Source organism: Lepisosteus oculatus, chromosome 14 (assembly GCF_040954835.1).
Source record: "Lepisosteus oculatus isolate fLepOcu1 chromosome 14, fLepOcu1.hap2, whole genome shotgun sequence".
NCBI classification, from domain to species: domain Eukaryota; kingdom Metazoa; phylum Chordata; class Actinopteri; order Semionotiformes; family Lepisosteidae; genus Lepisosteus; species Lepisosteus oculatus.
The window spans coordinates 37,665,076-37,800,838 of NC_090709.1; the positions used below are offsets into that span (position 1 = coordinate 37,665,076).

General features: G+C 53.1%; 4 protein-coding genes across 5 annotated transcripts; 3 read left to right on the top strand and 1 right to left on the bottom strand.

Moving 5' to 3' along the window:
• The first annotated feature begins 35,361 nt into the window (after positions 1 to 35,361).
• Positions 35,362 to 43,407, top strand: LOC102693533 (CD276 antigen-like). 2 transcript variants are annotated; one of them, XM_069198293.1, is made up of 7 exons: positions 35,362 to 35,468; positions 37,060 to 37,131; positions 37,453 to 37,497; positions 40,110 to 40,442; positions 40,552 to 40,596; positions 40,940 to 40,990; positions 41,403 to 43,407. In XM_069198293.1, exons 2-7 carry the CDS (start codon positions 37,119 to 37,121, stop codon positions 41,678 to 41,680), a joined length of 765 nt encoding a protein of 254 aa, XP_069054394.1. In that variant the 5' UTR covers positions 35,362 to 35,468; positions 37,060 to 37,118; the 3' UTR covers positions 41,681 to 43,407. The 2 variants fall into 2 exon arrangements, with proteins under 2 accessions (XP_069054394.1, XP_015195213.2); XM_015339727.2 differs by lacking the exon at positions 35,362 to 35,468 and adding an exon at positions 35,475 to 35,619.
• A 10,879-nt stretch (positions 43,408 to 54,286) lies between these two features.
• On the top strand, positions 54,287 to 103,569 carry LOC138243166 (RING finger protein 112-like). The gene is made up of 15 exons (XM_069198685.1): positions 54,287 to 54,333; positions 55,951 to 56,047; positions 56,540 to 56,591; positions 56,746 to 57,010; positions 57,929 to 58,123; positions 59,643 to 59,774; positions 60,172 to 60,276; positions 69,425 to 69,475; positions 72,099 to 72,155; positions 72,277 to 72,363; positions 84,380 to 84,503; positions 84,865 to 84,977; positions 85,071 to 85,124; positions 100,773 to 100,835; positions 102,234 to 103,569. Exons 3-15 carry the CDS (start codon positions 56,560 to 56,562, stop codon positions 102,636 to 102,638), a joined length of 1,683 nt encoding a protein of 560 aa, XP_069054786.1. The 5' UTR covers positions 54,287 to 54,333; positions 55,951 to 56,047; positions 56,540 to 56,559; the 3' UTR covers positions 102,639 to 103,569.
• Positions 103,570 to 104,758: 1,189 nt separating this feature from the next.
• Positions 104,759 to 110,066, top strand: LOC102693334 (fibrinogen-like protein 1-like protein). Its single transcript, XM_015339725.2, has 3 exons — positions 104,759 to 105,126; positions 108,058 to 108,210; positions 109,278 to 110,066. The coding sequence occupies exons 1-3, from the start codon at positions 105,120 to 105,122 to the stop codon at positions 109,892 to 109,894; spliced, it is 777 nt and encodes a 258-aa protein (XP_015195211.2). The 5' UTR covers positions 104,759 to 105,119; the 3' UTR covers positions 109,895 to 110,066.
• A 19,058-nt stretch (positions 110,067 to 129,124) lies between these two features.
• Positions 129,125 to 135,738, bottom strand: LOC138242610 (mediator of RNA polymerase II transcription subunit 15-like). The gene is made up of 4 exons (XM_069198152.1): positions 135,720 to 135,738; positions 130,565 to 130,782; positions 130,194 to 130,494; positions 129,125 to 129,614 (listed from the first exon to the last, which is right to left on the bottom strand). Exons 1-4 carry the CDS (start codon positions 135,736 to 135,738, stop codon positions 129,466 to 129,468), a joined length of 687 nt encoding a protein of 228 aa, XP_069054253.1. The 3' UTR covers positions 129,125 to 129,465.
• Positions 135,739 to 135,763: the final 25 nt, after the last annotated feature.

Here is a 135,763-nt window from a genome sequence, read left to right on the forward strand (position 1 = left end):
GGAACGCCATGGAATGCGGGCTGGATCAAACAGAACTGTGTAATAGAGCCTGTTTGATATCATCACAAGCCAATCAACAAAACTTCCTGGAGGGATGAATTTGGCTAATGGATTGTTGAATTTGCTAATTCTCTATTGTAGTATTGTAGGTTGTTAATTGAAGTGGTGCATGGGGCTGGTGAACAGGTGCTGGACACTTGGTGACCTCCAGTAGAGGGAAGACACGACCTGATACCTGGCGAGTGGGTATGGTGAGGAAGATATACCCTGCCAGATGTTGCAACCCTGCTGGGAAGGACCATATCAAGTGCAACTGACTACCGACTCTGCCATCTGAGTGACAGGACGAGATCGCTGGATCTACGCATTGCGCCGACACCGAACCACTGCACCAGAGACTGAGTGAACATTAATTATTATATTGTAACTGTTTCTGTGTTTGTTGAGCTTCCTGAGGGGGGGCGACAGTGTACCTGTTAAGTGTAATGAGTTTTACTTTGATAAAATGGGGATATGGAATCAATACTTTATCAGTCAGCCACAAATAATAATCAGAGCTCATGTTGGGATTGTATTGCTATAAAAGATGCTCATGGGAGTAATCCCCTTTGATAGAGGTGATTATTTAGGTTTATTGGCATGGGTAAATAGCCCTGCTTTTAGTCTGAGTGTAACTCAGATATATTAAAATGGAAATAACTGTATGCTCCTCGCTATAATCACAGTTTTAGGCCATTCTCTATTAGGGTGATAGACAGCTGTTTAGGTGAGCAAAGACTAAACAGTACTTGTATTCTAGACAATTATTAGCAAATGAATGACTTAGCAAAGCACATCTATGATGAAGAAAAATATATATCAAAATTATAATCCAGATAATTGGGGCATTGGTGCATGGCTACAGTCTGTGCTAGGAACCTGGAGAGGGTCTCTGGTTCAATACATATTTGTGTGTCTGGTATTATTCGTTATGATCATACTGTTAATATCCTGCTTGAAAAACATGTGGACTAAAGCTGCTGCTTCTGTGCTAATTGTACGCCCTGAAGGGATCATGAAGGTAAAAAAAATGTAGAGAAAGGTTCTCTTATCTTGTGGCAGAACCTGATGGGTAGAACAATATAGTTTTAAGGGGGGTTACCCTTGGGAGTGATTCCCCTAGATGCACATTATTATTATGGTTTGTTTGTTTATAATAAGATGTTTTGCAGGAACAGACCAAAGATAAATTTTACAACTTCAGCTAGAATTGTTCTGCAAAACGGCACAGCTGAGGCAGTGGAACAATGTGTAGATTTTTCTAAGAGTTATTACCCAGCTGTTGACCAATCTTGTAAAAAACCCCTAAGAAAAATGCTGGGCTCCAGCCCACAGGGATTTACCTGTGCTGTAAGAACTAATGCGTGAATAAGGAGACTGGATTCTGGTGAAAGACAGGAAAAAGAGGTGGTGTTCGCTCAGGTGGAGGGGGCCGTGCCAGGTGCCCTGAATTCATGCTTCCCACTGTAAAAAGGTCACAAACGAACTGAGCAAAGAGCAGGAGTGATGTCTCCACAGGGATAGATGGGGATCACATGCTTGGGACTGATGTGCACAGCCTTTTTCCTTTTTATGTGGAAGCCTGTCACCACCCAGAAAGAGGAAGAATCTAAACGCGAAGCCTCTTTGTATACAAACTGGTGAATGAAACTGATAATGAGGGGGATATGAGTAATTTGTGGTACAAATGTATAAATCATACTGTAAAGTTAAAGAAATTTAATGCATCTTGTTATGTATGTGCTTTAATGCCTCATTCTACAGCCTCACCCATTTCTCTCCTGGTTAGAATCACTGTTCGGGCCAGGGGGAATGTTTTTTTTAAGTTACTAACACCGATTATAGTAGCTGTGATACTTGTCTTTCTGTTTTTGTGTTGCTGTACAAAATATATTATTCCAATGCTTTGAAATAAGGTAATGAATATGTTTGCGCATCAGTATGTTCTGGTAAGAACGGAAGAATCTGAAGTATGGGAGCCTCCTGGGAGTCCATATGAAGAATCTAACTTTTAATCATTTTCAAGAATAAAAAGGAGGGAATTGTAGTGGAAATCTAATGAGTTAATTGATTCTTAAAAATGTAGAGAGCTTTACAAAAAAATATATTGGTGCTTTTAGATAATATTTCAAGGATATAACTGCTATGCTACAGTAGGTGCAGAATTTTAGAAAACAGTTCGTCAACAAAGTACACTGTTTAGGTTAGTTTAGAAGACAATGTACCAAAATAATATATGCTGTCTGGGTCATTAGAATTAGCTGAAAGTAACTGATAAGCTTTGAATAACAAATCTAGTTTTTCTTCTCTCGCTCTATGATGTAATCTGTTTTCTCTTAGAGAAAGGGGAAGTTTTAGAAGGGACCAAGTGCTGAACTTTTTTACAGCGCAATGTCTTATAAAAACCCTGTACTGCTTGTAACAAATTGAGTCTCTGATGCACTTTGCGAAGTGGCAGCAGGGCTCCCAATATTGCAATATTGAAATAAAGACCTTACTCAGGTGAGAACTCTCTCTTGTGGCTTCCTTGATAGTTGAATTTCCATGACAGTGTATATATACATACAGTGTCTGGACTCCAGGTATGTGTGTGTATATATATATAGTGTCTGGACTCCAGGTGTGTGTGTGTGTGTGTATATATATATACAGTGTCTGGACTCCAGGTGTGTGTGTGTGTATATATATACACAGTGTTTGGACTCCAGGTGTGTGTATATAGTTGTGTGTTTTTTAAGTTGTTTTTTGAGTGATAGTATTTTTCTCAGATACATAGGGGTCGAAATAATTGGCATCCCTAAAGCATATTTAAAATAAAAACAAACAATGAGGCGTCTGTTACGACACGCTGTGCTTTTCAGCTGGCCTCAGTCTCTAGGAACTGTATTGCTGTCTTTTGCCAGGTCCTGTTTCCCTGGGGGGTCAATAGGAGGTTGCACGCAGGTCAGATCCCTTTGTCGCCCATCACCTTGGCTGAAACCAAAGAGCTCTCAGATGAAAAAGAGACAGGTGCTTGTCGACCTACACAGAGCAGGTAACGGATATGAAAACCCACAACTTATGGACTTTGGCGGCCTCTAGTGCTCACTATCTGTTACTACAGTCAGACACCTGAAGACTTCATACACTCGCACACAGACTTACACAGACACACACAGACTGGAGAGGAGTCAGGGTATCGGCTTCAACAACAGGGCTGGGCAGCTCACCCAGCTGTGTCTGGAGACAAGCCAGGGTATCAGCTTGTTCCCCCCTCCCGCCCCTCTCTGTGTACAGTAGAGCCTCCTGTCCTGACTGGAGGAGCTCACCCAGCTGTGTCTGGAGAGAAGCCAGGGTATCGGCTTGTTCCCCCCTCCCACCCCTCTCTGTGTACAGTAGAGCCCCCTGTCCTGACTGGAGGAGCTCACCCAGCTGTGTCTGGAGAGAAGCCAGGGTATCAGCTTGTTCCCCCCTCCCACCCCTCTCTGTGTACAGTAGAGCCCCCTGTCCTGACTGGAGGAGCTCATCCAGCTGTGTCTGGAGAGAAGCCAGGGTATCGGCTTGTTCCCTCCTCCCACCCCTCTCTGTGTACAGTAGAGCCTCCTGTCCTGACTGGAGGAGCTCACCCAGCTGTGTCTGGAGAGAAGCCAGGGTATCGGCTTGTTCCCCCCTCCCGCCCCTCTCTGTGTACAGATGTCACGGCCGTGCCTGTCCCCCAGGGTCTGACAGCAGGAAGTGCAGGCAGCCCAGGCCGAAGAGCAGTTTCCCAGCATCGTGGGGCCCCAGGCTGGAGAATGCCGGTCGTTCCTCGCTGTCAGGCGTGGCTGTCTGTGTGGAGTCTGCGTGTTCACAGGGGCTTGTGCGCGGTGCTCCAGTTTCCACATTGTTAAGAATGTGATTGTCTTCTGGGAAAACTGGTGTGTGTGTGTGTCCTGTGATGGACTGGTGTCCTGTCCAGGGTGTGTGTGTGAGTGATCAGAGTGAGTTAACAACGATCAGAGCGATTGAACAGCGATCAGGGCGATTGAACAAGTCCCCACTGGACTGCATCCCAGAAATCCCTGCGCGCTCCCTGTATCCCAGATTCCCACAGGCTCCGAGCCGCGCTCCTCGCTCAGACGAGCTCTCAGACGCCCGGACAGTAACAGGAGGCCCGTCAGACACTCCTGCCTGCAGCCAGACCCAGAAGCCCTCCCCCCCGCTGACGGCCGCGCCCACCACGAACCACGAGCCGAGCTAAAAATAGGTTCTGGGGAAGTGGAAACACACAGCTCCTGCCCAAAACAAACACACAGAAACCTGCTGGACCGGCCCGCTAGCGCATATACTGTGTGTGTGTGTATGTGGATATATACACAGTATCGGGACTCCAGGTGTGTGTGTGTATATATACACAGTGTCTGGACTCCAGGTGTGTGTGTGTGTATATATATACAGTGTCTGGACTCCAGGTGTGTGTGTGTGTATATATATATACAGTGTTTGGACTCCAGGTGTGTGTGTGTATATATATATACAGTGTCTGGACTCCAGGTGTGTGTGTGTGTATATATATACAGTGTTTGGACTCCAGGTGTGTGTGTGTATATATATATACAGTGTCTGGACTCCAGGTGTGTGTGTGTATATATATATACAGTGTTTGGACTCCAGGGGTGTGTGTGTGTATATATATACAGTGTCTGGACTCCAGGTGTGTGTGTGTGTATATATATACAGTGTCTGGACTCCAGGTGTGTGTGTATATATACACAGTGTCTGGACTCCAGGTGTGTGTGTGTGTATATATATACAGTGTCTGGACTCCAGGTGTGTGTGTGTGTATATATATATACAGTGTTTGGACTCCAGGTGTGTGTGTATATATATACAGTGTCTGGACTCCAGGTGTGTGTGTGTGTATATATATACAGTGTCTGGACTCCAGGTATGTGTGTGTGTATATATACACACAGTGTCTGGACTCCAGGTGTGTGTGTGTGTGTATATATATACAGTGTCTGGACTCCAGGTGTGTGTGTGTGTATATATATACAGTGTCTGGACTCCAGGTGTGTGTGTGTGTATATATATATACAGTGTTTGGACTCCAGGTGTGTGTGTATATATATACAGTGTTTGGACTCCAGGTGTGTGTGTGTGTATATATACAGTGTCTGGACTCCAGGGGTGTGTGTGTGTATATATACAGTGTCTGGACTCCAGGTGTGTGTGTATATATATACACAGTGTCTGGACTCCAGGTGTGTGTGTGTGTGTATATATATACAGTGTCTGGACTCCAGGTGTGTGTGTATATATATATACAGTGTCTGGACTCCAGGTGTGTGTGTATATATATATACAGTGTCTGGACTCCAGGTGTGTGTGTGTATATATATATACAGTGTCTGGACTCCAGGTGTGTGTGTATGTATATATACAGTGTCTGGACTCCAGGTGTGTGTGAATATATATACACAGAGTGTCTGGACTCCAGGTGTGTGTGTGTGTGTATATATATACAGTGTCTGGACTCCAAGTGTGTGTGTGTGTATATATATACAGTGTCTGGACTCCAGGTGTGTGTGTATATATATACACAGTGTCTGGACTCCAGGTGTGTGTGTATATATATACAGTGTCTGGACTCCAGGGGTGTGTGTGTATATATATACAGTGTCTGGACTCCAGGTGTGTGTGTGTGTATATATATACAGTGTCTGGACTCCAGGTGTGTGTGTATATATATACAGTGTCTGGACTCCAGGGGTGTGTGTATGTATATATACAGTGTCTGGACTCCAGGTGTGTGTGAATATATATACACAGAGTGTCTGGACTCCAGGTGTGTGTGTGTGTGTATATATATACAGTGTCTGGACTCCAAGTGTGTGTGTGTGTATATATATACAGTGTCTGGACTCCAGGTGTGTGTGTATATATATACACAGTGTCTGGACTCCAGGTGTGTGTGTATATATATACAGTGTCTGGACTCCAGGGGTGTGTGTGTATATATATACAGTGTCTGGACTCCAGGTGTGTGTGTGTGTATATATATACAGTGTCTGGACTCCAGGTGTGTGTGTATATATATACAGTGTCTGGACTCCAGGGGTGTGTGTGTGTATATATATACAGTGTCTGGACTCCAGGTGTGTGTGTGTGTATATATATACAGTGTCTGGACTCCAGGTGTGTGTGTGTATATATATACAGTGTCTGGACTCCAGGTGTGTGTGTGTATATATACAGTGTCTGGACTCCAGGTGTGTGTGTGTGTATATATATACAGTGTCTGGGCTCCAGGTGTGTGTGTGTATATATATATACAGTGTCTGGACTCCAGGTGTGTGTGTGTAGATATACACAGTATCTGGACTCCAGGGGTGTGTGTGTGCATATATACAGTGTCTGGACTCCAGGTGTGTGTGTATATATATATACAGTGTCTGGACTCCAGGTGTGTGTGTATATATATATACAGTGTCTGGACTCCAGGTGTGTGTGTGTGTATATATACAGTGTCTGGACTCCAGGTGTGTGTGTGTGTATATATATACAGTGTCTGGGCTCCAGGTGTGTGTGTATATACATACAGTGTCTGGACTCCAGGTGTGTGTGTGTAGATATATATACAGTGTCTGGACTCCAGGGGTGTGTGTGTGTATATATATACAGTGTCTGGACTCCAGGTGTGTGTGTATATATATACACAGTGTCTGGACTCCAGGTGTGTGTGTGTGTATATATATACAGTGTCTGGACTCCAGGTGTGTGTATGTATATATATACACAGTGTTTGGACTCCAGGTGTGTGTGTGTATATATATACACACACACACAGTGTCCGGACTCCAGGTGTGTGTGTGTGTGTATATATACAGTGTCTGGACTCCAGGTGTGTGTGTGTATATATACAGTGTCTGGACTCCAGGTGTGTGTGTATGTATATATACTTTGTCTGGACTCCAGGTGTGTGTGTGTATATATACAGTGTCTGGACTCCAGGGGTGTGTGTATGTATATATACAGTGTCTGGACTCCAGGTGTGTGTGTGTATATATACACAGTGTCTGGACTCTAGGTGTGTGTCTGTGTATATATATACAGTGTCTAGACTCCAGGGTGTGTGTGTGTGTGTGTGTGTGTGTGTGTGTGTGTGTGTATATATGTATACACAGTGTCTGGACTCCAGGTGTGTGTGTGTATATATATATACAGTGTCTGGACTCCAGGGGTGTGTGTGTGTGTATATATATACAGTGTCTGGACTCCAGGTGTGTGTGTGTATATATATATACAGTGTCTGGACTCCAGGGGTGTGTGTGTATATACAGTGTCTGGACTCCAGGTGTGTGAGTGTGTGTGTGTGTGTGTGTGTGTGTGTGTATATATATACAGTGTCTGGACTCCAGGTGTGTGTGTATATACACACAGTGTCTGGACTCCAGGTGTGTGTGTGTATATATATATACAGTGTCTGGACTCCAGGTGTGTGTGTGTGTATATATACAGTGTCTGGACTCCAGGTGTGTGTGTATATATATACAGTGTCTGGACTCCAGGGGTGTGTGTGTATATACAGTGTCTGGACTCCAGGTGTGTGTGTGTGTGTATGTATATATACACAGTGTCTGGACTCCAGGTGTGTGTGTGTATATATATATACAGTGTCTGGACTCCAGGGGTGTGTGTGTATATACAGTGTCTGGACTCCAGGTGTGTCTGTGTATATATATACACAGTGTCTGGACTCCAGGTGTGTGTGTGTATATATACAGTGTTTGGACTCCAGGTGTGTGTGTGTGTGTGTATATATACAGTGTCTGGACTCCAGGTGTGTGTGTGTGTATATATATATACAGTGTCTGGACTCCAGGTGTGTGTGTATATACACAGAGTGTCTGGACTCCAGGTTTGTGTGTATGTATATATACAGTGTCTGGACTCCAGGTGTGTGTGTGTATATATACAGTGTCTGGACTCCAGGTGTGTTTGTGTATATATATATACAGTGTCTGGACTCCAGGGGTGTGTGTGTATATACAGTGTCTGGACTCCACATGTGTGTGGTTGTATATATATACAGTGTCTGGACTCCAGGTGTGTGTGTGTGTATATATATACAGTGTCTGGACTCCAGGTGTGTGTGTGTATATATATACAGTGTCTGGACTCCAGGTGTGTGTGTGTGTATATATATATACAGTGTCTGGACTCCAGGTGTGTGTGTGTGTATATATATACATTGTCTGCACTCCAGGTGTGTGTGTGTATATACAGTGTCTGGACTCCAGGTGTGTGTGTGTGTGTGTGTATATATACAGTGTCTGGACTCCAGGTGTGTGTGTATATACACACAGTGTCTGGACTCCAAGTGTGTGTGTATGTATATATACAGTGTCTGGACTCCAGGTGTGTGTGTGTATATATACACAGTGTCTGGACTCCAGGTGTGTGTGTGTATGTATATATATACAGTGTTTGGACTCCAGGTGTGTGTGTGTGTATATATATACACAGTGTCTGGACTCCAGGTGTGTGTATATATATATACAGTGTCTGCACTCCAGGTGTGTGTGTGTATATACAGTGTCTGGACTCCAGGTGTGTGAGTGTGTGTGTGTGTGTGTGTATATATATACAGTGTCTGTACTCCAGGTGTGTGTGTATATACACACAGTGTCTGGACTCCAGGTGTGTGTGTATGTATATATACAGTGTCTGGACTCCAGGTGTGTGTGTGTATATATACACAGTGTCTGGACTCCAGGTGTGTGTGTGTATATATATACACAGTGTCTGGACTCCAGGTGTGTGTGTGTATATATACAGTGTCTGGACTCCAGGTGTGTGTGTATATATATATACAGTGTCTGGACTCCAGGGGTGTGTGTGTATATACAGTGTCTGGACTCCAGGTGTGTGTGTGTGTATATATATACAATGTCTCGACTCCAGGTGTGTGTGTGTATGTATATATATATACACAGTGTCTGGACTCCAGGTGTGTGTGTGTATATATATATACAGTGTTGTGGACTCCAGGTGTGTGTGTATATATATATACACAGTGTCTGGACTCCAGGTGTGTGTGTGTGTATATATATACAGTGTCTGCCCTCCAGGTGTGTGTGTGTGTGTGTGTGTATATATATATACAGTGTCTGGACTCCAGGTGTGTGTGTGTGTATATATATATACAGTGTTTGGACTCCAGGTGTGTGTGTGTATATATATACACAGTGTCTGGACTCCAGGTGTGTGTGTGTGTATATATATACACAGTGTCTGGACTCCAGGTGTGTGTGTGTATATATATATACAGTGTCTGCACTCCAGGTGTGTGTGTGTGTATATATACACAGTGTCTGGACTCCAGGTGTGTGTGTGTGTATATATATACAGTGTCTGGACTCCAGGTGTGTGTGTGTATATACAGTGTCTGGACTCCAGGTGTGTGTGTGTGTGAATGTGTGTGTGTGTGTGTGTATATATACAGTGTCTGGACTCCAGGTGTGTGTGTATATACACACAGTGTCTGGACTCCAAGTGTGTGTGTATGTATATATACAGTGTCTGGACTCCAGGTGTGTGTGTGTATATATACACAGTGTCTGGACTCCAGGTGTGTGTGTGTATGTATATATATACAGTGTTTGGACTCCAGGTGTGTGTGTGTATATATACAGTGTCTGCACTCCAGGTGTGTGTGTGTATATACAGTGTCTGGACTCCAGGTGTGTGAGTGTGTGTGTGTGTGTGTGTGTATATATATACAGTGTCTGGACTCCAGGTGTGTGTGTATATACACACAGTGTCTGGACTCCAGGGGTGTGTGTGTATATATATACAGTGTCTGGACTCCAGGTGTGTGTGTGTATATACAGTGTCAGGACTCCAGGTGTGTGTGTGTATATATATATACATACAGTGTCTGGACTCCAGGGGTGTGTGTGTGTGTGTATATATATACAGTGTCTGGACTCCAGGTGTGTGTGTGTATATATATATACAGTGTCTGGACTCCAGGTGTGTGTGTGTATATATATATACACAGTGTCGGGACTCCAGGTGTGTGTATATAGTTGTGTGTTTTTTAAGTTGTTTTTTGAGTGATAGTATTTTTCTCAGATACATAGGGGTCGAAATAATTGGCATCCCTAAAGCATATTTAAAATAAAACCAAACAATGAGGCGTCTGTTACGACACGCTGTGCTTTTCAGCTGGCCTCAGTCTCCAGGAACTGTATTGCTGTCTTTTGCCAGGTCCTGTTTCCCTGGGGGGTCAATAGGAGGTTGCACGCAGGTCAGATCCCTTTGTCGCCCATCACCTTGGCTGAAACCAAAGAGCTCTCAGCTGAAAAAGAGACAGGTGCTTGTCGACCTACACAGAGCAGGTAACGGAGATGAAAACCCACAACTTATGGACTTTGGCGGCCTCTAGTGCTCACTATCTGTTACTACAGTCAGACACCTGAAGACTTCACACACTCGCACACAGACTTACACAGACACACACAGACTGGAGAGGAGTCAGGGTATCGGCTTCAACAACAGGGCTGGGCAGCTTGTTCCCCCCTCCCACCCCTCTCTGTGAACAGTAGAGCCCCCTGTCCTGACTGGAGGAGCTCACAAAGCTGTCTGGAGAGAAGCCAGGGTATCAGCTTGTTCCCCCCTCCCGCCCCTCTCTGTGTACAGTAGAGCCTCCTGTCCTGACTGGAGGAGCTCACCCAGCTGTGTCTGGAGAGAAGCCAGGGTATCAGCTTGTTCCCCCCTCCCACCCCTCTCTGTGTACAGTAGAGCCTCCTGTCCTGACTGGAGGAGCTCACCCAGCTGTGTCTGGAGAGAAGCCAGGGTATCAGCTTGTTCCCCCCTCCCGCCCCTCTCTGTGTACAGTAGAGCCTTCTGTCCTGACTGGAGGAGCTCACCCAGCTGTGTCTGGAGAGAAGCCAGGGTATCGGCTTTTCCCCCCCTCCCACCCCTCTCTGTGTACAGTAGAGCCTCCTGTCCTGACTAGAGGAGCTCACCCAGCTGTGTCTGGAGAGAGGCCAGGGTCTCGGCTTCAACAGCAGGGCTGGGCGGCCTGTTCCTCGCCCTGCCCCCCTCTGTGTCAGGCCGGCAGCGTGTGGTCAGAGGCCGGGGGCTCAGCAGCTGAAACCACAGAGTGTTCCTCTTCCTGCCCTGTGACGCCTCTCTCCCGCTGGAGTGAGCTCGCTGCCCCTGAGCGCCGGTCCACTCCTGTCCTGAGGCGCAGCAGAGATGGCAGCTCGTCTGCGCGGCGCCCTGGCGGTCCTCGTGATCTGTGCTTCGTCCCTCTGTCCGAGCTGTTCGGGAAATAGCACGTTTCCTTCGGCAGGTATGTGGGCTCAGCACTGCTCTGGGTTCGATTCCTGCGGGGCTGTCTGGGTGGAGTTTGCGTGTTCTTCTCCCACAGTCCTCAGACATGCTGGTGGATTAATTGGCTTCTGGGAAAATTGACACTGTTGTGTGCATGTGTGTGTCTGTATCGGTCTGTCTCGTGATGTACTAGCATCCTGTCCAGGGTGTGTGTGTGTGTCCTGTCTTATGCCCATTGCTTGCTGGGATAGTGAATTTGTGTGTGTCAGTGTGTGTATGTCTGTGTTATTGAGTGTTTCTGTCTCAGTGTGAGTGTATCTATCTGTCCTGCGATGGACTGGTGTGCTGTCCAGGGTGTGTGTGTGTGTCCTGTCCAGGGTGTGTGTGTGTGTCCTGTGATGGGCTGGTGTCCTGTCCAAGGTCTGTGAGTGTGTGTGTGTGTGTCCTGTGATGGGCTGGTGTCCTGTCCAGGGTGTGTGTGTGTGTGTGTGTGTGTCCTGTCCAGGGTGTGTGTGTGTGTCCTGTGATGGACTGGTGTCCTGTCCAAAGTGTGTGAGTGTGTGTGTGTCCTGTGATGGGCTGGTGTCCTGTCCAGGGTGTGTGTGTGTGTGTGTGTGTGTGTGTCCTGTCCAGGGTGTGTGTCCTGTGATGGACTGGTGTCCTGTCCAAAGTGAGTGTGTGTGTGTGTGTCCTGTGATGGGCTGGTGTCCTGTCCAGGGTGTGTGTGTGTGTGTGTGTGTGTGTGTGTGTCCTGTCCAGGGTGTGTGTGTGTGTCCTGTGATGGACTGGTGTCCTGTCCAGGGTGTGTGAGTGTGTGTGTCCTGTGATGGGCTGGTGTCCTGTCCAAGGTCTGTGAGTGTGTGTGTGCGTGTGTGTTTGTGTCCTGTGATGGACTGGTGTTCTGTCCAGGGTGTGTGTGTGTGTGTGTGTGTGTGTGTGTCCTGTGATGGACTGGTGTCCTGTCCAGGTGTGTGTGTGTGTGTGTGTGTGTGTGTGCCCTGTGATGGGCTGGTGTCCTGTCCAGGTGTGTGTGTGTGTGTGTGTGTGTGTGTGTCCTGTGATGGACTGGTGTCCTGTCCAGGGTGTGTGTGTGTGTGTGTGTGTGCCCTGTGATGGACTGGTGTCCTGTCCAGGGTGTGTGTGTGTGTGTGTGTGTGTGTGTGCCCTGTGATGGCCTGGTGTCCTGTCCAGGGTGTGAGTGTGTGTGTGTGTGTGTGTGTGTGTGTGTGTGTGTGTGTGTGTCCTGTGATGGGCTGGTGTCCTGTCCAGGTGTGTGTGTGTGTGTGTGTGTGTGTGTCCTGTGATGGGCTGGTGTCCTGTCCAGGTGTGTGTGTGTGTGTGTGTGTGTGTGTCCTGTGATGGGCTGGTGTCCTGTCCAGGGTGTGTGAGTGTGTGTGTCCTGTGATGGGCTGGTGTCCTGTCCAGGGTGTGTGTGTGTGTGCCCTGTGATGGACTGGTGTCCTGTCCAGGGTGTGTGTGTGTGTGTCCTGTGATGGGCTGGAGTCCTGTCCCAGGTGTGTGTGTGTGTGTCCTGTGATGGGCTGGTGTCCTGTCCAGGGTGTGTGTGTGTGTGTGTGTGTGTGCCCTGTGATGGGCTGGTGTCCTGTCACATGGTGTGCGTGTGTGTGTGTGTGTGTGTGTGTGTGTGTGTGAGTGTGTGTGTGTCCTGTGATGGGCTGGTGTCCTGTCCAGGGTGTGTGAGTGTGACACCTGACCCGCCTCTCTCTCCAGTCCCAGCCTCGGGACCCGCGGCGCCGGAGGAGACGATCGCGCCCCCGGGCGCCGCCGTGACGCTGCGGTGCGCCGTCCCCTCCCACCGCGTCACCTGGTACCGGCTGCCGGCGGACCGGGCGCCCGTGCCCCTGCTGGTCAGCAGCCTCTCGGACCCGGCCGTGGACTACTACCGCGCCGGCCCGCGCGTGTCGGCGCTGCGCACCCCCGCGGCGCGCTCCGTCCACCTGCGGCTCCACAACCTCACCCGGCGCGACGCGGGCCTGTACGTCTGCTCGGCCGAGCAGGGGGGGAGACCGCGGTTCGGCAACGTCACCCGGCTGCGGGTCCGAGGTGGGTGAGAGCTCCGTTCCCTCGGCCTTTCTTGAGGATGCCGTTCCTTTGCCTTCAGTCCAGTGGCGATTTCTGATTTAGGCACGTTTCAGTCGCGCGCATTTCTGTCACTTGGTTGGCTAGACCCCCGCTAGAATCGTGCTTTTGGTCGACTAAATGGATTTCGCTGTAGTCGCATTCCACTTGTGCGGTTCAATTTGGTTATAGTCCAGACCAGCTCTAGTGCAGGAGACCACATCACTCCTGTCCTGGAGTCCCTGCACTGGCTGCCAGTCAAATTCTGTGTGGACTTTAAAATCCTCACGCTCACCTGTAAGTTTCTGCATGGCTTGGCACCTCAGTACCTGTCTGGACTATTATCGCCCTACTCTTCACCTCACAACCTTCGCTCTGCTCTCTCTTATAATCAAAGAAGCAAAAACACAGGGAAGCAAAACCATTTACAATATTTGTATTTTGATCAGTTAGGTAATATTGAAATTCACCTTTCTACCAGTGAAAGACCACATTTCCATCGTGTGGAAAAACATTTCTGTATATACAATTTCGGTAAATAAGATGGTTTATTTTTTTTTGTTTTAATTGTTCAACTTTAACTGAGTAACATACACTCTTGGGGTGACAGGGGCTTCTCCTGTTCTGCACCCAAGCTCTGGAACTCTCTCCCCAAGGATATCAGAGAGTCACCTTCTCTAAACTCCTTCAGATCCAGACTCCAAACCCTCTTCTTCAGAAAAGCCTTTACTGAACTGGTTCCATTCTTCACCCCTCTGCTCTTAATACCACCATCCAAAGTCTCCTCTGTGTGTTGTAATTGTGTTTTATCTTGTGTATTCCTCTTATTTATTGTTGTCGTCGTTCTGTTCTGGCTTTGAGAAGCCACCTTTATAGGTGCTATATAAAATAGTTTATTATTATATTACTATATAAAATGCATAAACGTTCTTCATTCCATCTTAGTCTTCCCATAATCGTGGAAGTTAGTCCCTTTTTACTTTAGGATGAAGACTGTTCTCTAATTTTACAGCCTTTAAATCCCTCATTGGCAACTTTTTTAACTGACCCTGTCCAGCGAGAGCAAACCTTTAACTGTAAATCAAAGATAATGAAAGATTTGTGACCCCGCGACCATTTTAATTCACCTTTTTGGTTGTTCTCTGACAGCGGTTCCATCTGAATACGATTGAAACAGATTCCGAAAATGTACATTTTCTCCACAGACATACAGCAGATATTTCACAAATGCATAAAGATGAGAGCACAATATCGGAGCTCTTTCCATCCAGGAAGGGTTTCTGTTGTTTTATTGATGACAATTATTATTTATTATTGATAATAAAGTAAGTGACAATATAATAATCCATTTCACTTTAAGTCTTCAGTGGCTATTGTCCTGAACAAAATGATCACGGGGGGCTGGGTTTTTAAGCACTGAGAACACTTGACTTGATTTTGAACTGCTCGCACAATTCGTGATTTCCGTGTTTGGCCAAACCTAGTGAGAAATCGAGACTAATGTTTTAATCATACAAAATTCAAGAAAGGTTTCACAGGCCAACGCAAGGCTGGGAAAGGTCAGAGGAGCTGTTTAGTGTGTGAAACACTCACTTGCAGCACTGGGTGCTGTGGTTTAAATGCTACTGCGCCAGTGCATTGTGGGAAAAAGATTGACAACGCAGAGCTGTGTCAGTCCTCTCTGTGTGTAAACAAGCAGTTTGCACATCATGGGAGCTGTTTTTAATGAGAACACTTGAATCTCCCTGCTGTCAGCAGTGTTGTGAGTATAGCTGAGCCTCACCTGGATGAAAACAGGACATAATGCATAATCAGCAATCAGGTGATGGAGACTGTGCTGCTCTGCTCTTCCTCTGGTGTTTCTCTCACTGTGACCCTGTGGGTCCAGGCAGAGTGTCATCACACAGGTTTAAACAGAGAGAAAGAGCTCACTGACAGCTTGATGTGGAGGCCGGGGACAGAATAAGAGCGAGTCCCCCTCCCCCACTCACATGTCCTCTTAGAAAAAGAGATTCACAACACGCAGCTGTGTCAGTCTTCTGTGTGTAAGAACAATCAGTCTGAACACCATGGCTGCTGGTTTTAATGAGCTGCCGAGTCAAGAACACTTGAATCTCCCTGCTGTCAGCAGTGTTGTGAGTATAGCTGAGCCTCACCTGAGTGAAAACAGGACATAATGCACAATCTGCAATTTCCCTCTCTGGATCAATCAAGTATCTATCTATTTATAAAGAAAGGATTTCAAAGGTCACACACAGCTGTATTATTCCTGCTCACAGTCTGGGTGATGGAGACTGCGCTGCTCTGTTCTTCCTATGGTCATATACGGGTTTTTCGCGTGAAACTCTATTGAGTGGTATTTCCTGCATTGTGAAAGTACTGTATGTACACAGCGGTCCCCCAGTGTCCCAGATCATGAGTAATTGCGCATCAATCAGAACCCCGAGTGTCCGGAAAGAATAATTAGCTCACTGATACGTTTCTGGAGGGGCTGTGAAACTTTTCACAAGTCGAGGTCTTTAAAACGCATCTGGCTTTCTGTGTTTCCTTTAAGAAGATCTGGACACAAGAATATTCCTGCGTGGGCAAACAGAATGGCACAAAAACCACACAGCGGGGGCTGGGAAAACAGCCACCGTGTCCTCTATACACGCAGCAGGTGTTCTCGTAGCCCGAGGAGGTTTCGGGAAAGTGCTACAGGCGGGCCAACGTCGTTTTCGAACTTCAAGCTAGCTTTACCCCGGTCTTGGCATTATTATTATTATTATTATTATTATTATTATTATTATTATTATTATTATTATTATTATTATTATTATTAATAATAATAATAATAATAAACTGTTTCATATAGCGCTTTTCGAAAGCAGCACTCGCGTGTGTTTTAAGGCTACTCGTCCATATCGCGGGTCCAGGCAGGTGCCTCTAGAGAACTGCTGTTGCTTTACCAGTCGATGATGTTGTTGTTCCACAGGAAGCGGGATCCGCGGTCGATTTTTTTTAAGAAGGCGACCGCGGTGCAGAAACCCGCTTTGAACAGGACACAAACAAAAAAAACATGCGCGCAAATGGAAAATATACTCGCTGCTATCTGGTACAATCGGTTCTGGACACGGGGGGGTGACGAACCGCGTCGTCTTCTGCCAGAGCGGAGCGTCGACTGGCCGGTGTGAAAACCGCAGCCGTCCTGAAGCTATCTGGCGCTTTCTTTTAAAGAGCCTGGCTCACAAGACGCAAACGCTGTGGTCCCAGTCTGGCTGCGCTGGGGGGGGGGAGGGGGAGATGGGTCACCCCCACAGTGCCCCCCCCCCGGTACCTCGCGGGACGTTGTCTGCTCCCGCCTGTGAAAGTGGAGAAGACCGATGAATAGCTGTATACCCCAGCTTGGCGTTCTGTACTTCTGAAGACAACAGTATCGAATAGTACAGAGCCTTTTAGGATAGGGAATAAATACGCGAATAATAAAAAGGTATTTTTAATAATAATAATAAATAACAATAATAACAATAATAATAATAATAACAATAATAATAATAATAATAATAATAATAATAATAAAACAGACACCGTTTTCAAATTTGTGCTATTAATGTTCAGACGACCTCGGGTTCCCGCTGGGAGTGTTGGAGGTGCGGGGTTTTTAAACAGAGCTCTTGCGCTGATGAGTAACTCCCCGCGGGGTGTGTGTTGTACACGGCAGATCGACTCCCACGCGTGTCGTTTTAACAGCGCGGGTGAGCTGGGCTGCTGTACTCTGCGCCCGTCTCTTTCAGGTGAAACGGGCCGTCAGTTCTGTCCCGGGACAGACGAGAGATGTGTGTGGTTTTGGGGGACGTGTGTTTGGTCGCACAGAAGCTTGAATTCCCTTCGTTGGCTGCGCTCGCCCTGAACACTTTGACCCCGAGCCGTGCAACCAGGTGTCCCCGGTACCCCCGTTTATAACGGAGCCCCTCGGATTCCCGCGCGCTAGGACTCCCCACTTGCGCGACGTCACAGGGTGGGTTTCTGGGCCGAACCAAAGCCCTTTCAGACCTCGCTCTCTCCTGCCTCGGCCACTGCCGCTGTAGTCAGTCTGTAGTCAAGAAACCGTGCTCTCGACAGTGGCCGGGATATTCAACACCTGTGGCTGTAAGAAGACGCCATCTCGTACAGTACGTCTGCGTCGGGCGGAAGAAAAAAAATCCAGATGAAAAGAAATGTAGTATTGTAGCGCAGGTGACGTCACCGCCCTTCCCTGTGAAGAGCCCTGTTGAGTGACGCCGGAAGCCCGGGTTCGAGTCCTCCTGAAATTTACGGGCTTGTACAGCATCAGGACACGTCGTCGCCCGGGACTGCAGTATGTCACGCACCGGGATTCAATTCTAAATTAGAGACCCGGTTCTTGTTTTTTTTTTTTTTTTACACCGGTCGGAGACGTCTTAAATGAAATTAAAGCATGCGGAAAAAGGTGTTTTTTTTTGTTTTGTTTTAGTTTCTGTCGTCTGTCTCGTTTAACCTGCGCTTACTCTTGGCGCGTTCAATCGTGTTTCTCAAATCGCAGAAAACGCGTGTGGAAATATTAAAATCGCAGGCCGGATGTTCGCGTATTCATTTCTCCCGGAATCCCGGATTATTCCCGAGACTGAAGCTCTCACCTCTTCGTGTAGAGAGGACTACGGCTTCCTTTTATAACTTCCTGTCTGCCTCGGCCGGTCGTTTCTCACCAGGAACAATCTTGAGGGTTTTGTCGTTTTGTTTTTTTCCAGAGGAGAATTGTACTGGTGACACCACCACGCTGGTGCCCGACAGAGAGATCAGGAGAGGTGAGTGAAGCTTTTATTGTCCGGAGCCCTGCGATTAAATACACGCAGGATAAACGCAGAAAACCCAGCCCCACTGGAGCCCAGCAGGGAGCGCTCTCACCCTGCGGTCTGTGTGGGTCCTGATGCCCCAGTATAGTGACGGGGACACTGGACTGTAAACAGGCGCCGTCCTGCGGATGAGACGTCAAACCGAGGTCCTGACTCTCTGTGGTCATGAACAATCCCAGGGTGTCTCTCGAGAAGAGTAGGGGTGTTACCCCGGTGTCCTGGCCAAATTCCCCCCCTGGTCTTTACCCATCATGGCCTCCTAATAACCCCCCTCTCTGAACTGGCTTCATCCCTCTGCTCTCCTCCCCACTGAGAGCTAGTGTGTGGGGAGTGGACTGGAGCATCATCAAGGTGGGGCTGCACACTGGTGGTGGTAGTGGGATCCCCAGGACCTGTAAAGAGCTGCACACTGGTGGTGATAGTGGGATCCCCACGACCTGTCAAGAGCTGCACACTGGTGGCGGTAGTTGGATCCCCAGGACCTGTAGAGCGCTTTGAGAGGAGTGTCCAGGAAAGAGCTATAGAAGTGTAAGGAGTTTTATTATTATTATAATAATTATTATTATGTGTACATGATGAAAGGAATTTAAAACCATCACCGAAAATTACGTTTTCCTTCAGGTAAATAAGATCAGTGCTCAGTTTAAATCCCTTTGTTCTAGACACAGCATCAGAAATTGACTTGTCTTGCCCCTTACTCAAGCTTTACTCAAGCTTTACACAAGCTCTCTAGTGGTGTCAGGGAGTTGTGAGACACAGTCATTCACCTGTATGGTGTGTGAGACTGCTTGTGTGTCTCTGTGTGTCTGTCTCTCTATGTCTCTATGTGTCTCTTTGTGTGTGTGAGACTGTGTGTCTCTGTGCTCTACTAGCTTTCCTTGCTATTTGTATTTTTGTTTTAGTTTCTGTCGTCTGTCTCGTTTAACCTGCGCCTACTCTCGACGCATTCAATCGTGTTTTTGGGTGATTTCACTGTGTTTTACATTATTACTATTGCTCTACTGGCTTTCCTTGCTATTTGTATAAAGTTGCTGCTTGGTTGATTTCGCCCGCAGGCCTGCCCGCGCTGCCAGTCCTGCTGCAGTGGATTGTGCTTGTTCTGCTCGTGATCGTCTCTTCGGCGCTTGTGGGGTGTGCTCTGAGACACAGAGGTAGGTTCAGGGTGTGCAGTGCTTCCTAAGGCAGCCTGTCCGCCTGACTGCTTCCTAGTTCTTAAGAAGACGAGAAAGGTTTATCCTCCTCAGGGGAAAGAAACGCCTTCTGTTCTGCCCAGTTAGATTGCTCACTCTGACGTTATTGTATCACTGTCTGTGAGCTTTCTGTCGCAAATCCCTGCACATGTCTACCTTAAACACCGCCTCCCAGTCAGGAATCTTGTTTCTGAATGCCCTTTGCTGCTTCTGCAGTGTTTTTGCTTATTCTCCTGATCTCACTATTTACATCACTGATATAATTAAGAAGAGCAGTGGTCCCAGTACAGACCCCTGTGGTACGCCACTAACTACTTCACTGATATAATGAAGAAGAGCAGTGGTCCCAGTACAGACCCCTGTTGGTACGCCACTAACTACATCACTGATATAATTAAGAAGAGCAGTGGTCCCAGTACAGACCCCTGTGGTACACCACAAATGACATCACTGATATAATTAAGAAGAGCAGCGGTCCCAGTACAGACCCCTGAGGTACTCCACTAGTTACAGTTCTGCTATTTGAACATTCAACCTTTATCTATAAGAACTAAATCTCAATCTCTTCATATTGAATTTCAAAAATCAATCCAGACGCTCATGTTTTCTTGCATGACTATCGCCATCCATCTGAGAATCAAAGGTTTGAGTAACTGTATCAAAGGTTTTTGGACACTTCAAGTACACAATATCTTATGCACTGTGTGTTTCCATTAATGATGTTGCTGGTTTACTCTTTTCTAAATCCATGCTGTTTCTTCAGACATTATTTCCATCTAGTGTACCTCTAATTGTTTCCAAAACCTGACATGTAATAGAAATTGGTTTCTCACTTTTCTAAGGAGGGGAGCTACAGTCCCCTCTCCCTGGAAGACTAATTGCGAACTAGTTTTCTCTACCAGTATGAGGAAAAGTGAGCTCTTCTATGTGATGATCTAGTTTCCTCTGGGGCCAAAGACACAGACTGGGAGGTTAACTGGCGTCTGGGAAAATTGGCTTTGATGTGACTGTGAGTGTGTGTGTGTGTCCTGTGATGGACTGGTGTCCTGTCCAGGGTGTGTGTGTGTGTGTGTGTGTGTGTGTGTCCTGTGATGGACTGGTGTCCTGTCCAGGGTGTGTGTGTGTGTGTGTGTGTGTGTGTGTGTCCTGTGATGGACTGGTGTCCTGTCCAGGGTGTGTGAGTGTGAGTGTGTGTGTCCTGTGATGGACTGGTGTCCTGTCCAGGGTGTGTGAGTGTGTGTGTCCTGTGATGGGCTGGTGTCCTGTCCAGGGTGTGTGTGTCCTGTGATGGGCTGGTGTCCTGTCCAGGGTGTGTGTGTCTGTGTGTGTCCTGTGATGGACTGGTGTCCTATCCAGGGTGTGTCCTGTTTTGTGCCTGTTGCTTGCTGGGATAGTGAATTTCTGTGTATCAGTGTGTGAGTGTGACTGTGTGTAAGTGTGAGTGCGATTGTGTGTGATTGTTTGTGTCAGTGTGTCAGTGTGTGAGAGTACATGTTGTTTTTTACACTCGAGTCAAAGTCTGATTCCTTCTCGGCTCTGTATTCAAGCCACAAACTCCTCTATCTGTCCCGTCTGTCCACTAGCGATGTGTGGGGCGCGTTTCCGGAATTTCATGTGGGGGCCTCGGTTTCTCTGCCCTCCTGGTTGGGTGTGGGGTTTCTCTGTAGGCCCTTGCCAGATCACTGCTGAGGGATCAAGCGCTTCCAGTGGCTGGGGCGCTGACGCACGCTTCCCTCAGTGTCCCGGTGTTAAAATAAGACGGACTTTAGATATCGGTCATTTCCTTTGGTCCCGGTGGAGGGCTTTTGTTTCTGTGCTCAAAGCGCTTCAAGCGGGGCCTGTGCTCCGCCACACCTCCCACTGAGCAGCTAGACCAGAATCGAGATCAACATCGCCATGCAGATGCTTGTTTCCTGTCCGTTTCCTGTGAGCGGCCAGCTCTGAAGCGATCAGGTTTTCCGTCATCCACCTTGGTGTTGGGCGTCGTCCCGACAGGTGGGGCACGTGATTCGGCACGCTTGTCTGGACTGGATGTGCCCCGGGAGGGGAGTTCACGTCCTTGTCACTTGTGGGGAAGCGATAAGGGCTGAAGAGGGGCGACTCGTTGCACAGTGAAAGTAAAGGGCGATCGGAAATCAAGCTGGCACAATCGCAGGGCAGGAGCTGGGCCACATGAAACTGTGGCCTGTTGCCACGAAAACCTGCTCCAAGTCAGGACAGGAGGCTCTACTGTACACAGAGAGGGGTGGGAGGGGGGAACAAGCCGATACCCTGGCCTCTCTCCAGACACAGCTGGATGAGCTCCTCCAGTCAGGACAGGAGGCTCTACTGTACACAGAGAGGGGTGGGAGGGGGGAACAAGCCGATACCCTGGCTTCTCTCCAGACACAGCTGGGTGAGCTTTCTTTATTTCTTTCTTCATTGTGTTTACATTCACTCAGCTGGGGGGGCAAAGGCTTTGGACAGACCTGAGTCAAACCCCTTTACACACCCTTGAGCACAACATGAAGCTTTTTTCTTCTGTAGTTCTAAACGTGAGCAGCCGGCATTGCTGGGCCCTGGGTCTGCTGCCCGAGTTTCTGGCCGCACTACCGCTGGTCTCCACTAGGGGGCACACCATCAGTTCCACCCGAGTCACTGCGGTGTTAACAGCTCCTGCAGCTGACTTAGCTGAGCATTGCAAAACCTCTTGATCGAGCTGAAACACTCGTGCCACGCGCTCGCTCGCTCCTAAAACCTTTAAGGCCAACTGCTCCACTCTCTCTCCTTCGGAGATGTCTGACGAGGAATTTTATGGAACTCCCAAAAACCCACATAATGTTCCAGTGCACGTGTCTGTGTGTGTGTGTGTTTGACTGCGTGTGTGCGTGTGTGAGACTGTTTGTGTGTCTGAGTGTGTGAGTCTCTGTGTGTGCGTGAGTCTCTGTCTGTGTGTGTGTGGCTGTGTCTGTGTGTCTGAGTGTGTGACTGCATGTGCCTGTTGTGTGTGTGTGTGTGTGAGTCTCTGTGTGTGTGTGTGAGAGAGAGTCTCTGTGTCTGTGTCTGTGTCTGTGTCTGTGTCTGTGTCTGTGTCTGTGTCTGTGTCTGTGTCTGTGTCTGTGTGAGTGTGAGTGTGAGTGTGAGTGTGAGTGTGAGTGTGAGTGTGAGTGTGAGTGTGAGTGTGAGTGTGAGTGTGAGTGTGAGTGTGTGACTTTGTCTCCCAGGAGTTTAGAAAAGGCTCACAGGCCTGGGAAAATGATTGTTTTGGTCGGTACCTAACCCTGACCAGCCTGTCTTAACCTGCCAGACGAATTACTGCTTCTTGAGTCAAAGTAAACAATCTTGTTCCAGCAGGTCTGAGGAGGAGGAGGAACAAGGAACCTGCTGTAGAAGAGGCCGCAGAAACGCCCAGAGACGTAAGACATTTCACCATCCGGACCTGTTCAAACCTCCAGGCCTTGTGACCACCAGGATTCCTGCAGCTGGTTTACTTATCCTTCATCATAATACTTACTTATAATATTACAGGATTGTATAGCACTACATTATAATACACTACTTCACGCAGTCTGGACACTGGGGTCCACACCCCTACTCTCTCACACAGTGTCCTGATCTGTACTGACCAGCAGTCGGGACACTGGGGTCCACACCCCTACTCTCACACACAGTGTCCTGATCTGTACTGACCAGCAGTCGGGACACTGGGGTCCACACCCCTACTCTCTCACACAGTGTCCTGATCTGTACTGACCAGCAGTCGGGACACTGGGGTCCACACCCCTACTCTCACACACAGTGTCCAGGATCTGTACTGACCAGCAGTCGGGACACTGGGGTCCACACCCCTACTCTCACACACAGTGTCCTGATCTGTACTGACCAGCAGTAGGGACACTGGGGTCCACACCCCTACTCTCACACACAGTGTCCAGGATCTGTACTGACCAGCAGTCGGGACACTGGGGTCCACACCCCTACTCTCACACACAGTGTCCTGATCTGTACTGACCAGCAGTAGGGACACTGGGTTCCACACCCCTACTCTCACACACAGTGTCCTGATCTGTACTGACCAGCAGTAGGGACACTGGGGTCCACACCCCTACTCTCACACACAGTGTCCAGGATCTGTAATGACCAGCAGTCTGGACACTGGGGTCCACACCCCTACTCTCACACACAGTGTCCTGGATGTGTACTGACCAGCAGTCGGGACACTGGGGTCACACCCCTTCTCTCACACAGTGTCCTGATCTGTACTGACCAGCAGTCGGGACACTGGGGTCACACCCCTACTCTCACACACAGTGTCCTGATCTGTACTGACCAGCAGTCGGGACACTGGGGTCACACCCCTTCTCTCACACAGTGTCCTGATCTGTACTGACCAGCAGTCGGGACACTGGGGTCCACACCCCTACTCTCACACACAGTGTCCTGATCTGTACTGACCAGCAGTCGGGACACTGGGGTCACACCCCTACTCTCACACACAGCGTCCTGGATCTGTACTGACCAGCAGTCGGGACACTGGGGTCACACCCCTACTCTCACACACAGTGTCCTGATCTGTACTGACCAGCAGTCGGGACACTGGGGTCACACCCCTACTCTCACACACAGTGTCCTGATCTGTACTGACCAGCAGTCGGGACACTGGGGTCCACACCCCTACTCTCACACACAGTGTCCTGGATGTGTACTGACCAGCAGTCGGGACACTGGGGTCACACCCCTTCTCTCACACAGTGTCCTGATCTGTACTGACCAGCAGTCGGGACACTGGGGTCCACACCCCTTCTCTCACACAGTGTCCTGATCTGTACTGACCAGCAGTCGGGACACTGGGGTCCACACCCCTACTCTCACACACAGCGTCCTGATCTGTACTGACCAGCAGTCGGGACACTGGGGTCACACCCCTACTCTCACACACAGCGTCCTGGATCTGTACTGACCAGCAGTCGGGACACTGGGGTCCACACCCCTACTCTCACACACAGCGTCCTGATCTGTACTGACCAGCAGTCGGGACACTGGGGTCACACCCCTACTCTCACACACAGCGTCCTGATCTGTACTGACCAGCAGTCGGGACACTGGGGTCACACCCCTACTCTCACACACAGCGTCCTGATCTGTACTGACCAGCAGTCGGGACACTGGGGTCACACCCCTACTCTCACACACAGCGTCCTGATCTGTACTGACCAGCAGTCGGGACACTGGGGTCCACACCCCTACTCTCACACACAGCGTCCTGATCTGTACTGACCAGCAGTCGGGACACTGGGGTCACACCCCTACTCTCACACACAGCGTCCTGATCTGTACTGACCAGCAGTCGGGACACTGGGGTCACACCCCTACTCTCACACACAGCGTCCTGATCTGTACTGACCAGCAGTCGGGACACTGGGGTCCACACCCCTACTCTCACACACAGCGTCCTGATCTGTACTGACCAGCAGTCGGGACACTGGGGTCACACCCCTACTCTCACACACAGCGTCCTGATCTGTACTGACCAGCAGTCGGGACACTGGGGTCCACACCCCTACTCTCACACACAGCGTCCTGATCTGTACTGACCAGCAGTCGGGACACTGGGGTCCACACCCCTACTCTCACACACAGCGTCCTGATCTGTACTGACCAGCAGTCGGGACACTGGGGTCACACCCCTACTCTCACACACAGCGTCCTGATCTGTACTGACCAGCAGTCGGGACACTGGGGTCACACCCCTACTCTCACACACAGTGTCCTGATCTGTACTGACCAGCAGTCGGGACACTGGGGTCCACACCCCTTCTCTCACACAGTGTCCTGATCTGTACTGACCAGCAGTCGGGACACTGGGGTCACACCCCTACTCTCACACACAGTGTCCTGATCTGTACTGACCAGCAGTCGGGACACTGGGGTCACACCCCTACTCTCACACAGTGTCCTGATCTGTACTGACCAGCAGTCGGGACACTGGGGTCCACACCCCTACTCTCACACACAGCGTCCTGATCTGTACTGACCAGCAGTCGGGACACTGGGGTCACACCCCTACTCTCACACACAGCGTCCTGGATCTGTACTGACCAGCAGTCGGGACACTGGGGTCCACACTCCTACTCTCACACACAGTGTCCTGATCTGTACTGACCAGCAGTCGGGACACTGGGGTCACACCCCTACTCTCACACACAGTGTCCTGATCTGTACTGACCAGCAGTCGGGACACTGGGGTCCACACCCCTACTCTCACACACAGTGTCCTGATCTGTACTGACCAGCAGTCGGGACACTGGGGTCACACCCCTACTCTCACACACAGTGTCCTGATCTGTACTGACCAGCAGTCGGGACACTGGGGTCCACACCCCTTCTCTCACACAGTGTCCTGATCTGTACTGACCAGCAGTCGGGACACTGGGGTCCACACCCCTACTCTCACACACAGTGTCCTGATCTGTACTGACCAGCAGTCGGGACACTGGGGTCCACACCCCTACTCTCACACACAGTGTCCTGATCTGTACTGACCAGCAGTCGGGACACTGGGGTCACACCCCTACTCTCACACACAGTGTCCTGATCTGTACTGACCAGCAGTCGGGACACTGGGGTCCACACCCCTACTCTCACACACAGTGTCCTGATCTGTACTGACCAGCAGTCGGGACACTGGGGTCACACCCCTACTCTCACACACAGTGTCCTGATCTGTACTGACCAGCAGTCGGGACACTGGGGTCACACCCCTACTCTCACACACAGTGTCCTGATCTGTACTGACCAGCAGTCGGGACACTGGGGTCCACACCCCTTCTCTCACACAGTGTCCTGATCTGTACTGACCAGCAGTCGGGACACTGGGGTCCACACCCCTACTCTCACACACAGTGTCCTGATCTGTACTGACCAGCAGTCGGGACACTGGGGTCCACACCCCTACTCTCACACACAGTGTCCTGATCTGTACTGACCAGCAGTCGGGACACTGGGGTCACACCCCTACTCTCACACACAGTGTCCTGATCTGTACTGACCAGCAGTCGGGACACTGGGGTCCACACCCCTACTCTCACACACAGTGTCCTGATCTGTACTGACCAGCAGTCGGGACACTGGGGTCACACCCCTACTCTCACACACAGTGTCCTGATCTGTACTGACCAGCAGTCGGGACATCCTGATCTGTACTGACCAGCAGTCGGGACACTGGGGTCCACACCCCTACTCTCACACACAGTGTCCTGATCTGTACTGACCAGCAGTCGGGACACTGGGGTCACACCCCTACTCTCACTCACAGTGTCCTGATCTGTACTGACCAGCAGTCGGGACACTGGGGTCCACACCCCTACTCTCAAACACAGTGTCCTGATCTGTACTGACCAGCAGTCGGGACACTGGGGTCCACACCCCTACTCTCACACACAGTGTCCTGATCTGTACTGACCAGCAGTCGGGACACTGGGGTCACACCCCTACTCTCACTCACAGTGTCCTGATCTGTACTGACCAGCAGTCGGGACACTGGGGTCCACACCCCTACTCTCAAACACAGTGTCCTGATCTGTACTGACCAGCAGTCGGGACACTGGGGTCACACCCCTACTCTCACACACAGTGTCCTGATCTGTACTGACCAGCAGTCGGGACACTGGGGTCCACACCCCTACTCTCACACACAGTGTCCTGATCTGTACTGACCAGCAGTCGGGACACTGGGGTCCACACCCCTACTCTCACACACAGTGTCCTGATCTGTACTGACCAGCAGTCGGGACACTGGGGTCCACACCCCTACTCTCAAACACAGTGTCCTGATCTGTACTGACCAGCAGTCGGGACACTGGGGTCACACCCCTACTCTCACACACAGTGTCCTGATCTGTACTGACCAGCAGTCGGGACACTGGGGTCCACACCCCTTCTCTCACACAGTGTCCTGATCTGTACTGACCAGCAGTCGGGACACTGGGGTCACACCCCTACTCTCACACACAGTGTCCTGATCTGTACTGATCAGCAGTCGGGACACTGGGGTCCACACCTCTACTCTCACACACACTGTCCTGATCTGTACTGATCAGCAGTCGGGACACTGGGGTCCACACCTCTACTCTCACACACAGTGTCCTGATCTGTACTGACCAGCAGTCGGGACACTGGGGTCCACACCCCTACTCTCACACACAGTGTCCTGATCTGTACTGACCAGCAGTCGGGACACTGGGGTCCACACCCCTACTCTCACACACAGTGTCCTGATCTGTACTGACCAGCAGTCGGGACACTGGGGTCCACACCCCTACTCTCTCACACAGTGTCCTGGATCTGTACTGACCAGCAGTCGGGACACTGGGGTCCACACCCCTACTCTCACACACAGTGTCCCTATCTCTGCACTGACTAGACCCAGTCTCGCTGAGTTGATGAGTTCTGACTATCAGATCAGGTTACATTTGCTGCCCACGGTACAGAGTCTAATCTCCTGGCAACTAGGCAATTAATCAGCTTGTGTTGGTAAGCTGTGTTGTGCTTTGTTCCCAGAAGACTTATCTATGCAACCGTTGCTGAGAGATTAATGAAAGTCAGCAAGTTTCATCTTTTAAATGCAACACTGAGCTCAATGGGGTTTTTTTATGAAGCAATCCATGCTAATTGCTTATGTGAGGCCTGGGTTCAATTCTGTGTGGAGTTTGCGTGTTTGCATGGGTTTCCTCCTGCAGTCCTGTGACATGCTGGTGACTTAGCTAGCTTCTGGGAAAACTGGCACTGGTGTGTGTGTGTGAGTCTGTGTGTGTGAGAGTCTGTGAGTTTATCTATATGTGTGTGTGAGAGAGTCTGTCTGTCTGTCTGTCTGTCTGTCTGTCTGTCTGTCTGTCTGTCTCACTGTGTGAGAGAGAGAGAGAGTCAGTGTTTTCCCAGGAGTCTCCCCTCCAGGTACGGACTAGGGCTGCCAGCTGGGAGATGCAGGGTGCTGCCTCTACCTTGTTACTCCCTGTGTCAGTTGTGCCCAGACCAGTCCAGATCCAGCCTAGATCAGTACCCTGCGCAAGGGCATAACATACTGTGTGTGGCATAACAGAAATGAAAGTGAACACTGACTCGCTCAAACCTACTCAAATACCGCAAATGTCATCGTGGTATCCTCTTGTGGCCTCTGGTTTTCATTCTGAAGAAGTGTCGGGGGTTGACTTATAAGCGTTCCGTATCATCGATGCTCAGGTCGAAACTCTTTTGTCCCACGGAGGCTGGTATCATGATCTCAGCAGGAATGGTCTGGTCTCTGTTGAGTACTGACGTTTTAAGGCGGCTGAAGTCATGAACAGTCCATCGCTTTAAGTTGAGTTAACTGTCAGGAACGCTCCGCGGTGACCTGCGGCTTACAACTGTGTAAATGCAAAAACGACGTTCTTTGACATTTTCAAATTAAGGCAATCAAGCTGATATGAGCCAATCACATATATAATTTAGAAGAGCAGTGGTCCCAGTACAGACCCCTGTGGTACTCCACTAACTACATCACTGATATAATTAAGAGCAGTGGTCCAAGTACAGACCCCTGTGGTACTCCACTAACTACATCACTGATATAATTAAGAGCAGTGGTCCCAGTACAGACCCCTGTGGTACTCCACTAACTACATCACTGATATCATTAAGAGCAGTGGTCCCAGTACAGACCCCTGTGGTACTCCACTAACTACATCACTGATATCATTAAGAGCAGTGGTCCCAGTACAGACCCCTGTGGTACTCCACTAACTACATCACTGACATAATTAAGAGCAGTGGTCCCAGTACAGACCCCTGTGGTACTCCACTAACTACATCACTGATATCATTAAGAGCAGTGGTCCAGTACAGACCCCTGTGATACTCCACTAACTACATCACTGATATAATTAAGAGCAGTGGTCCAGTACAGACCCCTGTGGTACTCCACTAACTACATCACTGATATCATTAAGAGCAGTGGTCCCAGTACAGACCCCTGTGGTACTCCACTAACTACATCACTGATATCATTAAGAGCAGTGGTCCCAGTACAGACCCCTGTGGTACTCCACTAACTATATCACTGATATAATTAAGAGCAGTAGTCCCAGTACAGACCCCTGTGATACTCCACTAACTACATCACTGATATCATTAAGAGCAGTGGTCCCAGTACAGACCCCTGTGGTACTCTAGAAAATTACATAGCCCCACAACAGAACCCGTAATGTTTAAATTTGCTATTTGCCGTCGTAAGTTGTGATTTGCACTGAGCTGAGAAAAGATGATGCCAAGGGCGTTTTTTTTTTCCTTCAGGGCGAGGAGGAGGAGTTGCAGTACGCCACTGTGAAGGCGTCCAGGAAGTCCAACGTCAGCAGACAGGACAAATTCAATGTGATCTACGCGCAGGTAGCAAATGGAAACGGAAGGCGAAATGGGGGATTGGTCCAGGCGGAAGGCTAAAACAACAGCAGCTGACCTCACTTCCTCTTCCTGTACGGCTAGGATTCGCTCACCTTCCCAGCATGCCTTGCTTCGCCCCCCCCCGTGACTGCAGCGTGATCTGTCCCTACAGACACACACGGGACCCAGTCGCAGTCCCCAACCGGCCCAGAGTGGACAGCTGCGAGCTCTGCTGCACCACAAGACCCGACAGAAGATTCCGCCCTCCCGAAAAAACGCTTGATCCCTGACAGTTGTCCAGGAGGAGCAAAAATAAGGAGGCACAGTGAAACAGAGGCAGAGCTGGGCTCTAAAACTAGGAACTTCCTAATAAGAGAACCGGACCTGAGCCACCGGACCGGCTGTCCTCCTGGTGTAACAATCATCCCTGGATAATAACTTTTTTCTTCTTAAACAAAAGATCAGTTAATATATGTTCATTTTGCCTTTTGATTGGGACTGATGTAAATTGAATCAGCACAGGACAAAAAAATAAAAAATGAAAAAAACGGACAGAGAGATCAATACATTCCCCAGCCTTTGTGATTTTTAGTTTTGTTTCATATGCCAGCTACCTGGCACCTAATTGACGAGGATGCCAAATGAGCACACTGATGCCAAGCTCACAGAAGATGCAAAGTCTGCTGCTGGTGGCAGTAATATTCCCCTGACAAAAGTCCTTCAGAAAGTACAGGTTGACTCGCACTCCAAAATAGGCACAGTATGAGTTTACAGATAACACTAAAGGTCTGGTGCGTAAACAGCATCCAGTGTGCCGGTGTGAAAGTGCCCCAGTCAGGACAGGTGGCTCTGCTGTACACAGAGAGGGGTTGGAGGGGGGAACAAGCCGATACCCTGGCTTCTCTCCAGACACAGCTGGGTGAGCTCCTCCAGTCAGGACAGGAGGCTCTACTGTACACAGAGAGGGGCGGGAGAGGGGAACAAGCCGATACCCTGGCTTCTCTCCAGACACAGCTGGGTGAGCTCCTCCAGTCAGGACAGGAGGCTCTACTGTACACAGAGAGGGGTGGGAGGGGGGAACAAGCCGATACCCTGGCTTCTCTCCAGACACAGCTGGGTGAGCTCCTCCAGTCAGGACAGGAGGCTCTACTGTACACAGAGAGGGGCGGGAGAGGGGAACAAGCTGATACCCTGGCTTCTCTCCAGACACAGCTGGGTGAGCTCCTCCAGTCAGGACAGGAGGCTCTACTGTACACAGAGAGGGGCGGGAGGGGGGAACAAGCTGATACCCTGGCTTCTCTCCAGACACAGCTGGGTGAGCTCCTCCAGTCAGGACAGGGAGCTCTACTGTACACAGAGAGGGGTGGGAGGGGGGAACAAGCCGATACCCTGGCTTCTCTCCAGACACAGCTGGGTGAGCTCCTCCAGTCAGGACAGGAGGCTCTACTGTACACAGAGAGGGGTGGGAGGGGGGAACAAGCCGATTCCCTGGCTTCTCTCCAGACACAGCTGGGTGAGCTCCCCCAGTCAGGACAGGAGGCTCTACTGTACACAGAGAGGGGTGGGAGGGGGGAACAAGCTGATACCCTGGCTTCTCTCCAGACACAGCTGGGTGAGCTCCTCCAGTCAGGACAGGAGGCTCTACTGTACACAGAGAGGGGTGGGAGGGGGGAACAAGCTGATACCCTGGCTTCTCTCCAGACACAGCTGGGTGAGCTCCTCCAGTGAGGACAGGAGGCTCTACTGTACACAGAGAGGGGCGGGAGGGGGGAACAAGCTGATACCCTGGCTTCTCTCCAGACACGGCTGGGTGAGCTCCTCCAGTCAGGACAGGAGGCTCTACTGTACACAGAGAGGGGTGGGAGGGGGGAACGAGCTGCCCAGCCCTGTTGTTGACCTTTTGATGAGAACCTCCTTCCCCCCCCCGATCAACCTCGTCTGTCGGCTTTCTTATGTAACTTTATGTAACCTCGCAGGTCACTGCAGGTACTGCATGCAAGCGTCTGGGCGCGTTTCTGTGGCAGGCGGTTTCTCTGAAAGGCATCCGGAAAATCGCGTGATTATTATTCTTTGAAATTTTAAACTGAAAACAGGAACTATAAGAACAGTCCCGCCTTTGTGTTGGTGTGCCAGACAGATCCGCACACAAAACAGTTAAGTTTCGTTTCTCGCGGCGGGGGAGCAGAAACGAAAGCTGGCACGGAAAAACAGAAACTTAACGACAGCGAAGAAGCGTTTCCATTTTACAAAAAGGACCGACCGCACGCTCGGGAGAAAAAAAAAACCCTTTTCGGTCGGCAATCTTTCATAGGAGTCGAAAAATGCGTTTTAAACACAATGGAGGCAAAGGCGATTCCTAAACAAACGCACATACTTGTAGAATCTCGTAATATTGTAGGTCGGGGAACAGGAACAGGATAAAAATAAGCATTTTTCCTCTTCTTCTTCTTCTTCTTCTTCTTCTTCTTCTTCTAATCATCATCAGACAGTGAGCCCGTCTCTCATTAACGTGGCGTATGTTGTGTGTAAATGCCCCATGATGTTTGTATATACATGTCTGTCGATGTTGTGTTGACTGTATACACTTGGGCAACGTACTGGTCATGTGAATAAGCTGTTTGAATGTGAAAGTGTACCCTCCAGGGTGACACTGGAGCCCAGCAGTGTGAGCCTGGCCAGTACCTGGAGGGGAGACTCCTGGGAAAACACTGAGGCTGCTGCAGGGGGCAGGGGGCGCTCTCACCCTGCGCTCTGTGTGGGTCCTGATGCCCCAGTATAGTGACGGGACAGGAGATCACACACTGTATTATTATTATTGAGAGACAGGCTCACTGCCTGTTCCTCAGGCTGGGACAGGAGATCACACACTGTATTATTATTATTGAGAGACAGGCTCACTGCCTGTTCCTCAGGCTGGGACAGGAGATCACACACTGTATTATTATTATTGGGAGACAGACTCACTGTTCCTCAGGCTGGGACAGGAGATCACACACTGGATTATTATTATTGAGAGACAGGCTCACTGTTCCTCAGGCTGGGACAGGAGATCACACACTGTATTATTATTATTGAGAGACAGGCTCACTGCCTGTTCCTCAGGCTGGGACAGGAGATCACACACTGTATTATTATTATTGAGAGACAGGCTCACTGTCTGTTCCTCAGGCTGGGACAGGAGATCACACACTGGATTATTATTATTGAGAGACAGGCTCACTGTCTGTTCCTCAGGCTGGGACAGGAGATCACACGCTGTATTATTATTATTGAGAGACGGGCTCACTGTCTGTTCCTCAGGCTGGGACAGGAGATCACACACTGTATTATTATTATTGAGAGACAGGCTCACTGTCTGTTCCTCAGGCTGGGACAGGAGATCACACACTGTATTATTATTATTGAGAGACGGGCTCACTGCCTGTTCCTCAGGCTGGGACAGGAGATCACACACTGGATTATTATTATTGAGAGACAGGCTCACTGTTCCTCAGGCTGGGACAGGAGATCACACACTGTATTATTATTATTGAGAGACGGGCTCACTGTCTGTTCCTCAGGCTTGGACAGGAGATCACACACTGTATTATTATTATTGAGAGACGGGCTCACTGTCTGTTCCTCAGGCTGGGACAGGAGATCACACACTGTATTATTATTATTGAGAGACAGGCTCACTGTCTGTTCCTCAGGCTGGGACAGGAGATCACACACTGTATTATTATTATTGAGAGACGGGCTCACTGCCTGTTCCTCAGGCTGGGACAGGAGATCACACACTGTATTATTATTATTGGGAGACAGACTCACTGTTCCTCAGGCTGGGACAGGAGATCACACACTGGATTATTATTATTGAGAGACAGGCTCACTGTTCCTCAGGCTGGGACAGGAGATCACACACTGTATTATTATTATTGAGAGACAGGCTCACTGCCTGTTCCTCAGGCTGGGACAGGAGATCACACACTGTATTATTATTATTGAGAGACAGGCTCACTGTCTGTTCCTCAGGCTGGGACAGGAGATCACACACTGGATTATTATTATTGAGAGACAGGCTCACTGTCTGTTCCTCAGGCTGGGACAGGAGATCACACGCTGTATTATTATTATTGAGAGACAGGCTCACTGCCTGTTCCTCAGGCTGGGACAGGAGATCACACACTGTATTATTATTATTGAGAGACAGGCTCACTGTTCCTCAGGCTGGGACAGGAGATCACACACTGTATTATTTTTATTGAGAGACAGACTCACTGTCTGTTCCTCAGGCTGGGACAGGAGATCACACACTGTATTATTATTATTGAGAGACAGGCTCACTGTTCCTCAGGCTGGGACAGGAGATCACACACTGTATTATTATTATTGAGAGACAGGCTCACTGTCTGTTCCTCAGGCTGGGACAGGAGATCACACACTGTATTATTATTATTGAGAGACAGGCTCACTGCCTGTTCCTCAGGCTGGGACAGGACATCACACACTGTATTATTATTATTGAGAGACGGGCTCACTGTCTGTTCCTCAGGCTGGGACAGGAGATCACACACTGTATTATTATTATTGAGAGACAGGCTCACTGTCTGTTCCTCAGGCTGGGACAGGAGATCACACACTGTATTATTATTATTGAGAGACAGGCTCACTGTCTGTTCCTCAGGCTGGGACAGGAGATCACACACTGGATTATTATTATTGAGAGACAGGCTCACTGTCTGTTCCTCAGGCTGGGACAGGAGATCACACGCTGTATTATTATTATTGAGAGACAGGCTCACTGCCTGTTCCTCAGGCTGGGACAGGAGATCACACACTGTATTATTATTATTGAGAGACAGGCTCACTGTTCCTCAGGCTGGGACAGGAGATCACACACTGTATTATTTTTATTGAGAGACAGACTCACTGTCTGTTCCTCAGGCTGGGACAGGAGATCACACACTGTATTATTATTATTGAGAGACAGGCTCACTGTCTGTTCCTCAGGCTGGGACAGGAGATCACACACTGTATTATTATTATTGAGAGACAGGCTCACTGCCTGTTCCTCAGGCTGGGACAGGACATCACACACTGTATTATTATTATTGAGAGACGGGCTCACTGTCTGTTCCTCAGGCTGGGACAGGAGATCACACACTGTATTATTATTATTGAGAGACAGGCTCACTGTTCCTCAGGCTGGGACAGGAGATCACACGCTGTATTATTATTATTGAGAGACAGGCTCACTGTCTGTTCCTCAGGCTGGGACAGGAGATCACACACTGTATTATTATTATTGAGAGACAGACTCACTGTTCCTCAGGCTGGGACAGGAGATCACATACTGGGCTGCCAGTTCAGCTGAGTTCCCTCCTCCCTCTCCCAGTAGGATTGGGACCCGTTGTGACTCTGGAAGGTGTGGGAACAATACCTCTCTCTCTTTCAATTAAATTCAATTCAAGGTGCTTTATTAGCATGACCGATGGGTACAATCAGTGTTGACAAAGCGTCTTTCTCTCTCTGAGCTTCTCCCTCCCACCGAAACGCGATGTCCACACCCACAGACTACAAGTGCTGTTTTCCCCAGCCCCAGCCCAGTCTCGCAGCGCTTGATGATTTACAGGTAAGCCCTGTGAAGCCGTCGCCTGGCGCTTTCTCTCCTGCGAGCGCCGAGAAACGAGCTCGGAAGCCGTTCGTCCTGAACCGCCGCAGCGCGCAGGCTTGCGGTCCGAAAATGCGCGATTTGAGACGGCGAGCGCAGAGATTCGGGTCGGGTGTGTTTGGGGTTTTTTTATTTAGAAATTTCCTTTGTATTTGAACAATAACCTCAACAAATACACGACAAGAGGGCATACAACATCTAAAATAACGCATCGTCGGGGGGCACATATTAGAAATACACTGGATGTGATTTTACAATGTTCAAACGACGACTTTCCTGTGTTGACATCTCGAAATCATCCGTAGACAGACTTTTACGTCTATTTCACGATGTTCAAACGACGACTAAGTCAATTTACAAACGATAATTCGGAGTTGTTTCCAATGGCATTGAAATGCGACGTACTATCAGTTTCTTTCACGCTAAGCTTTTTTTTTTAATGCACGTTTGCCAGTCCCGAAGGTTTTCAGCCTGGGACATATGAATTAAAATAAACAGACATTTGCACGGTTTGGTTCTCCTGTGTCTTGTTTGAAACCAACCCCGCTCCAACTACAAACTCTTTCCATAATGTTCACGTCCGTGTGGGGGTGGCAAGGATCACAGCTCGTGTAAATGAGTTAAAAGCGCAAAAATGAGTTAAAATGAGTTAAAAATCGTTGCCAGCCACAGTCGACAAGCAGACCCGTTTCCAGCTGCTCTCTGTGTTTGCTTTATTCATCCCAGTGTAATTGGAGCTCAGAAGGGCGACTTGATACGAGAGACCGAGATAAAGGCTCTTTGTTCGCGTTTCGTGTTGACTACGCTGCTCCAGCGCGGAACAACGCCAAGGGCATATCGCCGGTATTGACATAACACCCCGATTTTCTGCGGGTGACAAAGAGCCCTTTGGTTCGGAACCACCCGGCTTCTAGTCTTTGTTCGGTACCATCTGCCTCCGCCGAAGGGGATTTCAATGGCACTACAATTGTTGCCAGGTTTGACTTTGAATGTTTTGCATGTTAGGTGAGCCGGAAGAGAAATTCAAATGCGTGCTTTGCTCTTCGGGGGGGGGAGTTAGACGTTCAGTTGAAGGAATAAGGAAACTCGATAAACAGCAGTTAAACCAGCCCCGCAGGTTCTCCCAGCCAAAACCTGCTTCTTGTTTTGAAACCCAGAGTAACGTTTTTGGACTTGAGACGAGAAGCTGGGCAAAAAAACAAAACAAAACAACGCCGGTATGATCGATTTAAAAGCCCTTCAAGAACAGACCTCTGAAAAGCAGCAATACCCTCCTTTCGGAGTCTTGTAAATAAAATAATAATAACTTAAGTGTATGTGGCGTTCGTCAAATACACCCACACCCACGAGATACGAGCCACGTTCTCCCCCGTGACTCTCACAAAGACGCGTCACTACACACACACACACTCCAGACCGCACACGTCCTTGGCTAGTCGTCTTTTTCAAGTTACAAGACCGAAGAGAAAAAACCGGCTGTATTGTCGCTTTGCCAGAAGCCGGAGAGTTCTTTCCCTGCTTTCTTCTCAAACGGTTGATTTTTCGCCGCCAGGAATCCCCCCGGTAAAACTGCTGCCGGTGGACAGACGCTGGTCGGCCGCTCTCTTCGCCATGTCGCCTGGAGGTGAGTTTCCACAACGCCTGCCCGCCCGCCGGCCTTTAAAGTTTCTCAGGTTTGCTGGAAAATCCTCCTCCGTTGGGCCCCTGAGCAAGGTCCTGAACCCCAGCTGCTCCAGGGGTGCCGTATAAACGGCTGACCCTGCGCTCTGACCCCCAGCTTCTCTCGCCCCCGTCTGTGTGTCTCATGGAGAGCAAGCTGGGCTCTGCGAAAGCTAGATTCTTTATTGATCCCGTGAGGGGAACTGCAGAAAGCACCTGGTATTCCCAGGCTTGTCTCCCATCCAAGTACTAGCCAGGCCTCTCTCTCTCTCTCTCTCCCTGACAGGTCGCCTGTATGCGCTGCTGCTCTGTCTGTGTCCCACCTTGCAAGGTAAGGACAGTCTCGCCCGAACGCCTCTGAGCCCCTCGCCCCCCCGGCAACCCACTCGGTTCAGAATGCACCCAGATGTAGCGCCTCGCAGCCCATTTCTGCACCCTAAAAAACCAAACCGACAAAATCTGTTGGTTTGAGAATGGAAAGTGAAGGGCAGGCTTTGAAGTCGGCAGCGGAGGGCGTAGATTTGATCGGGGACGTGCTGGCGCCCGCGAGGTCAGCAGGAGAATTTTCCAAGCCCATCCCGGTAGAGACTGGGGGAGCAGGCGTTTCGTAGGAAGAATTTTTTTCGGAACCACACAGGAGTCTCTAAAGTCGATCCAGCTGGCAGAGCGCTGCAGGAGTTTAGTCCAGGAGGAGAAACGGGACGTGTTTGACGATTCGGAGTGAAACTCGATTACATTTGATATGGTCCGCTGAACGGACCGTGCTTATGCTTAGAAACATTGAGAAAGTCATGAAAGTCCCTCGGATCAGATTGAGAAAATGGTCTTCTGCTGTGGTTCATCTTTCACTCCTCATTCTCAAGTTGCTGGGATTTTGCACACTTGTCAGGTCCTCAGGTAGTCTTTTCTGTTCAAGACTGAAGAGACTCAGTTCCCTCAGCCTGTCCATGTGGGACACTCCCTTCAGACTAAAGAGACTCAGTCCCCTCAGCCTGTCCGTGTGGGACACTCCCTTCAGACTGAAGAGACCCAGTTCCCTCAGCCTGTCCGTGTGGGACACTCCCTTCAGACTGAAGAGACCCAGTTCCCTCAGCCTGTCCGTGTGGGACACTCCCTTCAGACTGAAGAGACCCAGTTCCCTCAGCCTGTCAGTGTGGGACACTCCCTTCAGACTGAAGAGACCCAGTTCCCTCAGCCTGTCCGTGTGGGACACTCCCTTCAGACTGAAGAGACCCAGTTCCCTCAGCCTGTCAGTGTGGGACACTCCCTTCAGACTGAAGAGACCCAGTTCCCTCAGCCTGTCAGTGTGGGACACTCCCTCCAGACTGAAGAGACCCAGTTCCCTCAGCCTGTCCGTGTGGGTCAGTCCCAGATTTCCTGGAAACCACAGTTGGCCACTGCTTGCGGCATCTTCATCCTCATTGGCTGGTCATTCTTTTGGGCTGGTCGATCATCACCTTGGCCCAATTTATAGCGTCCAGGTCCGCCTTGCAGCCTGCTTTTTTTGCGTGTGATCGAGCTCGAAGGAGAACGAAGACAACCGTGGAGGAGAGGAAGGACCCCACTGAAGTCTTGTCGTTTTCTCCTCATCGTTTTCTGTTACAGAAGGGGCTCTGTTCCCTTCTGCACGACGACATGCTTCTGCGATCATCGGCAAACCTGAATAAACCGTTCCTCTGCTGTGACGTGTCTCTGTGTCTGTTTTGTCTGCAAGCTGCCCTTGAAGATCGTTAGTCGTCGTATTTCTAGTGAGACTGATCCTCACTGACACGTGCGTTAGGAGAGGAGGAGTGTATTGCCATATATACGTGTGCATTGAGCTTCTGACTCACACTCCTCTCTCAGGACACACTCAGTACAGCAGAGCTCCGTATTACTGTGCCATACTGTGTTTTTACCCTGATCTCACTGGGCTGTACTGTGTTTTTACCCTGATCTCACTGCGCTGCCCTGTGTTTTTACCTTGATCTCACTGGGCTGTACTGTGTTTTTACCCTGATCTCACTGCGCTGCCCTGTGTTTTTACCTTGATCTCACTGGGCTCTACTGCACTGTCCTGTGTTTTTACCCTGATCTCACTGCTCTGCCCTGTGTTTTTACCTTGATCTCACTGGGCTCTACTGCACTGTCCTGTGTTTTTACCCTGATCTCACTGGACTCTACTGCGCTGCCCTGTGTTTTTACCCTGATCTCACTGCGCTGCCCTGTGTTGTTACCCTGATCTCACTGGGATTCCAATTCCCTCTGATCTCTCAGGACACACAGTACACCACACAACCCCACACAATGTAGACAGCACATTCTAGACCTAATAAGTAACAGCAACAGGAACATGAAACGTCACCTGTCCTGGCCAGAGAGTTATGTGTGAAGCAGCTGACAGTTTCTAAACAACCACGATTAGTCTGGCTTTTCTTCCCAGTCTAAAAAGCCAGACTTCCCTCTGACGCACAGTGTATTCAAATAGATACAAATATTCATTAGTGCCTTTCGAAATGTGCACTTTATTTTCCTAAAGCAATTAATACATAGGTGTGGGCCAGTCATGCTCAAACAAACTGTGTGCTCTTGCACATGTGGCGACATGAGCTTTTCTGTAGAGATGTGATGTGTAATGTTGCGCATTGTGTGTCCCTAAAAAAACATTCCCTGAGGCGAGGAAAGGTTTTGCATCCCCTGGTGGCAATTCAGCTCACTACAGTCCTGCTCTGCACAGGGGGTGTGAGCAGAGAGATCCAAAACACAACCACACAAGCTCCCCCCTGCTGGTCGGCTCTCCAGATGGGCACCGGTGCCCCTTTGGTGTCTTCGAGCTCTTCCACGACAGAAACACAGTGACACACACAGACAGGTCACTTTGAGTTTGCACTCATGGGTCATGAGACGATCTCACAGTTGTTGTTGCTGTGAGTAAGACAATGCTCTCTCGTGTCTCTTCCACAGCCCAGTCGGAGACTCCCGTCTTCGTCAGGGTAACAGAGGGGCAGGGGGCCACTCTGCCCTGTGAGATAAAGCAGCGCGTCTCCAGGGAGGAGCTCAGCGTGATCTGGGAGACCCCCGAGGAGAGGGTCTTCACCCTGATCAAGGGGACGCCTCGATATGGCGCAGGGTTCGAGAACCGAGTGAACTTTGAAAGCGCGAACAGAGTCGCCGATGGGGACCTCTCCCTCAACATCAGTGGGATACGAGTGGCGGACAGAGGAGTCTACAGCTGCTACTGGACTCGGGACAGCCACACTCTGCGGTTCGCGTGCAGCGTCGTGGTGGCTGTCGCAGGTAAGGGGCTTTCTTCTTCGTCCAGGCCCGTCTCAGCGAAGCAGTCTGCCCTTCCTGCGCCAGGAGAGACGGTTCATTCCGGTTTTCAGCTTGTGTCTTTGTGTTTCAGAGAGAGGCCATTTGGATCGCGACCCCACTTCAAATCTTGGATCAGGTAAATCTGTGCTTTTTTTCCATTTATACTCAGTGTTTTGAAGCATCACCCGTCTCATGGCCCTCCTGAGGCAAGTCAGGTGACCAAGGGCAGCAGCCTTCTGGGAACTGTAGTTCAGGCCAGAGCTGCCATCTTGCCCGAACCTGCTGTCCTCATGTTGTGTGAAATCACTGTGTGGAGGAAGGGGCTCAGCTGAGCTCCTGCTCTCTACTTCCAGTCCATGAACATCTGGCGGATCTGGGATTGAGGAAAATGACACAAACCGATTCATTTGAAACAGTTTAAAAAAAGGTTCTCACGTGTGTATTACAGCACAGTAATGTTTTGTGTCGTTCGGTTTCAGGGGCAGAGAGCTCAACTCCAAGCAATCCAACCACCCCCCCTGCGGAAACAGGTACTGTCGATAGAAGAGTATCCCACAACTCACCGGCCCTCAATCCGGACCCCTGATCACCCACCTCCGGGTCTTTGTCCCAGCCCTGAGCTGGGTCTGATCCGCGTTCAGCTCCTGGACGTGACGGAGCTCGTCCGTCCACTGGGACTGCTCCACTCGCACAGAATCGCCAGTGTCAGAGCAGAAAAAAAACATTAAATATTCAAACCAAGCAGGTGGTTCGTTCGCTCTCCAGGGTTGGAGTGAAAACCAGGAGAGGCGGCAGGACCAGTGTGTCAGTTGATAACATCTTGAGCACCTCCGTGGTCTTTCTCTGAGGACATCACTACAGCAGAACAAGACCTGTAAACAGCAGAGGGCTTCTTATTTATCTTCCAGAAAGCAAACCCTAATTCTGTCCTTTTCTCCCTAGGTGTGGCAAACAGGGAAAACCGCCTGATCATTCTTGCAGCTGCTGCTACAGCAGTAGTTACGCTGATGCTCGCTATTGTGTTCGTGGTGAGGAAGAAGATGATCACAAAGCTGAAGGAACTGAAACAGCAGAGAGGACTTACAGCCGTGACAGTTGTATCAGATGAAGATTTCTCTGCCATTAAAAAGAATCTGCTCTCCAACGGACACGGCCCTTCGTCTGGGCCTGCAGAGCTCTCCAGTGGACACCTCACTGCTACCAAAGACCCCCTCCTGTGACTGTGTGCTGAGACTCTGTCCCCTGTCCAGCTCCAGACTCTCAGCTGTCCAGCTCCTCTAGACTGGTCACTCTGTGTGACGGTCAGCTCCCTGCTGTCCCCTGTCCAGCTCCAGACTCTCAGCTGTCCAGCTCCTCTAGACTGGTCACTCTGTGTGACGGTCAGCTCTCTGCTGTCCTCTGTCCAGCTCCAGACTCTCAGCTGTCCAGCTCCTCTAGACTGGTCACTCTGTGTGGTGGACAGCTCCGTGCTGTCCTCTGTCCAGCTCCAGACTCTCAGCTGTCCAGCTCCTCTAGACTGGTCACTCTGTGTGACGGTCAGCTCCCTGCTGTCCCCTGTCCAGCTCCAGACTCTCAGCTGTCCAGCTCCTCTAGACTGGTCACTCTGTGTGACGGTCAGCTCCCTGCTGTCCCCTGTCCTCTGCTCCGGAGTGGACACTCATAACTCGCCATCGGAGCCCTGCTGCCTGCCCCAGGGCATGCTGGGACGGCGGCCCCCTGACCGAGGAGGAGGAGGAGGAGGAGGGGTCAGAGTGCGGGCCGCAGCCTGGCTGCCCGGGTGCTGTTTAACTCCGCCGGGCCGCGTCCCGCCGGTCCCAAGCCCGGATGGAGGAGGAGGGAGGGCGGCAAAGGCGATGTAGCGGGAGAACGAGTGGAAGACGGGGGAGCGTTTGGGGGGCAGTGCGCACCGCGATACACTCGCGCTGAGCGCCACTTCAGCCTTTTTATTGTCGATATTGGCCACTTGACTCCGGGGCTGTCGGACCCAGCGCTGTCCTGCAAGCACAGGATATTAAGGAACAAGTAATAGGTTTATTCCTGCTCTCCACAGGGAAGGGCGGTGACGTCACCGCGCCGGTGAGCCGGCTCGCATGACCTCTAATGTCACAAGAGATGGGTTTACTCCAGGCTGAAAAAAAGAAGAAAGAGAACACAACGTTTCGGCTGTCGAACCTTCTTCACACCTCACACCTGAAGAAGGCTCCACGGCCGGAACGTCGTTTTCTTTTTTCAGCGTGGAATAAACCTATTACTTGTTCCTTTACAGCCTACGCATGCTGACGCAGCTCCCCACCTGAACTAGCACAGGATATTGCCGAGGAGAAAGGAAAGCCGTTGGGGATTTCCCAGTGAACCGGTCGCTCGCCCGCTGGCCCACGCCGAGGGGTGCCTGCTGTTGCGCACTCTGCTGCTGCTGTTCTCGGGTGGTATGTTTTGGGTGCTTGCGGGAATCTCTTTGTATAGCAGCGCTCCACAAAAAAGCATTTCACGGCACTTGTGCCCACTGCGCCAAAACACGAGTTCGTGCACCAGGGGCTGCTCCTGTTTCTGTCACAAACCCCTTTCTACTGCAATCAAAACAGTGAGGTTTGTCCTTCGATATCTGCTGGGGTGGAATAGGATTCGGGTATAAAAGTGCTTTGTTTTCTAAGGCGTCTGATTTTATGTTGAATAATCCCATTATTACACTTGTGTATGTATATACGGTATGTAACCAAATAAGCATTTCACTGCACTTGTGCAAATGACAAGAAACTGAACTCTGAACTCTGAACTCTGAACTCTGAACTCTGAACCCCGAACCCCGAACCCCGTGTACTTTAGTTTTATATTGTTCTGGGAGGTTTTTCCCCTCAGGGAATTGCTGGGATGGACGTTATCCTGTGTGCCGACTTAAACCGCCTTTCCTCTCCCAGGCAGTGTGCAATTAAAGGATCTTCCTTGCGAAGTGGCCCTCTGTGTGCGTTATTTCAGCCCGAGCCCTCGAGCCCCCAAGCGTGCGAGCTCCGCGGGTCGGAGGTCAAGCTGCAGGCTCTCGGTGATCGATCGATTCGGTCTGGGCATGTCTGGGCAAGCAGGAGTGTTGATGGGATTGATCTTCCTGCTGATCATTAGCATGCAGGGTTGGACTCTTTCCTCCCGAATCGTCGCAGTGGTGCTTTTCTGTAGTAATTAATAAGAATGATAATTAATGATAATTGGTGATAATGATAGGCCCCGCTGGTTTTTGAATTTGGAACCCTGATAGACGAGTAGGAGTAACCTTTCGGAAAGAGAGGCACACTCAAACACCTGCACAGACGCTATACAGAACATGCAGACTCCACCCAGATGTTGCCCTTGTCGTTGTCTTTATTCCGCGCGGTGATCGTCACTCTGCTGATCCGCCTGAACTGAACTGGGCTTGAAGTCTCTGTTTCTCTGAGAACTGCCCCACCCCATCAAGAGCAACACTTTCAGAGACCTTGACTGGAGAGGAGTCATGCCAACACCTTTTACACTGTGTTTTTACCCCGATCTCACTGGGCTGTACTGCGCTGTCCTGTGTTTTTACCCTGAGATCTCACTGGGCTGTACTGCGCTGTCCTGTGTTTTTACCCTGAGATCTCACTGGGCTGTACTGCGCTGTCCCGTGTTTTTACCCTGAGATCTCACTGGGCTGTACTGCACTGTCCTGTGTTTTTACCCCAGTCTCACTGGGCTGTACTGCGCTGTCCTGTGTTTTTACCCTGATCTCACTGGGCTGTACTGCGCTGTCCTGTGTTTTTACCCTGAGATCTCACTGGGCTGTACTGCACTGTCCTGTGTTTTTACCCCAGTCTCACTGGGCTGTACTGCGCTGTCCTGTGTTTTTACCCCGATCTCACTGGGCTGTACTGCGCTGTCCTGTGTTTTTACCCTGAGATATCACTGGGCTGTACTGCACTGTCCTGTGTTTTTACCCTGATCTCACTGGGCTGTCCTGTGTTTTTACCCCGATCTCACTGGGCTGTACTGCGCTGTCCTGTGTTTTTACCCTGAGATCTCACTGGGCTGTACTGCACTGTCCAGTGTTTTTACCCTGAGATCTCACTGGGCTGTACTGCACTGTCCTGTGTTTTTACCCTGAGATCTCACTGGGCTGTACTGCGCTGTCCTGTGTTTTTACCCTGAGATCTCACTGGGCTGTACTGCGCTGTCCTGTGTTTTTACCCTGAGATCTCACTGGGCTGTACTGCGCTGTCCTGTGTTTTTACCCTGATCTCACTGGGCTGTACTGCGCTGTCCTGTGTTTTTACCCTGAGATCTCACTGGGCTGTACTGCGCTGTCCTGTGTTTTTACCCTGAGATCTCACTGGGCTGTACTGCACTGTCCTGTGTTTTTACCCCAGTCTCACTGGGCTGTACTGCGCTGTCCTGTGTTTTTACCCCGATCTCACTGGGCTGTACTGCGCTGTCCTGTGTTTTTACCCTGATCTCACTGGGCTGTACTGCGCTGTCCTGTGTTTTTACCCTGATCTCACTGGGCTCTACTGTGTTTTTACCCTGATCTCACTGGGCTGTACTGCACTGTCCTGTGTTTTTACCCTGATCTCACTGGGCTGTCCTGTGTTTTTACCCCGATCTCACTGGGCTGTACTGCGCTGTCCTGTGTTTTTACCCCGATCTCACTGGGCTCTACTGCACTGTCCTGTGTTTTTACCCTGAACTCACTGGGCTGTACTGCACTGTCCTGTGTTTTTACCCTGAGATATCACTGGGCTGTACTTTTCCACAAATAAACATGAGTTCCAAGATGGACAACATTCTCTCTACAACACCTCATTCCTGCTTGTCTAGCTCTGCGGGTTTCTCTCTGCATGCCTCTGCATTGCTAGCTGCTTTCTGTGGGTGGAACAGTATTTGAGCTCCAGTCAGGAGCGAAGACCTGGGGGGTGATCTTCGATCCAGCCCCGACTTCCGACCCTCACGAGCAACACGCTGGCAGACCCTCACTCTTCCAGCTCAGGAGCGTCGCCCGTCCACATCCTGTGGCTGAAAAGCTGGTCCACCCCCTGACACCCTCCTGGCTGGGGTTTCCAAACCCACCCTGAGCAAACTCCAGTCCGTCCAGAATCCACACCAGCTCGAGTGCAGGAGACCACATCACTCCTGTCCTGGAGTCCCTGCCCTGGCTGCCAGTTAGGTGTCAGAATCCTCCTGCTCTGCGTGGCTCAGCCCCCTCCAGCCCCGTCTGAGTCACTGTCCCCCTGCTCCCCCCCTCCCAGCCTCCCTTCCTCTGACTCTGGGCTCCTGTCTGTGGACACTCTGGGGGTGACAGGGCCTTCTCCTCCTGCTGGAACTGTCGGAGAGAGTCTGCTGCCCATCCCGACTCCGGCCCTTCCTCTGACTCTGGGCTCCTGTCTGTCGACACTCTGGGGGTGACAGGGCCTTCTCCTCCTGCTGGAACTGTCGGAGAGAGTCTCCTGCCCATCCCGACTCCAGCCCTTCCTCTGACTCTGGGCTCCTGTCTGTCGACACTCTGGGGGTGACAGGGCCTTCTCCTCCTGCTGGAACTGTCGGAGAGAGTCTCCTGCCCATCCCGACTCCAGCCCTTCCTCTGACTCTGGGCTCCTGTCTGTCGACACTCTGGGGGTGACAGGGCCTTCTCCTCCTGCTGGAACTGTCGGAGAGAGTCTGCTGCCCATCCCGACTCCGGCCCTTCCTCTGACTCTGGGCTCCTGTCTGTCGACACTCTGGGGGTGACAGGGCCTTCTCCTCCTGCTGGAACTGTCGGAGAGAGTCTCCTGCCCATCCCGACTCCAGCCCTTCCTCTGACTCTGGGCTCCTGTCTGTCGACACTCTGGGGGTGACAGGGCCTTCTCCTCCTGCTGGAACTGTCGGAGAGAGTCTCCTGCCCATCCCGACTCCAGCCCTTCCTCTGACTCTGGGCTCCTGTCTGTCGACACTCTGGGGGTGACAGGGCCTTCTCCTCCTGCTGGAACTGTCGGAGAGAGTCTCCTGCCCATCCCGACTCCAGCCCTTCCTCTGACTCTGGGCTCCTGTCTGTCGACACTCTGGGGGTGACAGGGCCTTCTCCTCCTGCTGGAACTGTCGGAGAGAGTCTCCTGCCCATCCCGACTCCAGCCCTTCCTCTGACTCTGGGCTCCTGTCTGTCGACACTCTGGGGGTGACAGGGCCTTCTCCTCCTGCTGGAACTGTCGGAGAGAGTCTCCTGCCCATCCTGACTCCAGCCCTTCCTCTGACTCTGGGCTCCTGTCTGTCGACACTCTGGGGGTGACAGGGCCTTCTCCTCCTGCTGGAACTGTCGGAGAGAGTCTCCTGCCCATCCCGACTCCAGCCCTTCCTCTGACTCTGGGCTCCTGTCTGTCGACACTCTGGAGGTGACAGGGCCTTCTCCTCCTGCTGGAACTGTCGGAGAGAGTCTCCTGCCCATCCCGACTCCAGCCCTTCCTCTGACTCTGGGCTCCTGTCTGTCGACACTCTGGGGGTGACAGGGCCTTCTCCTCCTGCTGGAACTGTCGGAGAGAGTCTCCTGCCCATCCCGACTCCAGCCCTTCCTCTGACTCTGGGCTCCTGTCTGTCGACACTCTGGGGGTGACAGGGCCTTCTCCTCCTGCTGGAACTGTCGGAGAGAGTCTCCTGCCCATCCCGACTCCAGCCCTTCCTCTGACTCTGGGCTCCTGTCTGTCGACACTCTGGGGGTGACAGGGCCTTCTCCTCCTGCTGGAACTGTCGGAGAGAGTCTCCTGCCCATCCAGACTCCAGCCCTTCCTCTGACTCTGGGCTCCTGTCTGTCGACACTCTGGGGGTGACAGGGCCTTCTCCTCCTGCTGGAACTGTCGGAGAGAGTCTCCTGCCCATCCAGACTCCGGCCCTTCCTCTGACTCTGGGCTCCTGTCTGTCGACACTCTGGGGGTGACAGGGCCTTCTCCTCCTGCTGGAACTGTCGGAGAGAGTCTCCTGCCCATCCCGACTCCAGCCCTTCCTCTGACTCTGGGCTCCTGTCTGTCGACACTCTGGGGGTGACAGGGCCTTCTCCTCCTGCTGGAACTGTCGGAGAGAGTCTCCTGCCCATCCCGACTCCAGCCCTTCCTCTGACTCTGGGCTCCTGTCTGTCGACACTCTGGGGGTGACAGGGCCTTCTCCTCCTGCTGGAACTGTCGGAGAGAGTCTCCTGCCCATCCCGACTCCGGCCCTTCCTCTGACTCTGGGCTCCTGTCTGTCGACACTCTGGGGGTGACAGGGCCTTCTCCTCCTGCTGGAACTGTCGGAGAGAGTCTCCTGCCCATCCCGACTCCAGCCCTTCCTCTGCAGTGTTGAACTGGCTCTGCCTGTTGTTGTGAAGTCACTCTGGAAAGCGTTTTGAGAAGGCGCTCTGAAAGGCGCAATATGAAATGAAGCTTCGTCCCTCAGGCTGTCAGGCTCTACCGGCGCGCACCCCAGTTCCAGAAACGGGGTTTAAACCCCCCCAGTGTGTTGTGTAGCTTGTATGTATTTACCTTCTGATTTGCACTGTGTGTATCCTGTCAGCGACGTCGGTGGACCAGGAGGAAGGATGTGTCTTTCCACTGTGTGCCTGTACGTGGCTGGAGTGACACATAAACGTCAACTCGACCTGAAGGGACCATTTCGATCGTAGCAGCGCATCTTGTCCAGAAGAGGGCAGGCTGTTCCTCGTTATGGGCCTCGTCTTGGAGAATCTGCCGCTGTCTGAACTGGGGAATTCTGGGACCTGGCCTTTAACTCACAGGCGGCAAATTCAGGAGAAGTCATATTTAAGTAAAAACACAGGACAGCGCAGTACAGCCCAGTGAGATCAGGGTAAAAACACAGGACATCCCAGTGAGATCAGGGTAAAAACACAGGACAGCACAGTAGAGCGCAGTGAGATCAGGGTAAAAACACAGTAGAGCCCAGTGAGATCAGGGTAAAAACACAGGACATCCCAGTGAGATCAGGGTAAAAACACAGGACAGCGCAGTACAGCCCAGTGAGATCAGGGTAAAAACACAGGACAGCGCAGTAGAGCGCAGTGAGATCAGGGTAAAAACACAGGACAGCGCAGTAGAGCGCAGTGAGATCAGGGTAAAAACAGGACAGCGCAGTCCAGCCCAGTGAGATCAGGGCAAAAACACAGGACAGTGCAGTAGAGCCCAGTGAGATCAGGGTAAAAACACAGTACAGCGCAGTACAGCCCAGTGAGATCAGGGTAAAAACACAGGACAGCACAGTGAGAGCAGGGTAAAAACACAGGACAGCGCAGTACAGCCCAGTGAGATAGGGGTTAAAACACAGGACAGCGCAGTACAGCCCAGTGAGATCAGGGTAAAAACACAGGACATCCCAGTGAGATCAGGGTAAAAACACAGGACAGTGCAGTACAGCCCAGTGAGATCAGGGTAAAAACACAGGACAGTGCAGTACAGCCCAGTGAGATCAGGGTAAAAACACAGTAGAGCCCAGTGAGATCAGGGTAAAAACACAGGACAGTGCAGTACAGCCCAGTGAGATCAGGGTAAAAACACAGTAGAGCCCAGTGAGATCAGGGTAAAAACACAGGACAGCGCAGTACAGCCCAGTGAGATCAGGGTAAAACCAGAGGACAGCGCAGTACAGCCCAGTGAGATCAGGGTAAAAACACAGGACAGTGCAGTACAGCCCAGTGAGATCAGGGTAAAACCACAGTACAGCCCAGTGAGAGCAGGGTAAAAACACAGGACAGTGCAGTACAGCCCAGTGAGATCAGGGTAAAAACACAGGACAGCGCAGTACAGCCCAGTGAGATAGGGGTAAAAACACAGGACAGTGCAGTACAGCCCAGTGAGATCAGGGTAAAACCACAGTACAGCCCAGTGAGAGCAGGGTAAAAACACAGGACAGTGCAGTACAGCCCAGTGAGATCAGGGTAAAAACACAGGACAGCGCAGTCCAGCCCAGTGAGATCAGGGTAAAAACACAGGACAGCGCAGTGAGAGCAGGGTAAAAACACAGGACAGTGCAGTACAGCCCAGTGAGATCAGGGTAAAAACACAGTAGAGCCCAGTGAGATCAGGGTAAAAACACAGGACAGTGTGGTAATAAGTGCTCTGTTTGCTGGTCTGGTGAGTCAGCTGCTCATGGTGTCTCACTTCCTCCTGCTGGAAACTCTTTCTCTTTCTCTTTCTCTCCAGGACAGCTGAGCTCCGAGCTGCCCCCTTGGGTGAGTAAAGACAGATCCCGAGTGATTATTTAATCAACAGAGAGAGAGAGGGGCTCAGGGTGGCTCAGGGTGGCTGTGGGACTTCAGCACAGCCCTGGGAGATAAGAGAACCTGTCGGACAGACAGCGGTCGGGTCCAGCTGCCGCTCCGGCGCTTCCTGTAGGCAGAGCTGTTTCAGCGGCCCACACCGGCCCGGTTCTCCGACGACGTTGTGGGGGGGCCGGGGCGAGGTCACCCCCCCGCCGAAGAAAGGCGCTATATATATATACAGCAGCGTGAGGACTGAGTGAATTCGGACATGAGTCAGTAACGAGCTGCGTGAAAATACCCCGAGATCGAAAACAAGTCACCCCTTTATTTCCTAAATAGGGGATAAACGCGTCATCTGGCAGTCGGACCAGGACAGCGCAGTGAGATCAGGGTAAAAACACAGTACTGTGCAGTAGAGCCCAGTGAGATCAGGGTAACAACACGGTACGGCGCAGTACAGCCCAGTGAGATCAGTGTAACAACACAGGACAGCGCAGTAGAGCCCAGTGAGATCAGGGTAAAACCATGGGACAGTGCAGTACAGCCCAGTGAGATAGGGGTAAAAACACAGGACAGCGCAGTCCAGCCCAGTGAGATCAGGGTAAAAACACAGGACAGCGCAGTGAGAGCAGGGTAAAAACACAGGACAGTGCAGTACAGCCCAGTGAGATCAGGGTAAAAACACAGTAGAGCCCAGTGAGATCAGGGTAAAAACACAGGGCAGTGTGGTAATAAGTGCTCTGGGTGCTGGTCTGGTGAGTCAGCTGCTCATGGTGTCTCACTTCCTCCTGCTGGAAACTCTTTCTCTTTCTCTTTCTCTCCAGGACAGCTGAGCTCCGAGCTGCCCCCTTGGGTGAGTAAAGACAGATCCCGAGTGATTATTTAATCAACAGAGAGAGAGAGGGGCTCAGGGTGGCTCAGGGTGGCTGTGGGACTTCAGCACAGCCCTGGGAGATAAGAGAACCTGTCGGACAGACAGCGGTCGGGTCCAGCTGCCGCTCCGGCGCTTCCTGTAGGCAGAGCTGTTTCAGCAGCCCAAACCGGCCCGGTTCTCCGACGACGTTGGGGGGGGGCCGGGGCGAGGTCACCCCCCCGCCGAAGAAAGGCGCTATATATATATACAGCAGCGTGAGGACTGAGTGAATTCGGACATGAGTCAGTAACGAGCTGCGTGAAAATACCCCGAGATCGAAAACAAGTCGCCCCTTTATTTCCTAAATAGGGGATAAACGCGTCATCTGGCAGTCGGACCAGGACAGCGCAGTGAGATCAGGGTAAAAACACAGTACTGTGCAGTAGAGCCCAGTGAGATCAGGGTAACAACACGGTACGGCGCAGTACAGCCCAGTGAGATCAGTGTAACAACACAGGACAGCGCAGTAGAGCCCAGTGAGATCAGGGTAAAACCATGGGACAGTGCAGTACAGCCCAGTGAGATAGGGGTAAAAACACAGGACAGCGCAGTCCAGCCCAGTGAGATCAGGGTAAAACCACAGTACAGCCCAGTGAGAGCAGGGTAAAAACACAGGACAGTGCAGTACAGCCCAGTGAGATCAGGGTAAAAACACAGGACAGCGCAGTACAGCCCAGTGAGATAGGGGTAAAAACACAGGACAGTGCAGTACAGCCCAGTGAGATCAGGGTAAAACCACAGTACAGCCCAGTGAGAGCAGGGTAAAAACACAGGACAGTGCAGTACAGCCCAGTGAGATCAGGGTAAAAACACAGGACAGCGCAGTCCAGCCCAGTGAGATCAGGGTAAAAACACAGGACAGCGCAGTGAGAGCAGGGTAAAAACACAGGACAGTGCAGTACAGCCCAGTGAGATCAGGGTAAAAACACAGTAGAGCCCAGTGAGATCAGGGTAAAAACACAGGACAGTGTGGTAATAAGTGCTCTGTTTGCTGGTCTGGTGAGTCAGCTGCTCATGGTGTCTCACTTCCTCCTGCTGGAAACTCTTTCTCTTTCTCTTTCTCTCCAGGACAGCTGAGCTCCGAGCTGCCCCCTTGGGTGAGTAAAGACAGATCCCGAGTGATTATTTAATCAACAGAGAGAGAGAGGGGCTCAGGGTGGCTCAGGGTGGCTGTGGGACTTCAGCACAGCCCTGGGAGATAAGAGAACCTGTCGGACAGACAGCGGTCGGGTCCAGCTGCTGCTCCGGCGCTTCCTGTAGGCAGAGCTGTTTCAGCGGCCCACACCGGCCCGGTTCTCCGACGACGTTGTGGGGGGGCCGGGGCGAGGTCACCCCCCCGCCGAAGAAAGGCGCTATATATATATACAGCAGCGTGAGGACTGAGTGAATTCGGACATGAGTCAGTAACGAGCTGCGTGAAAATACCCCGAGATCGAAAACAAGTCGCCCCTTTATTTCCTAAATAGGGGATAAACGCGTCATCTGGCAGTCGGACCAGGACAGCGCAGTGAGATCAGGGTAAAAACACAGTACTGTGCAGTAGAGCCCAGTGAGATCAGGGTAACAACACGGTACGGCGCAGTACAGCCCAGTGAGATCAGTGTAACAACACAGGACAGCGCAGTAGAGCCCAGTGAGATCAGGGTAAAACCATGGGACAGTGCAGTACAGCCCAGTGAGATAGGGGTAAAAACACAGGACAGCGCAGTACAGCCCAGTGAGATAGGGGTAAAAACACAGGACAGCGCAGTACAGCCCAGTGAGATCAGGGTAAAAACACAGTAGAGCCCAGTGAGATAGGGGTAAAAACACAGGACAGTGTGGTAATAAGTGCTCTGGGTGCTGGTGTGATGAGTCAGCTGCTCATGGTGTCTCACTTCCTCCTGCTGGAAACTCTTTCTCTTTCTCTTTCTCTACAGGACAGCTGAGCTCCGAGCTGCCCCCTTGGGTGAGTAAAGACAGATCCCGAGTGATTATTTAATCAACAGAGAGAGAGAGGGGCTCAGGGTGGCTCAGGTTGGCTCAGGGTGGCTGTGGGACTTCAGCACAGCCCTGGGAGATAAGAGAACCTGTCGGACAGACAGCGGTCGGGTCCAGCTGCTGCTCCGGCGCTTCCTGTAGGCAGAGCTGTTTCAGCGGCCCACACCGGCCCGGTTCTCCGACGACGTTGTGGGGGGGCCGGGGCGAGGTCACCCCCCCGCCGAAGAAAGGCGCTATATATATATACAGCAGCGTGAGGACTGAGTGAATTCGGACATGAGTCAGTAACGAGCTGCGTGAAAATACCCCGAGATCGAAAACAAGTCACCCCTTTATTTCCTAAATAGGGGATAAACGCGTCATCTGGCAGTCGGACCAGGACAGCGCAGTGAGATCAGGGTAAAAACACAGTACTGTGCAGTAGAGCCCAGTGAGATCAGGGTAACAACACGGTACGGCGCAGTACAGCCCAGTGAGATCAGTGTAACAACACAGGACAGCGCAGTAGAGCCCAGTGAGATCAGGGTAAAACCATGGGACAGTGCAGTACAGCCCAGTGAGATGGGGTAAAAACACAGGACAGCGCAGTACAGCCCAGTGAGATAGGGGTAAAAACACAGGACAGCGCAGTCCAGCCCAGTGAGATCAGGGTAAAAACACAGGACAGCGCAGTGAGAGCAGGGTAAAAACACAGGACAGTGCAGTACAGCCCAGTGAGATCAGGGTAAAAACACAGTAGAGCCCAGTGAGATCAGGGTAAAAACACAGGACAGTGTGGTAATAAGTGCTCTGGGTGCTGGTGTGATGAGTCAGCTGCTCATGGTGTCTCACTTCCTCCTGCTGGAAACTCTTTCTCTTTCTCTTTCTCTTTCTCTACAGGACAGCTGAGCTCCGAGCTGCCCCCTTGGGTGAGTAAAGACAGATCCCGAGTGATTATTTAATCAACAGAGAGAGAGAGGGGCTCAGGGTGGCTCAGGTTGGCTCAGGGTGGCTGTGGGACTTCAGCACAGCCCTGGGAGATAAGAGAAGCTGTCGGACAGACAGCGGTCGGGTCCAGCTGCTGCTCCGGCGCTTCCTGTAGGCAGAGCTGTTTCAGCGGCCCACACCGGCCCGGTTCTCCGACGACGTTGTGGGGGGGCCGGGGCGAGGTCACCCCCCCGCCGAAGAAAGGCGCTATATATATATACAGCAGCGTGAGGACTGAGTGAATTCGGACATGAGTCAGTAACGAGCTGCGTGAAAATACCCCGAGATCGAAAACAAGTCGCCCCTTTATTTCCTAAATAGGGGATAAACGCGTCATCTGGCAGTCGGACCAGGACAGCGCAGTGAGATCAGGGTAAAAACACAGTACTGTGCAGTAGAGCCCAGTGAGATCAGGGTAACAACACGGTACGGCGCAGTACAGCCCAGTGAGATCAGTGTAACAACACAGGACAGCGCAGTAGAGCCCAGTGAGATCAGGGTAAAACCATGGGACAGTGCAGTAGAGCCCAGTGAGATAGGGGTAAAAACACAGGACAGTGCAGTACAGCCCAGTGAGATAGGGGTAAAAACACAGGACAGTGCAGTACAGCCCAGTGAGATCAGGGTAAAAACACAGTAGAGCCCAGTGAGATCAGGGTAAAAACACAGGGCAGTGTGGTAATAAGTGCTCTGGGTGCTGGTCTGGTGAGTCAGCTGCTCATGGTGTCTCACTTCCTCCTGCTGGAAACTCTTTCTCTTTCTCTTTCTCTCCAGGACAGCTGAGCTCCGAGCTGCCCCCTTGGGTGAGTAAAGACAGATCCCGAGTGATTATTTAATCAACAGAGAGAGAGAGGGGCTCAGGGTGGCTCAGGGTGGCTGTGGGACTTCAGCACAGCCCTGGGAGATAAGAGAAGCTGTCGGACAGACAGCGGTCGGGTCCAGCTGCCGCTCCGGCGCTTCCTGTAGGCAGAGCTGTTTCAGCGGCCCACACCGGCCCGGTTCTCCGACGACGTTGTGGGGGGGGGGGCTTTATTTCCTAATTAGGGGATAAACGCCTCATCTGGCAGTCGGGCCAGGACAGCGAGGACTTCAGGGTGCGCATCTGCGGCGGAGAAGCGCCCGTGAACTCGGAGCCGCTTTTTCAATGCATGAAAGAGCGTGCAAGTAACATTTCAAGACAAAACCCATCGTCAAGGGGTACAAAGCGCAAAATAAAAACAATTTCTGAGAAAGGTTCGAGCAAATTCGAGTCTGCACCGCTTTCACAGTTGAAATAGTCTCCAGATACTCCTTCTCACCCGGTTTCAAGTGCTCAGACACAGGACATTCATTACCAGCGAAATTTTAGTATCGTTTTCGACGGGGCTGAAACGTAACGTGACGTATTTTTCTCCACAGCAAATACCAGCCTCGGTCTCTCTCTCTCTCTTTTTTTAATATTAAGTTTGCAACTCGGTCTAGAAAGGGACATGGCCGACATAAACGTCGGAATCGTTTCAGGGCTCAAGTTTTCACACACGAAAAAATAAAACCACAAGGTGGCTCCGCTTTCGGTTTCACGAGACCGGGGCGAGGAAAATAAAAAGATAAAAACAATGTTTTCGCGCGTGTCAGACGAGAGGGACCCCCAGTGTTGTTTTTGCAACAGCAGTACCTGGATCAACTCGGTGTATAGCGCCCTGCAGCCCTAGCTGGCAGCCCCACCAGAGCCCAGCAGTGTGAGCCTGGCCAGTACCTGGAGGGGAGACTCCTGGGAAAACACTGAGGCTGCTGCTGGGAGAGGTGTGAGTGGGGCCAGCAGGGGGCACTCTCACCCTGCGGTCTGTGTGGGTCCTGATGCCCCAGTATAGTGACGGGGACACTGGACTGTAAACAGGCGCCGTCCTGCGGATGAGACGTCAAACCGAGGTCCTGACTCTCTGTGGTCATTAACAATCCCAGGGTGTCTCTCGAGAAGAGAAGGGGTGTCACCCCAGTGTCCTGGCCAAATTACCCCCCTGGTCTTTACCCATCATGGCCTCCTAATAACCCCCCTCTCTGAACTGGCTTCATCCCTCTGCTCTCCTCCCCACTGAGAGCTGGTGTGTGGGGAGAGGACTGGAGCATCATCCAGGTGGGGCTGCACACTGGTGGCGGTAGTGGGATCCCCAGGACCTGTAAAGAGCTGCACACTGGTGGCGGTAGTGGGATCTCCATGACCTGTAAAGAGCTGCACACTGGTGGCGGTAGTGGGATCCCCAGGACCTGTAAAGAGCTGCACACTGGTGGCGGTAGTGGGATCCCCAGGACCTGTAAAGAGCTGCACACTGGTGGCGGTAGTGGGATCCCCAGGACCTGTAAAGAGCTCTGAGTGGAGTGTCCAGAAAAAGCGCTATGTAAGTGTAAGGAGTTATTAATTATTATGATTATTATTTCTTCAGCTGTTTTTTCAAAAGGACGGCACTGTGACGCACTCGTTAAGGTCTCTTGGTGAGGACGTGCGATTGTACGACTGCGCCCACAGCTCTTCTGATCAGGGTACGTGATACTGGTGATGAATTCAATCTTCCTGCTCTCACAGAAGCGCAGAAGACACTGATATTAAACACAGAACCCACCGCCCCCACCCGGGCACACAGAGGACCACAGCTGCAGAGCTGTTCCTCTCGCACCGGTAACAGAGCGCCTGAACTGGGCAGACTGGGGTCACTGGGGGCCGGAGTCGCCGTGCACAATCACATGATCACCCGAGAGACAAGGCGCTATATCTCGGGAGCGAGACCAGCACAAACGAATGAGGGGAGTCTTCCTCAACGTACTGCTGCAGAGAAACGTCAGAACTCCTCCCTCCACCCCACCCCACCCCATACCCCAGTAACCCGATCGGAACAGGACGGCGCCGATCCATACCGTGTGGTTACCGTGCTCTGATCTGTCTGTGTGGTCGACACACACACACACTGTGAGGATTTGTGTGAGATGATGCCGTTCATGTTTGTGTTTGAAATGGTTTTCCCGTTGTCCGGACAGGAACGTGGTGACGATCAGGCATGGGGAATTCGCAGAGCCTCCCAGACAAAAGGTTGTCCTATTTATTAATTATTATTATTATTATTATTATTAATGTTGTTGTTCCACCGGGAGGACAGCCGGTCCGGTGGTTCTGGTCCTGTCCAGCCGGTCCGGTGGCTCAGGCCCGGTCCAGTTACACCAGGAGTGTCCTCGTCTCCCCTCAGCGCCAGCATGTCCTCGTCCTGCCTGCTCCCGGAGGAAGAGGAGAGCTACCCACCGGCCTGGCTCCAGCAGGGGGCGGAGCTGAGCTCCCTGTGCTCCGAGCCTGCCTGCTCCATCTGCCTGGGCGGCTTCTCCGACCCGGTGCGCACCGAGTGCGGCCACGAGTTCTGCCGGCGCTGCATCGAGACCTTCTGGGCCGACCACGAGCCCACCTGTCCCCAGTGCCGCCGGGTCTGTGACCCGGCCAGGACCGTGAGCAGAGAGGAGGTGAGCCACAGGGGGCCCTGTAGGCCACCGAACCCATCCGGATGGGCAGCTTGTTCCCCCCTCCCGCCCCTCTCTGTGTACAGTAGAGCCCCCTGTCCTGACTGGAGGAGCTCACCCAGCTGTGTCTGGAGAGAAGCCAAGGTATCAGCTTGTTCCCCCCTCCCGCCCCTCTCTGTGTACAGTAGAGCCTCCTGTCCTGACTGGAGGAGCTCACCCAGCTGTGTCTGGAGAGAAGCCAAGGTATCAGCTTGTTCCCCCCTCCCGCCCCTCTCTGTGTACAGTAGAGCCTCCTGTCCTGACTGGAGGAGCTCACCCAGCTGTGTCTGGAGAGAAGCCAGGGTATCAGCTTGTTCCCCCCTTCCGCCCCTCTCTATGTACAGTAGAGCCTCCTGTCCTGACTGGAGGAGCTCACCCAGCTGTGTCTGGAGAGAAACCAGGGTATCAGCTTGTTCCCCCCTCCCGCCCCTCTCTGTGTACAGTAGAGCCTCCTGTCCTGACTGGAGGAGCTCACCCAGCTGTGTCTGGAGAGAAGCCAGGGTATCAGCTTGTTCCCCCCTCCCGCCCCTCTCTGTGTACAGTAGAGCCCCCTGTCCTGACTGGAGGAGCTCACCCAGCTGTGTCTGGAGAGAAGCCAGGGTATCGGCTTGTTCCCCCCTCCCGCCCCTCTCTGTGTACAGTAGAGCCTCCTGTCCTGACTGGAGGAGCTCACCCAGCTGTGTCTGGAGAGAAGCCAGGGTATCGGCTTGTTCCCCCCTCCCACCCCTCTCTGTGTACAGTAGAGCCTCCTGTCCTGACTGGAGGAGCTCACCCAGCTGTGTCTGGAGAGAAGCCAGGGTATCAGCTTGTTCCCCCCTCCCACCCCTCTCTGTGTACAGCAGAGCCCCTGTCCTCAGTGGTTAACGCCCGGTGTGTCCCCAGGCCCCTGGGAGGCCCGTCCAGCTAGTTGAGGTCGGCGCCGATGGCTCCCTGCTGCTCCACCAGGAAGTCCTGCAGGACTGCTTCCTGTGCCAGGACGTGGGGCAGACTCCGGTCTGCGTGGTGGCCATCGTCGGGGAGAGGAGGATGGGCAAGTCCTTCCTCCTGAACTACCTCCTGCGTAAGCTGTCCAGAATGGTGAGCACTCCCCTCCCCCGCCACTCTCTGTGTAGATCACTGTCTCCCGTCACCCTCCCCCGCCACTCTCTGTGTAGATCACTGTCTCCCGTCACCCTCCCCCACCACTCTCTGTGTAGATCACTGTCTCCTGTCACCCTCCCCCGCCACTCTCTGTGTAGAGCAGTCTCCTGTCACCCTCCCCCGCCACTCTCTGTGTAGATCACTGTCTCCTGTCACCCTCCCCCACCACTCTCTGTGTAGAGCAGTCTCCTGTCACCCTCCCCCGCCACTCTCTGTGTAGAGCAGTCTCCTGTCACCCTCCCCCGCAACTCTCTGTGTAGATCACTGTCTCCTGTCACCCTCCCCCACCACTCTCTGTGTAGAGCAGTCTCCTGTCACCCTCCCCCGCCACTCTCTGTGTAGATCACTGTCTCCTGTCACCCTCCCCCACCACTCTCTGTGTAGAGTAGTCTCCTGTCAACGTCCCCCGCCACTCTCTGTGTAGATCACTGTCTCCTGTCACCCTCCCCCACCACTCTCTGTGTAGAGTAGTCTCCTGTCACCCTCCCCCACCACTCTCTGTGTAGATCACTGTCTCCTGTCACCCTCCCCCGCCACTCTCTGTGTAGAGCAGTCTCCTGTCACCCTCCCCCGCCACTCTCTGTGTAGATCACTGTCTCCTGTCACCCTCCCCCACCACTCTCTGTGTAGAGCAGTCTCCTGTCACCCTCCCCCGCCACTCTCTGTGTAGAGCAGTCTCCTGTCACCCTCCCCCGCAACTCTCTGTGTAGATCACTGTCTCCTGTCACCCTCCCCCACCACTCTCTGTGTAGAGCAGTCTCCTGTCACCCTCCCCCGCCACTCTCTGTGTAGATCACTGTCTCCTGTCACCCTCCCCCACCACTCTCTGTGTAGAGCAGTCTCCTGTCACCCTCCCCCGCCACTCTCTGTGTAGAGTAGTCTCCTGTCACCCTCCCCGCCACTCTCTGTGTAGAGTAGTCTCCTGTCACCCTCCCCCACCACTCTCTGTGTAGATCACTGTCTCCTGTCACCCTCCCCCGCCACTCTCTGTGTAGAGCAGTCTCCTGTCACCCTCCCCCACCACTCTCTGTGTAGATCACTGTCTCCTGTCACCCTCCCCCGCCACTCTCTGTGTAGAGCAGTCTCCTGTCACCCTCCCCCACCACTCTCTGTGTAGAGTAGTCTCCTGTCACCCTCCCCCGCCACTCTCTGTGTAGATCACTGTCTCCTGTCACCCTCCCCCACCACTCTCTGTGTAGATCACTGTCTCCTGTCACCCTCCCCCGCCACTCTCTGTGTAGATCATTGTCTCCTGTCACCCTCCCCCGCCACTCTCTGTGTAGAGCAGTCTCCTGTCACCCTCCCCCGCCACTCTCTGTGTAGATCACTGTCTCCTGTCACCCTCCCCCGCCACTCTCTGTGTAGAGCAGTCTCCTGTCAACGTCCCCCGCCACTCTCTGTGTAGAGCAGTCTCCTGTCCCGCTGCTTGGTTCTGACCCGTGAGCTTGTGCCCCAGGAGCGTGTGGAGGACTGGATGGATGACGAGGGCTCTCTGCGCGGGTTCGAGTGGCAGCCGGGAACCAAGAGCACCACAAGGGGCATCTTCATCTGGGACCGGCCCCTGTTCCTGGAGACGCTGGAGGGCAGGGTGAGGGGGGACAGGGGGGTCCCTGGTCTCTGTGCTGACTGTTTCTGTCTCTGTCTCTCAGACGGCCGTGTTCCTGCTGGACTCTGAGGGCAGGGTGAGGGGGGCTCTGGGGGTCCAGGGGGACAGGGGGGTCCCTAGTCTCTGTGCTGACTGTCTCTGTCTCTGTCTCTCAGACGGCCGTGTTCCTGCTGGACTCTGAGGGCAGGGTGAGGGGGGCTCTGGGGGTCCAGGGGGACAGGGGGGTCCCTGGTCTCTGTGCTGACTGTCTCTGTCTCTGTCTCTCAGACGGCCGTGTTCCTGCTGGACTCTGAGGGCAGGGTGAGGGGGGCTCTGGGGGTCCAGGGGGACAGGGGGGTCCCTGGTCTCTGTGCTGACTGTCTCTGTCTCTGTCTCTCAGACGGCCGTGTTCCTGCTGGACTCCGAGGGCTGTATGGATCTGGATCGGAAGCCTGAGCTCAGTGTGAAGCTGTTGGCCCTGAGTGTCCTCCTGAGCTCCCACCTGGTGAGCCCCGCTGACCCCTACTGAACCCCACTGAATCTCACTGAGCCCCGCTGACCCCTACTGAACCCCACTGAATCTCACTGAGCCCCGCTGACCCCTACTGAACCCCACTGAATCTCACTGAGCCCTGCTGACCCCTACTGAACCCCACTGAATCTCACTGAGCCCTGCTGACCCCTACTGACCCCACTGAATCTCACTGAGCCCCGCTGACCCCTACTGAACCCCACTGAATCTCACTGAGCCCCGCTGACCCCTACTGACCCCTACTGAATCTCACTGAGCCCCGCTGACCCCTACTGACCCCACTGAATCTCACTGAGCCCCGCTGACCCCTACTGAACCTCACTGAATCTCACTGAGCCCTGCTGACCCCTACTGAACCTCACTGAATCTCACTGAGCCCTGCTGACCCCTACTGAACCCCACTGAATCTCACTGAGCCCCGCTGACCCCTACTGACCCCTACTGAATCTCACTGAGCCCCGCTGACCCCTACTGACCCCTACTGAACCTCACTGAGCCCCGCTGACCCCTACTGAACCCCACTGAATCTCACTGAGCCCTGCTGACCCCTACTGACCCCTACTGAATCTCACTGAGACCGTCTGACCCCTACTGAACCCCACTGAATCTCACTGAGCCCCGCTGACCCCTACTGACCCCACTGAATCTCACTGAGCCCTGCTGACCCCTACTGACCCCTACTGAATCTCACTGAGCCCCGCTGACCCCTACTGAACCCCACTGAATCTCACTGAGCCCCGCTGACCCCTACTGAACCCCACTGAATCTCACTGAGCCCCGCTGACCCCTACTGACCCCTACTGAATCTCACTGAGCCCCGCTGACCCCTACTGACCCCTACTGAATCTCACTGAGCCCCGCTGACCCCTACTGACCCCTACTGAATCTCACTGAGCCCCGCTGACCCCTACTGACCCCTACTGAATCTCACTGAGCCCTGCTGACCCCTACTGACCCCACTGAATCTCACTGAGCCCCGCTGACCCCTACTGAACCCCACTGAATCTCACTGAGCCCTGCTGACCCCTACTGACCGCTACTGAATCTCACTGAGCCCTGCTGACCCCTACTGACCCCTACTGAATCTCACTGAGCCCCGCTGACCCCTACTGAACCCCACTGAATCTCACTGAGCCCCGCTGACCCCTACTGACCCCTACTGAATCTCACTGAGCCCGTCTGACCCCTACTGACCCCACTGAATCTCACTGAGCCCCGCTGACCCCTACTGAACCTCACTGAATCTCACTGAGCCCCGCTGACCCCTACTGACCCCTACTGAATCTCACTGAGCCCGTCTGACCCCTACTGACCCCACTGAATCTCACTGAGCCCCGCTGACCCCTACTGACCCCTACTGAATCTCACTGAGCCCCGCTGACCCCTACTGAACCTCACTGAATCTCACTGAGCCCCGCTGACCCCTACTGAACCCCACTGAATCTCACTGAGCCCCGCTGACCCCTACTGACCCCTACTGAATCTCACTGAGCCCCGCTGACCCCTACTGAACCTCACTGAATCTCACTGAGCCCCGCTGACCCCTACTGACCCCACTGAATCTCACTGAGCCCTGCTGACCCCTACTGACCCCACTGAATCTCACTGAGCCCCGCTGACCCCTACTGAACCCCACTGAATCTCACTGAGCCCCGCTGACCCCTACTGAACCCCACTGAATCTCACTGAGCCCCGCTGACCCCTACTGAACCTCACTGAATCTCACTGAGCCCCGCTGACCCCTACTGACCCCTACTGAACCTCACTGAGCCCGTCTGACCCCTACTGACCCCTACTGAATCTCACTGAGCCCCGCTGACCCCTACTGAACCTCACTGAATCTCACTGAGCCCCGCTGACCCCTACTGACCCCTACTGAATCTCACTGAGCCCGTCTGACCCCTACTGAACCCCACTGAATCTCACTGAGCCCCGCTGACCCCTACTGACCCCACTGAATCTCAGTGAGCCCCGCTGACCCCTACTGACCCCTACTGAATCTCACTGAGCCCCGCTGACCCCTACTGAACCCCACTGAATCTCACTGAGCCCTGCTGACCCCTACTGACCCCTACTGAATCTCACTGAGCCCTGCTGACCCCTACTGACCGCTACTGAATCTCACTGAGCCCCGCTGACCCCTACTGAACCCCACTGAATCTCACTGAGCCCTGCTGACCCCTACTGACCCCTACTGAATCTCACTGAGCCCTGCTGACCCCTACTGACCCCTACTGAATCTCACTGAGCCCCGCTGACCCCTACTGACCCCACTGAATCTCACTGAGCCCCGCTGACCCCTACTGACCCCTACTGAATCTCACTGAGCCCCGCTGACCCCTACTGAACCCCACTGAATCTCACTGAGCCCTGCTGACCCCTACTGAACCCCACTGAATCTCACTGAGCCCTGCTGACCCCTACTGACCCCTACTGAATCTCACTGAGCCCCGCTGACCCCTACTGACCCCTACTGAACCTCACTGAGCCCCGCTGACCCCTACTGACCCCTACTGAATCTCACTGAGCCCCGCTGACCCCTACTGAACCTCACTGAATCTCACTGAGCCCTGCTGACCCCTACTGACCGCTACTGAATCTCACTGAGCCCCGCTGACCCCTACTGACCCCTACTGAACCTCACTGAGCCCCGCTGACCCCTACTGAACCTCACTGAATCTCACTGAGCCCCGCTGACCCCTACTGACCCCACTGAATCTCACTGAGCCCCGCTGACCCCTACTGACCCCTACTGAACCTCACTGAGCCCCGCTGACCCCTACTGACCCCTACTGAATCTCACTGAGCCCTGCTGACCCCTACTGAACCCCACTGAATCTCACTGAGCCCTGCCTGACCCCTACTGAACCCCACTGAATCTCACTGAGCCCCGCTGACCCCTACTGACCCCACTGAATCTCACTGAGCCCCGCTGACCCCTACTGAACCCCACTGAATCTCACTGAGCCCTGCTGACCCCTACTGACCCCTACTGAATCTCACTGAGCCCGTCTGACCCCTACTGACCCCTACTGAATCTCACTGAGCCCTGCTGACCCCTACTGACCGCTACTGAATCTCACTGAGCCCCGCTGACCCCTACTGACCCCACTGAATCTCACTGAGCCCTGCTGACCCCTACTGAACCCCACTGAATCTCACTGAGCCCTGCTGACCCCTACTGACCCCTACTGAACTTCACTGAGCCCTGCTGACCCCTAGTGACCCCACTGAATCTCACTGAGCCCCGCTGACCCCTACTGAACCCCACTGAATCTCACTGAGCCCCGCTGACCCCTACTGACCCCTACTGAATCTCACTGAGCCCCGCTGACCCCTACTGACCCCTACTGAATCTCACTGAGCCCTGCTGACCCCTACTGAACCCAACTTAACCTCACTGAGCCCCGCTGACCCCTACTGAACCTCACTGAATCTCACTGAGCCCGTCTGACCCCTACTGACCCCTACTGAATCTCACTGAGCCCCGCTGACCCCTACTGACCCCTACTGAATCTCACTGAGCCCCGCTGACCCCTACTGACCCCACTGAATCTCACTGAGCCCCGCTGACCCCTACTGACCCCTACTGAATCTCACTGAGCCCTGCTGACCCCTACTGAACCTCACTGAATCTCACTGAGCCCTGCTGACCCCTACTGACCCCTACTGAATCTCACTGAGCCCCGCTGACCCCTACTGACCCCTACTGAACCTCACTGAGCCCCGCTGACCCCTACTGACCCCTACTGAATCTCACTGAGCCCCGCTGACCCCTACTGACCCCTACTGAATCTCACTGAGCCCCGCTGACCCCTACTGAACCTCACTGAATCTCACTGAGCCCCGCTGACCCCTACTGACCCCTACTGAATCTCACTGAGCCCCGCTGACCCCTACTGACCCCTACTGAACCTCACTGAGCCCCGCTGACCCCTACTGACCCCTACTGAATCTCACTGAGCCCCGCTGACCCCTACTGACCCCTACTGAACCTCACTGAGCCCTGCTGACCCCTACTGACCCCTACTGAATCTCACTGAGCCCCGCTGACCCCTACTGACCCCACTGAATCTCACTGAGCCCCGCTGACCCCTACTGAACCTCACTGAATCTCACTGAGCCCTGCTGACCCCTACTGACCCCTACTGAATCTCACTGAGCCCCGCTGACCCCTACTGACCCCAATGAATCTCACTGAGCCCCGCTGACCCCTACTGAACCTCACTGAATCTCACTGAGCCCCGCTGACCCCTACTGACCCCACTGAATCTCACTGAGCTCCGCTGACCCCTACTGACCCCTACTGAATCTCAGTGAGCCCCGCTGACCCCTACTGACCCCTACGAACCTCACTGAGCCCGTCTGACCCCTACTGACCCCTACTGAATCTCACTGAGCCCTGCTGACCCCTACTGACCCCTACTGAATCTCACTGAGCCCTGCTGACCCCTACTGACCCCTACTGAATCTCACTGAGCCCTGCTGAACCCTACTGACCCCACTGAATCTCACTGAGCCCCGCTGACCCCTACTGAACCCCACTGAATCTCACTGAGCCCCGCTGACCCCTACTGAACCCCACTGAATCTCACTGAGCCCCGCTGACCCCTACTGACCCCTACTGAATCTCACTGAGCCCCGCTGACCCCTACTGACCCCACTGAATCTCACTGAGCCCCGCTGACCCCTACTGACCCCTACTGAATCTCACTGAGCCCCGCTGACCCCTACTGACCCCACTGAATCTCACTGAGCCCCGCTGACCCCTACTGACCCCTACTGAATCTCACTGAGCCCGTCTGACCCCTACTGACCCCTACTGAATCTCACTGAGCCCTGCTGACCCCTACTGACCGCTACTGAATCTCACTGAGCCCTGCTGACCCCTACTGACCCCTACTGAATCTCACTGAGCCCCGCTGACCCCTACTGAACCCCACTGAATCTCACTGAGCCCCGCTGACCCCTACTGACCGCTACTGAATCTCACTGAGCCCCGCTGACCCCTACTGAACCTCACTGAATCTCACTGAGCCCCGCTGACCCCTACTGACCCCTACTGAATCTCACTGAGCCCCGCTGACCCCTACTGACCCCACTGAATCTCACTGAGCCCTGCTGACCCCTACTGACCCCTACTGAATCTCACTGAGCCCCGCTGACCCCTACTGAACCTCACTGAATCTCACTGAGCCCCGCTGACCCCTACTGAACCCCACTGAATCTCACTGAGCCCTGCTGACCCCTACTGACCCCTACTGAATCTCACTGAGCCCTGCTGACCCCTACTGACCGCTACTGAATCTCACTGAGCCCCGCTGACCCCTACTGACCCCTACTGAATCTCACTGAGCCCTGCTGACCCCTACTGACCCCTACTGAATCTCACTGAGCCCTGCTGACCCCTACTGACCGCTACTGAATCTCACTGAGCCCTGCTGACCCCTACTGACCCCTACTGAATCTCACTGAGCCCCGCTGACCCCTACTGAACCCCACTGAATCTCACTGAGCCCCGCTGACCCCTACTGAACCCCACTGAATCTCACTGAGCCCTGCTGACCCCTACTGAACCCCACTGAATCTCACTGAGCCCTGCTGACCCCTACTGACCCCTACTGAACCTCACTGAGCCCTGCCTGACCCCTACTGACCCCTACTGAATCTCACTGAGCCCCGCTGACCCCTACTGACCCCACTGAATCTCACTGAGCCCCGCTGACCCCTACTGAACCCCACTGAATCTCACTGAGCCCTGCTGACCCCTACTGACCCCTACTGAATCTCACTGAGCCCCGCTGACCCCTACTGAACCTCACTGAATCTCACTGAGCCCCGCTGACCCCTACTGAACCCCACTGAATCTCACTGAGCCCTGCTGACCCCTACTGACCCCTACTGAATCTCACTGAGCCCGTCTGACCCCTACTGACCCCTACTGAATCTCACTGAGCCCTGCTGACCCCTACTGACCGCTACTGAATCTCACTGAGCCCCGCTGACCCCTACTGACCCCACTGAATCTCACTGAGCCCTGCTGACCCCTACTGAACCCCACTGAATCTCACTGAGCCCTGCTGACCCCTACTGACCCCTACTGAACCTCACTGAGCCCTGCTGACCCCTAGTGACCCCACTGAATCTCACTGAGCCCCGCTGACCCCTACTGAACCCCACTGAATCTCACTGAGCCCCGCTGACCCCTACTGACCCCTACTGAATCTCACTGAGCCCCGCTGACCCCTACTGACCCCTACTGAATCTCACTGAGCCCTGCTGACCCCTACTGAACCCAACTTAACCTCACTGAGCCCCGCTGACCCCTACTGAACCTCACTGAATCTCACTGAGCCCGTCTGACCCCTACTGACCCCTACTGAATCTCACTGAGCCCCGCTGACCCCTACTGACCCCTACTGAATCTCACTGAGCCCCGCTGACCCCTACTGACCCCACTGAATCTCACTGAGCCCCGCTGACCCCTACTGACCCCTACTGAATCTCACTGAGCCCTGCTGACCCCTACTGAACCTCACTGAATCTCACTGAGCCCCGCTGACCCCTACTGACCCCTACTGAATCTCACTGAGCCCCGCTGACCCCTACTGACCCCTACTGAACCTCACTGAGCCCCGCTGACCCCTACTGACCCCTACTGAATCTCACTGAGCCCCGCTGACCCCTACTGACCCCTACTGAATCTCACTGAGCCCCGCTGACCCCTACTGAACCTCACTGAATCTCACTGAGCCCCGCTGACCCCTACTGACCCCTACTGAATCTCACTGAGCCCCGCTGACCCCTACTGACCCCTACTGAACCTCACTGAGCCCCGCTGACCCCTACTGACCCCTACTGAATCTCACTGAGCCCCGCTGACCCCTACTGACCCCTACTGAACCTCACTGAGCCCTGCTGACCCCTACTGACCCCTACTGAATCTCACTGAGCCCCGCTGACCCCTACTGACCCCACTGAATCTCACTGAGCCCCGCTGACCCCTACTGAACCTCACTGAATCTCACTGAGCCCTGCTGACCCCTACTGACCCCTACTGAATCTCACTGAGCCCCGCTGACCCCTACTGACCCCACTGAATCTCACTGAGCCCCGCTGACCCCTACTGAACCTCACTGAATCTCACTGAGCCCCGCTGACCCCTACTGACCCCACTGAATCTCACTGAGCTCCGCTGACCCCTACTGACCCCTACTGAATCTCAGTGAGCCCCGCTGACCCCTACTGACCCCTACGAACCTCACTGAGCCCGTCTGACCCCTACTGACCCCTACTGAATCTCACTGAGCCCTGCTGACCCCTACTGACCCCTACTGAATCTCACTGAGCCCTGCTGACCCCTACTGACCCCACTGAATCTCACTGAGCCCCGCTGACCCCTACTGAACCCCACTGAATCTCACTGAGCCCCGCTGACCCCTACTGAACCCCACTGAATCTCACTGAGCCCCGCTGACCCCTACTGACCCCTACTGAATCTCACTGAGCCCCGCTGACCCCTACTGACCCCACTGAATCTCACTGAGCCCCGCTGACCCCTACTGACCCCTACTGAATCTCACTGAGCCCCGCTGACCCCTACTGACCCCACTGAATCTCACTGAGCCCCGCTGACCCCTACTGACCCCTACTGAATCTCACTGAGCCCGTCTGACCCCTACTGACCCCTACTGAATCTCACTGAGCCCTGCTGACCCCTACTGACCGCTACTGAATCTCACTGAGCCCTGCTGACCCCTACTGACCCCTACTGAATCTCACTGAGCCCCGCTGACCCCTACTGAACCCCACTGAATCTCACTGAGCCCTGCTGACCCCTACTGACCGCTACTGAATCTCACTGAGCCCCGCTGACCCCTACTGAACCTCACTGAATCTCACTGAGCCCTGCTGACCCCTACTGACCCCTACTGAATCTCACTGAGCCCCGCTGACCCCTACTGACCCCACTGAATCTCACTGAGCCCTGCTGACCCCTACTGACCCCTACTGAATCTCACTGAGCCCCGCTGACCCCTACTGAACCTCACTGAATCTCACTGAGCCCCGCTGACCCCTACTGAACCCCACTGAATCTCACTGAGCCCTGCTGACCCCTACTGACCCCTACTGAATCTCACTGAGCCCTGCTGACCCCTACTGACCGCTACTGAATCTCACTGAGCCCCGCTGACCCCTACTGACCCCTACTGAATCTCACTGAGCCCTGCTGACCCCTACTGACCCCTACTGAATCTCACTGAGCCCTGCTGACCCCTACTGACCGCTACTGAATCTCACTGAGCCCTGCTGACCCCTACTGACCCCTACTGAATCTCACTGAGCCCCGCTGACCCCTACTGAACCCCACTGAATCTCACTGAGCCCCGCTGACCCCTACTGAACCCCACTGAATCTCACTGAGCCCTGCTGACCCCTACTGAACCCCACTGAATCTCACTGAGCCCTGCTGACCCCTACTGACCCCTACTGAACCTCACTGAGCCCTGCCTGACCCCTACTGACCCCTACTGAATCTCACTGAGCCCCGCTGACCCCTACTGACCCCACTGAATCTCACTGAGCCCCGCTGACCCCTACTGAACCCCACTGAATCTCACTGAGCCCTGCTGACCCCTACTGACCCCTACTGAATCTCACTGAGCCCCGCTGACCCCTACTGAACCTCACTGAATCTCACTGAGCCCTGCTGACCCCTACTGACCCCTACGAACCTCACTGAGCCCCGCTGACCTCTACTGACCCCTACTGAACCTCACTGAGCCCTGCTGACCCCTACTGACCCCTACTGCCCCTGCCTGTACCCCTCTGCCCCTGACTGCCCCTGCCTGTACCCCACTGCCCCTGACTGTCCCTGCCTGCACCCCACTGCCCCTGCCTGTCCCTGCCTGTACCCCACTGCCCCTGACTGTCCCTGCCTGTACCCCACTGTCCCTAACTGCCCCTGCTTGTACCCCTCTGCCCCTGACTGTCCCTGCCTGTCCCTGCCTGTACCCCTCTGCCCCTGACTGTCCCTGCCTGTCCCTGCCTGTACCCCTCTGCCCCTGACTGCCCCTGCCTGTACCCCACTGCCCCTGACTGCCCCTCTCCTCTCTCCCAGATCTTCAACGTGCGTGGCGATGTGAAGACGTCCGAACTGGAATACCTGGAGGTACAGCTCACAGGGCGCGGTCTGGGCTCGGGACTCGCACCCCCAGGCAATAGACACCAGTGGGCACCCCGTGACCCAGACATGTGCGCCCCCTGCTGGTGACTTGCGATGTGGCCGGGGCTCTGCAGGTCTCGTGGTGCTGGGTGTGCTGATCAGGCAGGCTAGGGAGCTGCTGTCCCTGTATCTGTGTGTGAGACGATTCTGTCTCTGTCTCTGTCTCTGTCTCCCCTGTCTCCCCTGTCTGTCTCTCTCTCTCCTGTCTTCTGTCTCTGTCTCTGCTCTCTCTCTCCTCTGTCTCTGCTCTCTCTCTCTCTCCCCTGTCTCTCTCTCTCTCCCCTGTCTCTGTCTCCGCTCTTTCAATTCAATTCAATTCAATTCAAGGTGACCCCTATCTCTCTCACCCTGACCCCTCTCTCTCACCTGTCTGACTCACCCTGACCCCTCTCTCTCTCTCTCACCCTGACCCCTCTCTCTCTCTCTCTCTCTCAATTCAATTCAATTCAATTCAAAGTGCTTTATTAGCATGACCGATGGGTACAATCAGTGTTGCCAAAGCAAATAAAAATAATCAAATTAACATGGAACAAAACAAAAAATAAAAGTAAAATAAAATCTACAGACATGTTACAGACATTTACAACAAAGACATATTATATAATATTGACATATACTGTAGGCGGCTGGAGCATTATTGGGAGACGGACTCACTGTTCCTCAGGCTGTGACAGGAGATCACATACTGGGCTGCCAGTTCAGCTGAGTTCCCTCCTCCCTCTCCCAGTAGGATTGGGACCTGTTGTGGTTTTGGCAGGTGTGGGAACTCTGGGATGAGATTTCTGAATTTCGGGACGAATGTTTCTCTAATCCCAGAGTATCTGTCACAGTGCAGTAGGAAGTGCACCTCTGTCTCTATTTCTCCCTGCTGGCAGTGGGAGCACAGCCTGTCCTCTCTGGGCAGCCAGGTCTGCCTGTGTCGCCCAGTTTCTATGGCCAGGTTGTGGTCACTGAGCCTGTACTTCGTCAGGGTCTGTTTCTGTTTATTTTTTATTTTGGTCAAATATTCAGCTAGTGTGTATTGTCTGTTTAAGGTTCTGTAGCATTCCAGTTTATGTTGTATTTGTGTGTGTGTGTCCCAGTGTGTGAGATATTGCTGTCTGATCTGTGCTGTGATGTGGTTGAGTCTGGGTTGTGGTGCTCTAGCAGTGCTGTCCTGAGGCTGGTTGTGTGTTGTGTGTATTGTGCTGTGATGTGGTTGAGTCTGGGTTGTGGTGCTCTAGCAGTGCTGTCCTGAGGCTGGTTGTGAGTTGTGTGTATTGTGCTGTGATGTGGTTGAGTCTGGGTTGTGGTGCTCTAGCAGTGCTGTCCTGAGGCTGGTTGTGAGTTGTGTGTATTGTGCTGTGATGTGGTTGAGTCTGGGTTGTGGTGCTCTAGCAGTGCTGTCCTGAGGCTGGTTGTGAGTTGTGTGTATTGTGCTGTGATGTGGTTGAGTCTGGGTTGTGGTGCTCTAGCAGTGCTGTCCTGAGGCTGGTTGTGTGTTGTGTGTATTGTGCTGTGATGTGGTTGAGTCTGGGTTGTGGTGCTCTAGCAGTGCTGTCCTGAGGCTGGTTGTGAGTTGTGTGTATTGTGCTGTGATGTGGTTGAGTCTGGGTTGTGGTGCTCTAGCAGTGCTGTCCTGAGGCTGGTTGTGTGTTGTGTGTATTGTGCTGTGATGTGGTTGAGTCTGGGTTGTGGTGCTCTAGCAGTGCTGTCCTGAGGCTGGTTGTGTGTTGTGTGTATTGTGCTGTGATGTGGTTGAGTCTGGGTTGTGGTGCTCTAGCAGTGCTGTCCTGAGGCTGGTTGTGAGTTGTGTGTATTGTGCTGTGATGTGGTTGAGTCTGGGTTGTGGTGCTCTAGCAGTGCTGTCCTGAGGCTGGTTGTGAGTTGTGTGTATTGTGCTGTGATGTGGTTGAGTCTGGGTTGTGGTGCTCTAGCAGTGCTGTCCTGAGGCTGGTTGTGAGTTGTGTGTATTGTGCTGTGATGTGGTTGAGTCTGGGTTGTGGTGCTCTAGCAGTGCTGTCCTGAGGCTGGTTGTGAGTTGTGTGTATTGTGCTGTGATGTGGTTGAGTCTGGGTTGTGGTGCTCTAGCAGTGCTGTCCTGATGCTGGTTAGTGTTGGTGTGGCTCAGGTCGGTGACCCTCAGGACCAGCTGGCTCAGGGGGCTCTGTTTTGGGCTCAGCTCTTGGCTCAGCAGGGCTTTGTGGTGGTAGGAATTTTGGTCACTGTTTTTTAGGTGTAGCCAATACTTTAATATTCTTTTCTGTATGTTTATCAATAGAGGGTACTGGCCTAATTCGGCCCTGCACCCGTTGTTAGGAGTTTTTCTCTGCACACGGAGGAAGATTCTACAGATCTCCATGTGCAGAGTTTCTGTGGGGTGTTTGTCCCATTGGGTGTAATCCTGGTCTGTGAGGGGACCCCACACTTCACTGCCGCATAGGGCAATGGGTTGGATTACACTTTCAAATATTTGGAGCCAGATTCTTGTTGGTGGGCTGATGTTGAAGAGCCTCCTTCTTATTGCGTAGAAAGCCCTGAGTGCCTTCTCCCTCAGTGCCTCTCTCCCTCTCTCTCTCTCTCCCTGCAGCTCCTGTGTCAGGTGCTGGAACAGGGTGGAGATGCCTTCCGCCTGCAGCACCTGCAGGTGAACCCCCTCCTCTCCGATCTCTCACGTCGAGGTGTCCAAGCGTCCGCGTCTGACTGGGGCTCTCCGGGCGGACATGTTGCGTGAGTCTCCCTGAGACCTCTCTCCATCTCCGATCCAGGGCTTCGACTTCCTGGTGCGAGACTGGACCCAGTCTGCGGAGCTGGGCGAGAATGGGGGAGCCCAGCACCTGGACAAGATCGTCCAGGTAAGAGGACAGGAGCCAGCGCCCCCTACAGGCTGGGGTACAGATACTGCAGACTGGTCAGAGCGCCCCTACAGGCTGGGGTACAGATACTGCAGACTGGTCAGAGCACCCCTACAGGCTGGGGTACAGCCCCCTACAGGCTGGGGTACAGATACTGCAGACTGGTCAGAGCACCCCTACAGGCTGGGGTACAGATACTGCAGACTGGTCAGAGTGCCCCTACAGGCTGGGGTACAGATACTGCAGACTGGTCAGAGCGCCCCTACAGGCTGGGGTACAGATACTGCAGACTGGTCAGAGCGCCCCTACAGGCTGGGGTACAGATACTGCAGACTGGTCAGAGTGCCCCTACAGGCTGGGGTACAGATACTGCAGACTGGTCAGAGCGCCCCTACAGGCTGGGGTACAGCCCCCTACAGGCTGGGGTACAGATACTGCAGACTGGTCAGAGCACCCCTACAGGCTGGGGTACAGCCCCCTACAGGCTGGGGTACAGATACTGCAGACTGGTCAGAGCACCCCTACAGGCTGGGGTACAGCCCCCTACAGGCTGGGGTACAGATACTGCAGACTGGTCAGAGCGCCCCTACAGGCTGGGGTACAGATACTGCAGACTGGTCAGAGCGCCCCTACAGGCTGGGGTACAGATACTGCAGACTGGTCAGAGCGCCCCTACAGGCTGGGGTACAGATACTCCAGACTGGTCAGAGCGCCCCTACAGGCTGGGGTACAGCCCCCTACAGGCTGGGGTACAGATACTCCAGACTGGTCAGAGCGCCCCTACAGGCTGGGGTACAGATACTGCAGACTGGTCAGAGTGCCCCTACAGGCTGGGGTACAGCCCCCTACAGGCTGGGGTACAGATACTGCAGACTGGTCAGAGCGCCCCTACAGGCTGGGGTACAGCCCCCTACAGGCTGGGGTACAGATACTGCAGACTGGTCAGAGTGCCCCTACAGGCTGGGGTACAGCCCCCTACAGGCTGGGGTACAGATACTGCAGACTGGTCAGAGCACCCCTACAGGCTGGGGTACAGCCCCCTACAGGCTGGGGTACAGATACTGCAGACTGGTCAGAGCGCCCCTACAGGCTGGGGTACAGCCCCCTACAGGCTGGGGTACAGATACTGCAGACTGGTCAGAGCGCCCCTACAGGCTGGGGTACAGCCCCCTACAGGCTGGGGTACAGATACTGCAGACTGGTCAGAGCGCCCCTACAGGCTGGGGTACAGCCCCCTACAGGCTGGGGTACAGATACTGCAGACTGGTCAGAGCGCCCCTACAGGCTGGGGTACAGCCCCCTACAGGCTGGGGTACAGATACTGCAGACTGGTCAGAGCGCCCCTACAGGCTGGGGTACAGCCCCCTACAGGCTGGGGTACAGATACTGCAGACTGGTCAGAGTGCCCCTACAGGCTGGGGTACAGATACTGCAGACTGGTCAGAGCACCCCTACAGGCTGGGGTACAGCCCCCTACAGGCTGGGGTACAGATACTGCAGACTGGTCAGAGCGCCCCTACAGGCTGGGGTACAGCCCCCTACAGGCTGGGGTACAGATCCTGCAGACTGGTCAGAGCGCCCCTACAGGCTGGGGTACAGATACTGCAGACTGGTCAGAGCGCCCCTACAGGCTGGGATACAGCCCCCTACAGGCTGGGGTACAGATACTGCAGACTGGTCAGAGCGCCCCTACAGGCTGGGGTACAGATACTGCAGACTGGTCAGAGTGCCCCTACAGGCTGGGGTACAGCCCCCTACAGGCTGGGGTACAGATACTGCAGACTGGTCAGAGTGCCCCTACAGGCTGGGGTACAGCCCCCTACAGGCTGGGGTACAGATACTGCAGACTGGTCAGAGCGCCCCTACAGGCTGGGGTACAGCCCCCTACAGGCTGGGGTACAGATACTGCAGACTGGTCAGAGCACCCCTACAGGCTGGGGTACAGCCCCCTACAGGCTGGGGTACAGATACTGCAGACTGGTCAGAGTGCCCCTACAGGCTGGGGTACAGCCCCCTACAGGCTGGGGTACAGATACTGCAGACTGGTCAGAGCACCCCTACAGGCTGGGGTACAGCCCCCTACAGGCTGGGGTACAGATACTGCAGACTGGTCAGAGCACCCCTACAGGCTGGGGTACAGCCCCCTACAGGCTGGGGTACAGATACTGCAGACTGGTCAGAGTGCCCCTACAGGCTGGGGTACAGCCCCCTACAGGCTGGGGTACAGATACTGCAGACTGGTCAGAGTGCCCCTACAGGCTGGGGTACGGCCCCCTACAGGCTGGGGTACAGATACTGCAGACTGGTCAGAGCGCCCCTACAGGCTGGGGTACAGATACTGCAGACTGGTCAGAGCGCCCCTACAGGCTGGGGTACAGCCCCCTACAGGCTGGGGTACAGATACTGCAGACTGGTCAGAGCGCCCCTACAGGCTGGGGTACAGCCCCTACAGGCTGGGGTACAGATACTGCAGACTGGTCAGAGCACCCCTACAGGCTGGGGTACAGCCCCCTACAGGCTGGGGTACAGATACTGCAGACTGGTCAGAGCGCCCCTACAGGCTGGGGTACAGATACTGCAGACTGGTCAGAGCGCCCCTACAGGCTGGGGTACAGCCCCCTACAGGCTGGGGTACAGATACTGCAGACTGGTCAGAGCGCCCCTACAGGCTGGGGTACAGCCCCTACAGGCTGGGGTACAGATACTGCAGACTGGTCAGAGCACCCCTACAGGCTGGGGTACAGCCCCCTACAGGCTGGGGTACAGATACTGCAGACTGGTCAGAGCGCCCCTACAGGCTGGGGTACAGCCCCCTACAGGCTGGGGTACAGATACTCCAAACTGGTCAGAGCGCCCCTACAGGCTGGGGTACAGCCCCCTACAGGCTGGGGTACAGATACTCCAGACTGGTCAGAGCGCCCCTACAGGCTGGGGTACAGATACTGCAGACTGGTCAGAGCGCCCCTACAGGCTGGGGTACAGATACTCCAGACTGGTCAGAGCGCCCCTACAGGCTGGGGTACAGATACTGCAGACTGGTCAGAGCGCCCCTACAGGCTGGGGTACAGATACTGCAGACTGGTCAGAGCGCCCCTACAGGCTGGGGTACAGATACTGCAGACTGGTCAGAGCACCCCTACAGGCTGGGGTACAGCCCCCTACAGGCTGGGGTACAGATACTGCAGACTGGTCAGAGCGCCCCTACAGACTGGGGTACAGCCCCCTACAGGCTGGGGTACAGATACTGCAGACTGGTTAGAGCGCCCCTACAGGCTGGGGTACAGCCCCCTACAGGCTGGGGTACAGATACTGCAGACTGGTCAGAGTGCCCCTACAGGCTGGGGTACAGCCCCCTACAGGCTGGGGTACAGATACTGCAGACTGGTCAGAGCGCCCCTACAGGCTGGGGTACAGCCCCCTACAGGCTGGGGTACAGATACTGCAGACTGGTCAGAGCGCCCCTACAGGCTGGGGTACAGCCCCCTACAGGCTGGGGTACAGATACTGCAGACTGGTCAGAGCGCCCCTACAGGCTGGGGTACAGCCCCCTACAGGCTGGGGTACAGATACTGCAGACTGGTCAGAGCGCCCCTACAGGCTGGGGTACAGCCCCCTACAGGCTGGGGTACAGATACTGCAGACTGGTCAGAGCGCCCCTACAGGCTGGGGTACAGCCCCCTACAGGCTGGGGTACAGATACTGCAGACTGGTCAGAGTGCCCCTACAGGCTGGGGTACAGATACTGCAGACTGGTCAGAGCACCCCTACAGGCTGGGGTACAGCCCCCTACAGGCTGGGGTACAGATACTGCAGACTGGTCAGAGCGCCCCTACAGGCTGGGGTACAGCCCCCTACAGGCTGGGGTACAGATACTGCAGACTGGTCAGAGCGCCCCTACAGGCTGGGGTACAGATACTGCAGACTGGTCAGAGCGCCCCTACAGGCTGGGGTACAGCCCCCTACAGGCTGGGGTACAGATACTGCAGACTGGTCAGAGCGCCCCTACAGGCTGGGGTACAGATACTGCAGACTGGTCAGAGTGCCCCTACAGGCTGGGGTACAGCCCCCTACAGGCTGGGGTACAGATACTGCAGACTGGTCAGAGTGCCCCTACAGGCTGGGGTACAGCCCCCTACAGGCTGGGGTACAGATACTGCAGACTGGTCAGAGCGCCCCTACAGGCTGGGGTACAGCCCCCTACAGGCTGGGGTACAGATACTGCAGACTGGTCAGAGCACCCCTACAGGCTGGGGTACAGCCCCCTACAGGCTGGGGTACAGATACTGCAGACTGGTCAGAGCGCCCCTACAGGCTGGGGTACAGCCCCCTACAGGCTGGGGTACAGATACTGCAGACTGGTCAGAGCACCCCTACAGGCTGGGGTACAGCCCCCTACAGGCTGGGGTACAGATACTGCAGACTGGTCAGAGCACCCCTACAGGCTGGGGTACAGCCCCCTACAGGCTGGGGTACAGATACTGCAGACTGGTCAGAGTGCCCCTACAGGCTGGGGTACAGCCCCCTACAGGCTGGGGTACAGATACTGCAGACTGGTCAGAGTGCCCCTACAGGCTGGGGTACGGCCCCCTACAGGCTGGGGTACAGATACTGCAGACTGGTCAGAGCGCCCCTACAGGCTGGGGTACAGATACTGCAGACTGGTCAGAGCGCCCCTACAGGCTGGGGTACAGCCCCCTACAGGCTGGGGTACAGATACTGCAGACTGGTCAGAGCGCCCCTACAGGCTGGGGTACAGCCCCTACAGGCTGGGGTACAGATACTGCAGACTGGTCAGAGCACCCCTACAGGCTGGGGTACAGCCCCCTACAGGCTGGGGTACAGATACTGCAGACTGGTCAGAGCGCCCCTACAGGCTGGGGTACAGATACTGCAGACTGGTCAGAGCGCCCCTACAGGCTGGGGTACAGCCCCCTACAGGCTGGGGTACAGATACTGCAGACTGGTCAGAGCGCCCCTACAGGCTGGGGTACAGCCCCTACAGGCTGGGGTACAGATACTGCAGACTGGTCAGAGCACCCCTACAGGCTGGGGTACAGCCCCCTACAGGCTGGGGTACAGATACTGCAGACTGGTCAGAGCGCCCCTACAGGCTGGGGTACAGCCCCCTACAGGCTGGGGTACAGATACTCCAGACTGGTCAGAGCGCCCCTACAGGCTGGGGTACAGCCCCCTACAGGCTGGGGTACAGATACTCCAGACTGGTCAGAGCGCCCCTACAGGCTGGGGTACAGATACTGCAGACTGGTCAGAGCGCCCCTACAGGCTGGGGTACAGATACTCCAGACTGGTCAGAGCGCCCCTACAGGCTGGGGTACAGATACTGCAGACTGGTCAGAGCGCCCCTACAGGCTGGGGTACAGATACTGCAGACTGGTCAGAGCGCCCCTACAGGCTGGGGTACAGATACTGCAGACTGGTCAGAGCACCCCTACAGGCTGGGGTACAGCCCCCTACAGGCTGGGGTACAGATACTGCAGACTGGTCAGAGCGCCCCTACAGACTGGGGTACAGCCCCCTACAGGCTGGGGTACAGATACTGCAGACTGGTTAGAGCGCCCCTACAGGCTGGGGTACAGCCCCCTACAGGCTGGGGTACAGATACTGCAGACTGGTCAGAGCGCCCCTACAGGCTGGGGTACAGCCCCCTACAGGCTGGGGTACAGATACTGCAGACTGGTCAGAGCGCCCCTACAGGCTGGGGTACAGCCCCCTACAGGCTGGGGTACAGATACTGCAGACTGGTCAGAGCGCCCCTCCAGGCTGGGGTACAGCCCCCTACAGGCTGGGGTACAGATACTCCAGACTGGTCAGAGCGCCCCTACAGGCTGGGGTACAGATACTGCAGACTGGTCAGAGCGCCCCTACAGGCTGGGGTACAGCCCTCTACAGGCTGGGGTACAGATACTCCAGACTGGTCAGAGTGCCCCTACAGGCTGGGGTACAGCCCCCTACAGGCTGGGGTACAGATACTGCAGACTGGTCAGAGCGCCCCTACAGGCTGGGGTACAGATACTGCAGACTGGTCAGAGTGCCCCTACAGGCTGGGGTACAGATACTGCAGACTGGTCAGAGCGCCCCTACAGGCTGGGGTACAGCCCCCTACAGGCTGGGGTACAGATACTGCAGACTGGTCAGAGTGCCCCTACAGGCTGGGGTACAGCCCCCTACAGGCTGGGGTACAGATACTGCAGACTGGTCAGAGCGCCCCTACAGGCTGGGGTACAGCCCCCTACAGGCTGGGGTACAGATACTGCAGACTGGTCAGAGTGCCCCTACAGGCTGGGGTACAGCCCCCTACAGGCTGGGGTACAGATACTGCAGACTGGTCAGAGCGCCCCTACAGGCTGGGGTACAGCCCCCTACAGGCTGGGGTACAGATACTGCTGACTGGTCAGAGCGCCCCTACAGGCTGGGGTACAGCCCCCTACAGGCTGGGGTACAGATACTGCAGACTGGTCAGAGCACCCCTACAGGCTGGGGTACAGCCCCCTACAGGCTGGGGTACAGATACTGCAGACTGGTCAGAGCGCCCCTACAGGCTGGGGTACAGCCCCCTACAGGCTGGGGTACAGATACTGCAGACTGGTCAGAGCGCCCCTACAGGCTGGGGTACAGCCCCCTACAGGCTGGGGTACAGATACTGCAGACTGGTCAGAGCGCCCCTACATGCTGGGGTACAGCCCCCTACAGGCTGGGGTACAGATACTGCAGACTGGTCAGAGCGCCCCTACAGGCTGGGGTACAGCCCCCTACAGGCTGGGGTACAGATACTGCAGACTGGTCAGAGCGCCCCTACAGGCTGGGGTACAGATACTGCAGACTGGTCAGAGTGCCCCTACAGGCTGGGGTACAGATACTGCAGACTGGTCAGAGCGCCCCTACAGGCTGGGGTACAGCCCCCTACAGGCTGGGGTACAGATACTGCAGACTGGTCAGAGCGCCCCTACAGGCTGGGGTACAGCCCCCTACAGGCTGGGGTACAGATACTGCAGACTGGTCAGAGCGCCCCTACAGGCTGGGGTACAGCCCCCTACAGGCTGGGGTACAGATACTGCAGACTGGTCAGAGCACCCCTACAGGCTGGGGTACAGCCCCCTACAGGCTGGGGTACAGATACTGCAGACTGGTCAGAGCGCCCCTACAGGCTGGGGTACAGCCCCCTACAGGCTGGGGTACAGATACTCCAGACTGGTCAGAGCGCCCCTACAGGCTGGGGTACAGCCCCCTACAGGCTGGGGTACAGATACTGCAGACTGGTCAGAGCGCCCCTACAGGTTGGGGTACAGATACTGCAGACTGGTCAGAGCGCCCCTACAGGCTGGGGTACAGATACTGCAGACTGGTTAGAGCGCCCCTACAGGCTGGGGTACAGATACTGCAGACTGGTCAGAGCGCCCCTACAGGCTGGGGTACAGCCCCCTACAGGCTGGGGTACAGATACTGCAGACTGGTCAGAGTGCCCCTACAGGCTGGGGTACAGCCCCCTACAGGCTGGGGTACAGATACTGCAGACTGGTCAGAGCGCCCCTACAGGCTGGGGTACAGATACTGCAGACTGGTCAGAGTGCCCCTACAGGCTGGGGTACAGCCCCCTACAGGCTGGGGTACAGATACTGCAGACTGGTCAGAGCGCCCCTACAGGCTGGGGTACAGCCCCCTACAGGCTGGGGTACAGATACTGCAGACTGGTCAGAGCGCCCCTACAGGCTGGGGTACAGCCCCCTACAGGCTGGGGTACAGATACTGCAGACTGGTCAGAGTGCCCCTACAGGCTGGGGTACAGCCCCCTACAGGCTGGGGTACAGATACTGCAGACTGGTCAGAGTGCCCCTACAGGCTGGGGTACAGCCCCCTACAGGCTGGGGTACAGATACTGCAGACTGCTCAGAGCGCCCCTACAGGCTGGGGTACAGCCCCCTACAGGCTGGGGTACAGATACTGCAGACTGGTCAGAGCACCCCTACAGGCTGGGGTACAGCCCCCTACAGGCTGGGGTACAGATACTGCAGACTGGTCAGAGCGCCCCTACAGGCTGGGGTACAGATACTGCAGACTGGTCAGAGCACCCCTACAGGCTGGGGTACAGCCCCCTACAGGCTGGGGTACAGATACTGCAGACTGGTCAGAGCGCCCCTACAGGCTGGGGTACAGATACTGCAGACTGGTCAGAGCACCCCTACAGGCTGGGGTACAGCCCCCTACAGGCTGGGGTACAGATACTGCAGACTGGTCAGAGCGCCCCTACAGGCTGGGGTACAGCCCCCTACAGGCTGGGGTACAGATACTGCAGACTGGTCAGAGCGCCCCTACAGGCTGGGGTACAGATACTGCAGACTGGTCAGAGTGCCCCTACAGGCTGGGGTACAGCCCCCTACAGGCTGGGGTACAGATACTGCAGACTGGTCAGAGCGCCCCTACAGGCTGGGGTACAGCCCCCTACAGGCTGGGGTACAGATACTGCAGACTGGTCAGAGCGCCCCTACAGGCTGGGGTACAACCCCCTACAGGCTGGGGTACAGATACTGCAGACTGGTCAGAGCACCCCTACAGGCTGGGGTACAGCCCCCTACAGGCTGGGGTACAGATACTGCAGACTGGTCAGAGCACCCCTACAGGCTGGGGTACAGCCCCCTACAGGCTGGGGTACAGATACTGCAGACTGGTCAGAGCGCCCCTACAGGCTGGGGTACAGCCCCCTACAGGCTGGGGTACAGATACTGCAGACTGGTCAGAGCGCCCCTACAGGCTGGGGTACAGATACTGCAGACTGGTCAGAGCGCCCCTACAGGCTGGGGTACAGCCCCCTACAGGCTGGGGTACAGATACTGCAGACTGGTCAGAGCGCCCCTACAGGCTGGGGTACAACCCCCTACAGGCTGGGGTACAGATACTGCAGACTGGTCAGAGCGCCCCTACAGGCTGGGGTACAGCCCCCTACAGGCTGGGGTACAGATACTGCAGACTGGTCAGAGTGCCCCTACAGGCTGGGGTACAGCCCCCTACAGGCTGGGGTACAGATACTGCAGACTGGTCAGAGTGCCCCTACAGGCTGGGGTACATCCCCCTACAGGCTGGGGTACAGATACTGCAGACTGGTCAGAGTGCCCCTACAGGCTGGGGTACAGCCCCCTACAGGCTGGGGTACAGATACTGCAGACTGGTCAGAGCGCCCCTACAGGCTGGGGTACAGCCCCCTACAGGCTGGGGTACAGATACTGCAGACTGGTCAGAGTGCCCCTACAGGCTGGGGTACAGCCCCCTACAGGCTGGGGTACAGATACTGCAGACTGGTCAGAGCGCCCCTACAGGCTGGGGTACAGATACTGCAGACTGGTCAGAGCGCCCCTACAGGCTGGGGTACAGCCCCCTACAGGCTGGGGTACAGATACTGCAGACTGGTCAGAGTGCCCCTACAGGCTGGGGTACGGCCCCCTACAGGCTGGGGTACAGATACTGCAGACTGGTCAGAGCGCCCCTACAGGCTGGGGTACAGATACTGCAGACTGGTCAGAGCGCCCCTACAGGCTGGGGTACAGCCCCCTACAGGCTGGGGTACAGATACTGCAGACTGGTCAGAGTGCCCCTACAGGCTGGGGTACAGCCCCCTACAGGCTGGGGTACAGATACTGCAGACTGGTCAGAGCGCCCCTACAGGCTGGGGTACAGCCCCCTACAGGCTGGGGTACAGATACTGCAGACTGGTCAGAGCACCCCTACAGGCTGGGGTACAGCCCCCTACAGGCTGGGGTACAGATACTGCAGACTGGTCAGAGCGCCCCTACAGGCTGGGGTACAGCCCCCTACAGGCTGGGGTACAGATACTGCAGACTGGTCAGAGTGCCCCTACAGGCTGGGGTACAGATACTGCAGACTGGTCAGAGCACCCCTACAGGCTGGGGTACAGCCCCCTACAGGCTGGGGTACAGATACTGCAGACTGGTCAGAGCACCCCTACAGGCTGGGGTACAGCCCCCTACAGGCTGGGGTACAGATACTGCAGACTGGTCAGAGTGCCCCTACAGGCTGGGGTACAGCCCCCTACAGGCTGGGGTACAGATACTGCAGACTGGTCAGAGCACCCCTACAGGCTGGGGTACAACCCCCTACAGGCTGGGGTACAGATACTGCAGACTGGTCAGAGCACCCCTACAGGCTGGGGTACAGCCCCCTACAGGCTGGGGTACAGATACTGCAGACTGGTCAGAGCACCCCTACAGGCTGGGGTACAGCCCCCTACAGGCTGGGGTACAGATACTGCAGACTGGTCAGAGCGCCCCTACAGGCTGGGGTACAGCCCCCTACAGGCTGGGGTACAGATACTGCAGACTGGTCAGAGCGCCCCTACAGGCTGGGGTACAGATACTGCAGACTGGTCAGAGCGCCCCTACAGGCTGGGGTACAGCCCCCTACAGGCTGGGGTACAGATACTGCAGACTGGTCAGAGCGCCCCTACAGGCTGGGGTACAACCCCCTACAGGCTGGGGTACAGATACTGCAGACTGGTCAGAGCGCCCCTACAGGCTGGGGTACAGCCCCCTACAGGCTGGGGTACAGATACTGCAGACTGGTCAGAGTGCCCCTACAGGCTGGGGTACAGCCCCCTACAGGCTGGGGTACAGATACTGCAGACTGGTCAGAGTGCCCCTACAGGCTGGGGTACATCCCCCTACAGGCTGGGGTACAGATACTGCAGACTGGTCAGAGTGCCCCTACAGGCTGGGGTACAGCCCCCTACAGGCTGGGGTACAGATACTGCAGACTGGTCAGAGCGCCCCTACAGGCTGGGGTACAGCCCCCTACAGGCTGGGGTACAGATACTGCAGACTGGTCAGAGTGCCCCTACAGGCTGGGGTACAGCCCCCTACAGGCTGGGGTACAGATACTGCAGACTGGTCAGAGCGCCCCTACAGGCTGGGGTACAGATACTGCAGACTGGTCAGAGCGCCCCTACAGGCTGGGGTACAGCCCCCTACAGGCTGGGGTACAGATACTGCAGACTGGTCAGAGTGCCCCTACAGGCTGGGGTACGGCCCCCTACAGGCTGGGGTACAGATACTGCAGACTGGTCAGAGCGCCCCTACAGGCTGGGGTACAGATACTGCAGACTGGTCAGAGCGCCCCTACAGGCTGGGGTACAGCCCCCTACAGGCTGGGGTACAGATACTGCAGACTGGTCAGAGTGCCCCTACAGGCTGGGGTACAGCCCCCTACAGGCTGGGGTACAGATACTGCAGACTGGTCAGAGCGCCCCTACAGGCTGGGGTACAGCCCCCTACAGGCTGGGGTACAGATACTGCAGACTGGTCAGAGCACCCCTACAGGCTGGGGTACAGCCCCCTACAGGCTGGGGTACAGATACTGCAGACTGGTCAGAGCGCCCCTACAGGCTGGGGTACAGCCCCCTACAGGCTGGGGTACAGATACTGCAGACTGGTCAGAGTGCCCCTACAGGCTGGGGTACAGATACTGCAGACTGGTCAGAGCACCCCTACAGGCTGGGGTACAGCCCCCTACAGGCTGGGGTACAGATACTGCAGACTGGTCAGAGCACCCCTACAGGCTGGGGTACAGCCCCCTACAGGCTGGGGTACAGATACTGCAGACTGGTCAGAGTGCCCCTACAGGCTGGGGTACAGCCCCCTACAGGCTGGGGTACAGATACTGCAGACTGGTCAGAGCACCCCTACAGGCTGGGGTACAGCCCCCTACAGGCTGGGGTACAGATACTGCAGACTGGTCAGAGCACCCCTACAGGCTGGGGTACAGCCCCCTACAGGCTGGGGTACAGATACTGCAGACTGGTCAGAGCGCCCCTACAGGCTGGGGTACAGCCCCCTACAGGCTGGGGTACAGATACTGCAGACTGGTCAGAGCGCCCCTACAGGCTGGGGTACAGATACTGCAGACTGGTCAGAGCGCCCCTACAGGCTGGGGTACAGCCCCCTACAGGCTGGGGTACAGCCCCCTACAGGTGTCATGTCCTCCTGTGTTTCAGCGCCTGCAGGACTCCGGCAGGTACGAACAGGCTCTCAGGATCCTGAGGGAGAGGAGTCCGAGCTGCTTCCTGCTGCCCTTCCCTGGGAACAGGCTGGTCCGGAGCCAACGAGGGTCGGTCCAAGGTCAGACTCCTAAACACCTGCCAGTTCCCCCCTCCCACCCCTCTCTGTGTACAGTAGAGCCTCCTCTCCTGACTGGAGGAGCTCACCCAGCTGTGTCTAGAGAGAAGACAGGGTATCGGCTTGTTCCCCCCTCCCACCCCTCTCTGTGTACAGCAGAGCCTCCTGTCCTGACTGGAGGAGCTCACCCAGCTGTGTCTGGAGAGAAGCCAGGGTATCGGCTTGTTCCCCCCTCCCACCCCTCTCTGTGTACAGCAGAGTGTCTGTGAATACCAGGTCCTCTTGCAGCCTCTGTCCAAGACGACAGAGGTTTAGGAAGTCTAGCTCTCTTGACGTCTCTGGCTTCTCGCTGTGTTTTTCTAAGACATGGATGAGGAGTTTCAGTTCCACCTGAAGGACTATATCAACCACACCGCCCAGGTCCTGGAGAGAAGGCAGCCCACCGAGACTGGAGCGACACTGTCAGGGAAGTTCAAGGTAAGACTGGACCAGCAGAACCACACACTGACTTGTCACCCCTCACCCACCCAGACCCGTGAGCCGGAACTGAGCTCGTTCTTGTCTTGGCAGGAAGCAGCTCGTGTCATTCTTCAAGGCAAATACAGCATTTCCTCCCCTGCAGAGGTGAGTCTCCCTGAAGCACAGGAAAAACTACTCAACTGTCTGTCAGTGCGGGACCCTCCCTCCAAACTGAAGAGACTCAGTTCCTCCAGCCTGTCAGTGTGGGACCCTCCCTTCAGACTGAAGAGACTCAGTTCAATCAGCCTGTCAGTGTGGGACACTCCCTCCAGACTGAAGAGACTCAGTTCCTCCAGCCTGTCAGTGTGGGACCCTCCCTTCAGACTGAAGAGACTCAGTTCAATCAGCCTGTCAGTGTGGGACACTCCCTCCAGACTGAAGAGACTCAGTTCCTCCAGCCTGTCAGTGTGGGACCCTCCCTTCAGACTGAAGAGACTCAGTTCAATCAGCCTGTCAGTGTGGGACACTCCCTCCAGACTGAAGAGACTCAGTTCCTCCAGCCTGTCAGTGTGGGACACTCCCTCCAGACTGAAGAGACTCAGTTCCCTCAGCCTGTCCGTGTGGGACCCTCCCTCCAGACTGAAGAGACTAAGTTCCTCCAGCCTGTCAGTGTGGGACACTCCCTCCAGACTGAAGAGACTCAGTTCCTCCAGCCTGTCAGTGTAAGACACTCCCTCCAGACTGAAGAGACTCAGTTCCCTCAGCCTGTCCGTGTGGGACAGACAAAGTTATCAGTGTTACAGTTTAGTTACAGTGTCAGTACAGTATCAGTGTAGACATCAGTACAGTACAGTTACAGTATCAGTGTCAGCACAGTAGCAGTATCAGGGTGGATACCAGTACAGTATAGTTACAGTATCAGTGTCAGTACAGTAGCAGTATCAGTGTGGATACCAGTACAGTACAGTTACAGTATCAGTGTCAGTACAGAATCAGTATCAGTGTGGATACCAGTACAGTATAGTTACAGTATCAGTGTCAGTACAGAATCAGTATCAGTGTGGATACCAGTACAGTACAGTTACAGTATCAGTGTCAGTACTGTAGCAGTATCAGTGTGGATATCAGTACAGTATAGTTACAGTATCAGTGTCAGTACAGTAGCAGTATCAGTGTAGATACCAGTACAGTACAGTTACAGTATCAGTGTCAGTACAGAATCAGTATCAGTGTGGATACCAGTACAGTATAGTTACAGTATCAGTGTCAGTACAGTAGCAGTATCAGTGTGGATATCAGTACAGTATAGTTACAGTATCAGTGTCAGTACAGTAGCAGTATCAGTGTAGATATCAGTACAGTATAGTTACAGTATCAGTGTCAGTACAGTAGCAGTATCAGTATAGATACCAGTACAGTATAGTTACAGTATCAGTGTCAGTACAGTAGCAGTATCAGTATAGATACCAGTACAGTATAGTTACAGTATCAGTGTCAGTACTGTAGCAGTATCAGTGTAGATACCAGTACAGTATAGTTACAGTATCAGTGTCTACTGTAGCAGTATCAGTGTAGATACCAGTACAGTATAGTTACAGTATCAGTGTCAGTACAGTACAGTATCAGTGTAGATATCAGTACAGTATAGTTACAGTATCAGTGTCAGTACAGTAGAAGTATCAGTGTGGAAACCAGTACAGTATAGTTACAGTATCAGTGTCAGTACTGTAGCAGTATCAGTGTGGATGCCAGTACAGTACAGTTACAGTATAAGTGTCAGTACTGCAGCAGTATCAGGGTGGATACCAGTACAGTATAGTTACAGTATCAGTGTCAGTACAGTAGCAGTATCAGTGTAGATATCAGTACAGTATAGTTACAGTATCAGTGTCAGTACAGTAGCAGTATCAGTATAGATACCAGTACAGTATAGTTACAGTATCAGTGTCAGTACAGTACAGTATCAGTGTAGATATCAGTACAGTATAGTTACAGTATCAGTGTCAGTACAGTACAGTATCAGTGTAGATATCAGTACAGTATAGTTACAGTATCAGTGTCAGTACAGTAGCAGTATCAGTGTGGATACCAGTACAGTATAGTTACAGTATCAGTGTCAGTACTGTAGCAGTATCAGTGTGGATACCAGTACAGTATAGTTACAGTATCAGTGTCAGTACAGTAGCAGTATCAGTGTGGATACCAGTACAGTATAGTTACAGTATCAGTGTCAGTACAGTAGCAGTATCAGTGTAGACATCAGTACAGTACAGTTACAGTATCAGTGTCAGTACAGTAGCAGTATCAGGGTGGATACCAGTACAGTATAGTTACAGTATCAGTGTCAGTACAGTAGCAGTATCAGTGTGGATACCAGTACAGTACAGTTACAGTATCAGTGTCAGTACAGAATCAGTATCAGTGTAGATATCAGTACAATACAGTTACAGTATCAGTGTCAGTACAGTAGCAGTATCAGGGTGGATACCAGTACAGTATAGTTACAGTATCAGTGTCAGTACAGTAGCAGTATCAGTGTGGATATCAGTACAGTATAGTTACAGTATCAGTGTCAGTACAGTAGCAGTATCAGTGTAGATATCAGTACAGTATAGTTACAGTATCAGTGTCAGTACAGTAGCAGTATCAGTATAGATACCAGTACAGTATAGTTACAGTATCAGTGTCAGTACAGTACAGTATCAGTGTAGATATCAGTACAGTATAGTTACAGTATCAGTGTCAGTACAGTAGAAGTATCAGTGTGGATACCAGTACAGTATAGTTACAGTATCAGTGTCAGTACTGTAGCAGTATCAGTGTGGATGCCAGTACAGTACAGTTACAGTATAAGTGTCAGTACTGTAGCAGTATCAGGGTGGATACCAGTACAGTATAGTTACAGTATCAGTGTCAGTATAGAATCAGTATCAGTGTAGATATCAGTACAGTATAGTTACAGTATCAGTGTCAGTACAGTAGCAGTATCAGTATAGATACCAGTAAAGTATAGTTACAGTATCAGTGTCAGTACAGTACAGTATCAGTGTAGATATCAGTACAGTATAGTTACAGTATCAGTGTCAGTACAGTAGCAGTATCAGTGTGGATACCAGTACAGTATAGTTACAGTATCAGTGTCAGTACTGTAGCAGTATCAGTGTGGATACCAGTACAGTATAGTTACAGTATCAGTGTCAGTACAGTAGCAGTATCAGTGTGGATACCAGTACAGTATAGTTACAGTATCAGTGTCAGTACAGAATCAGTATCAGTGTGGATACCTGTACAGTACAGTTACAGTATCAGTGTCAGTACAGTAGCAGTATCAGTGTGGATACCAGTACAGTATAGTTACAGTATCAGTGTCAGTACAGTAGCAGTATCAGTGTGCATACCAGTACAGTACAGTTACAGTATCAGTGTCAGTACAGAATCAGTATCAGTGTGGATATCAGTACAGTACAGTTACAGTATCAGTGTCAGTACAGTAGCAGTATCAGTGTGGATACCAGTACAGTACAGTTACAGTATCGGTGTCAGTACAGTAGCAGTATCAGTGTAGATACCAGTACAGTACAGTTACAGTATCAGTGTCAGTACAGTAGCAGTATCAGTGTAGATACCAGTACAGTATAGTTACAGTATCAGTGTCAGTACAGTAGCAGTAGCAGTGTGGATACCAGTACAGTATAGTTACAGTATCAGTGTCAGTACAGTAGCAGTATCAGGGTGGATACCTGTACAGTACAGTTACAGTATCAGTGTCAGTACAGTAGCAGTATCAGTGTAGATACCAGTACAGTATAGTTACAGAATCAGTGTCAGTACAGAATCAGTATCAGTGTAGATATCAGTACAGTACAGTTACAGTATCAGTGTCAGTACAGTAGCAGTATCAGTGTAGATATCAGTACAGTATAGTTACAGTATCAGTGTCAGTACAGTAGCAGTATCAGTGTGGATACCAGTACAGTACAGTTACAGTATCAGTGTCAGTACAGAATCAGTATCAGTGTGGATACCAGTACAGTATAGTTACAGTATCAGTGTCAGTACAGTAGCAGTATCAGTGTAGATACCAGTACAGTACAGTTACAGTATCAGTGTCAGTACAGAATCAGTATCAGTGTGGATACCTGTACAGTACAGTTACAGTATCAGTGTCAGTACAGTAGCAGTATCAGTGTAGATACCAGTACAGTATAGTTACAGTATCAGTGTCAGTACAGTAGCAGTATCAGTGTAGATACCAGTACAGTACAGTTACAGTATCAGTGTCAGTACAGAATCAGTATCAGTGTGGATACCAGTACAGTATAGTTACAGTATCAGTGTCAGTACAGAATCAGTATCAGTGTGGATACCAGTACAGTACAGTTACAGTATCAGTGTCAGTACAGTAGCAGTATCAGTGTGGATACCTGTACAGTACAGTTACAGTATCAGTGTCAGTACAGTAGCAGTATCAGTGTGGATACCTGTACAGTACAGTTACAGTATCAGTGTCAGTACAGTAGCAGTAGCAGTGTGGATACCTGTACAGTACAGTTACAGTATCAGTGTCAGTACAGTAGCAGTATCAGTGTGGATACCTGTACAGTACAGTTACAGTATCAGTGTCAGTACAGAATCAGTATCAGTGTGGATACCAGTACAGTATAGTTACAGTATCAGTGTCAGTACAGTACAGTATCAGTGTAGATATCAGTACAGTATAGTTACAGTATCAGTGTCAGTACAGTAGCAGTATCAGTGTAGATACCAGTACAGTACAGTTACAGTATCAGTGTCAGTACAGTAGCAGTATCAGTGTGGATACCAGTACAGTATAGTTACAGTATCAGTGTCAGTACAGAATCAGTATCAGTGTGGATATCAGTACAGTACAGTTACAGTATCAGTGTCAGTACAGTAGCAGTATCAGTGTAGATACCAGTACAGTACAGTTACAATATCAGTGTCAGTACAGTAGCAGTATCAGTGTGGATACCAGTACAGTACAGTTACAGTATCAGTGTCAGTACAGTAGCAGTATCAGTGTAGATATCAGTACAGTACAGTTACAGTATCAGTGTCAGTAAAGTAGCAGTATCAGTGTAGATATCAGTACAGTATAGTTACACTATCAGTGTCAGTACAGTAGCAGTATCAGTGTGGATATCAGTACAGTACAGTTACAGTATCAGTGTCAGTACAGAATCAGTATCAGTGTGGATACCAGTACAGTATAGTTACAGTATCAGTGTCAGTACAGTAGCAGTATCAGTGTAGATACCAGTACAGTACAGTTACAGTATCAGTGTCAGTACAGTAGCAGTATCAGTGTGGATACCAGTACAGTATAGTTACAGTATCAGTGTCAGTACAGTAGCAGTATCAGTGTGGATACCAGTACAGTACAGTTACAGTATCAGTGTCAGTACAGTAGCAGTATCAGTGTAGATACCAGTACAGTACAGTTACAGTATCAGTGTCAGTACAGAATCAGTATCAGTGTAGATATCAGTACAGTATAGTTACAGTATCAGTGTCAGTACAGTAGCAGTATCAGTATAGATACCAGTACAGTATAGTTACAGTATCAGTGTCAGTACAGTACAGTATCAGTGTAGATATCAGTACAGTATAGTTACAGTATCAGTGTCAGTACAGTAGCAGTATCAGTGTGGATACCAGTACAGTATAGTTACAGTATCAGTGTCAGTACTGTAGCAGTATCAGTGTGGATACCAGTACAGTATAGTTACAGTATCAGTGTCAGTACAGTAGCAGTATCAGTGTGGATACCAGTACAGTATAGTTACAGTATCAGTGTCAGTACAGTAGCAGTATCAGTGTAGATATCAGTACAGTACAGTTACAGTATCAGTGTCAGTACAGTAGCAGTATCAGTGTGGATACCAGTACAGTATAGTTACAGTATCAGTGTCAGTACAGAATCAGTATCAGTGTGGATACCAGTACAGTACAGTTACAGTATCAGTGTCAGTACAGAATCAGTATCAGTGTGGATATCAGTACAGTACAGTTACAGTATCAGTGTCAGTACAGAATCAGTATCAGTGTGGATACCAGTACAGTATAGTTACAGTATCAGTGTCAGTACAGAATCAGTATCAGTGTAGATACCAGTACAGTACAGTTACAGTATCAGTGTCAGTACAGTAGCAGTATCAGTGTGGATACCTGTACAGTACAGTTACAGTATCAGTGTCAGTACAGAATCAGTATCAGTGTGGATACCAGTACAGTATAGTTACAGTATCAGTGTCAGTACAGTACAGTATCAGTGTAGATATCAGTACAGTATAGTTACAGTATCAGTGTCAGTACAGTAGCAGTATCAGTGTAGATACCAGTACAGTACAGTTACAGTATCAGTGTCAGTACAGTAGCAGTATCAGTGTGGATACCAGTACAGTATAGTTACAGTATCAGTGTCAGTACAGAATCAGTATCAGTGTGGATATCAGTACAGTACAGTTACAGTATCAGTGTCAGTACAGTAGCAGTATCAGTGTAGATACCAGTACAGTACAGTTACAATATCAGTGTCAGTACAGTAGCAGTATCAGTGTGGATACCAGTACAGTACAGTTACAGTATCAGTGTCAGTACAGTAGCAGTATCAGTGTAGATATCAGTACAGTACAGTTACAGTATCAGTGTCAGTAAAGTAGCAGTATCAGTGTAGATATCAGTACAGTATAGTTACACTATCAGTGTCAGTACAGTAGCAGTATCAGTGTGGATATCAGTACAGTACAGTTACAGTATCAGTGTCAGTACAGAATCAGTATCAGTGTGGATACCAGTACAGTATAGTTACAGTATCAGTGTCAGTACAGTAGCAGTATCAGTGTAGATACCAGTACAGTACAGTTACAGTATCAGTGTCAGTACAGTAGCAGTATCAGTGTGGATACCAGTACAGTATAGTTACAGTATCAGTGTCAGTACAGTAGCAGTATCAGTGTGGATACCAGTACAGTACAGTTACAGTATCAGTGTCAGTACAGTAGCAGTATCAGTGTAGATACCAGTACAGTACAGTTACAGTATCAGTGTCAGTACAGAATCAGTATCAGTGTAGATATCAGTACAGTATAGTTACAGTATCAGTGTCAGTACAGTAGCAGTATCAGTATAGATACCAGTACAGTATAGTTACAGTATCAGTGTCAGTACAGTACAGTATCAGTGTAGATATCAGTACAGTATAGTTACAGTATCAGTGTCAGTACAGTAGCAGTATCAGTGTGGATACCAGTACAGTATAGTTACAGTATCAGTGTCAGTACTGTAGCAGTATCAGTGTGGATACCAGTACAGTATAGTTACAGTATCAGTGTCAGTACAGTAGCAGTATCAGTGTGGATACCAGTACAGTATAGTTACAGTATCAGTGTCAGTACAGTAGCAGTATCAGTGTAGATATCAGTACAGTACAGTTACAGTATCAGTGTCAGTACAGTAGCAGTATCAGTGTGGATACCAGTACAGTATAGTTACAGTATCAGTGTCAGTACAGAATCAGTATCAGTGTGGATACCAGTACAGTACAGTTACAGTATCAGTGTCAGTACAGAATCAGTATCAGTGTGGATATCAGTACAGTACAGTTACAGTATCAGTGTCAGTACAGAATCAGTATCAGTGTGGATACCAGTACAGTATAGTTACAGTATCAGTGTCAGTACAGAATCAGTATCAGTGTAGATACCAGTACAGTACAGTTACAGTATCAGTGTCAGTACAGTAGCAGTATCAGTGTGGATACCAGTACAGTATAGTTACAGTATCAGTGTCAGTACAGTAGCAGTATCAGTGTGGATACCAGTACAGTATAGTTACAGTATCAGTGTCAGTACAGAATCAGTATCAGTGTGGATACCTGTACAGTACAGTTACAGTATCAGTGTCAGTACAGTAGCAGTATCAGTGTGGATACCAGCACAGTATAGTTACAGTATCAGTGTCAGTACAGTATCAGTATCAGTGTAGATGCCAGTACAGTATAGTTACAATATCAGTGTCAGTACAGTAGCAGTATCAGTGTGCATACCAGTACAGTACAGTTACAGTATCAGTGTCAGTACAGAATCAGTATCAGTGTGGATACCAGTACAGTATAGTTACAGTATCAGTGTCAGTACAGAATCAGTATCAGTGTGGATACCAGTACAGTATAGTTACAGTATCAGTGTCAGTACAGTAGCAGTATCAGTGTAGATACCTGTACAGTACAGTTACAGTATCAGTGTCAGTACAGTAGCAGTATCAGTGTGGATACCAGTACAGTATAGTTACAGTATCAGTGTCAGTACAGTAGCAGTATCAGTGTAGATACCAGTACAGTACAGTTACAGTATCAGTGTCAGTACAGTAGCAGTATCAGTGTGGATACCAGTACAGTACAGTTACAGTATCAGTGTCAGTACAGTAGCAGTATCAGTGTAGATATCAGTACAGTACAGTTACAGTATCAGTGTCAGTAAAGTAGCAGTATCAGTGTAGATATCAGTACAGTATAGTTACAGTATCAGTGTCAGTACAGTAGCAGTATCAGTGTGGATATCAGTACAGTACAGTTACAGTATCAGTGTCAGTACAGAATCAGTATCAGTGTGGATACCAGTACAGTACAGTTACAGTATCAGTGTCAGTACAGTAGCAGTATCAGTGTAGACACCAGTACAGTACAGTTACAGTATCAGTGTCAGTACAGTAGCAGTATCAGTGTGGATACCAGTACAGTATAGTTACAGTATCAGTGTCAGTACAGTAGCAGTATCAGTGTAGATACCAGTACAGTATAGTTACAGTATCAGTGTCAGTACAGTAGCAGTGTAGATACCAGTACAGTACAGTTACAGTATCAGTGTCAGTACAGAATCAGTATCAGTGTGGATACCAGTACAGTATAGTTACAGTATCAGTGTCAGTACAGAATCAGTATCAGTGTAGATATCAGTACAGTACAGTTACAGTATCAGTGTCAGTACAGTAGCAGTATCAGTGTGGATACCAGTACAGTATAGTTACAGTATCAGTGTCAGTACAGAATCAGTATCAGTGTGGATATCAGTACAGTACAGTTACAGTATCAGTGTCAGTACTGTAGCAGTATCAGTGTGGATACCAGTACAGTACAGTTACAGTATCAGTGTCAGTACAGAATCAGTATCAGTGTGGATACCAGTACAGTATAGTTACAGTATCAGTGTCAGTACAGAATCAGTATCAGTGTGGATACCAGTACAGTATAGTTACAGTATCAGTGTCAGTACAGAATCAGTATCAGTGTGGATACCAGTACAGTATAGTTACAGTATCAGTGTCAGTACAGTAGCAGTATCAGTGTGGATACCTGTACAGTACAGTTACAGTATCAGTGTCAGTACAGAATCAGTATCAGTGTGGATACCAGTACAGTATAGTTACAGTATCAGTGTCAGTACAGTAGCAGTATCAGTGTAGATACCAGTACAGTACAGTTACAGTATCAGTGTCAGTACAGTAGCAGTATCAGTGTGGATACCAGTACAGTATAGTTGCAGTATCAGTGTCAGTACAGTAGCAGTATCAGTGTAGATACCAGTACAGTACAGTTACAATATCAGTGTCAGTACAGTAGCAGTATCAGTGTGGATACCAGTACAGTACAGTTACAGTATCAGTGTCAGTACAGTAGCAGTATCAGTGTAGATATCAGTACAGTACAGTTACAGTATCAGTGTCAGTAAAGTAGCAGTATCAGTGTAGATATCAGTACAGTATAGTTACACTATCAGTGTCAGTACAGTAGCAGTATCAGTGTGGATATCAGTACAGTACAGTTACAGTATCAGTGTCAGTACAGAATCAGTATCAGTGTGGATACCAGTACAGTATAGTTACAGTATCAGTGTCAGTACAGTAGCAGTATCAGTGTAGATACCAGTACAGTACAGTTACAGTATCAGTGTCAGTACAGTAGCAGTATCAGTGTGGATACCAGTACAGTATAGTTACAGTATCAGTGTCAGTACAGTAGCAGTATCAGTGTGGATACCAGTACAGTACAGTTACAGTATCAGTGTCAGTACAGTAGCAGTATCAGTGTAGATACCAGTACAGTACAGTTACAGTATCAGTGTCAGTACAGAATCAGTATCAGTGTAGATATCAGTACAGTATAGTTACAGTATCAGTGTCAGTACAGTAGCAGTATCAGTATAGATACCAGTACAGTATAGTTACAGTATCAGTGTCAGTACAGTACAGTATCAGTGTAGATATCAGTACAGTATAGTTACAGTATCAGTGTCAGTACAGTAGCAGTATCAGTGTGGATACCAGTACAGTATAGTTACAGTATCAGTGTCAGTACTGTAGCAGTATCAGTGTGGATACCAGTACAGTATAGTTACAGTATCAGTGTCAGTACAGTAGCAGTATCAGTGTGGATACCAGTACAGTATAGTTACAGTATCAGTGTCAGTACAGTAGCAGTATCAGTGTAGATATCAGTAGAGTACAGTTACAGTATCAGTGTCAGTACAGTAGCAGTATCAGTGTGGATACCAGTACAGTATAGTTACAGTATCAGTGTCAGTACAGAATCAGTATCAGTGTGGATACCTGTACAGTACAGTTACAGTATCAGTGTCAGTACAGTAGCAGTATCAGTGTGGATACCAGTACAGTATAGTTACAGTATCAGTGTCAGTACAGAATCAGTATCAGTGTGGATACCAGTACAGTACAGTTACAGTATCAGTGTCAGTACAGAATCAGTATCAGTGTGGATATCAGTACAGTACAGTTACAGTATCAGTGTCAGTACAGAATCAGTATCAGTGTGGATACCAGTACAGTATAGTTACAGTATCAGTGTCAGTACAGAATCAGTATCAGTGTAGATACCAGTACAGTACAGTTACAGTATCAGTGTCAGTACAGTAGCAGTATCAGTGTGGATACCAGTACAGTATAGTTACAGTATCAGTGTCAGTACAGTAGCAGTATCAGTGTGGATACCAGTACAGTATAGTTACAGTATCAGTGTCAGTACAGAATCAGTATCAGTGTGGATACCTGTACAGTACAGTTACAGTATCAGTGTCAGTACAGTAGCAGTATCAGTGTAGATGCCAGTACAGTATAGTTACAATATCAGTGTCAGTACAGTAGCAGTATCAGTGTGCATACCAGTACAGTACAGTTACAGTATCAGTGTCAGTACAGAATCAGTATCAGTGTGGATATCAGTACAGTACAGTTACAGTATCAGTGTCAGTACAGTAGCAGTATCAGTGTGGATACCAGTACAGTATAGTTACAGTATCAGTGTCAGTACAGAATCAGTATCAGTGTGGATACCAGTACAGTATAGTTACAGTATCAGTGTCAGTACAGTAGCAGTATCAGTGTAGATACCTGTACAGTACAGTTACAGTATCAGTGTCAGTACAGTAGCAGTATCAGTGTGGATACCAGTACAGTATAGTTACAGTATCAGTGTCAGTACAGTAGCAGTATCAGTGTAGATACCAGTACAGTACAGTTACAGTATCAGTGTCAGTACAGTAGCAGTATCAGTGTGGATACCAGTACAGTACAGTTACAGTATCAGTGTCAGTACAGTAGCAGTATCAGTGTAGATATCAGTACAGTACAGTTACAGTATCAGTGTCAGTAAAGTAGCAGTATCAGTGTAGATATCAGTACAGTATAGTTACAGTATCAGTGTCAGTACAGTAGCAGTATCAGTGTGGATATCAGTACAGTACAGTTACAGTATCAGTGTCAGTACAGAATCAGTATCAGTGTGGATACCAGTACAGTACAGTTACAGTATCAGTGTCAGTACAGTAGCAGTATCAGTATAGATACCAGTACAGAATAGTTACAGTATCAGTGTCAGTACAGTAGCAGTATCAGTGTAGACACCAGTACAGTACAGTTACAGTATCAGTGTCAGTACAGTAGCAGTATCAGTGTGGATACCAGTACAGTATAGTTACAGTATCAGTGTCAGTACAGTAGCAGTATCAGTGTAGATACCAGTACAGTATAGTTACAGTATCAGTGTCAGTACAGTAGCAGTGTAGATACCAGTACAGTACAGTTACAGTATCAGTGTCAGTACAGAATCAGTATCAGTGTGGATACCAGTACAGTATAGTTACAGTATCAGTGTCAGTACAGAATCAGTATCAGTGTAGATATCAGTACAGTACAGTTACAGTATCAGTGTCAGTACAGTAGCAGTATCAGTGTGGATACCAGTACAGTATAGTTACAGTATCAGTGTCAGTACAGAATCAGTATCAGTGTGGATATCAGTACAGTACAGTTACAGTATCAGTGTCAGTACTGTAGCAGTATCAGTGTGGATACCTGTACAGTACAGTTACAGTATCAGTGTCAGTACAGAATCAGTATCAGTGTGGATACCAGTACAGTACAGTTACAGTATCAGTGTCAGTACAGTAGCAGTATCAGTGTAGATATCAGTACAGTACAGTTACAGTATCAGTGTCAGTACAGTAGCAGTATCAGTGTGGATACCAGTACAGTATAGTTACAGTATCAGTGTCAGTACAGAATCAGTATCAGTGTGGATATCAGTACAGTACAGTTACAGTATCAGTGTCAGTACTGTAGCAGTATCAGTGTAGATACCAGTACAGTACAGTTACAGTATCAGTGTCAGTACAGAATCAGTATCAGTGTGGATACCAGTACAGTACAGTTACAGTATCAGTGTCAGTACAGTAGCAGTATCAGTGTAGATACCAGTACAGTACAGTTACAGTATCAGTGTCAGTACAGAATCAGTATCAGTGTGGATACCAGTACAGTATAGTTACAGTATCAGTGTCAGTACAGAATCAGTATCAGTGTGGATACCAGTACAGTATAGTTACAGTATCAGTGTCAGTACAGAATCAGTATCAGTGTGGATACCAGTACAGTATAGTTACAGTATCAGTGTCAGTACAGTAGCAGTATCAGTGTGGATATCAGTACAGTATAGTTACAGTATCAGTGTCAGTACAGAATCAGTATCAGTGTGGATACCAGTACAGTATAGTTACAGTATCAGTGTCAGTACAGAATCAGTATCAGTGTGGATACCAGTACAGTACAGTTACAGTATCAGTGTCAGTACAGTAGCAGTATCAGTGTGGATACCAGTACAGTATAGTTACAGTATCAGTGTCAGTACAGAATCAGTATCAGTGTGGATACCAGTACAGTACAGTTACAGTATCAGTGTCAGTACAGTACAGTATCAGTGTAGATATCAGTACAGTATAGTTACAGTATCAGTGTCAGTACAGTAGCAGTATCAGTGTGGATACCAGTACAGTATAGTTACAGTATCAGTGTCAGTACAGTAGCAGTATCAGTGTGGATACCAGTACAGTACAGTTACAGTATCAGTGTCAGTACAGTAGCAGTATCAGTGTGGATACCAGCACAGTATAGTTACAGTATCAGTGTCAGTACAGAATCAGTATCAGTGTCGATATCAGTATAGTACAGTTACAGTATCAGTGTCAGTACAGAATCAGTATCAGTGTAGATACCAGTACAGTACAGTTACAGTATCAGTGTCAGTACAGAATCAGTATCAGTGTGGATACCAGTACAGTATAGTTACAGTATCAGTGTCAGTACAGAATCAGTATCAGTGTAGATACCAGTACAGTATAGTTACAGTATCAGTGTCAGTACTGTAGCAGTATCAGTGTGGATACCAGTACAGTATAGTTACAGTATCAGTGTCAGTACAGTAGCAGTATCAGTGTGGATACCAGTACAGTATAGTTACAGTATCAGTGTCAGTACAGAATCAGTATCAGTGTGGATACCTGTACAGTATAGTTACAGTATCAGTGTCAGTACAGTATCAGTGTGGATACCAGTACAGTATAGTTACAGTATCAGTGTCAGTACAGTAGCAGTATCAGTGTAGATACCAGTACAGTACAGTTACAGTATCAGTGTCAGTACAGAATCAGTATCAGTGTGGATACCAGTACAGTACAGTTACAGTATCAGTGTCAGTACAGTAGCAGTATCAGTGTAGATACCAGTACAGTACAGTTACAGTATCAGTGTCAGTACAGTAGCAGTATCAGTGTGGATACCAGTACAGTACAGTTACAGTATCAGTGTCAGTACAGAATCAGTATCAGTGTGGATACCAGTACAGTATAGTTACAGTATCAGTGTCAGTACAGAATCAGTATCAGTGTGGATATCAGTACAGTACAGTTACAGTATCAGTGTCAGTACAGAATCAGTATCAGTGTAGATACCAGTACAGTACAGTTACAGTATCAGTGTCAGTACAGAATCAGTATCAGTGTGGATACCAGTACAGTACAGTTACAGTATCAGTGTCAGTACAGAATCAGTATCAGTGTGGATATCAGTACAGTACAGTTACAGTATCAGTGTCAGTACAGAATCAGTATCAGTGTAGATACCAGTACAGTATAGTTACAGTATCAGTGTCAGTACAGAATCAGTATCAGTGTGGATACCAGTACAGTATAGTTACAGTATCAGTGTCAGTACAGTAGCAGTATCAGTGTAGATACCAGTACAGTACAGTTACAGTATCAGTGTCAGTACAGTAGCAGTATCAGTGTGGATACCAGTACAGTATAGTTACAGTATCAGTGTCAGTACAGTAGCAGTATCAGTGTAGATACCAGTACAGTACAGTTACAGTATCAGTGTCAGTACAGTAGCAGTATCAGTGTGGATACCAGTACAGTACAGTTACAGTATCAGTGTCAGTACAGTAGCAGTATCAGTGTAGATATCAGTACAGTACAGTTACAGTATCAGTGTCAGTAAAGTAGCAGTATCAGTGTAGATATCAGTACAGTATAGTTACAGTATCAGTGTCAGTACAGTAGCAGTATCAGTGTGGATATCAGTACAGTACAGTTACAGTATCAGTGTCAGTACAGTAGCAGTATCAGTGTGGATATCAGTACAGTACAGTTACAGTATCAGTGTCAGTACAGAATCAGTATCAGTGTGGATACCAGTACAGTATAGTTACAGTATCAGTGTCAGTACAGTAGCAGTATCAGTGTAGATACCAGTACAGTACAGTTACAGTATCAGTGTCAGTACAGTAGCAGTATCAGTGTGGATACCAGTACAGTATAGTTACAGTATCAGTGTCAGTACAGTAGCAGTATCAGTTTAGATACCAGTACAGTATAGTTACAGTATCAGTGTCAGTACAGTAGCAGTATCAGTGTGGATACCAGTACAGTACAGTTACAGTATCAGTGTCAGTACAGTAGCAGTATCAGTGTAGATACCAGTACAGTACAGTTACAGTATCAGTGTCAGTACAGAATCAGTATCAGTGTAGATATCAGTACAGTATAGTTACAGTATCAGTGTCAGTACAGTAGCAGTATCAGTATAGATATCAGTACAGTATAGTTACAGTATCAGTGTCAGTACAGTATCAGTGTGGATACCAGTACAGTATAGTTACAGTATCAGTGTCAGTACAGAATCAGTATCAGTGTGGATACCAGTACAGTATAGTTACAGTATCAGTGTCAGTACAGAATCAGTATCAGTGTGGATACCAGTACAGTATAGTTACAGTATCAGTGTCAGTACAGTTGCAGTATCAGTGTGGATACCAGTACAGTATAGTTACAGTTTCAGTGTCAGTACAGTTGCAGTATCAGTGTAGATATCAGTACAGTATAGTTACAGTATCAATTTCAGTACTGTAGCAGTATCATGTCTGTAACCTCTCTCTCTCTTGCCCAGCTCATCTCTGCCCTCAAACTCCAGAAAGCAAAGCAGGAGTTCGCCAACTTTCTGCAGGAGCAGGTGAGAGAGACTGAGTGTGTGTGTGTGTCTGAGACAGTGCGTTTGACAGTATGTGTGTGCTTGTGTGAGAGTGTTTGTATTAGTGTGTGTTCTGGCGTGTCCTGTGTCTCACTCCTGCTGGTTTCTGGGGCGTCCTGGGTCTTGTTTCTGGGGTGTCCTGTGTCACTCCTGTTGTTTCTGGGGCGTCCTGGGTCTCGTTCCTGCTTGTTTCTGGGGTGTCCGGTGTGTCACATCTGCTTGTTTCTGGAGTGTCCTGTGTCACTCCTGTTGTTTCTGGGGTGTCCTGTGTGTCACAACTGCTTGTTTCTGGAGTGTCCTGTGTCACTCCTGTTGTTTCTGGGGTGTCCTGTGTCACTCCTGTTGTTTCTGGGGTGTCCTGTGTCTTGTTTCTGGGGTGTCCTGTGTTTCACTCCTGTTGTTTCTGGGGTGTCCTGTGTCTTGTTTCTGGGGTGTCCTGTGTTTCACTCCTGCTTGTTTCTGGGGTGTCCTGTGTCTTGTTTCTGGGGTGTCCTGTGTTTCACTCCTGCTTGTTTCTGGGGTGTCCTGTGTCTTGTTTCTGGGGTGTCCTGTCTTTCACTCCTGCTTGTTTCTGGGGTGTCCTGGGTCTTGTTTCTGGGGTGTCCTGTGTTTCACTCCTGCTTGTTTCTGGGGTGTCCTGTGTCTTGTTTCTGGGGTGTCCTGTGTTTCACTCCTGCTTGTTTCTGGGGTGTCCTGGGTCTTGTTTCTGGGGCGTCCTGTGTTTCACTCCTGCTTGTTTCTTGGGTGTCCTGTCTTTCACTCCTGCTTGTTTCTGGGGTGTCCTGGGTCTTGTTTCTGGGGCGTCCTGTGTCTCACTTCTGCTTGTTTCTTGGGTGTCCTGGGTCTTGTTTCTGGGGTGTCCTGTGTTTCACTCCTGCTTGTTTCTGGGGTGTCCTGGGTCTTGTTTCTGGGGTGTCCTGGGTCTTGTTTCTGGGGTGTCCTGTGTTTCAATCCTGCTTGTTTCTGGGGTGTCCTGTGTTTCACTCCTGCTTGTTTTTGGGGTGTCCTGTGTCTTGTTCCTGGGGTGTCCTGTGTCTCACTCCTGCTTGTTTCTGGGGTGTCCTGGGTCTTGTTTCTGGGGTGTCCTGTGTCACTCCTGCTTGTTTCTGGGGTGTCCTGGGTCTTGTTTCTGGGGTGTCCTGTGTTTCACTCCTGCTTGTTTCTGGGGTGTCCTGTGTTTCACTCCTGCTTGTTTCTGGGGTCTCCTGGGTCTTGTTTCTGGGGTGTCCTGTGTTTCACTCCTGCTTGTTTCTGGGGTGTCCTGTGTCTTGTTTCTGGGGTGTCCTGTCTTTCACTCCTGCTTGTTTCTGGGGTGTCCTGGGTCTCGTACCTGCTGGTCTTTGGGGCGCCCCGGGGTGACGTTGCGCCCCCTGTCCCCAGGGCACGACCGTGATTGTTTCCCCGGCGAAGATGGAGGAGAGGGTGAGGCAGAAGGAGGCCGAGGTGCTGGAGGGGGCGCAGCGCGGGGTCCTCCCCCGGGATATGGGGGTGCTGTGGGAGTCTGTGGGCGCCGCGCGCGCCGAGTTCCTGCAGATCCACCGGATCAAATTCGGGCTGACAGTGGGCGGGCTGGTGACCGTGCCCCTGCTGGGCGTGGCCGGGGGCGTGGCCGGGGGCGTGGTCGCTGGGGCCGCCATGGCCGCGGAGGCCGGGGTCGTCGCCGTGGGAACCGGCATCGGCGCCACGGCCGGCTTGGGGGTGGGCGGCATGGCGACCGCTGTCGCCACGGCGATCTACAGGAGGTTCGGGGTGAAGCCCTCGAACCCTGAGCCCGGGGAGCACTGAGCCCTCAACACCGGCGGCGCTGCAGCGAGGAAACAGATTACTCCTCTCCTCAGATCTGCTGTCAATTGAGTCTTAATTAGTCCAGATTACTCATCTCCTCAGATCTGCTGTCAATTGAGTCTTAATTAGTCCAGATTACTCCTCTCCTCAGATCTGCTGTCAATTGAGTCTTAATTAGTCCAGATTACTCCTCTCCTCAGATCTGCTGTTAATTGAGTCTTAATTAGTCCAGATTACTCCTCTCCTCAGATCTGCTGTCAATTGAGTCTTAATTAGTCCAGATTACTCCTCTCCTCAGATCTGCTGTCAATTGAGTCTTAATTAGTCCAGATTACTCCTCTCCTCAGATCTGCTGTCAATTGAGTCTTAATTAGTCCAGATTACTCCTCTCCTCAGATCTGCTGTTAATTGAGTTTTAATAAATCCAGATTACTCCTCTCCTCAGATCTGCAGTTAATTGAGTTTTAATTAGTCCAGATTACTCATCTCCTCAGATCTGCAGTTAATTGAGTCTTAATTAGTCCAGATTACTCCTCTCCTCAGATCTGCTGTTAATTGAGTCTTAATTAGTCCAGATTACTCCTCTCCTCAGATCTGCTGTCAATTGAGTCTTAATCAGTCCAGACGAACAAAGCTGCCTTCTGCCTGTCAGGGGTGAGAGACCAGCAGCAGCTGTGATGAACACAGCACGAACTGGAGCTCGTTAACGGAGTCCGGGCTCGTCTGCGTCTCGAATTAAACAGAACCTCCTGCACGTCCGGTCCGAACCTGCAGGGTTTTGTACGTCTTCCTCAGTTTCTGCCTGGGATAACGACTTGAAAGGGGTTTTGAACAAATGATGTTTGTTTGTTTTTATGACGAATGGAATGGTTTTCTCAAGCCAGGGAAACAAGAGTGATGGAATAAAAATAAAACCCATTTTTAATTTCGACTGCTGTGTTTCATTACTGCGGCTCCGAGAGAGAGGCTTTCTATGATGTACGTTCTTGGGTGACTTGTTCTGCACCTGCGGTGTCACCCCAGGACACACCTGCGGTGTTCGTACGCTTCCTCGCTCGAGAGGAGTTTCGTCCTGTGAGATGGGCTCTGGCCAGCTCTTTCAGACTTTGCTCCCGTGAGCACGCGGTTTCCTTATTAGTTTCTCGAGCGCTGTTATCTCCCTCTGCGATTGAGCCGTTCCCAGAACCGATAAGTTATCGCTGGATTGGCTGCCTCTCTGACCTGACGCCCGGGGTGAGTTTCAGAGGTTCACCTGCTCGCTGCTGGTGTGTCCAGTCACGAGACGCACTGCAGGAACGCTCAGGTGTTTTGTGGGTTTTTATATATATATATACAGTCTGTGGTGTCAGGTGTTGAATTTGCTGTTAAAAATATATATCATTCATGTTGTGCAGTTTCTGGCTGGAGAGCTGGTGTTACACTACTAGTTTATTACAAAATGCCTGTCGGTCGTCATGGCAGATTGTTCCCCCCTCCTGCCCCCCTCTGTGTACAGTAGAGCCTCTTGTCCTGACTCACTGGGCTGTCCAAACACAGGACAGCCCAGTGAGATCAGGGTAAAAACACAGGACAGCCTAGTGAGATCAGGGTAAAAACACAGTAGAGCCCAGTGAGATCAGGGTAAAAACACAGGACAGCCCAGTGAGATCAGGGTAAAAACACAGGACAGCCTAGTGAGATCAGGGTAAAAACACAGTAGAGCCCAGTGAGGTCAGGGTAAAAACACAGGACAGCCCAGTGAGATCAGGGTAAAAACACAGGACAGCGCAGTACAGCCCAGTGAGATCAGGGTAAAAGAGAGAGAGGCTCAGGTTAGCTGTGGGACTTCAGCACAGAGGCGGAGGTTGATCGGGGGGGTTCTCATCAAAAGGTCAACAACAGGGCTGGGCAGCTCGTTCCCCCCTCCCACCCCTCTCTGTGTACAGTAGAGCCTCCTGTCCTGACTGGAGGAGCTCACCCAGCTGTGTCTGGAGAGAAGCCAGGGTATCAGCTTGTTCCCCCCTCCCACCCCTCTCTGTGTACAGTAGAGCCCCCTGTCCTGACTGGAGGAGCTCACCCAGCTGTGTCTGGAGAGAAGACAGGGTATCAGCTTGTTCCCCCCTCCCGCCCCCCTCTGTGTACAGCAGAGCCCCGAGAGGCTCTTCCTCTCCGCAGACCTGAGGGTCTCCTGGGGTTCAGGGAGAGTCGGACTGGGGGTCTCTGCGGGGTGACCCGAGACCCGGAGGAGCCCGTCTGTGAGGAGTCTGCGTGGTCTCTGGCTCCAGGTGCTCCAGGAAGCTCTCCCGCTGATGATTCCCGTCAGGAACGTTCTGGGGGCCGGAAGAGGCTGGCGTTCCCGGACGGCGCAGATAAGGCGGCGTGGTGACCTTCGAGCTCGGTCCCGCCCTCGGCCGGGCCTATAAAGCGGGCCGGGCCGGACTGGGGCTCAAGCGACTCGGGACGAGAGAGAGAGAGAGAGAGAGAAGACTGCGACGCTCTGCCATGATGGGTGAGTCTCTCTGTGTGGAGTCTGCATGTTCTCTCCCACTTCTGGCACGGGCCTCTGGGAGAACTGGCCCTTGTGTGTCGCTGCCTGAGTGTCTGTGTGTGTATCAGTGTGTGAGCGTCTCTGTGTGTGAGTGTGTGTGTGTCTCTGTGTGTATCAGTGAGTGTGTGTGTGTATCAGTGAGTGTCTGTGTGTCTGTCTGTATATTATCTGTGTGTGTCTCTCTCTGTCTGTGTATATCAGTGTGTGAGTGTCTGTGTGTGTCTCTGTGTATATCAGTGTGTGAGTGTGTGTGTGTGTCTCTGTCTGTATATTATCAGTGTGTGAGTGAGTGTATGTCTCTGTGTATATTAGTGTGTGTGTCTCTGTGTATATCAGTGTGTGAGCGTCTCTGTGTGTGAGTGTGTGTGTGTCTCTGTGTGTATCAGTGAGTGTGTGTGTGTATCAGTGTGTGTCTGTCTGTATATTATCTGTGTGTGTGTCTCTCTGTCTGTGTATATCAGCGTGTGAGTGTCTGTGTGTGTCTCTGTGTATATCAGTGTATGAGTGTGTGTGTGTGTCTCTGTCTGTATATTATCAGTGTGTGAGTGAGTGTATGTCTCTGTGTATATTAGTGTGTGTGTCTCTGTGTATATCAGTGTGTGAGCGTCTCTGTGTGTGAGTGTGTGTGTGTCTCTGTGTGTATCAGTAAGTGAGTGTGTGTGTCTCTGTCTGTGTATATCAGTGAGTGTCTGTGTGTCTGTCTGTATATTATCTGTGTGTGTCACTCTGGCTGTATATTATCAGTGTTTGTGTGTGTGTGTTTCTGGCTGTACATTATCAGTGTGTGAGTGATTGTGTGTGTCTCTGTGTATATCAGTGTGTGAGTGTCTGTGTGTCTCTGTCTGTGAATATCAGTGAGTGAGTGTCTGTGTGTGTCTCTGTGTATATCAGTGTGTGAGTGTCTGTGTGTCTCTGTCTGTGAATATCAGTGTGTGAGTGTGTGTGTGTCTCTGTGTATATCAGTGTGTGAGTGTGTGTGTGTCTCTGTGTATATCAGTGTGTGAGTGTCTGTGTGTCTCTGTCTGTGTATATCAGTGAGTGAGTGTGTGTGTGTCTCTGTCTGTGTATATCAGTGTGTGAGTGTCTGTGTGTCTCTGTCTGTGAATATCAGTGAGTGTCTGTGTGTCTGTCTGTTTATTATCTGAGTGTGTGTCACTCTGGCTGTATATTATCAGTGTTTGTGTGTGTGTGTTCCTGGCTGTACTTTATCAGTGTGTGTGTCTGTGTCTCTATCTGTGTATATCAGTGTGTGAGTGTCTGTGTGTCTGTGTATATCAGTGTGTGAGTGTCTGTCTCTATCTGTGTATATCAGTGTGTGAGTGTCTGTGTGTCTGTGTATATCAGTGTGTGAGTGTCTGTCTCTATCTGTGTATATCAGTGTGTGAGTGTCTGTGTGTCTGTGTATATCAGTGTGTGAGTGTCTGTGTGTCTCTGTCTGTGTATATCAGTGTGTGAGTGTCTGTGTGTCTCTGTCTGTGAATATCAGTGAGTGTCTGTGTGTCTGTCTGTTTATTATCTGAGTGTGTGTCACTCTGGCTGTATATTATCAGTGTTTGTGTGTGTGTGTTCCTGGCTGTACTTTATCAGTGTGTGTGTCTGTGTCTCTATCTGTGTATATCAGTGTGTGAGTGTCTGTGTGTCTCTGTGTATATCAGTGTGTGAGTGTCTGTGTGTCTCTGTCTGTGAATATCAGTGTGTGAGTGTGTGTGTGTCTCTGTGTATATCAGTGTGTGAGTGTGTGTGTATATCAGTGTGTGAGTGTCTGTGTGTCTCTGTCTGTGTATATCAGTGAGTGAGTGTGTGTGTGTCTCTGTCTGTGTATATCAGTGTGTGAGTGTCTGTGTGTCTCTGTCTGTGAATATCAGTGAGTGTCTGTGTGTCTGTCTGTTTATTATCTGAGTGTGTGTCACTCTGGCTGTATATTATCAGTGTTTGTGTGTGTGTGTTCCTGGCTGTACTTTATCAGTGTGTGTGTCTGTGTCTCTATCTGTGTATATCAGTGTGTGAGTGTCTGTGTGTCTCTGTCTGTGAATATCAGTGTGTGAGTGTGTGTGTGTCTCTGTGTATATCAGTGTGTGAGTGTGTGTGTGTCTCTGTGTATATCAGTGTGTGAGTGTCTGTGTGTCTCTGTCTGTGTATATCAGTGAGTGAGTGTGTGTGTGTCTCTGTCTGTGTATATCAGTGTGTGAGTGTCTGTGTGTCTCTGTCTGTGAATATCAGTGAGTGTCTGTGTGTCTGTCTGTTTATTATCTGAGTGTGTGTCACCCTGGCTGTACTTTATCAGTGTGTGTGTCTGTGTCTCTATCTGTGTATATCAGTGTGTGAGTGTCTGTGTGTCTGTGTATATCAGTGTGTGAGTGTCTGTCTCTATCTGTGTATATCAGTGTGTGAGTGTCTGTGTGTCTGTGTATATCAGTGTGTGAGTGTCTGTGTGTCTCTGTCTGTGTATATCAGTGTGTGAGTGTCTGTGTGTCTGTGTATATCAGTGTGTGAGTGTGTGTGTGTCTCTGTGTATATCAGTGTGTGAGTGTCTGTGTGTCTCTGTCTGTGAATATCAGTGTGTGAGTGTCTGTGTGTCTGTGTATATCAGTGTGTGAGTGTCTGTCTCTGTCTGTGTATATCAGTGTGTGAGTGTCTGTCTCTGTCTGTGTATATCAGTGAATGAGTGTGTGTCTCTATCTGTTTATATCAGTGTGTGTGTCTGTCTGTGTATATCAGTGTGTGTGTCTCTATCTGTGTATATCAGTGTGCGAGTGTCACTCCGTTAATCACTCCTCCCCGGCTGTGCGCTCAGGGTTCGATTTCCCTGCTGTGTCCGAGCTCTTTCCCCCTGAAGTCCGGCCTCTGCCCCACGAGCAGGAGCTGCTGCCTCACCCCCCCCCCCTCTCCTAGATACCCTGAGGACCCTGCTGTTGGCCGCGGCGTGCCTGACCGCGCTGGCGACCTCTGAACCCCCGGCGCCGGCCGAGCCCGACATCGGGAACGCCCAGCAGCTCAACGTCTCCCTGGCAAGCGTGCTGAACCTGAGCGCGGTGAACTTGAGAAGTAAGTGGGTTGCCGATTGCTTTGGCCTAGAAATGCTGGCCCCTCCTCCCCCCGCAGGCGAGACCAGCCGCGCCCCGAGCTGCCGATCGCCTCCTCCTGAGCGCGCCTCCGCAGGCGAGACCGGCCGCCCCCCGAGCTGCCGATCGCCTCCTCCTGAGCGCGCCTCCGCAGGCGAGACCGGCCGCGCCCCGAGCTGCCGATCGCCTCCTCCTGAGCGCGCCTCCGCAGGCGAGACCGGCCGCGCCCCGAGCTGCCGATCGCCTCCTCCGGAGCGCGCCTCCGCAGGCGAGACCGGCCGCGCCCCGAGCTGCCGATCGCCTCCTCCTGAGCGCGCCTCCGCAGGCGAGACCGGCCGCGCCCCGAGCTGCCGATCGCCTCCTCCTGAGCGCGCCTCCGCAGGCGTGACCGGCCGCCCCCCGAGCTGCCGATCGCCTCCTCCTGAGCGCGCCTCCGCAGGCGAGACCGGCCGCGCCCCGAGCTGCCGATCGCCTCCTCCGGAGCGCGCCTCCGCAGGCGAGACCGGCCGCGCCCCGAGCTGCCGATCGCCTCCTCCTGAGCGCGCCTCCGCAGGCGAGACCGGCCGCGCCCCGAGCTGCCGATCGCCTCCTCCTGAGCGCGCCTCCGCAGGCGAGACCAGCCGCGCCCCGAGCTGCCGATCGCCTCCTCCTGAGCGCGCCTCCGCAGGCGAGACCGGCCGCGCCCCGAGCTGCCGATCGCCTCCTCCGGAGCGCGCCTCCGCAGGCGAGACCGGCCGCGCCCCGAACTGCCGATCGCCTCCTCCTGAGCGCGCCTCCGCAGGCGAGACCGGCCGCGCCCCGAGCTGCCGATCACCTCCTCCTGAGCGCGCCTCCGCAGGCGAGACCAGCCGCGCCCCGAGCTGCCGATCGCCTCCTCCTGAGCGCGCCTCCGCAGGCGAGACCAGCCGCGCCCCGAGCTGCCGATCGCCTCCTCCTGAGCGCGCCTCGGCCCCCAGTCCCCGTCCGCGCCTCCGCAGGCGAGACCAGCCGCGCCCCGAGCTGCCGATCGCCTCCTCCGGAGCGCGCCTCACGCCCCCCCTCCCCCCGCAGGCACCCCCACCGACTGCAGCAGCCTCCCGGCCAACAGCGTCAGCGGCGTGTACGTGGTGCAGCCCGTGGGCGGGCCCAACCTGATGGTGTACTGCGTGATCAAGGGCCGGGACCGGTGGACGGTGATCCAGAGGAACTCCGCCACCACCACGCTGGCCTGGGACCAGACCTGGGCCGCCTACAAGACCGGCTTCGGCAGCTTGAGCGGCGACCACTGGCTGGGCAACGAGTACATCCACCTGCTGACCACGCAGCGCACCTACAAGGTCCGCTTCGCGCTCGTGGACTCCTCGGGCCGGGAGAGCGCGGCCGACTACGACACCTTCCGCGTGGAGGCGGAGGGCCAGGGCTACGCCCTGCGGCTGGGCCAGCACTCGGGCAGCGCCGCCAACCGCCTGCAGGTGGGCAGCACCTCCGGCCTACAGGACAACATGAAGTTCTCCACGTGCGACCGCGACCAGGACCTGACCAGCTCCAACTGCGCCTCCTCGCACGGCGGCGGCTTCTGGTTCAACAGCTGCTACTCCGCCCACCTGAACCGCCGCGGGGCGCTGTACTGGGACGGCAACGTGCAGGCCTCCACCATCATGATCGCGCCCACCGACATCTGCCACTAGGGGGCTCCACATACACACACACACACACACACACACACACACGCTGATTAATCACACAGCGGATACCCACAGCCAGGGGGCGCCACTGTGACAACACCAGGGCCACACACACACACACTGATGTCTCAGACGGGACAAGAGGTTTCTGGAGCTGCTGAATAAAAGTTGTGCTTCCCAGAGATGAGCGCGTCTGTGTTTTTTTTCTGCTCTGGGCAGCGGCACGGCCACAACCTGACTGCGCGATGCACAAAGAGCTCTCCAGTCTGCTCTAGACACCACCATCGAGTCGGTTTTCACTGCTGTTTATCTAGGAATAAACTAGTAGATAAACTAACCCTAACCCCAACGCTGACAGGTGGATAATGTTAAAATGTCGCACGATGGCCAGAGTAGGTCCGTTTTCTAACGGAAGGGCTCCGTCGCACGTGAAACAAGTGCAGTTTATTGACGGTGCTCCCAGTCCCCCACACCAGAGAACACAACTCCCGAAAGAAACCAAACTGATTCCTCAGATGAAGATACACCCTCCTTCTTGCGTTGTCTCTGTCTTCAGTCGCACTACCTGCCCTAACAACCAGCCCCAGGATCGATCTGACCGGTTTCTCTGCCTGTGGTCTAGGGCCTCTGCTCTATCCACCTGCAGAAAGATGCTGAGCGTCCGCCCGGGCCCACTCACACCTCTGGGTCCCGCTGGCCGGATCTTCGCAAGGCCCTGTTGGGTCTGATCTTACCGGGTGTCGCTGAAACGGGGCAGAGGATACGGGTCGAACGTCGATACCGCCTCGAGCTTCCGAAAATCCCCACATACCCGTGGAGAAGCCTCTCTCTGTGGCACGATCGCCATGGGGCTGCTCCGTTCACTAGTCGATGGTTCGGTAACCCCTCAGTCTCTCGTCGCTTGAATCTCTGTCTTTAAGGGTCCAATTCATCTCTCTGGCACAGAGCGAAACCCTGTCGGTTTCGGTTCACAGCAAATTCAACACACAACACCACAGACTGCGTATCCTCTTGTCTCTTGTCTCTTTAGACAATGTCCGCCTGGAATTTCCTGCCCTTAAACATGTTGGTATATCTCTGCAGCAGAACACAGCAGGAGCCTGGTTCAGGTCTTAGACTGAAGCTAACCCCCTTGGCTTTGAGGGTGGACAGTCACATTTCTGATATGTCTTAACGTATGGAAAAAACAGCAGGCGGAAATGTTGTTTTGGTCTTCAGAAGTCAGAATTTTCAGTTTTAGGCCTGTCAGGGTCCTGGGAATGATGTGAAAACCTTGTTCTAGGTGACTACTAGCTTGGATACAAATCAGGGATCAAATGGATCAATTAGAAAAAATTCTACATCCTGTTTTGTGAAGACTGGACCTGGAATGAAAAATATTGGAAGAACAATATTGAAAATAATAACAATAAAAACCTTTAGACACTGCTAGAGAGCCTTTATCTGCTGTTAGGCAAGGAAAAAACACCTCAGAGTTGCCGTCTGGTGTGAAAAAAGAAGTACTGATAAGAAACTGATAAGAAACCGATCGATTACCCCTTCTGAGTCAATGATTGACAGCTGAAAGGCGGGCGGAACACAGCCTGAGGCTTCCAGAGGAAGTCTCACCCCCTCAGGCCTCTGAATGGCTGGAAACACAGTGAATGACGGCGCTGTTGACCAATCAGATCGCCTGATCTCTGGCAGCCCTGCTTCAAACACGTACTACAGAGTCGTTAGCGTGCAGGTGTGGAGATGAGCTGGTCTGGGTACTCTGGATATATATCAGCTTCGGAATAAGGTAAAAACATGGGATATATATATATATTTTGCTGGGTTTTGCTTTTGCGGTCTGGCTTATTGATTGCGTTATAGATGCATATTGGAAGTTTGAAAGTGCCTCATCGGATAGAAAGTGACTCTGTGATCGATTGTCTTGTTTTTTTTTAAAAAGAAACATGTTTTATTAAAGGTCCGTTTGTCCTTTTTCGAGTGATAAGATGGTTTTGTGGTTTTGTTGGTAAAAAACGATGAAAAATGAAAGGTGGATATCGATTCCCCCCGCGGACGTGCACGACCACGCCGGGGACAGCACACGTGTGGCCCTGTGGGGGGTCCGATGCGGTTTTGTGAAAAACAGTTTTTACACTTTCCGACTGATAAAAGCTTGTCTGTAAAGGGCTTGTGGTTTCGGTGATGTGAGACGAGGTGTTTTTATCACACACGGATATTCTTGTGTCTGTATCTTCGCAAGGGAAACACAGAAAGCCTTCAGACCAAACGCATCTTAAAGAGCCCGACTTGTGAAATGTCCCCAGCCTCCACATCAAGCTGTCAGTGAGCTCTTTCTCTCTGTTTGAACCTGTGTGATGACACTCTGCCTGGACCCACAGGGTCACAGCGAGAGAAATACAGCCCCTATATCACCAGAGGAAGAGCAGTCTCCATCACCCAGCCTGTGAGCAGGAATACTACAGCTGTGTGTGACCTCTGAAACCCTTTCTTGATGTCCTGTTTTCATCCAGGTGAGGTCAGCTATACTCACAACACTGCTGAGAGATTCAAGTGTTCTCAGTAAAAACAGCTCCCATGATGTGCAAACTGCTTGTTTACACACAGAGAGGACTGACACAGCTCTGCGTTGTCAATCTCTTTTTCCCACTGTGCACTGGGGCAGTAGCATTTAAACCACAGCACCCACAGTGCTGCAAGCGAGTGTTTCACACACTAAACAGCTCCTCTGACCTTTCCCAGCCTTGCGTTGGCCTGTGAAACCTTTCTTTATCTTTTTAATGATGTTTCAAGATGGCACCATTAGACAGGCGGTACATGGGGATAGGGGGGTGCTCTTCAAGCTCAACACCCACAGTGCTGCAACCGTGTCTTCAAATTCAAGTTTATTGTCATCCTACTCATAGACGGGTATATGGTGAGCTTCTTGACATGTGAGGTGTGTTTGAGTTTTTGGTCAGAGAGAGGCACTGTGAGGTTCAGATCGCAGGTGAGAGAGGCTGGGAGTTTAATGGTTTGACAGTGCGGGGGTAAACACTGTCTCTGAGTCTGGTAGGCCGAGCCCGAATGCTCTGGTACCATTTTCCAGATGGTAGCAGATCATACAGTCTGTAGCTGGGGTGTGTGGGGTCTCTGATGATGCTCAGAGCTTTCCTCAAGCACCGTCTGTCATAAATGTCCTGTATGGATGGGAGGGCAGCCCCAGTGATGGACTGGGCAGTTTTCACCACCCGCTGTAGGGCTCTGCGGTCAGCACCACTGCAGTTGCCATACCACAGTGTCAGTGCGCTTTCTGTAGTGCATCTGTAAAAGGTAGTGAGGATCTGGGGACATATCTCAGCCTTCTTCAACCGTCTTAGGAAGTGCAGGCGCTGTGGTGCTTTCTTGATCAGACGGGTGGTGTTGAGAGACCATGTGAGGTCCCTGGTGATATCGACGCCAAGGAATTTGAAGTTACTGACCCTTTCCACTTCAGTCCCGTTGATGTGGAGAGGGGCATGTCCGGTTTGCAGTTTCCTGAAATCACCGATCAGCTCCCTGGTTCTGCTGACGTTGAGGGTGAGGTTGTTGTCATCACACCACGTTGTAAGGAGATTGACCTCCTCCCTGTAGGCCCTCTCATCATTGTCTGTGATCAGACCTACAACTGTGGTGTCATCGGCAAACTTGATGATGGAGTCTGTGTTGTGTTTAGCCTTACAGTCGTGGGTGTAGAGGGAGTAGAGCAATGGACTAAGCACACACCCCTGGGGGACCCCAGTGTTCAGAGTTACTGTGCCGGAGGTGTGGTTTCCAAGCCTGACAGCCTGAGGTCTGCCTGTCAGAAAGTCCCGAATCCAGTTGCAGAGGGTGGTGTTGAGACTAGTTTCTCTGACTAGTTGACTAGTTGACTAGTTTCTCTGGGATGATGGTGTTAAAAGCTGAGCTGAAGTCGATGAATAGCAGTCTTGCGTACGTGTTCTTTTTGTCCAGATGGGATAGGGCCGTGTGTGGCAATGGAGACTGCGTCATCTGTGGATCTGTTGGGCTGGTAGGTGAATTGGTACAGGTCCAGTAGTGTGTCTGGACTGGTGTCCTTAATGTGCCCCATGACCAGCCTCTCGAAGCACTTCATGATGACAGGTGTTAGTGCCACTGGTTGGTAGTCATCAAGACATGTCACTGGGGTTTTCTTCGGCATAGGGATGATGGTGGTTGTCTTGAAGCAGGTGGGGACTACGGCTTGGGCCAGGGACATGTTGAAAATGTCTGTGAACACCCCCGCCAGCCGATGGGCGCGGGCTCCGAGTCCTGCAGCCTTGCGGGAGGTCACTCTGAGCACAGATCTCCTCACCTCGTCTGCAGACAGCGAGAGCAGCTGGGCAGCTGTAGAGGGGGCAGCTCTGATGACTGGTTCTGTGTTGTTGGCTTCAAACTGAGCGTCGGAGGCGTGGAGCTCGTTGGGCAGGGAGGCATCATGGGCGGGTGCACAGATGATCTTCCTCGTGTCGTCTGTGAGGGCCTGTTGACCTTGCCACCTGCGCCGTGTTCCTCCAGTTCCTGTTTCAGGGTGATTTTGATGCCTTTCTTTAGATTGATGCTGGCTGACTTGAGCTGTGATTTATTGCCTGATTTGAATGCTGCAGACCTCTGTTCATCCACGGTTTCTGTTTAGGAAATGCTCATTACTTTTGTGTCACTTTGCCAGCCCATGTCCTGATGTAGCTAGTGACCGATGTATATTCCTGTGTGTCTGTGTGTGATCCCTGTGTGGCTGCCTCTTTAAACACACCCCAGTCAGTGCCTTCAAACCAGCCCTGCAGCAGTGATTGGGCTGCTTCAGGCCCCACTTTTCCTGTCCTGACTGCTGGTTTCACTGGTTTCAGTGTGCGGGGAGGAGAAACACAGTGATGTGGTCTGTGTCCACAGTGGGGGAGGGGTACGGGCTCTGAGCATTCTGAATGTTGGTGTAAAGGTGGTCCAGAGTGCTTTCTCCTCTCGGTGGGAAGGAGACTTGCTGGTATGGTATTTCGGGAGAAGGGAGTTGAGATTTGTAGGATTGAAGACGATGAAGGCTGTCGGGATGTGCAGACTCCTGCTGATTGCAGTGTACAGTACCTCCAGAGCCTCTCTGCCCTTAGTCAGGGTGGATGTAGATGGCAGTCAGAAACCGTCTGAACAGTAAACTGCTACATCTGTTTTTACAGCTGTTTTGTGCAATATCCCAGGGACTTGTGCAATACAACTTTTTGTGTACTGTTCTGGACTGTGAGTAACTCTTCCTAGTGCCCTTCTCACTGTACTGATTGTGTTATTGTAGTATTATCATTATTGTATCATTCGTCACACTGTGGCTGTGTTGTCTGTGTTTAGCTGCGATTTCCCTCACGGGATCAATCAAGTATCTCTCTGTAAGAAGTGTTAAACGCCCTGGGCGGATGAAAGGGGTGGCAGTTGATCATGAGGAATTCCAGAGTGGGTGATGGTACTGTAGATGTGTCGCACCACGTGTTCATTAAAAAGCACACTGCCCCACCTCTGGGTTTGCCGGACTCTGTAGTCCTGTCCTGTAATACTGTCTTCTCGCTGTGTTTCGGTGAGAATAAAAGCCCGGCACTCTCTAGTCTTTCAGTCTGAGATCGCCGAGTTTGTTGTCGAGGGAAATGGGGGGTGTGTGTGGGGTGTGGGGTGTGTGTCCATGTCCATCCGTGTCCCATCCACTGGGTTGAGCAGTACGGGGTCTTGAGGTTTGTAGGGACTCCTATCGGCTGGGTTCCTTGCCTCAGAAATCCAGGAGGATCCCTTGTCTTGAGATCAACCGAAGGCACCGCATGGTGTGGAGAAACAAAATGGGTGAGACACAGACAAAAACAATTGCAACGTGGTTGTCTACTTACTTACCCACTTGATATCTGTTTCTGCACCTCCTAAAGAATTCGATCACTCAGGATGAGGAACACTACAGAGACGATGTAGGAGACGATAGCATCGTTCAAGATGCTTGTAGGTATGGGGCATCCTTAATAAGGTCTGACATACAGTACGTATTTCCACAAGTTAGGGGCTGTGTGTCTAAATGCTCTGCTACCTGCTGTTAGTGTAATCTGTTCACTGATCTAGACCGCATCCTAGACAGCCAACGCCACAATCTTACTGGAGGAAAAGGATCACTTCGGTCCCCAAGCATGGAGATGTACATGGTGTGATTCAATGATGGGATTGATTGTGTCCGGTTGTTCCTGTTACAATCCTTGTAGCACTGTGCCCTGTCTGAAGGTGGACAGGGTACTGTTTGGGAACCTAACAATGAGGAATCACGCTAGACACACCTCTGTTTGATAGAAGCCAGTGTTCTTTGATCTTTCTGACAGCGGAGTGGCATTTCTTGATCAATCTGTCTGTCTAGGATGGATCCAGTTTCAGCTGGAAACACGCTTTCACAGAGATCATGTCATGGTGACATACTGTCGATTTACAATTCCTTGCACTACTACTGTGATGTTAACACTGTGTAGTTAGTGATCGTGTTTAAAAGGGACTGTGTTGTGTTACGATGAATGTATTACGATTTTTACTGTTTTCATACAGACTTGGTTTGGTTTCTAACAAATGGTTTCTAGCGATTTTGTGTTCTAGTGTCTGAAAGTTGACTCTAACCCCAGAGAATTTTTTTGGGGGGGATATTGAAACTTGTACTTGCGTGTCTTTTGGAGGCGAATCCTGCTGAGAACAGGCTGACGGTCTTCTTGAGTTTCCAGCGTGTCTGTTATGTCCTGCCCAGGAGTAGGGGTGGGTGCTCGCTCGTCAGCAGTGCCTGGAATAGAAACCCCTAAGGAGGGTTACGAACTGCAAAGGATCCGAGGAGTGTAAACGGGTCACAGATCAAGATCGAAGTATTTGCAGAATTCGCCCGATCTCTCTTAATCACACTCCTTTTTCTTCTTTTGTGCTTTCACAGCAAGACTCTTTTTGAGAAACACCCTCCACAATGCCAAACCAGGTCTCAACATGACCGTTAGTGTGTGCTGCCTCTGACGTTGATCTGTCTCTTTCGCTGTCTGGAGCAGATCTTGCCAGGTCTCCCCACAAACTTCCCCTCCACTGAGGAAATAATGCCCTGTGTCTTTGCGACAGAAATCTGCTGATGTCTTCGCACAAACAGGGGTTCACTCTGTAGTCATGCTGTCCTTGCGCGGATGTGCCGTCTCCAGAAATACCTCTAAACTTCACGGCGAGAGGAGAGCAGCCCCTCATCTCTGGGAGCAGTACCTCGCCTGTGACTCGGACTCCTGCTTCCTCTTCCATCTGGCCTGGCAGTGTTGTTTTGAGAAATGCAGGCGTTCGGGAGGCAGCCCCCAGGTTGGACTTCAGTTGTGAGCCTCCTGCTTGAGAGCTCGTGTGTTTGAAAACAGTTTTGGCTGTATGTTGCGGGACATTGTTCATCAGTGGAGCAGGACATGTGGATGTCGCGTGGATTCAGTGGTTTTCTTGAGCTCGATAATGACATCGACGCGCTGGGTCTGACAACCTGCAGGGGTCTCCCAGCTCTTCTATACGGTCAAGAGAAAGTTCTGTGAGGTGTGATTAGCTCTCGTCCTGCTCTGTCTTGCTCCAGGTTCTGTCCTTTGAGAGGCAGCAGACTATCTGTCCGCTGTGTCCTGTTTGTGGGTGCTCTTCCTGTCTTTTATTACGCAGCGTGAAGCCTCTGGAGCTGCTAGAGCAGCTCAGCTTTACGGCGTCTTAGCGTGACTTGTGTTTGAGGCTGGATGAACAGCCCCCAGCGACAGCTCTCACAGTGAGCTCCAGGGCGATACTGGATACATGTCCCACTTCAGCCTCACTCAGAGTTGTGCTGGTTTGCAGGATGGCACAGGAAAAGGTTGGTTTTTTTCCCCTTATATCCCGAAGGTGCAGAACGGTGGACATCCAGATTGCCTTGGCAGACTTCTGTGGACGTGTCCCCATCGAAGGCAGGAAGACCACTGTGAATCGGGGCCCAGCTGTAGAGCCAGCCTTGTGTGTAGCGACTACGCTGTCAGACACCGGTAACGGAGGTGTTTTCCCCACCTCTGGGTGACACCCGACCGTAGGACCGAATTCTTTTGATTCTGGGTAAAGGCTCACTTTCTCCTCCGTCTCGAGGGGGGCGGTGAGAATCCGCGTGAAGACAGGCCGCACATGTGTCTGTCTGTCTGTCTGCGGAGCCCGCCCCGTCCCGGAGGACGGACAGTGTTTTCGTTACTGTGTGCGTCGTCTGTCGTTCAGTCACGACGAAGGCGTCTGCTGCTCCTGACGTGCCAGTGGCCTAGAGAAACCTGCTCGGCTGCCTGACTCCTTCTGGGAGGGCACGGGCGGTCTTCTGACGACAATGTCGAAACGTTGTCCCCCTCTCACTGTGCTGTTTGCCCTCCTGTACAAGATGTCGTCACTGCCCCTTGGGTGTGTCTTGTTGTCATCGTGTGTCTTACGTCACAGGCGGCTTCCTCTTCCTGAACTCGCTGTATAAGGTCTGGGTCCGCGCTCGTCTTGGTTTGGAGGCGCCGTTCGGACGTACCTGGAAGGTTTCAGGCGCAGACCTGATCTTCCTTGCTCCCCTCTTTATCTCGGGGTGACGTCCCAGACAGGCTGGGGAATACTCACTGTGCTCTTGGGGCGTTTGTTCGGATTGTTTCTCCTTCAGACGCGTCACCGCTGTCTGTGCTGCCCGCGCATCTGCTGATGAGCTCCCGAGCTCTGACTGCCATCATCTGGTCTGGACTCCTCAGCGATACTCTCCCCCTTCTGCGCCCTGAGTCCCTGCTAACCGTCTCCTGCTGCCGGGGCAGTCCCCCCCAAGGACTCTGGTTGACACTGTTGACCACAAAGTCATGCCGCCTAACTGCTTTCTTTGAGCACGTTCCCAGCTCCGCCAGCCCTCCCACCCCCCCGTCACGCGTGACATCGCCACCGCTCCGAGGAAGTGGAAGGGGAAACGTCACGGAGGTCCAGCGCCCAGGGGGGGGGTGCGTCGGTGTTTCATTTCTGAGGGAGCCGATCTGTTGCTGTGGCCTCAGGGCGCAGGGCAGCGCAGATCAACCCGCGGGTTCATAACGACCAGCGCCGCCGCAGGTGTTAATCCACCAGGCGCTACTGTATATAATAATAATAATAATAATAATAATAATAATAATAATAATAATAATAATAATAATAATTGCTTACACTTATCTAGCGCTTTTCTGAACACTCCACTCCAAGCACTTCACAGGTCATGGGGACTCCTCTCCACCACCACCAGTGTGCAGCCCCACCTGGATGACACTCCAGTCCTCTCCCCACACACCAGCTCTCAGTGGGGAGGAGAGCAGAGTGATGAAGCCAGTTCATAGAGGGGGATTATTAGGAGGCCATGACTGGTAAGGGCCAATGGGAAATTTGGCCAGGACACTGGGGTAACACCCCTACTCTTCTCGAGAGACACCCTGGGATTGTTAGTGACCACAGAGAGTCAGGACCTCGGTTTGACGTCTCATCCGCAGGACGGCGCCTGTTTACAGTCCAGTGTCCCCGTCACTATACTGGGGCAGCAGGACCCACACAGACTGCAGGGTGAGAGCGCCCCCTGCTGGCCTCACTCACACCTCTTCCACTACTGTATATAAACCACCCAGACCCGCTGCCCGCTGCGCGGCGGTATTGAGCCTGAACCTCGCTCCCTGGTGAAGAGCCGCCCGGGAAGCGAGACGATAATGTCATTTTCGTGTTTTCGCAAACTATGCAGTCAGTTGTCGTGAAGTTGGCTTGTGCTCGAATGTGTATAAAGATGCCGCCTGTCCGTGGTCAGTAAGATCAGGACATGTATTCGGTAAGCTGGCTGTACGCCCAGAACGTGAAAAGAACTACCTGTTGTCCAGTCTGCAACGTGGATAGAATGAACTGGCAGGTGTCGCTGTGTTCAGAGTGTGTCATCGTAGCTCTTTGTGTTTAAAGGTATAAAGCACCATCTTCAGCTTCCATATGCGTACGAATAAAGGGACTTCTGCTTCACAGACACCTGAACTTTGTCATTTGTTTGACGCTGCACTGCTGACTGAGCTCCCTTCTGCCTCTTGACCTTGGGCCTCACCTCCTCTTCCATGGTTTCCTGGATATCAATCCATCTCTCTCCTCTCCACTACGATTGTTCTCCTGTCTCGATCGCCACTCGCCCCTGCGTCTGTGCGGGATCCCCAGGCCTCTTCACTGAGCGGTCCTGACTATTGATCATCTCTCTCCTCTCCACTACGATTGTTCTCCTGTCTCGATCGCCACTCGCCCCTGCGTCTGTGTGGGATCCCCAGGCCTCTTCACTGAGCGGTCCTGACTATTGATCATCTCTCTCCTCTCCACTACGATTGTTCTCCTGTCTCGATCGCCACTCGCCCCTGCGTCTGTGCGGGATCCGCGGGCCTCTTCACTGAGCGGTCCTGACTATTGATCATCTCTCTCCTCTCCACTACGATTGTTCTCCTGTCTCGATCGCCACTCGCCCCCGCGTCTGTGTGGGATCCCCAGGCCTCTTCACTGAGCGGTCCTGACTATTGATCATCTCTCTCCTCTCCACTACGATTGTTCTCCTGTCTCGATCGCCACTCGCCCCTGCGTCTGTGTGGGATCCGCGGGCCTCTTCACTGAGCGGTCCTGACTATTGATCATCTCTCTCCTCTCCACTACGATTGTTCTCCTGTCTCGATCGCCACTCGCCCCTGCGTCTGTGTGGGATCCCCAGGCCTCTTCACTGAGCGGTCCTGACTATTGATCATCTCTCTCCTCTCCACTACGATTGTTCTCCTGTCTCGATCGCCACTCGCCCCTGCGTCTGTGTGGGATCCCCAGGCCTCTTCACTGAGCGGTCCTGACTATTGATCATCTCTCTCCTCTCCACTACGATTGTTCTCCTGTCTCGATCGCCACTCGCCCCTGCGTCTGTGTGGGATCCCCGGGCCTCTTCACTGAGCGGTCCTGACTATTGATCATCTCTCTCCTCTCCACTACGATTGTTCTCCTGTCTCGATCGCCACTCGCCCCTGCGTCTGTGTGGGATCCCCAGGCCTCTTCACTGAGCGGTCCTGACTATTGATCATCTCTCTCCTCTCCACTACGATTGTTCTCCTGTCTCGATCGCCACTCGCCCCCGCGTCTGTGTGGGATCCCCAGGCCTCTTCACTGAGCGGTCCTGACTATTGATCATCTCTCTCCTCTCCACTACGATTGTTCTCCTGTCTCGATCGCCACTCGCCCCCGCGTCTGTGTGGGATCCGCGGGCCTCTTCACTGAGCGGTCCTGACTATTGATCATCTCTCTCCTCTCCACTACGATTGTTCTCCTGTCTCGATCGCCACTCGCCCCCGCGTCTGTGTGGGATCCCCAGGCCTCTTCACTGAGCGGTCCTGACTATTGATCATCTCTCTCCTCTCCACTACGATTGTTCTCCTGTCTCGATCGCCACTCGCCCCTGCGTCTGTGTGGGATCCGCGGGCCTCTTCACTGAGCGGTCCTGACTATTGATCATCTCTCTCCTCTCCACTACGATTGTTCTCCTGTCTCGATCGCCACTCGCCCCTGCGTCTGTGTGGGATCCCCAGGCCTCTTCACTGAGCGGTCCTGACTATTGATCATCTCTCTCCTCTCCACTACGATTGTTCTCCTGTCTCGATCGCCACTCGCCCCTGCGTCTGTGCGGGATCCCCAGGCCTCTTCACTGAGCGGTCCTGACTATTGATCATCTCTCTCCTCTCCACTACGATTGTTCTCCTGTCTCGATCGCCACTCGCCCCCGCGTCTGTGCGGGATCCCCAGGCCTCTTCACTGAGCGGTCCTGACTATCGATCATCTCTCTCCTCTCCACTACGATTGTTCTCCTGTCTCGATCGCCACTCGCCCCTGCGTCTGTGTGGGATCCCCGGGCCTCTTCACTGAGCGGTCCTGACTATTGATCATCTCTCTCCTCTCCACTACGATTGTTCTCCTGTCTCGATCGCCACTCGCCCCTGCGTCTGTGTGGGATCCCCGGGCCTCTTCACTGAGCGGTCCTGACTATTGATCATCTCTCTCCTCTCCACTACGATTGTTCTCCTGTCTCGATCGCCACTCGCCCCTGCGTCTGTGTGGGATCCCCGGGCCTCTTCACTGAGCGGTCCTGACTATCGATCATCTCTCTCCTCTCCACTACGATTGTTCTCCTGTCTCGATCGCCACTCGCCCCCGCGTCTGTGTGGGATCCCCGGGCCTCTTCACTGAGCGGTCCTGACTATTGATCATCTCTCTCCTCTCCACTACGATTGTTCTCCTGTCTCGATCGCCACTCGCCCCCGCGTCTGTGCGGGATCCGCGGGCCTCTTCACTGAGCGGTCCTGACTATTGATCATCTCTCTCCTCTCCACTACGATTGTTCTCCTGTCTCGATCGCCACTCGCCCCTGCGTCTGTGTGGGATCCCCGGGCCTCTTCACTGAGCGGTCCTGACTATTGATCATCTCTCTCCTCTCCACTACGATTGTTCTCCTGTCTCGATCGCCACTCGCCCCTGCGTCTGTGTGGGATCCCCAGGCCTCTTCACTGAGCGGTCCTGACTATTGATCATCTCTCTCCTCTCCACTACGATTGTTCTCCTGTCTCGATCGCCACTCGCCCCCGCGTCTGTGCGGGATCCCCAGGCCTCTTCACTGAGCGGTCCTGACTATCGATCATCTCTCTCCTCTCCACTACGATTGTTCTCCTGTCTCGATCGCCACTCGCCCCCGCGTCTGTGCGGGATCCCCAGGCCTCTTCACTGAGCGGTCCTGACTATCGATCATCTCTCTCCTCTCCACTACGATTGTTCTCCTGTCTCGATCGCCACTCGCCCCCGCGTCTGTGCGGGATCCGCGGGCCTCTTCACTGAGCGGTCCTGACTATTGATCATCTCTCTCCTCTCCACTACGATTGTTCTCCTGTCTCGATCGCCACTCGCCCCTGCGTCTGTGTGGGATCCCCAGGCCTCTTCACTGAGCGGTCCTGACTATTGATCATCTCTCTCCTCTCCACTACGATTGTTCTCCTGTCTCGATCGCCACTCGCCCCCGCGTCTGTGTGGGATCCCCAGGCCTCTTCACTGAGCGGTCCTGACTATTGATCATCTCTCTCCTCTCCACTACGATTGTTCTCCTGTCTCGATCGCCACTCGCCCCTGCGTCTGTGTGGGATCCCCAGGCCTCTTCACTGAGCGGTCCTGACTATTGATCATCTCTCTCCTCTCCACTACGATTGTTCTCCTGTCTCGATCGCCACTCGCCCCTGCGTCTGTGTGGGATCCCCGGGCCTCTTCACTGAGCGGTCCTGACTATTGATCATCTCTCTCCTCTCCACTACGATTGTTCTCCTGTCTCGATCGCCACTCGCCCCTGCGTCTGTGTGGGATCCCCGGGCCTCTTCACTGAGCGGTCCTGACTATTGATCATCTCTCTCCTCTCCACTACGATTGTTCTCCTGTCTCGATCGCCACTCGCCCCTGCGTCTGTGTGGGATCCCCGGGCCTCTTCACTGAGCGGTCCTGACTATCGATCATCTCTCTCCTCTCCACTACGATTGTTCTCCTGTCTCGATCGCCACTCGCCCCCGCGTCTGTGTGGGATCCCCGGGCCTCTTCACTGAGCGGTCCTGACTATTGATCATCTCTCTCCTCTCCACTACGATTGTTCTCCTGTCTCGATCGCCACTCGCCCCCGCGTCTGTGCGGGATCCGCGGGCCTCTTCACTGAGCGGTCCTGACTATTGATCATCTCTCTCCTCTCCACTACGATTGTTCTCCTGTCTCGATCGCCACTCGCCCCTGCGTCTGTGTGGGATCCCCGGGCCTCTTCACTGAGCGGTCCTGACTATTGATCATCTCTCTCCTCTCCACTACGATTGTTCTCCTGTCTCGATCGCCACTCGCCCCTGCGTCTGTGTGGGATCCCCAGGCCTCTTCACTGAGCGGTCCTGACTATTGATCATCTCTCTCCTCTCCACTACGATTGTTCTCCTGTCTCGATCGCCACTCGCCCCCGCGTCTGTGCGGGATCCCCAGGCCTCTTCACTGAGCGGTCCTGACTATCGATCATCTCTCTCCTCTCCACTACGATTGTTCTCCTGTCTCGATCGCCACTCGCCCCCGCGTCTGTGCGGGATCCCCAGGCCTCTTCACTGAGCGGTCCTGACTATCGATCATCTCTCTCCTCTCCACTACGATTGTTCTCCTGTCTCGATCGCCACTCGCCCCCGCGTCTGTGCGGGATCCGCGGGCCTCTTCACTGAGCGGTCCTGACTATTGATCATCTCTCTCCTCTCCACTACGATTGTTCTCCTGTCTCGATCGCCACTCGCCCCTGCGTCTGTGTGGGATCCCCAGGCCTCTTCACTGAGCGGTCCTGACTATTGATCATCTCTCTCCTCTCCACTACGATTGTTCTCCTGTCTCGATCGCCACTCGCCCCCGCGTCTGTGCGGGATCCGCGGGCCTCTTCACTGAGCGGTCCTGACTATTGATCATCTCTCTCCTCTCCACTACGATTGTTCTCCTGTCTCGATCGCCACTCGCCCCTGCGTCTGTGTGGGATCCCCGGGCCTCTTCACTGAGCGGTCCTGACTATTGATCATCTCTCTCCTCTCCACTACGATTGTTCTCCTGTCTCGATCGCCACTCGCCCCCGCGTCTGTGCGGGATCCCCAGGCCTCTTCACTGAGCGGTCCTGACTATCGATCATCTCTCTCCTCTCCACTACGATTGTTCTCCTGTCTCGATCGCCACTCGCCCCTGCGTCTGTGTGGGATCCCCGGGCCTCTTCACTGAGCGGTCCTGACTATTGATCATCTCTCTCCTCTCCACTACGATTGTTCTCCTGTCTCGATCGCCACTCGCCCCTGCGTCTGTGTGGGATCCCCAGGCCTCTTCACTGAGCGGTCCTGACTATTGATCATCTCTCTCCTCTCCACTACGATTGTTCTCCTGTCTCGATCGCCACTCGCCCCCGCGTCTGTGCGGGATCCGCGGGCCTCTTCACTGAGCGGTCCTGACTATTGATCATCTCTCTCCTCTCCACTACGATTGTTCTCCTGTCTCGATCGCCACTCGCCCCCGCGTCTGTGCGGGATCCGCGGGCCTCTTCACTGAGCGGTCCTGACTATTGATCATCTCTCTCCTCTCCACTACGATTGTTCTCCTGTCTCGATCGCCACTCGCCCCCGCGTCTGTGTGGGATCCCCAGGCCTCTTCACTGAGCGGTCCTGACTATTGATCATCTCTCTCCTCTCCACTACGATTGTTCTCCTGTCTCGATCGCCACTCGCCCCCGCGTCTGTGCGGGATCCCCAGGCCTCTTCACTGAGCAGTTCTGATGGTCACCACATTAAAAAAAAACTAGAAAGGAAGTATGTTTTTCTTTTAAAAAAATCCCCCAATTTTTGTTTTTAAGTCAACATATCTGGGTTATGTTGGCAAGCTTTTGAAAAATGGCCAAGTTTGTGTGGGTATGATTGTAGAAAATCACATCAGAACTGAATCTGGCTCCGTGGCCAAAACGTTGTGGTTTCTTTCTTCTCTTTTCAGCAGGGAATAAACCTCTCACTTGTTCCTGGGAGAGTACTGTGTGTCAATAAGATAAGATCACTGTATTGGCCAGATACAGTTTCTTGCATGACGAATGTGTCTTTTCGCAGACCCCAGCTTGCTCTCCATGAGCCACACAGACAGGGAGAGAGAATCTGGGGGTCAGAGCGCAGGATCAGCCGTTTATACGGCGCCCCTGGAGCAGTTGGGGTGCAGGGTCTTGCTCAGGGGCCCAGTGGAGTAGGATTCCTCTGCCGGCCGTGGGATTTGAACCCGCAACCTTCCAGTCACAGGCGCAGATCCTGAGCCACAGAGCCGCCACTCCGCTCCATCAGTCATGACAGGGACTAGTGAGCAGGAAGGGTCACTCTCGCCTGCGGTGAGCCCAGGGGTTTGCAGCAACATGGTGATTTTGTGCTTAATAAAGAATTTGTGAAATGTTGCTATTCTGGCAATGAATTAATCTGGTTCCGAAGATTGAATAACCGGTGTGAGAAACTGGGACTGAAGTTCCCCTCGATTCCCCACTTCCTGTTTAGCGAAGGGGTTTCTAGCTCAGTCGGCAACAAAGGTCACAGCCCGGACTCTGTCACTGCAAATGTTGTTTCTCACTTCTTATCTTAAAGTTCTTATCTTGAGCTTTCTGATCAACCTGCTGCCCTCTTTGATCTAGAATTCCCTGTCTCCCCCCCCCCCACGTAATATTAATTAATCATTAATAATTAAATAGCTTACACTTCTATAGAGCTGTTCTGGACACTCCACTCCGAAGACCCTCGCTTCCTGGCTTTTAAACTTCCTTCTGACCAATCGCCTTGCGCCAGACGGTCAGGTGACAGGGGAATGCGGAAGGGAGAGGGGGCGTCTTCCGCCGCACTGCCTTGTGGGGAATGTAGTCCGGGCTGGGTCCGCCATCCCAGCGATTACAGGGGCTAAATCTTCAGGGGTCTGATATCTTCATTTTCCCCGAGTTGTAGTATCTGGAATGGGTTTTTTATGTATTGTGCATCTGTACTGAAATTTGTCCCCACTCATCAGCTTTGGGATGATAGATTCTGTCCACTGCATAAGAAACCGGCTTTTTTGCTCTTTTCTGCTTATGAAACACGCTCTGAATGCAAACCACACACCACGAACACAACGGAAAGGATCAGGCCACTTAAAACATGTTCAGGGGACAGGAAAGTTGTTAGAGAGGTGAATGGGATTGCTGAAACATTCCCAGCCCGTTGAACGTTTGTCAGACAGGCTGAGTCAGGTGGATGTCTCTCGGGTTGGAAACAGCTCTTCCAGTAAGAACAAACAGCCGGGTGGTCCGTCCTCCACCCTGGACATGGTGTTAAATTCGCCGTTCGTTCCTTACGGGAGCAGGCAGCACTGCCCTGCCACACGGGAAGGGGAAGCTCGTCAGCTGACACGAGTCAGACCAGATGGCACCGGTTCGCGACCCATGCACAGCTCAGCTGCGTCGCGGGTGTCTCAGAGTATGCCAGCTCGACTGCTGTAAAAGTATTAAAAACACCGCCATACCTCTTGGCTGAACTCCGAGTGTCACTGATATTCAGCAGGCGAGAGGTTTATTCCTGCTGAGAAGAGATGGAGGAAGACACAGCTTCTCCAGCTGGTTTACAGCCCTGGTGCGTCTGTTCCCCTCTAGACGGATGTGTCCAGGCCACAGGGAAACCGGGCGGAGGTGCTGAAACTGGGCTTGTCCCACCATGCTGCTGTTTGCCCCGTCTGGCCACGGGCCTTTCGCACTTTGAGGGGGTGGAGCTGGTCAACTCGCTCCAGCTTTGTGTTTGGGGAAACCCCAGGGAATTCCATACCATAGTCCGATCCCGCGGGAGCCCCGAGTGATTCTGGTTTGGGTAAGCTAAGGGCCAATGAGCTTCACGAGACCAGGGGGAGGACAGGGGGTGCTCAGGTCTCCCCTGTCGGGGTCTGACGTCGGGCTGTTGAACTCTCTTCGGCCCGGACGCAGAGGAGCCCAGGCCCAGGGCGTCGCACACACTGACGGAGAGTGATCTCGTTACGTGGGTCTGGACTTGAACAGCTAGTGTTAGTGTTTGCACGGACCGACACAGATCTACGCGAGACATTTTCATCCTCGGCCCAAAAATCCGACCCTGTGTGCTGTAAAAAAGTGTTGGTTCAGCTCGTGGGCTGGGTGCAGATCAGCTCCGAGCCCACTGGGCCTGCTGGTGTGACCGGAGCAGCAGGCCAGCCCCTCCGGTGGGCGTCAGGTCGGCTGTCCTGCTGGAGCGAACAGGGGGACGAGGGGCAGGTCCGTGTCCCCTCCTGCTCTTGGTCCAGGTCGGAGGGACGCACCGCTGCTGGTATGGATGGGTCTGGGGGTGTTGATGCGGGAGTGGTCCAGGAGTCTCGGGGGGCGTTCTTGTGTTTCTTTGAGTTCAGGTTGGTCCTGTTGGTTCGGCGTGTCTTGGGTACATCCGTGTGTGTGTGTGTGTGTGTGTACAGATGAAGAAGCTATTGAAGAGCAGCCCACCCGTGTTCAGAAACTCCTAAAAGGAGAATTGAAGTTCCACCCAACAGAGCCCGAGGCTGTGGAAGGTCAGGAGGCCTGCCTAGCCTGCACAACACTTGGTTACAGTCCAAAAATCAGGAAACAATCGGGAAAAGTTTCACAACCCGAAGAGAGGTTGTGTGAGGTGAGGGGGGCTGTCTTGAAGAGTTGTGCTTGGAGAGCTATTGAGCCATGAAGCAGACTCTACGATCCCACTGTATTACCTGTAGTGCTATATATCTTCACAGAATCATACAAAATTCAAGAAAGGTTTCACAGGCCAACGCAAGGCTGGGAAAGGTCAGAGGAGCTGCCTAGTGTGTGAAACACTCACTTGCAGCACTGTGGGTGCTGTGGTTTAAATGCTACTGGCTTGTGAGCAGCATCCCCCTGTCCCAGAGCAGAGTGGAGAAAAAGATTGACAACGCAGAGCTGTCAGTCCTCTCTGTGTGTAAACAAGCAGTTTGCACATCATGGGAGCTGTTTTTAATGAGAACACTTGAATCTCTCAGCAGTGTTGTGAGTATAGCTGACCTCACCTGGATGAAAACGGGACATCAAGAAAGGGTTTCAGAGGTCACACACAGCTGTAGTATTCCTGCTCACAGGCTGGGTGATGGAGACTGCTCTTCCTCTGGTGATATAGGGGCTGTATTTCTCTCGCTGTGACACTGTGGGTCCAGGCAGAGTGTCATCACACCGGTTTAAACAGAGAGAAAGAGCTCACTGACAGCTTGATGTGGAGGCTGGGGACATTTCACAAGTGGGGCTCTTTAAGATGCGTTTGGTCTGAAGGCTTTCTGTGTTTCCCTTGTGACGATACAGACACAAGAATATTCCTGCGTGGGCAAACACAATGGCACAAAAACCACACAGTGGAGGCTGCGAAAACACTCACCGTGTCCTTTATACACACCCCAGATATACAACAGAATACACCCCAGGATACACCCCACACACACCCCAGGATACACCACGCGTACACCTCGATTCACACACCAGGATACACACCCCACATACACCACATACTGTACACATCAGATACACCCCACATGCACTCCAGATTCCCACCAGGATACACACCCCAGATACACCCCACTCTGTCTGCAGACACACAGGGCACTGACACCCCAGTACCCCACAAGAAATTAGCTCACTGAGCTTCTCCCATGAGATTTATTCGCAGAAAACACAGTTTTTCCCAGTGAAACACATCTGTGTTCCTGCAGGGCTCTGACACCCTCGCTGCAGGATCCAGTCCAGCAGGGCTGAGCAGGTACACCAGGGGTCAGGGGTCAGGGGTCAGGGGTCAGGGTCCAGCAGGGCTGAGCAGGTACACCAGGGGTCAGGGTCCAGCAGGGCTGAGCAGGTACACCAGGGGTCAGAGGTCAGGGGTCAGGTTTCAGCAGGGCTGAGCAGGTACACCAGGGGTCAGGGGTCAGGGTCCAGCAGGGCTGAGCAGGTACACCAGGGGTCAGGGGTCAGGGGTCACCGAGGATCAGGCCTTGCTGTTGGTGAAAAGCCCCACTGAGCCCAGACTGCCCTCTGCTGCCTTGCGATCGCCCTCCTCCTCGCTGGACGTCTCCCCACTGTCGATGACGGCCAGGCTGAGCACCTGCAGCTCCTCCAGCACCGAGGACAGTGAGTCTGGAGAGAGGAGACACAGGGAGAGAGAGGAGAGAGGAGACACAGGGAGAGAGAGGAGAGAGGGGTTAGGAGGGAGACACGGGGAGAGAGGAGACACAGGGAGAGAGAGGAGAGAGGAGACATGGGGAGAGAGAGGAGAGAGAGGAGAGAGGAGACACGGGGACATAGAGGAGAGAGGGGTTAGGAGGGAGACACAGGGAGAGAGAGGGGTTAGGAGGGAGACACAGGGAGAGAGAGGAGAGAGGAGACACGGGGAGAGGGAGGAGAGAGGGGTTAGGAGACAGACACGGGGAGAGAGAGGAGAGAGGAGACACGGGGAGAGAGAGGAGAGAGGAGACACGGGGAGAGAGAGGAGAGAGGAGACACGGGGAGAGGGAGGAGAGAGGGGTTAGGAGACAGACACGGGGAGAGAGAGGAGAGAGGAGACACGGGGAGAGAGAGGAGAGAGGAGAGAGAAGAGAGGAGACACGGAGAGAGGAGAGAGGAGACACGGGGACAGAGAGGAGAGAGGGGTTAGGAGACAGACACAGGGAGAAAGAGGGGAGAGAGAGGAGACACAGGCAGGACGTCAGAGATCACCTCTCTGCTGCGGCCTGCTGCTGGACCTCAGAGCCTGGGCCTGCCCTGGGCTGGTGGCCAGCGGGGGCTCGTCCTCCCGGGCTGGGGGTGCTGTCTGGGCCAGGGGGGGCCGCTCCAGGTCTGGGGGTGCTGTCTGGGCCAGGGGGGGCCGCTCCAGGGGGGCCCGCTCCAGGCCTGGGGGTGCTGTCTGGGCCAGGGGGGGCCGCTCCAGGGGGGCCCGCTCCAGGCCTGGGGGTGCTGTCCTGGCCGCAGTCCTGTTCCTCCTGTACTGACTCAGGAGTCCCTCCTGCCGCACAGTGGCCTGCGGGTGGAGGGTCAGGGGTCAGTGCGGGGAGGGTCGGGGGTCGGGGGTCGGGGGCACGATGCCTCACCAGCAGCAGGGAGCGGTCGGCCTCGGCCCTCTGCAGCGCCCTCTGCAGGTCCTGCGCCTCCCGCTGGTGCTGCTCCTCCCTCAGGGCGCGCAGCTGCTGCTCCCGGTCCTGATCCCGTGCGGACCGCCGCTCCCACTGGCGCAGCGCCGCGGCTGAGGAGAGACACAGCTTCACTGGGGCTCCAGCACCCCCCCTCACCCCCCTCACCCCCCTCACCGCTGGGCAGACACAGCGTCACTGGGGCTCCAGCACCCCCCCTCACCGCTGGGCAGACACAGCGTCACTGGGGCTCCAGCACCCCCCTCACCCCCCTCACCGCTGGGCAGACACAGCGTCACTGGGGCTCCAGCACCCCCTCACCCCCCTCACCGCTGGGCAGACACAGCGTCACTGGGGCTCCAGCACCCCCCCTCACCCCCCCTCACCGCTGGGCAGACACAGCGTCACTGGGGCTCCAGCACCCCCCTCACCCCCCTCACCGCTGGGCAGACACAGCGTCACTGGGGCTCCAGCACCCCCCTCGCCCCCCCTCACCGCTGGGGCAGACACAGCGTCACTGGGGCTCCAGCACCCCCCCTCGCCCCCTCACCGCTGGGCAGACACAGCGTCACTGGGGCTCCAGCACCCCCCCTCGCCCCCCTCACCGCTGGGCAGACACAGCGTCACTGGGGCTCCAGCACCCCCCCTCACCCCCCTCACCGCTGGGCAGACACAGCGTCACTGGGGGCTCCAGCACCCCCCCTCACCCCCCTCACCGCTGGGCAGACACAGCGTCACTGGGGCTCCAGCACCCCCCCTCACCCCCCCTCACCGCTGGGCAGACACAGCGTCACTGGGGCTCCAGCACCCCCCCTCACCGCTGGGCAGACACAGCGTCACTGGGGCTCCAGCACCCCCCCTCACCGCTGGGCAGACACAGCGTCACTGGGGCTCCAGCACCCCCCCTCACCCCCCTCACCGCTGGGCAGACACAGCGTCACTGGGGCTCCAGCACCCCCCCTCACCCCCTCACCGCTGGGCAGACACAGCGTCACTGGGGCTCCAGCACCCCCCCTCACCCCCCTCACCGCTGGGCAGACACAGCGTCACTGGGGCTCCAGCACCCCCCCTCACCCCCCTCACCGCTGGGCAGACACAGGGTCACTGGGGCTCCAGCACCCCCCCTCGCCCCCCTCACCGCTGGGCAGACACAGCGTCACTGGGGCTCCAGCACCCCCCCTCGCCCCCTCACCGCTGGGCAGACACAGCGTCACTGGGGCTCCAGCACCCCCCCTCGCCCCCCTCACCGCTGGGCAGACACAGCGTCACTGGGGCTCCAGCACCCCCCCTCACCCCCCTCACCGCTGGGCAGACACAGCGTCACTGGGGCTCCAGCACCCCCCTCCCCCCCCTCACCGCTGGGCAGACACAGCGTCACTGGGGCTCCAGCACCCCCCCTCACCCCCCTCACCGCTGGGCAGACACAGCGTCACTGGGGCTCCAGCACCCCCCTCACCCCCCTCACCGCTGGGCAGACACAGCGTCACTGGGGCTCCAGCACCCCCCCTCACCGCTGGGCAGACACAGCGTCACTGGGGCTCCAGCACCCCCCCTCACCCCCCTCACCGCTGGGCAGACACAGCGTCACTGGGGCTCCAGCACCCCCCCTCACCCCCCTCACCGCTGGGCAGACACAGCGTCACTGGGGCTCCAGCACCCCCCCTCACCCCCTCACCGCTGGGCAGACACAGCGTCACTGGGGCTCCAGCACCCCCCTCACCGCTGGGCAGACACAGCGTCACTGGGGCTCCAGCACCCCCCTCACCCCCTCACCGCTGGGCAGACACAGCGTCACTGGGCTCCAGCACCCCCCCTCACCGCTGGGCAGACACAGCGTCACTGGGGCTCCAGCACCCCCCCTCACCCCCCTCACCGCTGGGCAGACACAGCGTCACTGGGGCTCCAGCACCCCCCCTCACCCCCCTCACCGCTGGGCAGACACAGCGTCACTGGGGCTCCAGCACCCCCCCTCACCCCCCTCACCGCTGGGCAGACACAGCGTCACTGTGGCTCCAGCACCCCCCCTCACCCCCTCACCGCTGGGCAGACACAGCGTCACTGGGGCTCCAGCACCCCCCCTCACCCCCTCACCGCTGGGCAGACACAGCGTCACTGGGGCTCCAGCACCCCCCTCACCGCTGGGCAGACACAGCGTCACTGGGGCTCCAGCACCCCCCCTCACCGCTGGGCAGACACAGCGTCACTGGGGCTCCAGCACCCCCCCTCACCCCCCTCACCGCTGGGCAGACACAGCGTCACTGGGGCTCCAGCACCCCCCCTCACCCCCCTCACCGCTGGGCAGACACAGCGTCACTGGGGCTCCAGCACCCCCCTCACCCCCCTCACCGCTGGGCAGACACAGCGTCACTGGGGCTCCAGCACCCCCCTCACCCCCCTCACCGCTGGGCAGACACAGCGTCACTGGGGCTCCAGCACCCCCCCTCACGCTGGGCAGACACAGCGTCACTGGGGCTCCAGCACCCCCCCTCGCCCCCCCTCACCGCTGGGCAGACACAGCGTCACTGGGGCTCCAGCACCCCCCTCACCCCCCTCACCGCTGGGCAGACACAGCGTCACTGGGGCTCCAGCACCCCCCTCACCCCCCTCACCGCTGGGCAGACACAGCGTCACTGGGGCTCCAGCACCCCCCTCACCCCCCTCACCGCTGGGCAGACACAGCGTCACTGGGGCTCCAGCACCCCCCTCACCCCCCTCACCGCTGGGCAGACACAGGGTCACTGGGGCTCCAGCACCCCCCCTCACCCCCCTCACCGCTGGGCAGACACAGCGTCACTGGGGCTCCAGCACCCCCCCTCACCGCTGGGCAGACACAGCGTCACTGGGGCTCCAGCACCCCCCTCACCGCTGGGCAGACACAGCGCACTGGGGCTCCAGCACCCCCCCTCACCCCCCTCACCGCTGGGCAGACACAGCGTCCACTGGGGCTCCAGCACCCCCCTCACCCCCCTCACCGCTGGGCAGACACAGCGTCACTGGGGCTCCAGCACCCCCCTCACCCCCCTCACCGCTGGGCAGACACAGCGTCAATGGGGCTCCAGCACCCCCCTCACCCCCCTCACCGCTGGGCAGACACAGCGTCACTGGGGCTCCAGCACCCCCCCACACCCCCCTCACCGCTGGGCAGACACAGCGTCACTGGGGCTCCAGCACCCCCCCTCACCCCCCTCACCGCTGGGCAGACACAGCGTCACTGGGGCTCCAGCACCCCCCCTCACCCCCCTCACCGCTGGGCAGACACAGCGTCACTGGGGCTCCAGCACCCCCCTCACCCCCCTCACCGCTGGGCAGACACAGCGTCACTGGGGCTCCAGCACCCCCTCACCCCCCTCACCGCTGGGCAGACACAGCGTCACTGGGGCTCCAGCACCCCCCTCACCCCCCTCACCGCTGGGCAGACACAGCGTCACTGGGGCTCCAGCACCCCCCCTCACCCCCCTCACCGCTGGGCAGACACAGCGTCACTGGGGCTCCAGCACCCCCCTCACCCCCCTCACCGCTGGGCAGACACAGCGTCACTGGGGCTCCAGCACCCCCCCTCACCCCCTCACCGCTGGGCAGACACAGCGTCACTGGGGCTCCAGCACCCCCCTCACCCCCCTCACCGCTGGGCAGACACAGCGTCACTGGGGCTCCAGCACCCCCCCTCACCCCCCTCACCGCTGGGCAGACACAGCGTCACTGGGGCTCCAGCACCCCCCCTCACCCCCCCTCACCGCTGGGCAGACACAGCGTCACTGGGGCTCCAGCACCCCCCCTCGCCCCCCTCACCGCTGGGCAGACACAGCGTCACTGGGGCTCCAGCACCCCCCCTCACCGCTGGGCAGACACAGCGTCACTGGGGCTCCAGCACCCCCCTCACCGCTGGGCAGACACAGCGTCACTGGGGCTCCAGCACCCCCCTCACCGCTGGGCAGACACAGCGTCACTGGGGCTCCAGCACCCCCCCTCACCCCCCTCACCGCTGGGCAGACACAGCGTCACTGGGGCTCCAGCACCCCCCTCACCCCCCTCACCGCTGGGCAGACACAGGGTCACTGGGGCTCCAGCACCCCCCCTCACCCCCCTCACCGCTGGGCAGACACAGCGTCACTGGGGCTCCAGCACCCCCCCTCACCGCTGGGCAGACACAGCGTCACTGGGGCTCCAGCACCCCCCTCACCCCCCTCACCGCTGGGCAGACACAGCGTCACTGGGGCTCCAGCACCCCCCCTCACCCCCTCACCGCTGGGCAGACACAGCGTCACTGGGGCTCCAGCACCCCCCCTCACCGCTGGGCAGACACAGCGTCACTGGGGCTCCAGCACCCCCCCTCACCCCCCTCACCGCTGGGCAGACACAGGGTCACTGGGGCTCCAGCACCCCCCCTCACCCCCCTCACCGCTGGGCAGACACAGCGTCACTGGGGCTCCAGCACCCCCCCTCACCCCCTCACCGCTGGGCAGACACAGCGTCACTGGGGCTCCAGCACCCCCCCTCACCCCCCCTCACCGCTGGGCAGACACAGCGTCACTGGGGCTCCAGCACCCCCCCTCACCCCCCTCACCGCTGGGCAGACACAGCGTCACCCTCACCGCTGGGCAGACACAGCGTCACTGGGGCTCCAGCACCCCCCCTCACCGCTGGGCAGACACAGCGTCACTGGGGCTCCAGCACCCCCCCTCACCCCCCTCACCGCTGGGCAGACACAGCGTCACTGGGGCTCCAGCACCCCCCCTCACCCCCCTCACCGCTGGCAGACACAGCGTCACTGGGGCTCCAGCACCCCCCCTCACCCCCCTCACCGCTGGGCAGACACAGCGTCACTGGGGCTCCAGCACCCCCCCTCACCGCTGGGCAGACACAGCGTCACTGGGGCTCCAGCACCCCCCCTCACCCCCCCTCACCGCTGGGCAGACACAGCGTCACTGGGGCTCCAGCACCCCCCCTCACCGCTGGGCAGACACAGCGTCACTGGGGCTCCAGCACCGCCCCTCACCCCCCTCACCGCTGGGCAGACACAGCGTCACTGGGGCTCCAGCACCCCCCCTCACCCCCCCTCACCGCTGGGCAGACACAGCGTCACTGGGGCTCCAGCACCCCCCTCACCCCCCCTCACCGCTGGGCAGACACAGCATCACTGGGGCTCCAGCACCCCCCCTC

Bases quoted from the DNA above. Each gene is read 5' to 3' on its own strand.
- LOC102693533 (XM_015339727.2), top strand. From the start codon at position 35,580: ATGCGCGATTTGAGACGGCGAGCGCAGAGATTCGGGTCGG. The intron at 37,498-40,109 runs GTAAGGACAGTC...TCTCTTCCACAG, and splicing joins TCTGTGTCCCACCTTGCAAG to CCCAGTCGGAGACTCCCGTC. The intron at 40,597-40,939 runs GTAAATCTGTGC...GTTCGGTTTCAG, and splicing joins CACTTCAAATCTTGGATCAG to GGGCAGAGAGCTCAACTCCA.
- LOC138243166 (XM_069198685.1), top strand. From the start codon at position 56,560: ATGGGGAATTCGCAGAGCCTCCCAGACAAAAG. The intron at 72,156-72,276 runs GTGAACCCCCTC...TCTCCGATCCAG, and splicing joins TCCGCCTGCAGCACCTGCAG to GGCTTCGACTTCCTGGTGCG. The intron at 100,836-102,233 runs GTGAGAGAGACT...CCCTGTCCCCAG, and splicing joins CCAACTTTCTGCAGGAGCAG to GGCACGACCGTGATTGTTTC.
- LOC102693334 (XM_015339725.2), top strand. The intron at 108,211-109,277 runs GTAAGTGGGTTG...CTCCCCCCGCAG, and splicing joins GAGCGCGGTGAACTTGAGAA to GCACCCCCACCGACTGCAGC.
- LOC138242610 (XM_069198152.1), bottom strand. The intron at 130,495-130,564 runs GTGAGGCATCGT...CTCCACCCGCAG, and splicing joins CCGACCGCTCCCTGCTGCTG to GCCACTGTGCGGCAGGAGGG. The intron at 129,615-130,193 runs GTGATCTCTGAC...TCCTCTCTCCAG, and splicing joins CAGCAGGCCGCAGCAGAGAG to ACTCACTGTCCTCGGTGCTG.